Source organism: Oncorhynchus tshawytscha, linkage group LG08, assembly GCF_018296145.1.
Source record: "Oncorhynchus tshawytscha isolate Ot180627B linkage group LG08, Otsh_v2.0, whole genome shotgun sequence".
Lineage (NCBI taxonomy): Eukaryota > Metazoa > Chordata > Actinopteri > Salmoniformes > Salmonidae > Oncorhynchus > Oncorhynchus tshawytscha.
In genome coordinates, this window is record NC_056436.1 from 72,411,755 (window position 1) to 72,555,933 (window position 144,179).

General features: G+C 43.6%; 5 protein-coding genes across 12 annotated transcripts in view; 3 read left to right on the top strand and 2 right to left on the bottom strand.

The window, feature by feature from the left end:
- Positions 1–11,264: 11,264 nt before the first annotated feature.
- fgl1 (fibrinogen-like 1) lies at positions 11,265–14,439 on the top strand. The gene is made up of 7 exons (XM_024430651.2): positions 11,265–11,491; positions 12,202–12,376; positions 12,493–12,652; positions 12,756–12,853; positions 12,966–13,054; positions 13,727–13,914; positions 14,120–14,439. The coding sequence occupies exons 1-7, from the start codon at positions 11,432–11,434 to the stop codon at positions 14,277–14,279; spliced, it is 930 nt and encodes a 309-aa protein (XP_024286419.1). The 5' UTR covers positions 11,265–11,431; the 3' UTR covers positions 14,280–14,439.
- Positions 14,440–16,063: 1,624 nt separating this feature from the next.
- Positions 16,064–74,605, top strand: mtus1a (microtubule associated tumor suppressor 1a). Of its 5 annotated transcripts, none has more exons than XM_024428857.2 (15): positions 16,064–16,348; positions 28,354–30,851; positions 31,546–31,774; positions 33,399–33,650; positions 35,188–35,292; positions 35,957–36,067; positions 48,083–48,336; positions 60,779–60,845; positions 67,226–67,440; positions 68,680–68,785; positions 68,924–68,997; positions 69,092–69,187; positions 72,401–72,517; positions 72,637–72,734; positions 72,859–74,605. In XM_024428857.2, the coding sequence occupies exons 2-15, from the start codon at positions 28,584–28,586 to the stop codon at positions 73,121–73,123; spliced, it is 4,257 nt and encodes a 1,418-aa protein (XP_024284625.1). In that variant the 5' UTR covers positions 16,064–16,348; positions 28,354–28,583; the 3' UTR covers positions 73,124–74,605. The 5 variants fall into 5 exon arrangements, with proteins under 5 accessions (XP_024284625.1, XP_024284626.1, XP_024284627.1 ...); XM_024428858.2 differs by having other exon boundaries at positions 16,069–16,177; XM_024428859.2 differs by lacking the exon at positions 16,064–16,348 and adding an exon at positions 19,761–20,004.
- A 621-nt stretch (positions 74,606–75,226) lies between these two features.
- Positions 75,227–90,706, bottom strand: pdgfrl (platelet-derived growth factor receptor-like). The gene is made up of 6 exons (XM_024428856.2): positions 90,471–90,706; positions 81,982–82,261; positions 81,605–81,756; positions 81,148–81,441; positions 80,059–80,195; positions 75,227–76,115 (listed from the first exon to the last, which is right to left on the bottom strand). Exons 1-6 carry the CDS (start codon positions 90,526–90,528, stop codon positions 75,927–75,929), a joined length of 1,110 nt encoding a protein of 369 aa, XP_024284624.1. The 5' UTR covers positions 90,529–90,706; the 3' UTR covers positions 75,227–75,926.
- Positions 90,707–90,886: 180 nt separating this feature from the next.
- On the bottom strand, positions 90,887–118,461 carry slc7a2 (solute carrier family 7 member 2). 2 transcript variants are annotated; one of them, XM_024428854.2, is made up of 12 exons: positions 118,207–118,461; positions 115,176–115,559; positions 114,866–115,021; positions 113,271–113,436; positions 111,657–111,793; positions 111,265–111,487; positions 108,973–109,112; positions 106,867–106,969; positions 94,796–95,007; positions 94,480–94,646; positions 94,188–94,296; positions 90,887–94,047 (listed from the first exon to the last, which is right to left on the bottom strand). In XM_024428854.2, the coding sequence occupies exons 2-12, from the start codon at positions 115,543–115,545 to the stop codon at positions 93,917–93,919; spliced, it is 1,914 nt and encodes a 637-aa protein (XP_024284622.2). In that variant the 5' UTR covers positions 115,546–115,559; positions 118,207–118,461; the 3' UTR covers positions 90,887–93,916. The 2 variants fall into 2 exon arrangements, with proteins under 2 accessions (XP_024284622.2, XP_024284623.2); XM_024428855.2 differs by lacking the exon at positions 108,973–109,112 and adding an exon at positions 108,471–108,607 and having other exon boundaries at positions 118,207–118,460.
- Positions 118,462–140,098: 21,637 nt separating this feature from the next.
- The window catches only part of mtmr7a (myotubularin related protein 7a), a 37,707-nt gene continuing 33,626 nt past the window's right edge, over positions 140,099–144,179 (top strand). For 2 of the 3 annotated variants that reach the window (XM_042325914.1, XM_042325915.1), the window contains exons 1-2: positions 140,100–140,304; positions 140,821–140,943. In XM_042325914.1, coding sequence (XP_042181848.1) covers positions 140,281–140,304; positions 140,821–140,943 — 147 coding nt within the window. In that variant the 5' untranslated portion in view covers positions 140,100–140,280. Of the gene's footprint in view, positions 140,305–140,820; positions 140,944–144,179 lie in introns of all 3 variants that reach the window. The other variant, XM_042325916.1, reaches the window with a different exon arrangement.

The following is a 144,179-nucleotide window of genomic DNA, read 5'->3' on the forward strand; positions in this document are numbered from 1 at the left end:
ATCTCCTCCCTGTAGGCCGTCTCGTCGTTGTTGGTAATCAAGCCTACCACTGTAGTGTCGTCTGCAAACTTGATGATTGAGTTGGAGGCGTGCATGGCCACGCAGTCATAGGTGAACAGGGAGTACAGGAGAGAGCTGAGAACGCACCCTTGTGGGGCCCCAGTGTTGAGGATCAGCGGGGCGTTTCCTACCTTCACCACCTGGGGGCGGCCCGTAAGAAAGTCCAGGACCCAGTTGTATAGGGTGGTGTCGAGACCTAGGGTCTCAAGTTTTATGCTGAGTTTTGAGGGTACTATGGTATTAAATGCTGAGCTATAGTCAATGAACAGCATTCTTACATAGGTATTCCTCTTGTCCACATGGGATAGGGCAGTGTGCAGTGTGATGGCGATTGCATCAGTGAACCAATTGGGGCGGTAAGCAAATGGGAATGTGTCTAGGCTATCAGGTGGGGTGGAGGTGATATGCTCCTTGATTAGTCTCTAAAAGCACTTCATGATGACAGAAGTGAGTGCAATGGGGCGATAGTCATTTTGCTCAGTTACCTTAGCTTTCTTGGAAACAGGAACAATGGTGGCCATCTTGAAGCATGTGGGGACAACAGACTGGGATTGGGATTGATTGAATAGGTCCGTAAACACACCAGCCAGCTGGTCTGCGCATGCTCTGAGGAAGCGGCTAGGGATGCCGTCTGAGCCAGCAGCCTTGCGAGAGTTAAGGCATTGAAATGATTTACTCACATTGGCCACGGAGAAGAGCCCACAGGCTTTGGTAGCGGGCCGTGTCAGTGGCACTGTATTGTCCTCAAAGCGAGCAAAGAAGTTGTTTAATTTGTCTGTGAGTAAGACGTTGATGTCCGCGACAGGTCTGGTTTTCTTTTTGATTGACTGTAGACCCTGCCACATACGTCCGAAGCAATCCTGAAGTGTGGAATCTGATTGCTCAGACCAGCGTTGGACAGACCTGAGCATGGGCGTTTCCTGTTTTAGTTTCTGTCTATAGGCTGGGAGCAACAAAATGGAGCCATGGTCAGATTTGCCGAAGGCAGGGCGGGGGAGGGCTTTGTATACAAACTTTACAGTTGGCACTACCAAAGATTCGTCTGTCGGACTACCAGATGGTCAAGCGTGATTCATTACTCCAGAGAACATGTTTCCACTGCTCCAGAATCCAGTGGCGGTGAGCTTTACACCACTCCAGCCGACACTTGGCATTGCACATGGTGATCTTAGGCTTGTGTGTGGCTGCCCGACCTTGGAAACCAATTTGATGAAGCTCTCAAAGAACAGTTATTGTGCTGACATTGCTTCCAGAGGCAGTTTGGAACTTGGTATTGAGTGTTGCAACCGAGGACAGACTATTTTTATGTGCTACACACTTCAGCACTCGGCATCCCATTCTGTCAGCTTGTGTGGCCTACCACTTCGCGGCTGAGCCGTTGTTGCTCCTAGATGTTTCCACTTCCCTACCATAACAGCACTTACAGTTGACTGGGGCAGCTCTAGCAGGGCAGAAATTTGACAAACTGACTTGTTGGAAAGGTGGCATCCTATGACCGTGCCACGTTAAAAGCCATTGAGCTCTTCAGTAAGGCCATTCTACTGCCAATGTTTGTCTTTGGAGATTGCATGGCTGTGTGCTCGATTTTATACACCTGTCAGCAACGGGTGTGGCTGAAATAGCTGAATCCACTAATTTGAAGGGGTGGTCACATACTTTTGTTTATATAGTCTATGCAAATGAAAAGGGAAAAAGACAGGATGAAAATAGTAAACATACTTTATCTTCATCTTCCAGCGCTGTCGGGTATGGCTGTTTTTCCGCCAATGATTCTCCTGGAAAACAATGAATAAATGAAATAACAATTTGGCTGCATTTGTCAAACTCCTATATGATGGTAAATAAAATAAACACATTGTCAAACACTAATACCAACCTCAGTGTAGCAGGTCCATTTCACTGCAGGGGCTGTGATAGTGCTGGTGCATTGAACATTCTGCTTGACTGCCAACCTGTTCATGTCCTGCATCAGGTGGAAGAAGGCCAGCTCATGGAAGATGGCCTCAGAGAGGTCCACCAGTAGATCACCACCACTGCCTCTCAACAGCCTCCCTGCATAACGGGCCATGGAACTCTGACAAAGGTGAAATAAAGAGAAAGACTACAAAGGGAAGCCCAGCCGTGAACTGCCCAGTGGCACAAGACTACCAGACGAGCTAAATGACTTCTATGCACGCTTCGAGGCAAGCAACATTGAAGCATGTATGAGAGCACCAGCTGTTCTGGACGACTGTGTGATCACGCTCGCCACAGCCAATGTGAGTAAGACCTTTAACCAGGTCAACATTCACAAGGCCGCAGAGTGAGACAGATTACCAGATGTGTACTCCAAACATTTTCAACCTGCCCCTGGCCGATTCTGTAATACCTACGTTTCAAGCAGACCACCATAGTCCCTGTGCCCAAGAACACCAAGGTAACCAGCCTAAATGACTACCGACCGGTATCACTCATGTCTGTAGCCATGAAGTGCTTTGAAAGGCTGGTCATGGCTCACATCAACACCATCATCCCAGAAACCCAAGACCCACTCCAATTTGCATACCGCCCCAACAGATGACTTAATCTCTATTGCACTCAACACTGCCCTTTCCCACCTGACAAAAGGAACACCTATGTGAGAATGCTGTTCATTGACTGCAGCTCAGTGTTAAACACCATAGTGTATTCAAAGCTCATCACTAAGCAAAGGACCCTGGGACTAAACACCTCCCTCTCCAACTGGATCCTGGACTTCCTGATGGGCCACCCCAGGTGGTAATAGTAGGCAACAACACATCTGCCACGCTGATCCTCAACACAGGGGCCCCTCAGGGGTGCGTGCTGAGTCCCATCCTGTACTCCTTGTTCACCCATGACTGCGTGGCCAAGCACAACTACAACACCATCATTAAGTTTGCAGATGACACAATTGTGGTAGACCTGATCACCGACAACGATGAGAGAGTCTATAGGGAGGAAGTCAGAGACCTGGCAGTGTGGTGCCAGGACAACATCCTCTCACTCGACGTGATCAAGACAAAGGACATGATCGTGGACTACAGGAAAAGGAACGTCTCTTTCATATCGTCCGAGATTCCTAAAGATTGGAAGGCTGTCGCAGTCATCCCCCTCTTCAAAGGGGGTGACACTCTAGACCCAAACTGTTAGAGACCTATATCCATCCTTCCCTGCCTTTCTAAAGTCTTCGAAAGCCAAGTTAACAAAACAGATCACTGACCATTTCGAATCCCACCGTACCTTCTCTGCTGTGCAATCCGGTTTCAGAGCTGGTCACGGGTGTACCTCAGCCACGCTCAAGGTACTAAACAATATCATAACCGCCATCGATAAAAGACAGTACTTTGCAGCCATCTTCATTGACCTGGCCAAGGCTTTCGACTCTGTCAATCACTGTATTCTTATCGGCAGACTCAACAGCCTTGGTTTCTCAAATGACTGCTTTGCCTGGTTCAACAACTACTTCTCAGACAGAGTTCAGTGTGTCAAATCGGAGGGCCTGTTGTCCAGACCTATGGAAGTCTCTATGGGGGCACCACAGGGTTCAATTCTTGGGCCGACTCTTTTCTCTGTATATATCAACGATGCCGCTCTTGCTGCGGGTGATTCTGTATACAATCTGGCCCTTCTTTGGACACTGTGTTAACAAACCTCCAAACGAGCTTCAATACATACAACACTCCTTCCGTGGCCTCCAACTGCTCTTAAATGCTAGTAAAACTAAATGCATGCTTTTCAACAGATCGCTGCCCTCACCCGCCCGCCCGACTAGCATCACTACTCTGGACGGTTCTGACTTAGAATATGTGGACAACTACCTAGGTGTCTGGTTAGACTGTAACCTCTCCTTCCAGATTCAAATTAAGCATCTCCAATCCAAAATTAAATCTAGAATAGGCTTCCTATTTCGCAACATAGCCTCCTTCACTCATGCTGCCAAAATACCCTCGTAAAACTGACTATCCTACCGATCCTCGACTTCGGCAATGTCATTTAGAAAATAGCCTCCAACACGCTACTCAGCAAACTGGATGCAGTCTATCACAGTGCCATCCGTTTTGTCACCAACGCCCCATATACCACCCACCACTGCGACCTGTATGCTCTCGTCGGCTGGCCCTCGCTACATATTCAGCGCCAGACCCACTGGCTCCAGGTCATCTGTAAGTCTTTGCTAGGTAAAGCTCCGCCTTATCTCAGCTCACTGGTCACCATAACGACACCCACCCGTAGCACGCGCTAAAAAAGTACATAATTTTCTTGAGGAATGTAGTGAAGTAAAAGTAAAACTTGTCAAAAATATTAATAGTAAAGTACAAAAAACAACTTAAGTAGTACTTAAGTACTTTACACTGCGGAACGCCAATTGTTGGTCCAAAAGGCTTCTTAACACCTTCTACCCCCAAGCCATAAGACTTCTGAATAGCTAACCAAATGGCTATCCAGACTATTTGCATGGATCCCCCCTTTTTTAAGCTGCTGCTACTCGCTGTTTATAATCTATGCATAGTCACTTTACTCCTACCTGTACATATTACCTCAATTACTTCAACTAACCTGTGACCCTTTTAATCTACAAATGGTGTCAGTAGAGGAGGTGTTAAACCTGTTGAAGTCATTACCCGATGGTAAATCTACAGGTTATGATCTTATGGACTAATGTTTTAAGACGCTATGTGTCTTCTTCAGATGCCCGTGACAGAACTACCCACCACAAAAGGACCAAGCAGCGTGGCCAGGAGTATGAGACAACCTGGGAGGAGGTAGAGAGGTGGTCGGTCGACCCAGGGAGAGTGCCAGAGCCCGCCTGGGATTCAATTGAGCAGTGCGAGGAGGGATACCGGAGAAAGGAATTGGCGACACGTACACGGCTAGCGAGGAAGCCCGAGAGGCAGCCCCAAAAATATTTTGGAAAACATCATTCTTTGGGGATGCTTTTCTGCACTCTATTGAGGGGAGGATGGATGGGGCCATGTATCGCGAGATCTTGGCCAACAACCTCCTTCCCTCAGTAAGAGCATTGAAGATGGGTCGTGGCTGGGTCTTCCAACATGACAACGACCTGAAACACACAGCCAGGGCAACTAAGGAGTGGCTCCGTAAGAAGCATCTCAAGGTCCTGGAGTGGCCTAGCCAGTCTCCAGACCTGAATCCAATAGAACATTTTTGGTGGGAGCTGAAAATCTGTATTGCCCAGCGACAGCCCCGAAACCTGAAGGATCTGGAGAAGGTCTGTATAGAGGAGTGGGCCAAAATCCCTGCTGCAGTGTGTGCAAACCTGGTCAAGAACTACAGGAAACGTATGATCTCTGTAATTGCAAACAAAGGTTTTTGTACCAAATATTAAGTTCTGCTTTTCTGATGTATCAAATACTTGTCATGCAATAAAATGCAAATTAATTACATATAAAATCATACAATTTGATTTTCTGGATTTAATTTTTTTAGATTCCGTCTCTCATAGTTGAAGTGTACCTATGATATAAATTACAGATCTCTAAATGGTTTGTAAGTAGGAAACACTGCCGATTTTGCAGGTTATCAAATACTTGTTCTACCCACTGTATATCAATGGTTCATTTTCTTCCCCTTATGCTTTAAACTGTGGAATACCGCTGGGCAGTTTCCTTGGGCCACTTCTTAATTTAATATCTACCAACGACCTTCCTTATGCCTTATCTGTAACTCAAGCTACTATATTTGCAGATGATACTACAATTTATACAGCAAGACAATCGGTTCAACAGGTACATCAATCTTTACAAGGAGATTTGGAGAATATCAGGGAGTGGGTTTGCCAGAACAAACTTGTTTTAAACACCAAGAAAACGAAAGTTATGTTGGTATATTCCACTAGGAAAAGGCCAACATAGCATGGGATACAATTAAGTATGGGAGGAGTGCAATTTCAGGAAGTGGCAGAAACCAAACTACTAGGAGTGCAGCTAGACAACTGCTTATCATGGTCATCTCAAATAACTCATCTATGTAAAACAAATATTAAAACGGCATGCATGATCAGAAGGATATCTAAATATTTACCAGGAAAGATTCTTAAGCAAATAACAAACATGAATTGAGAATCAGGTGAACTACTGTTCTGTGGTCTGGGGACATGCATTAGCAAGTGAAATTAGGGGGATGCAGATTGCACAGAACAAAGCAACAAGGATTGTTTTAAGGTGGAGATATGGTTCTTCTGTTGTAATCATGCGCAATGCACTTTGTTGGTCATCAATCAACAAGATAATTGAAAAAAACATGCTTATTTTATTTAATAATATACACCATTTTAAACAGCCAAACTCTATTCACAACCACAACAGTATTCAGTTGGTAAGAGACAGACATTCAGTAAATACTAGGAATAGATTGTGTTATCCAGACAGAAAAGAGAAATAGGCAAAAGAACATTTCGATTTAGAGCAATAAAGAAATTGAATAATTTAACTGAGCAAACCAGAAATCTCTCAATATATAAATTTAATCCATATTTTAAAAGCATTTCAATATAACACACGTATGTAGCCTTGCTATTGATATTTTATCGTTGCTCTTTTATTTTTTACTTTAGTTTATTTCGTAAATATTTTCCTTAACTCTTATTTTTCTTAAAACTGCATTGTAAGTAAGCATTTCACTGTAAGGTCTACACCTGTTGTATCCGGCGCATGTGACAAATACAATTTGATATAATTTGATTTGACAGTGCACTACTTTTGACCAGAGTCCTACAGTATGAGTCAAAAGTAGTGCACTTTATAGAGAATAGGGTGCAATTTGGGATGCAGACAGGATGTGATGTTTTCTTAGCTGCAGAACATCACTGAGCTGTTTGTGGAAGAAGTGGATGAATTCTCTGCTGTCAGAGCCAGAACCTTGTGTCTGGACGCCAGGAGATAAGAAGATAACTTCTCATCCACACGCTCCTGACAACACAACACACAGTGAGAAATGAACAAGTTCTTCATTTCAGTTCTAAAGAAATCTTTTTCAGCTAAGAAATGGCATAAAATGCAATAAGTATACACATTCAGGGCTTTGAAATCCCAAATATCCTACACCAATCATTGTGTTTAACCTTCAAAATGGGAAGGATCTCAGCCATGATAGCATTTATCTGCCTGTCAAGTTGTTGAGTGTCAACTTGTGTACACTGGATTTCATTTAAGGAAGAGTTAGTACCATCACAGGCACCTAAAAAACAGCAGGGTGTCCAGTCAATCATAGCAACAGATCAAAGTTAAACAGACACTTAGACATATAGCATAGACTATTAATTAAGGAGACAGCAGTGTTCAAATCCATGAACGGTTTTTACCCAGATCCTCATTGGCAAATGGCTTAAGGTGGGAGGCGATAGACAGGATGCATTCACCTCCTTCTGAAACATTTATTTTCTGTCTCTTTCCTGAATAATCCTCTTACAAATCAAATAAACAGTGACATGAATATTATTCTTGTTATGGTAATTTTGGTCTGTTCATAAAACTAACAAAGGATGTAATGTGTTACATTTGACAGGTGATTGCAGGTCAGAGAAACGCATACAGACAGCAATGATGTCTTAAGAACATGGTCTCTCTGGATGTCAGTTCTGTGGTGGGGGAAGCCTGGAGAACAGGGCTGGCAGGCACAGGCTGGTCTTCAGTCACATCTCTTTTGGAAGGATGCCGAGCCACTGTCCTGCAAGTAATAAAACATTGTCTTGATTAAGATTTTAAAAAACAATCACATATGGATCTTGTATTACCGTACTGACAGTAGCCTATTGTATAACACCTGTAGATGGTAAATGGCACAATTAAATTGTTCCAGTACTTTCAGGGCGAATAGTGCTCTCTGCCGTAGGTAGTCTGTGTTGAGCAGCTGCAGCTGGGCCTAGTCTCATTCTGAGATATCACATTAGCCATCTCAGAGTAGATGGCCTCACGCAACACCTCAAACAATGAACCACCTGTGACCCCTGCATCTGTGAACACACAAATCAACACACATTCCTTTAGGTCAATGTCTGTATCCCAAAAGGCACCCTATTCCCTATGTACCAGATTCATTGCTCTATAATCCCCTTCACTGACCAGTGGTTCTGCTGTGTCCTCTACTCTGCTTCCTCTTGTTTTTAGATGAGGACAGGCTGTGTTTAAACATGAGGCTGACGGGGGTGGTGGCCTTGCTGGATTTGAGGGTTGTCATTGGGCTGGCGGTGGTGTCCGCGGGGTTGGATAGACTGCTGGTGAGAATTCCAGAAGATTTCTCTCCAAACCGACTGCTCCTGCTATTTCTATGGAGAGGAAATAACCTGGAGGTTTTCTGGCTCTTTGCTTTACCACCTAGCTTGTCTGGACTTTCAACATGGACATCAGCCAAGCTGACGGCGCTTGGCAGTGTGCTTCTGTCCTCCTTCTCCTCATTCTCAGGAACCCTAGTATTGAGAATCAAAGTTGTTCTATTCTGGAACATTGTCTCCATTCACAACATGTATTTAGTGTGCCAATCCAATCAGAAAACATTCTTCCAACTGAACAGGCACAGGCTTCCACTTCCTCAAATTGAGTATGCTTTTCAATAACAAATCGTTATGTAATTTACCATGAAACAAACAGAGGAGGAGCCAGCTCCAAAAACTGTGATTGCAGTAGGTTTGCCATTGTTCTGGCCCATTCATAGAGGGGCTATCATGTGGCTGTGGAAAGACTGTATAATGAGTTGCCAGCACAGGGGACTTCGGCTCAGCCCACTGCTGCCATCTGGTGCTGGACTGGGGAACCGGTAATTCCCCCACAGATGGGTGAGGTGCAGGACATGGGTAAAATCCTGAAAAGATACAAACAGTTACTGATCAATGATGTCTTATAATTAACTATTTATACTTTGCAACACTTTGTTCTTGTTAAGTCATACAAAATCCCCAGCTTGCATTGAAACCTGTAGAGTTAAATATAGACCTTGCCTGAAGGAGGATATGAGAAGGTGCTGATGTCACTCATGTTCAAGGTATTTATGGGGGGAGGCAAGGGAGGTTGAGACTGTTGTTCGTGTAGGAGATCATTCAAAAGCTGCCTCATTCTGTCAAATGAAATAATGTTTTCTTGAAGTGGACAGGCATGCATTTTCACCACTGACCAGTGAACAAGCCCTTGCATTTGGTCACAATACAGTAATGTCATTGCTGTTTATGGTCAAGGCTTTACTGTATCCCACCTTTGGATGTTGTTCTGTTGTCTGGCCAGCTGGGTGCAGCAGTGGTTGAGTTGGTTGATAATAAGGTAGACCTGTGTGTGTCCAGGGCTGATGCCATAAGGGCTCAGGTAGAGTACAGACTGGAACACACAGGACATACAGTGGGGCAAAAAAAGTATTTAGTCAGCCACCAATTGTGCAAGTTCTCCCACTTAAAAAGATGAGAGAGGCCTGTAATTTTCATCATAGGTACACTTCAACTATGACAGGCAAAATTAGAAAGAAAATCCAGAAAATCACATTGTAGGATTTTTAATGAATTTATTTGCAAATTATGGTGGAAAATAAGTATTTTGGAAGGATGCCCACTGTTCCTAGGCCGTCATTGAAAATAAGAATTTGTTCTTAACTGACTTGCCTAGTAAAATAAAAAATAAAATGAACGCACAAAAAAACAGCCAGCACAGGCACAAAGGGCAATGGAATCATCTATGGACTACTTACAGGAGAAAGAGCAACAAGCAAACACAGAGGCATGCACACAGACAACAGATCATCATCCAGGTATCACACCTGCCCTGCGCAGACACGCTTCATCATCAGAGCAGCAGTCAAACGACGACATGCTGCTGGACACACAACTGAGAAAAACTGTTTTCCACACAACGGCAAGACATTAGCTCAAATACATCACTCCTAAAAGATAATGGTCCCCCAAATAATAACGCAGGCTGTCCTCCTAAGTTATCCCCTGAGTCTAACCTGTCATCCATCCACTGGTGCTCTGAAGCTGCTCCTCCATCCAGTGCCTTTTGTAGGAGTCATTCAATCGGTGTCTCCCCTGACACTCTGCCATTAAAGATTCAGGCCCTGTCCTCTTCTGGCTCAGCTTCCCTCCCAGGATCTGTTGTTGCTGCACCTCACAGTTAGTCCACAGCTGAAAATAAACAGGCACCAGATCTGTTTGGTATTAGCTCTTAAGTTTTTGGATGCACTGTGTGTGTACTGTGCTGTACCTGTGTCTTGAGTGAACTGGCTGAAGCAGCGTGCTCTGTGTGGTTCATCATGGCTTCACTGGGACTAAAGGCTGTAAGGGCTGCGCAGGTCGAATGTGCTGCAGGGAAATCTGTGACTTCCTGGTAACTCGTCACACTGGACACAGATACCTGGAAAAGTAATGCCACCCGGAATTCATCATCTAACCATGAGGGATGCTCCCTCTATCTCGCTCTCTCACACACGCGCACGCACGCACACACACGCCTCTGGTAGGGAACATGTCCGTGTGAGCTCTTCTAGCTTGGCATTTAAGTCGATCAGGTGCTGTTGCTCATCATTTAACCTCTTCAACTCTCTCTTCTGCTGCCACAGCATCTCTTCCAATAACTTCTCCCTGGCACTGCAACACAGACACAAGCATTAATTTACCTTCAGTTTGAAACTGTTTGGATCCAGCAAAATGTAGACTTTAGAAAGGCACATACTGTACCTTAATCGCTCTTTCTCAGAAGCATCTTTCTGAGTAGAACACCTTGATTTGTGATCCATTACCTTTTGTTAAAGCTAACTAACAAAGCTAGCTAATAACATTACCAACTGTCACATACATTGAGGAAGTTGAAACCATTATTATGGATACAGAGCCAGTTTAGAATGTTTAAAATCTTTTCACAATGTCATAATATTCGGATCTTTCCCCATTTAGTACAAGCTGACCTGAATGTCAGTCCGCATTTCTAACTTGCTTCACACATATTTCTTCCATTATTCTGTAATGTCTGTAGCAAATCAGGTATTCCCTTCAAAAGCCACCCCCCTAAACACAAAAGGCGGTAGGTTACTTTATTAATATTATTATCAAAAGATATAAACAAAGACTGAAATTGATTATCAGTACATACTGTGCCTGTTTGTTTGTAAAAGAAAATAAACAATGTGCCAAAGGGGGTTATCTGGTTCTCATAATGTTAGTTCTTCACTCTGACTCACCCCTGTGTATTGTGATGCTAGACAGAAGATTTAAGAGGACAAGCTCAACTGCTACTGAGAATCCTCACATTCTTGTGAGGCGGCTATGAAGAGACAGCTGTGGAAAGTCTGTTGAAGTCCTTTTCCACTAAAAGACAAAGCAACTGGACCTAAATATCCCCGTTTCAACTGTGATTATTTCAGCATCTCTGCAGGTAAAATGAGAACCTTCAGGTTGTTTTTCATCGGGCTCATCTTCATCATGGACATGTCCCTTTCGGTAAGTACTCATTAGAAGGAACTATGTCTATGGACTACTCTTTCTCATGTTTGGTTGATTTTGCTATTGGCCAACTGTAGCCTATTGCAAGGGAACCAAGTTAGTTATGCTACTTATACTACTTACTGCTATACTGTGTGTGTGTGTGTGTATAAACATGTCTGTGTGCATGTGTACATACATACCACACGTACATACACTGAGTGTACAAAACATTAGGAACACCTTCCTAATACTGAATTGCACCCCCTTTTGCCCTCAGAACAGTCTCAATTCGTCATGGACTCTACAAGGTGTCGAAAGTGTTCCACAGGGATGCTGGCCCATGTTGACTTCAATGCTTCCCACAGATGTGTAAAGTTGGCTAGATGTCTTTTGGGTGGTGGACATTCTTGATACACATGGGAAACTGTGTATTTGACTCAAACCTGTGCACCTGGCACCTACTACCATACCCTGTTCAAAGGCACTTAAATATTTTGTCTTGACCATTCACCCTCTGAATGGCACACATACACAATCCATGTCTCACTTCTGTCAAGGCTTAAAAATCCTTCTTTAACCTGCCTCCTCCCCTTCAGCTACACTTATTGAAGTGGATTTAACAAGTGACAACAATAAGGGATGATAGCTTTCACCTGATCAGTCTATGACATGGAAAGAGCAGGTGTTCCTAATGTTTTGTCCACTCAGTGTATATGTGTGTGTAGTCTTCAGATGAATGCCAGCAGGAGACAGTGCGGCTGCGGGCCCAGCTGAAGACTCTGGAGGTGCAGGTGATGAAGCAGCAGCAACAGCTCATCCAGACTCTCAGCAGCCAGAAGACTGAGCAGCTGGCTTTATACCAGGACACCTTCCATGACCTGGGAGATCATCAGTATAGAGGTCAATAATCGTTTTTTAAAATCCTTTTATTTCTAGTATGATTGCAGAATTCATAGTTTAAAACCATAACATTTGTGAAGTAAACATCCATAATCTCATCAGTAATCTGTATTCAGACTGTGCCCAGATTTTCAACGCTGGGAACAAGGGCAGTGGGTTCTACACGATCAGACCCATGACGAGCCCGAGCCTGGTCAGGGTCTACTGTGACATGACTGAGGGGGGCGGATGGACAGTCATCCAGAGACGCTCAGATGGCAGCCAGTCTTTCAATAGGTAAAACACAAATACGACTCAGATGTTATCTAAAAATAAGATTACAGTAACATTCTTCTGTGTGAATGAGTAATGTGTTGTCTTCATATTAATCTGTATGCAGGCCCTGGAGTGATTATCAGCGGGGGTTTGGTGATCTGCAGTCAGCCAGTGGGGAGTTCTGGTTGGGGAATGACAACTTATATTACCTAACTTCACAAGGTAAATGTGATATTTTACAATGTCTGCAAAGTCAAGACAAACAGTGAGAGAGTGACAGAGAGATGAGAAATGAGAGTTTTGACTAAAGGCTACCATCACTGCTTGTCTTTAGGTGACTACAACCTGAGGATCAACTTAGCTGACTTTGAGGGAGTACAACGCTATGCAGTGTACAAAAACTTCAAAGTTGCAGATGAGAAGGTGTTGTATTCTCTGGTTTCATTTTTACACCTCTGCTCAACAAGTGTCCATATGGAATGATGACGACGTTGTCTTCGGGTGATGCTTCTATCTATCTGTGTCAGTGGATCATGGGGAAGATCTCAATTGCACACTCCTTGTGTCCTTTCTCCTCTCTCTTGTCTCTTTCTCAAAACCTATTGGATGAGAAAGCCAGAGGTCCTGCCCCTCTGACCTTCTCCTCCAATGGGTTTTGAGGAGATGCGGAGAGAGAGGACGTGAGGAGGATGCAATTGAGATCTTCCCCATGATCAAGATCAGGGGTATTAAACTCTTGCCTTAAGAGGTCCAGTGCCTGCTGCTTTTCTGTTCTACCTGATAATTAATTGCACACACCCAGGAACAATGAAAAAATGCAGTGGAACTGGCTTCATGGTCCAGAGTTGAGTTTGAGGGGCAACTCATCAGTTGTTTCCTTTAGGAAAAAGGAAAGGAAATAACAGATCAAAAGGTTAAACAAACCAGGAGGAAGACATTCTACCAATATGTCAATTGTATGAAAAACCCAAAATTCTATGATGCAACTCATTCCTCTCTCAGAGTTTTGCTTTCCATACACATATTACAGTTGAGGAGTTCGTTTTTTGGGGGTTTGCATTGTGCTCACTATATTACCATCATGTTTATCCCCAGGAGTTTTACCAGCTGCAGTTTGGTGAGTTCTCTGGTGACTCTGGTGACTCTCTATCAGGCAGTTACCACCCAGAGGTCCAGTGGTGGGCCAGTCACCAGGGAATGAAGTTCAGCACCTACGACAAAGACAACGACCGCTACGAACGCAACTGTGCCCAGGAGGACAAGGGAGGCTGGTGGTTCAACAGGTTCTTCATCCTCATTCTCTCTGTCAATGGTCTAGGCAACTAAAAGGGCTACTTTGGGAGATGTCACAAGTTCTCTCTTTGGACAAGTTCTCTCTCTCGAATCTAGTCATTGAAAGAATACATTATCTGACATCATGACAAATACAATACACTTCATGATTCTTTATTTATCCTAATTCTTGCTGTTCTGTTTCATTTCCACTAGATGTCACTCTGCCAACCTGAATGGCTACTACCACCACGGTGCCTACAGTGCTGTGACAGACAATGGAGTAGTCTGGTACACCTGGCATGGCTGGTGGTACTCCCTCAAGTCTGTAGTCATGAAAATAAGGCCAACTGCTTTTGAGCCCAATACTGTCTGATCCTGTGGATACAATCCAATGAATGTAGGCTAAAACAGTGTATTATTTAGTCACATAAACTACAGTGTTTGAATTAATTACAGCTCACAATTATGTGCTCTTATCATTCTCAATAACTGCCTTGCTTGCAAATCTGATTAAAGGATTCCTTAAAATGTTTTATTTGTTGTTTTTCTGTCTCACTGTCAAATGTCCCTAAAAAATTAAAACCTGCAGGGAAAGAAGAATGGGCTGTCAACAGTGAAAGCCAGACAGACTATTTCAAACATTTTCTAAAAAGAGGAGAGTGTTTAGGCTTGGTGAGTGTTGTGTGTGCAATAATTAGGACTAGACCTACCGTCTTAAAACGAATACAAACTGAAGGCTATCTCACCTCAGGCCCTGACATCCAGGGCTACTCTTAGTAGGCAGTTAGCATACATTGTCAAATGTTGCAGATAGAAATGCCATGAAATGAAGAATAGAGCCAACTTTATTCCTTAATAGATATAGAACCTGTAATATGGTCTGTGCCTTGTTAGCCTATTCGACATTTTATTGTGACATGTTTGTTCTACAGCTTATTTCTATCTGAACATTTCAAAATGTTGCGTCCTGCTGAACGCACCCAATGAGAGCGCGAACTCAAAGAGTGGCTCGTGCAGCAAGCTACGCGCCTATTCGGTCCATCTGGGAAAACCATTCGATTTGCCCATATCAACTCAAACATGTTTCATCTTGTATGATTTTTCTACATACACGTAGCAATTAACACAAGCTAACATTTTCGTTAATTTAGTTTGCAGTAGGCTCGTCTTTTAAAGATTTATGAAAAAATATGATAGCCTAGGAACCTCTAGAAAAAGCAACGCTTCAAATACAATTTTCAACCTGAATTGGCAGTTATCTGGCTAAAGTAGCTGACTAAACTCCACTCCTCCATGAAGTGGATGACCAAACTCCACTCCCTCACCATGGACTCGCGAGTTCTAAGCGGTCTAAGGCACTGCTTCTCAGTGCTGGAGGCGTCACTACAGACCCTGGTTCGATTTCAAGCTGTATCACAACCGGCCATGGTTGGGAGTCCTATAGGGCGATGGCAGCATCGTCCAGGCTTGGCTTTCATTGTAAATAAGAATTTGTTCTTAACTGACTTGCCTAGTTAAATAAATAAAACACAGTCAGCAATTATCAGACTATGTAGACTATTTCAAAGAGTTTTCTTTTTGATTTGGCCTAATTTCCATTTTTATTAGTTCTGACAACGCTTATACACTCCATCCATCAAGGTCCGAGTGTTCTACAGATTGGAACGTGAAGGAGCCTTTTTTTACGTTTCAAAATGGTCTCCTGGCCTCCTATTGGTCATATTTTTGCAAATCATTTTCCAATGGTGGAGTTTATTTTGCGTGGCTGGGTGCCTCAGGTGGGTGGAGATTACACGTAAAGGTATACTTCGGGATTTTGGCAATGAAGCCCTTTATCTACTTTCCCAGAGTCGGATGTCTCTGCATCCAGTACAAAGGAAATAAAAGGTAGTTTCGCGAGTCAATGCTAACTAGCATTAGCACAATGATAACGTCTATGGTGTCTACTAGCTAGCAGTTACCATAGACTGAAGTCATTGCGCTAGTTAGCAACTTCCTTAAAACTGCATGCAGAGACAGAAATTGTGTCCAAGAGTTAATCTGACACTGCCAAAATCTTGACGTATCCCTTTAAGGACCAATAGAATGATCTAAAATGACTGAACTCCGCCCACCCGGGGCACCGGGCCATACTAAACACCCAACCAATCAATCAGTTATTTTTTTATTCCCATTGTGATCGGTCACTAAAGCCAGGAGGCCATTTTGAAATATATATATCTCCTTGACTTTCTTCTGTAAACTAAGAACTTTATGAACTTCCACTTGCAAGTAAGAGTTGCCAAATGTCCTCTTCACTTCAGTTTGCTACTCAAACGAGGTAGTGGCAGTGTTCCCTTTGCTAGCAGAGTAAATCGATTTACCCAATTGAAAGTATACCGGAAGGATGACCTCTGCAGTGCAGCACTAATCGGTTTGACTAGATGGAATACAGCTACCGGCGTAAGTGACTTTTTCGTAGCAGGTTAGGTGAGTTTATGCAGCAGGTTAGGAGTATTATGTTAAGGTTGGCTAAAATTTTCTCCAAACCTGCTACGAAAAGCCTAATAAGGAGCTATATGACCTCATGAGAGGAATGAATGACTAGAAATACACCCAGGGTCTATTTGGGCTGTTTTCTCTGTAATGCTCTCATTCCACTTGGCTTGGCTGTTTGGTGTTGCTCATAAGCTGCTCTTGACAAACCTGATCTGATGTTCAGTTCATTAGTTCACTATTAAAAATTGGAGGAAATGTTTGGAAATGGAACTTCAGTATGCTCATACCCTCATCTATATGGGAAAACTCACTTTAACATGTATCGCTGTCTCAACTATTGTTGCATTCTATAATCAAATGTGAAATGCCAACCAAACTAGTATGTATTGCATCTTAGTCTGTGTGTAAGTTCTCTTTGAGTATTGCCTCTTTGCGCTGACCAGTGCAAGCAAACAGCTTATCAGAGAAGGTTTCTTGATTTACATTGCCATATGCAATACCTCAAAGGCTTTTGTGCACAGTAAGCCACCTTATTTATGTAACTGGACACAATGGTGTGTCTTTGTCCTCTGTTATCCATAGACCATGACAAGGACCCTGGTTGGCCGTCGCTTTGCCATGGCATGTAGAATGGAATCCCAAAGGTTGACCTGGTTCCCTGTTGTCCCCTCCCCTGCCTGTGGCCCAGCTTGAGCAATGGGCTTTGGGGCGCCGTCCCAAATTGCACCCTATTTCCATATATGTAGCGAATATGGTGCCATTTTGAACACAACCAGGGTGTCTACTCATAGCCTTGTCTCTGTGTGATGCTGGCCTGGCAGCCCCAGTCACACATGGAGGGCCAGGGCAGAGTAGCAGAGTGTGCTGGGTGCCTGGGGGATTAGGGTGCAGAGCAGGCTGGGTGCCTGGGGGATTAGGATGCAGAGTAGGCTGGGTGCCTGGGGGATTAGGATGCAGAGCAGGCTGGGTGCCTGGGGGATTAGGATGCAGAGCAGGCTGGGTGCCTGGGGGATTAGGATGCAGAGCAGGCTGGGTGCCTGGGGGATTAGGATGCAGAGCAGGCTGGGTGCCTGGGGGATTAGGATGCAGAGCAGGCTGGGTGCCTGGGGCCTGTGGATTAGGATGCAGAGGCTGGCCTGGGGGATTAGGATGCAGAGGCAGGCTGGGTGCCTGGGGCATTAGGGGGCAGAGTAGCAGAGTGTGCTGGGTGCCTGGGGGATTAGGGTGCAGAGCAGGCTGGGTGCCTGGGGGATTAGGATGCAGAGTAGGCTGGGTGCCTGGGGGATTAGGATGCAGAGCAGGCTGGGTGCCTGGGGGATTAGGATGCAGAGTAGGCTGGGTGCCTGGGGGATTAGGATGCAGAGCAGGCTGGGTGCCTGGGGGATTAGGATGCAGAGGAGGCTGGGTGCCTGGGGGATTAGGATGCAGAGGAGGCTGGGTGCCTGGGGCCTGGGGGATTAGGATGCAGAGCAGGCTGGGTGCCTGGGGGATTAGGATTCAGAGCAGGCTGGGTGCCTGGGGGATTAGGATTCAGAGCAGGCTGGGTGCCTGGGGGATTAGGATGCAGAGCAGGCTGGGTGCCTGGGAGATTAGGATGCAGAGCAGGCTGGGGGATTAGGATGCAGGGCAGGCTGGGTGCCTGGGGCATTAGGATGCAAAGCAGGCGGGGTACCTGTAATTTCCCTTCAAATCCATGAAGGAAGAGAACAAGTGCACACTTCGGGAGAAAGGAGATATGATTGGGATGCCACCGCTGTGATGGCATTGTTTGACATCTGCTCCAGTTCATAGTGTGTAGAACAGGTGTAAACCTTCACTGACTAGATTTACTTGATTAACTCCAGTAAGGTGCCACTTGTCTCATATCCACCTGCTATGGTCAGAATTCATCATCATTGGCATTTAAACAGTTTTTCTGTTATCACATCCCTGATTTACAGGAAATCTACCCTATGCCACAGTCTTGTAGCATCCGACACTGCATGCACGGGGCACAATGAAGCACATTCACTGGTTAGCCTAGCTAGTTGTTATGTTTCACGAAGACAAAGCTTGTGTGTTCCATCTTCACATCTATCTGCTCACAAGGCTTGGTCACACTGAGAGCTGAAGATAATGGGGCATTAATTTTGAAATCATTATTTTAGAAGTTTTCTTCCCAGGGCAATTTTCCAGGAAGTATCAGATGTATATCAGATGTTTTTAGAGGTCCTATGACTGAGTCGGTGGGATAGTGTTTCATACCCTGCTATTTCAGATTGTAACAATGATCTGCAAAATTACATTTCATCCAGGCTCTCCTAAGTGTGCGGCTGACTGTGCTCAGCTCATCCAGACCTAATCACTGTTCATGTTGGAGGAGTCTGGGAGGGAGCTGGACTAGGGCTGTGTTGGAACCCAGCCTCACAGGGCTCACAGCTACAAACTTAGAAGCTCAGGTACACACTCCTCTCTCAACGTCTCCAGGCTGATGTTGGGAACTAATTACAGGAAAAGTTGTTCCATAATAGAACTTTACAACAAAAACACTAAACTGTCCCCTGGGACATTATTGTATGTAACTTCAGGTAAGCATATTTTGTAATCCCTTTTGGAAATGGTTTGGGACGGAAGCTCTTCCAGTGCTGGTGGCTCGGGTTGCGTGTCGTTGCTTACAGAGGTTATGGTTCCTCAGGCCACGTTAGGACCTTTATGGATTAAGCAGAAATGGCGCTGGTCAGTAGGGTTGTAATGGAAGCCATAGTCAACTGTAGGGCTCTTAACCCAGCAGATCATGCACTCTGACATGACATCGCCAGTGTTTACTAGGCCTAGGGGTATGATGAAGGTCCAGGGGAACAGTCCACTATCACTCTAGGCCTGGACTGACATCCCTGCATATTTGTGCTGTTTTGCTCAAACTAACATATGTTAATCCAATGTAAGGTAATAGTTTATTGTGAGTATGTGTACGTAGGAATGGTCTGGCTTTGTCTGGAACCTAGGCCCCTCTCATCCCACTCCCACACCCCCTTTAATTTCTCCCCCATTTGCCAAAAAGCTGTCTGATACATTCCCCCATGAAATAGACACTTTGGCTGCTTAGCAACAGTGAATGCTGATTCGGACTGCCGGGCCTTGGCCACCCCCCCAGTAATTTGCCCGACATCTCTCTCTCTTGTCCCCCCCTGTAAACTTAGTAGTGGCGCACCACATGAGCTGGACCTTGAGTTGCCTTCTGCCGCATGCACAGGCACGTTGTACTGTCTCTGTACTGTCCAGGGGCCTGACTGACAGAGGCTGCTACTGCTGCACTGTTGGACTAAGTCACATTCCTACAGGGAGGAGGGGGGATAAAACTAGACTTTTCTGCTTGCAGCTCAGAGAAGAAGTCCCTCTCTTTCGCTGTGTTACTGATGCACGGCTGAGTTTGAGTGCTGTGGGGGGGTGTGTACTGTTTGTGTAAAGGGAGCTGTCATCCCAGCAGTGTTAATGCTAGTGCTAGCCACAGGAGGTGTACACAAGGCTACTGGTTGGTTTTAGTGCTGTGGGAAACACTAATGGGATTGTCTCAGAGAGGGACCTGGGTAAGCTGAGAGATCTGTGGCTTGATACGGATACACAACAACACTAACTGACTGGTAAGGCTGCTTTTTCTCATCAATGATTTTGTTAATGAATGCGTCTCAGAGGAGTGTACTGTATTTGTCAGTAGATTGCATATCAATGGATGATCATGATGTGCTCCATCTTGTATAGTATTACATTATTTCAGTTCCTCTAAGTTTTGTTTTCCTTTATTAGTGGACAGCTACAAATGCAAGTTTTAGTTTTTGTCATTAAGTGTTTCTGTCGTGCATAGTGTTTCTTTCCTAAATGTGGCTTTGTGCCATATTTCTCCCAGGTCTGGTGGTTGGATTATTCCATAAACATAGTGGAGCCATGGTTAATATCAGGTTGGTCTGCTGTTGTACTTTACATAAAACACTAGCACTAAGACCAAGCCAAAGTTTCCCACTCTTTAAATCCCTGGAGTGAATGATTACCGGAATAAAAGCAATCTCCCAAATGAGAACGCTTGCCAAGGTCCAATGTACAGATTTTTATATCTCTCCTGCATTAGAGTCTTGCTGTACGTCTTTAAGTGGCTGGTGTTGGCTTGAGAAGTCTGGAAATGACTAAGCACTCTATTCTGCCTGTTCCCTAGGAAACCTTTCATTCCGTCACAGAGAGGTGTGTTGTTGCTCAGCCTTAATAGCAAACATTGCATTCAGTTCTGGACTATTGAACCCTATCAATGAAAATGCCTTGATTAATAAAATAATTTCCTGTGACAAAATTTGAGAAATGACAGTTAAATCTACAATATATTGTGCATGACAGAGCAAGCCACAGGTGCAGATAACTGTCAGTAACTAAAGTGGGTGGTGATAAATGAATCAGATATATCAAACAGGGTTTGTTATATTGACACAATATGAGCTGAACATACAACCTAAGCATTTCAGAGGAATGACTGTGACTTTACAATGACACTGTTGTAATGGTATTCCTTCCCTGTTCAGATCTGTCAATCAGGAGACAAGACTCTTTCTTTAGTGAGGAAAATTACAATACTTAGCAATTGGAATTTGACATCAAGGTTTTTTTCCCCACTTTGCAATTCCTGCAATTGTGTGCCAGTAACTTTTGAAGCACAACGTATGATTACATTTAATTATGGTTTGTATCTTGGCGAAATCAAAATATTTAGCCGGTATCACTGATAATGAATATCTTGGTGGTTATAGGGTTTTTTGTGAGAAGGTCCTAAACCCCACACAAGCCACTATGCCAACATTACCAATATGTCCCGAATGGCACCCTATTCCCTGTATAGTGCACTACTTTTGACCAGAGTCCTATGGGCCATTGTAAAAAGTAGTGCACTATAAAGGGAATAGGCTGCCATTTGGGATGTAGACAGTCTTCCTTGGTAGAAAGGTGGCTGTGTGATTACAATGATCAGCATGTTAGTCATGGCTTCTTCATGACCGAAACCACTGATGTAATTGTAGTCAAGCCTTATGATTTAGTTATAGAAAGGAAGCATCCCAGCCTCCAGATATAACTCTGGAGCTATCTGACATCTACTCCAGGTGTCTATTATCCCCCTGCCCTTCTAATCCAGGTGTCTATTATCCCCCCAGCCCTTCTAATCCAGGTGTCTATTATCCCCCAGCCCCTCTACTCCAGGTGTCTATTATCCCCCAGCCCCTCTACTCCAGGTGTCTATTATCCCCCAGCCCTTCTAATCCAGGTGTCTATTATCCCCCAGCCCTTCTACTCCAGGTGTCTATTATCCCCCAGCCCTTCTACTCCAGGTGTATATTATCCCCCTCTACGCCAGGTGTCTATTATCCCCCAGCCCCTCTACTCCAGGTGTCTATTATCCCCCAGCCCCTCTACTCCAGGTGTCTATTATCCCCCAGCCCCTCTACTCCAGGTGTCTATTATCCCCCGCCCCTCTACGCCGGGTGTCTATTATCCCCCCGCCCCTCTACGCCGGGTGTCTATTATCCCCCGCCCCTCTACGCCGGGTGTCTATTATCCCCCCGCCCCTCTACGCCGGGTGTCTATCCCCCCCTCCTCTCTACTCCAGGTGTCTATTATCCCCCGCCTCTCTACTCCAGGTGTCTATTATCCCCCTGCCCCTCTACTCCAGGTGTCTATTATCCCCCTGCCCCTCTACTCCAGGTGTCTATTATCCCCCCGCCCCTCTACTCCAGGTGTCTATTATCCCCCAGCCCCTCTACTCCAGGTGTCTATTATCCCCCAGCCCCTCTACTCCAGGTGTCTATTATCCCCCAGCCCCTCTACTCCAGGTGTCTATTATCCCCCAGCCCCTCTACTCAAAGGTGTCTATCCCCCAGCCCCTCTACTCCAGGTGTCTATTATCCCCCGCCCCTCTACGCCAGGTGTCTATTATCCCCCCCGCCCCTCTACGCCAGGTGTCTATTATCCCCCGCCCCTCTACGCCAGGTGTCTATTATCCCCCTGCCCCTCTACTCCAGGTGTCTATTATCCCCCCCGCCCCTCTACTCCAGGTGTCCATTATCCCCCGCCCCTCTACTCCAGGTGTCTATTATCCCCCCCGCCCCTCTACTCCAGGTGTCTATTACCCTCCTCTACCCCAGGTGTCTGTTCTATAACCCTCACTCCTCTACTCCAGGTGTCTATTATTCCCCCCCCTCTACGCCGGGTGTCTATTATCCCACCTGCCCCTCTACTCCAGGTGTCTATTATCCCACCTGCCCCTCTACTCCAGGTGTCTATTATCCCCCGCCCCTCTACTCCAGGTGTCTATTATCCCACCTGCCCCTCTACTCCAGGTGTCTATTATCCCACCTGCCCCTCTACTCCAGGTGTCTATTATCCCCCGCCCCTCTACTCCAGGTGTCTATTATCCCACCTGCCCCTCTACTCCAGGTGTCTATTATCCCCCCCGCCCCTCTACTCCAGGTGTCTATTACCCTCCTCTACCCCAGGTGTCAGTTCTATAACCCTCACTCCTCTACTCCGGGTGTCTATTATTCCCCCCCTTCTACTCCGGGTGTCTTCTATCCACCCAGCCCTCTACTCCAGGTGTCTATTCTAGAACCCTCACTCCTCTACTCTATTATTGTCTATTATCCCCCCATCTGTTCCGGGTGTCTATTACCCCCTCTACTCCGGGTGTCTATTACCCCCTCTACTCCGGGTGTCTATTACCCCCTCTACTCCAGGTGTCTATTACACCCCTCTACTCCAGGTGTCTATTACCCCCTCTACTCCAGGTGTCTATTACCCCCCTCTACTCCAGGTGTCTATTACCCCTCTCTACTCCAGGTGTCTATTACCCCCTTTACTCCAGGTGTCTATTATCCCCCGCCCCTCTACTCCAGGTGTCTATTATCCCCCGCCCCTCTACTCCAGGTGTCTATTATCCCCCGCCCCTCTACTCCAGGTGTCTATTATCCCCCTCTACTCCGGGTGTCTATTATTCCCCCTTCTACTCCGGGTGTCTTCTATCCACCCAGCCCCTCTACTCCAGGTGTCTATTCTAGAACCCTCACTCCTCTACTCTATTATTGTCAATTATCCCCCATCTGTTCCGGGTGTCTATTACCCCCCTCTACTCCGGGTGTCTATTACCCCCCTCTACTCCGGTGTCTATTACCCCCTCTACTCCGGGTGTCTATTACCCCCTCTACTCCAGGTGTCTATTACCCCCTCTACTCCAGGTGTCTATTACCCCTCTCTACTCCAGGTGTCTATTACCCCCTTTACTCCAGGTGTCTATTATCCCCCGCCCCTCTACTCCAGGTGTCTATTATCCCCCGCCCCTCTACTCCAGGTGTCTATTATCCCCCGCCCCTCTACTCCAGGTGTCTATTATCCCCCTCTACTCCGGGTGTCTATTATTCCCCCCTCTACTCCGGGTGTCTTCTATCCACCCAGCCCCTCTACTCCAGGTGTCTATTCTAGAACCCTCACTCCTCTACTCTATTATTGTCTATTATCCCCCATCTGTTCCGGGTGTCTATTACCCCCTCTACTCCGGGTGTCTATTACCCCCTCTACTCCAGGTGTCTATTACCCCCTCTACTCCGGGTGTCTATTACCCCCTCTACTCCAGGTGTCTATTACACCCCTCTACTCCAGGTGTCTATTACACCCCTCTACTCCAGGTGTCTATTACCCCCTCTACTCCAGGTGTCTATTACCCCCTCTACTCCAGGTGTCTATTACCCCTCTCTACTCCAGGTGTCTATTATCCCCCGCCCCTCTACTCCAGGTGTCTATTATCCCCCGCCCCTCTACTCCAGGTGTCTATTATCCCCCTCTCTACTCCAGGTGTCTATTACCCCCTCTACTCCAGGTGTCTATTACCCCCTCTACTCCAGGTGTCTATTACCCCCTCTACTCCAGGTGTCTATTACCCCCTCTACTCCAGGTGTCTATTACCCCCTCTACTCCAGGTGTCTATTACCCCCTCTACTCCAGGTGTCTATTACCCCCTCTACTCCAGGTGTCTATTACCCCCTCTACTCCAGGTGTCTATTACCCCCTCTACTCCAGGTGTCTATTATCCCCCTCTACTCCAGGTGTCTATTATCCCCCTCTACTCCAGGTGTCTATTACCCTCCTCTACTCCAGGTGTCTATTACCCCCCTCTACTCCAGGTGTCTATTACCCCCTCTACTCCAGGTGTCTATTACCCCCTCTACTCCAGGTGTCTATTACCCCCTCTACTCCAGGTGTCTATTACCCCCTCTACTCCAGGTGTCTATTATCCCCCTCTACTCCAGGTGTCTATTATCCCCCTCTACTCCAGGTGTCTATTATCCCCCTCTACTCCAGGTGTCTATTATCCCCCTCTACTCCAGGTGTCTATTATCCCCCTCTACTCCAGGTGTCTATTATCCCCCCTCTACTCCAGGTGTCTATTATCCCCCTCTACTCCAGGTGTCTATTACCCCCTCTACTCCAGGTGTCTATTACCCCCTCTACTCCAGGTGTCTATTACCCCCTCTACTCCAGGTGTCTATTACCCCCTCTACTCCAGGTGTCTATTACCCCCTCTACTCCAGGTGTCTATTACCCCCTCTACTCCAGGTGTCTATTACCCCCTCTACTCCAGGTGTCTATTACCCCCTCTACTCCAGGTGTCTATTACCCCCTCTACTCCAGGTGTCTATTACCCCCTCTACTCCAGGTGTCTATTACCCCCTCTACTCCAGGTGTCTATTACCCCCTCTACTCCAGGTGTCTATTACCCCCTCTACTCCAGGTGTCTATTACCCCCTCTACTCCAGGTGTCTATTACCCCCTCTACTCCAGGTGTCTATTACCCCCTCTACTCCAGGTGTCTATTACCCCCTCTACTCCAGGTGTCTATTACCCCCTCTACTCCAGGTGTCTATTACCCCCTCTACTCCAGGTGTCTATTACCCCCTCTACTCCAGGTGTCTATTACCCCCTCCTCCAGGTGTCTATTACCCCCTCTACTCCAGGTGTCTATTACCCCCTCTACTCCAGGTGTCTATTACCCCCTCTACTCCAGGTGTCTATTACCCCCTCTACTCCAGGTGTCTATTACCCCCTCTACCCAGGTGTCTATTACCCCCTCTACTCCAGGTGTCTATTACCCCCTCTACTCCAGGTGTCTATTATCACCCCCTCTACTCCAGGTGTCTATTAACCCCCTCTACTCCAGGTGTCTATTATCACCCCCTCTACTCCAGGTGTCTATTATCCCCCTCTACTCCAGGTGTCTATTATCCCCCTCTACTCCAGGTGTCTATTATCCCCCTCTACTCCAGGTGTCTATTATCCCCCTCTACTCCAGGTGTCTATTCTATAATCCTCACTCCTCTACTCCAGGTGTCTATTATCCCCCCTCTACTCCAGGTGTCTATTAGACACTCGGGACAGATGGGGGGGATATTTATCCCCCCATCGACTCCGGGTGTCTATCTCCCCCCGCAATCTACTCTGAGGGCCTTTGACAACCGAGGAACACCAGATGCTGTACATTTACTGTTGCCACAGAGAATTATAATTAATTATACCAGAACTTTATTCTCCCCTTTTCTGGATGTTCCTCCTGGGAAAGTAGCTTGGCCTTGTTTTCCCTTCCTCCTCCCTCCATCCCTTCCCTCTCTTATTGAACATGACAGGAGTGCCACAGCACAACTTTTCTTCCAACAATCCAGATTTATGTTGAAATCCCCTATCCCCAAGGATATCACTATGATTGTGGATGTGTCCCAAATGGTACCCTATTCCCTTAATAGTGCACTACTTTTGACCAGGGCACGTACAGTAGGATTCTGGTCAAAAGCAGTCCATTATGTAGGGAATAGGCTGCCATTTGGGACACACCCTTTGATTGTAAATGGAGCAGACTGTGAACTACTGCACAAAGCAGCCCTTTTTACTACTTGTAAATGTCAAGTCTTGCTTTTATTTATTTACCTTGGGTCAGGAACTTTACAGTGTTGGTGAATTGATATGTTCCTGGGCGGCAGTACAACTACGAAGGGGCTAGGACTGGAGGCTTACCAGTCCAGTGAGCTAAAACAAACACAACAGGCCTGTTAAGATTGATGTTTAGTGGTTATGGTGTCAAACCCATCTGAGCTGGTTTCCCCAGCATCAACCCCAGCATGGGTCCACATTAGGGTTGTGACTGCGCATGCATCATTCCCCATTGGCCACGCGGCTCTCACGCCTCAGGCATCGGGGGGGTTGTTATAACCCTAATGTGGATCTATGCTGGGGTCTATCAGTTATTTTGGTCAAATGGTATTGTTATAATTGTGTCAAATCGGAGGGCATGTTGTCCGGTCCTCTGGCAGTCTCTGGGGGTGCCACAGGGTTCAGTTCTCGGGCCGACTCTTTTCTCTGTATATATCAATGATGTTGCTCTTGCTGCGGACGATTCCCTGATTCACCTCAGACGACACCATTCTGTATACTTCTGGCCCTTCCTTGGACACTGCTATTTAACCTCCAAATGAGCTTCAAGGCCATACAACACTCCTTCCGTGGCCTCCAACTGCTCTTAAACGCTAGTAAAACCAGATGCATGCTTTTCAACCGTTCGCTGCCTGCACCCGCACGCCCGACTAGCATCACCACCCTGGATGGTTCCGACTTAGATTATGTGGACATCTATAAGTACCTAGGTGTCTGGCTAGACTGTGAACTCTCCTTCTAGACTCATATCAAACATCTCCAATCTAAAATCAAATCTAGAGTCGGCTTTCTATTCCGCAACAAAGCCTCCTTCACTCACGCCGCCAAACTTACCCTAGTAAAACTGACTATCCTTCCAGTTCTCTGCTGCCTGTGACTGGAACGAATTGCAAAAATCGCTAAAGTTGGAGACTTATCTCCCTCACCAACTTTAAACATCTGCTATCTGAGCAGCTAACCGATCGCTGCAGCTGTACATAGTCTCTTGGTAAATAGCCCACCCAATTTACCTACCTCATCCCCATACTGTTTTTATTTATTTACTTTTCTGCTCTTTTGCACACCAGTATCTCTACCTGCACATGACCATCTGATCATTTCTCACTCCAGTGTTAATCTGCTAAATTGTAATTATTCGCCTACCTTTTTTTTCCCCCACTGTGTTATTGACTTGTTTATTGTTTATTCCATGTGTAACTCTGTTGTCTGTTCACACTGCTATGCTTTATCTTGGCCAGGTCGCAGTTGTAAATGAGAACTTGTTCTCAACTAGCCCACCTGGTTAAATAAAGGTGAAATAAAATAAAAAATAAAATACTATGTTAATAAAATGGCGTGTCACTGCCATGATGTCCAGTGTCGGCGTTACCATCGACACTTCAGACAGTTGATGTCCGTCCAGCGTCGGCGTTACCATCGACACTTCAGACAGTTGATGTCCAGCGTCGGCGTTACCGGCGACACTTCAGACAGTTGGGCTATACGCTTACATTTTATGACCGTTTCTTAAGTCCAATTCAGTCGAGTATCAGAGTATCCGTATTACTTCTAATGCAGTACACTGAATTGGCTAGGAAACATGGGGACCAACACAGCCAGTGGTTGAATAATGCCAGTTTCCCCTGATGAGAATGTTTTTTTCCCCATTTGTATTGAACTATGATGGGTGTGTGTGCTATGTTCATGTCAGGCTTATAGTCCTGTAAAGTAAAGCCTTTTAACAATGCCATTTCTATCTATCACCAATGTGCTGTGTGTGGTGTCTAGTCCAGGGATATCGGTTTTCTTTTAATGTTTTCAGAGCCGTCAGCCCAAAAATGTCATCTGATGGCATTTGACGACATCTGTGTAATTTTTACGGAAATCAGACCATTACACCAGTACAGAGAATATTAGGTTTATGCAGTGTTCAATTTGCTTTGTGTATTTTATCACATAGTCCTGTAGGATATTCCCCTTTGACTCCGTTATCCCTTTTACCTGTACAGATCTGTTCCTGATGGTGATTCTCAGACATTCTCCTGGAGCAACTGTGAAGGCATAGTTGTAGCTGTATGCCGTATTTAAAAAAGTTGCTGCCCAATCAAGTCATTTGAATCCCATGGAAGTAAATGGCTATTCATTTTGAGGTGCTTTGAAAACTAAACTTGACATAAATCATTGAGTATGCAGTAAACTCAAACACAGCTGTGCTAAAACATAACAAAAGCCTGCCAACATGTCCAGTGTGAAGACAAAGTGTAGACCCACGCAGCTGGCCCTCTCCTCAGGGCCCGGGGACAGTAACGGTAACTCAGTGGCCTGTCTCGGGACCCCCTCCCTGGACTCTCTGAGGAGCCTGAGTGATAGAGACTCCTCCAGTGCCCCTGACATGGAGTGTTCCCTGATTGAGGGCTCCCCGTCCCCGGCCAACCACCACACAGACCACCTCATTTGCACATGTACAGCTAACACACCAATAAACGGTAACCTCAAACTTGGCTCACCTCCAGAGAATAGCTCCCTCGACCTCATCACATTTCCAGAGAATAGCACCAGCACTGTCCTCTCACCTGCAGTGACTGTACCTTGTGAGGGGGATATTTTGGAACCTGTCCAAACATCTGTCTCCAGCTGTGTCAACACCAGCCTGGACAACTTGAACGGGAATATCACTCTGATCACCAGCCTGCAGGGGCACCATGGTGACAACCAGAGTGACTGGGGGAGTACTACATCGTCTGGTGACAGGAGTGTTGCTGCCTCTTCTGAATTGGCCTCTCCTGAGGGGGAAGAGAGCTCCAGCTCTGTGTCGCTCCGTGGCTTCAGTGAGAACAACTGCTCCATCGGCTCAGGAGAGATGGCGATGAGGTGGAACAGCTTCTGTCTGGAGGAGGCTGACACTCTCACTGTGTCTCTGTCTCTGGTGGAGCTGTCCACCAGTTCCTCTGCCCATGGCTCCCCTGCCCTGCCTGCTGACCTGGGCCATGGCCTGCTGTCATTGTCCACCACCACCACCCTGCCTGACGTCTGTGACCGGCTCCTGGAGAACAGACCCACTGACACCCTCAAAGTAAAGGACAACCCAGGCCCTCAGTGCTGGGGCATGACCTTTATCCAGTCAGATGACCAGGATCTCCCTCCTGAGGGTGACGGCCTTGCACCGCCTCGGTCTCCTGTGGGTGTGGATCCCTGTGAGGCAGAGGGTGTACACCAGGCCACCTTTCTGTGTGAGCCAACCCCGTCTGCTGCATGTGGAGGTGCTTCCCCAGCCCCCAGCAGGCGGGCCAGCTCGGATGCCTATATCAGTGGAGGATCCACCGAGGGCAGGACCTTCATGCTGCCAGCCTCAGAGGAGCTGGACCTTGACGGCCGTGCCCAGACCTCCACACCAGTGCAGTGTGCTGGGAACAAACCCCTGGACTTGCCCTCCCTAACGGAGTCCCCCTGCACTGGGGAACAAAGTCACACTGGTAGCCCTGTGGTCCAGACGGCTATAGACCAGCGAGGGGCTGCCCCAATGCTCGCATCCCCAAAACACTGTTTGGTCGCCAGGCTTCCCCCATCATCAGCTAACAGAATTAGCAAAGCAGAAATCAAAAAGTTTCCCAAGCCAGATTTCAGCAGAGTGAGACCCAAGATCATGTCGAGACCAGCTCATCCGTTGACATTGGGAAGCCCTGCACCCGCAAAGAATAAGCCAGGGAAACCAGTCAACCAGCCCTGTCGTAAACCATCTCAGGTGAACAGGAACACTCCAATGAGAAACACTCCTATTAAACTAGCCACAGTGGAAGATGGCCGCCCGAGGGCTGCTGTGGCTGAGAATGCAGTCCCTAATTTCCATGGAATGACATTTATCCAGGCAGATGACCAAGACCTCTCTTCGGCTGCTGGGTCTCACATTGGTCCACTTGCTCTTAGTTTGACTGAGGAGGCAGATTGTCGAGCATCCCTGTTTGATTCTGTCTCTGCTGCATTTGAAAATGTCCCACCAGAACCCAGCAGTCAAGCCACTAGTCGGGTCAGCTCAGAGGCCGAGCATGTGTCTTCTAACTGTGGAGGAGGATCTGCTCCAGTGCTGCCTGGAAACCAGACCTGTTTCCCATCTCCCACAGAGTCACCCTCCACAGAACAGCGAGCTGACCCTGCACCAACCCTGGCCAGTCCTGGCAAGGCTGGCAACAAGGAGGAAGTGCCACAGAGGAAGAGACCTGGCTCTGGCTCCTCAGCCTCCTCACCATCCAATCAGGCACCAGTGTCAGCGCGGCGGTCCCGCTGCTGGTCTGAGAGTTCCTCCACTACATCTATACCACACAGGGAGTCCAGAGCCTCCCCTAGCGGCTCAGCTAGCTTCATCATCCCCAAGGCCTACGTCCACCTGGGACAGAGCCAGGCCAGACCAGCCAGCCACAACCGCACTGGCAGTGCCCACAACAAACCGCCTGAGACCAGGAAGGAAGCAGAAGAGCGAAGCAGCAAGGAGATTAAGAAATCCTGCCTTGTGGTAAGTAAATGCAAATGACTTGTGCCCTAAACATAACATAAAATAAATCCTTTTGGCCTGTTTAATCAAATCCAAGTATGATGAAATGTGCAGAAAATATACTATTCATTAAAATAGCCGCAGAATATAATCCACTGCTTTGTTTAATCTTCCTACATTGTAGATGAATGGGACTTGTAAAGGTCCATGTGATCGTTTTGAAAGTGATTGTTTTTCTTCATTAGGCAGAACTGGGATATTATTATTATTATTATTATTATTATTATTATTATTATTATTAAGTAGACCACAGACATCCAGGTTTTCCAAGGCCTCATTGATGAGTTTTCATCTAAAAAGGCAGGCTTTTTACATTGAAATCTAGTACTTTAAATCTGTTTTAATTATCCTTCGGAGAGAAGAGGCAAGACTGCTGCTCAGCTCGAGTCTAGCAAACACACGCCATGTGCTCGGTGAGTGTTTTTAGAGGAGGGGGAAAACGGGGAGCGAGAGGTGGCCGGGGATGGCCTAAATCCTAGGGGGTAAACTACACTAGCAGCTTGGTTCTGTTGCCTGCAAATTGTTTTTATTAGTTCCCAATGAGCCGGGTCTCCGTTTATGTCCCCACGGTGTACTAGATTGTGTGAGGAGCGGGAACGCGCTGTCTGGGCCTGTTGAGTGGGACTCTGGGAGTGACGGGTTGCTTTTGTTGCAGACGGCCTCCTCTAAGACTGCGATGGGAGCAACGGCAGCAGTAGGAGCTGCCTGTGACAGGTTTAAGAGTAGACTTGGAGCACGGCCATCCCTCAACAGAGCCAGAGGAGCCCCAGCCTCAACCCCTCAGGCTCTCCCTCCAGTATCTAGGCAGAGGCAGGGAAGAGATGTCTGCAGCAGTGCCTCTAGTGGGATGTGTTCGCCACGGGCCAAACAGAGCACCACAGCAGGTAAGAGCATTCTCCAACAGACAGAGTTAATAGAATGTGTAAAACCTTTGCTGCTCTGTGAGAGTTCTGTAAGACTAGATTGACACTGAGCTTTTGCGGTTGTGCTTTGATCTCTCTCACACAGAGTAAAAGTGACATCTCATCCAGGGGATAGTGTAAACATTGTCTGCAGTACAGAGTGAATACCTTTTTTTATAATCCAGACTGCCTGCCTTTGAATAAGCACCGGCCTAATGATTTCCTAGGCATTTCCTCTGTAATGTAAACAGTGAGCTATCCTGTTATCGTTTAGTCAGGTCTGTATGTCTAGCAGTGTGTATAAGCACCAGAGGACTGACCTGCTGGATAGTGTGGTGGTTTGTGTAACTGATGCTTTACCCTAGAAGTCTAATATTCTGCATCTGCTCAGTGTTTCTGTTGTATGGACTCCGCTCGTACAGATGATTCCATGATGTGTTTTAAGTGATCAGAGTTTCACTATTGATACATCTGATTCAAAGGTGTCATCCTATAGTAGCCCTCACATCATGTAGTCATCAGTCTCATTGCCCAACACGTCCACCCTAGCATTGCTACCTGTCCTTTAGTTTAGGAGGTAAATGGATTCTAAATACCCTCATTATCTATGATACAGTGGCTGACTTTACTTCAACTGTAAAGTTCCTTGTTCAATCTTCAAGACTCCTCTAAATGGTCATGCTTCAGTGCTAGTCAGCCAGGTTGCAGTGCACAATCTCACCATGAGAGGGCAACCTTTCCTGTTGCTGATGACCAGAGCTTGTGCCTTGACGCCACAGGAATAACATGGATACAGATGTCACATAGCTCCCCTGCTCAGCTCAGGACCCAGAGATAAACACCCCACCCCCATCACTCTACCTCTACTGCTCCTATGAGCAGCATGAAGGGAGAGGGTAGGGACAGTCCCAGGGAAAGAGGAAAGAGGAGAGAGGTGGGATTCTCCCTCTGATGGGAAGCTAGCTGTGCTACTAGAACAAGCAGAGGAAGGAAAGGGAGGTTTTTAAAGCTCAGCGCTGCTGTGAAAGCCACAGAACACAATGTCTGTGAAACCAACTCCCTTACAGAAGCCTAGTAGATCTGTAGTGGTGTTTCAGGCTCTGCTCTGTATGTGGTAAAGGGACACCTGGTGCTGTTTATGATAAAGGTGCAGAAACATGAGTAACCATGAGGATAGGTGCCACACAATTTGTCTCTCAGCTTTGTGCTCTTATTTGACACCAGTCATTCATGTAACCTGCTTATGTAACTCCATCAGAAGGGTATTGGGTGGTGTAACAGGCCTGATGTGGAGCTAGGCCAAGCCTGTCTGTCTGCTATACAACCTGCTTAGGGCAATTATATTTCCACCAGTGCTCTGATCTGGCATGAACAAAAGTCAGCTCACCATTTGCCTTGACCATGGCTCATAACAGCTGATCTCTGACCAGTTACCAGATGGACTACTGAACACAAGGACTGCGGCACTCAGTTGAAATGTTTTGTGTATTGTGGTGCAGCCTTATGGAAACATGTTGGAGGAGAATATGCGGTTACTCTCTGCAGGATACATTTTTTTACACTTCTGCCTCTGATTTCTGTCTCAATGCTGATATCTGTCATATAGGTCATCAGAGGTCCCAGACAAATGAGGGAGTGCCTGTTGGAACCTCCTCAGCCAGCGGCAGCACTAAGCCCCCAGTGACTGGTTCCAGACTCCCCCAGGCCTCTGGTCACACCCTGGCTGTGGGCTCCAGCCAACCCTCTACTGCGGTCTCCTCCTCCAGACTGCCCTACAAGTCCCACGGTGTCCCCAAGAGCATCCCTTCCAAGGCCAGTGTACACAATGAGCACAGTGGCAGCACAGGAAATGCACAAGGTGAGAAGCTCAACTAGGGAAATCCTACGCTGATATTGTTTTGTTCTAGTTGAATAAAAATAACAATTTTTTAAAAAGCCTTATTTTACGAGGTCAATTGACTGAACACATTCTTGTTCACAGCAAGAATCTGGGATAGTCTTTATCAAGGTTGTTGCTCTCCAGGGTCTGTCTGGTTCTGTCAGGTTGATTTCTAAACACATCTGGTTACAGGGAAGGGTGGGGCGAGGCGGGTGAGCAGTGGACTGTACGTGGTGACCCACATTAAGAGGCTACTGAGTGGGCTGTGCTAAAATGTACATCTCCGTGGCTTTAAGCCTTCACATCAGCCTGCTGGAGACCCATATTTTTCATCCTGTGATTGTTCCTGTTATCTGTTTCTACATGAAATCACATACTGCAAAGGAAAGTCTATAATACACCTCCGTAGGTTCAGCAGTGTCTGAGAATGGTATGTCCTTTTTCGGATGTGTTTTATTTTTGAGTTATGTTCTTAGACGATGGTCCAGCTCAATCCCTCTGAGAAGTCTGAGATGAACATCAGAGCTAGTCTGTAAGGATAATGAATCCTACACAGTCAAATGAATGAAATAAATTGGCAACATTCCCATCTTGTATGGTTGAACTGTGCATGGTTCTAATAAGAACATTGATTGTGTCTTAACAAGCATGACTTGGAATGTCTGACTGTTGAGCTGTACAGTGTGAGGGAGGGGGAGAGAGGGCTAGCCTTGTCAGACAATGGGCCTTTTCCCTTTCAGCATCTTCAGCATACTGTGACCTGATTGGCTAAGCAGTTTTGTTTTCCAGACTGGGGTCCCCCCACACATGGTTGTCTAGGAGACTGTAGTTCCACTGTTCCACTGTAGTTCAGTCACAGTGATGCCTAAAGGGGGAAGAGCGCACACCACAGAAATACTACGGTGGAATATTTAGACATTTCTGTTGCGTTCTGGTTTTGGGTTTGCGATCTTTCCATCTTCCCAATGTCTGGTTACGGGGGACTGCGGAGCTGCACTTGGACTGAATTTTCTACTCAGGTTTTCACCAATTCCTCATTGATCCCACAAGGCAGTGCTGCAGGCTCCCACTGTGACCTCACTCTGCTGACATGTCTGCTCATTGGATCCTATCGCTTCTGTATCATTCCTTTGTTAGCTGCTTTTAACGGGAAGACTAGAATACGGCTCTGGAAGAGTAAGTCAGACGAGATTTAGAATTGATTGTCTATCTGCATTGGCTTTGTTTTCTAGAGCCCTGGAATAATTATATTAAATGATTACATTTTAAGGCAACTATCCATTCTCAGTCCATGGCCCATCTCTTTAGTACACTCTGTACTCTTCTGTTGTAAATAAGGTGGAGCTGTTTTATAGAATTCTGAAGTATGGTACCAAGCTCCCTCCTACAATTGTAAATGATAGAAATTACATTTAAATGTTCCATTCCTAAGACGGTAAATCACATCAAGTTTAGATGTGGAGTGTCTGAATACTGAGGAAGTATGTCTTAACTATTTGACTTATCTGCCCTACAGTTTCTGCAGGAGCAGCCCAGGTGTCTGTGGGAAGACCAGCCTCATGCAAGACCACAGTGTTAAAAGCTAGACTCCTCTCACACCCAGGGAGTAACATAGGACCTGGTAAGATGGGAGTCTCATATAGACATACTGTAGTTATCCACAAAACCAACGAGTGACTAACAACTCTTCTATTGGCTGTTTTCCCCCAAGATTTAGTTTTGTTTCCTGAGGGTTCATTTTTTTTGTTCTCCTCAGTTTGTTTTTTACTTGTTTTTTTACCCTCAATCTCCCAAATTCTAGTCAGATTAGTTGTTAGTCTGTTTTGTGTATCACCTAAAATCCCATAATGCAGCGCAAATTAGATGGCGCCTCTCTAGATTCACAACATCTGCTATCAAATGCTTGGGAAGCTAAATTTGGGTGATTAGGAAATAGATTAGAGAACCAAAATGCTGACTTGAAGCTTTTGTTTAGATACGTCAACAGGGTGCTGATGAACACTGTTAAATCAAACGTATGTACAGTTTAATTAGATTGAACATGTATCTTATCCAGGTGCCTGATAAGATGTGTACTGCTCAAACACCTTTTAAAAACGTTTAGCTAAGTTCCCATCAGTAGCCCCTGTCCCCGGTCCTGTATGAGGCCTCAGCCTTTTAAATGTCATTCAGCAGGCAGAACTAGCTTCGATGCAGCAGTTCTCAGTCCCTTCATAGCCAGGACACAGTGATGGTTCAGATCCACTCATACCCCGAGCCTCATCCGAACATTTTATTATTCACAGCAGGATGCAAAACTACAGAGTCGACCAATCGGGTGCCCTCGAGGTCCAGAGCCAGTCCTATGAAAAGAACTGCTTCATCAAGACTTCTTCGTCCTGCCGCTGTATTACCTGGTGAGATGGTTATTTTAGTTACCTACAGTGTTGACACTTTCTGTTGTAAAAGAGTTTAACTTCTCAACTCAATAAGCCCATCTGAGATGTAGATATTCTGTTTTTATGTGGTCAATGGTCATATCCAGATATGATTGGCAGTTTTTTTGATTGGCAGTTTGTCTGTGAGAAAAGCTGTTTGGCTTGACCTCCAGAATGTGTTAAACTGCACTGGTTTGAGGTTCTACGTTCTGACTACATTATTCTAGACTAAAATCCTTGTGGACTAGGACCTTTTCTGGAGAGCTGTGGCCAATGTGCCATAGTTACACATAATGAGGCCTCTTAACAGGAAAAGCCCTTTGTTTCTCTGGCAGACAAACATACAACTGTTGTGTTCATGTCCATAGTCCTTTGTGGGAGGTGGTTTTGCTTGTGGCCATCTATGCTTTGGCTGCATAAAATGTATAATGTTCTACTGAAACGGTTTCAATTGCCCAAAACAATCAGAATATGTAAAAACACTTTTTATACTCAAGGCAGCTGAAGCTGTTTAGTATTTGCATAATACTTCTTTCTGCATGTTGGACAGTAGGCCTTTTTGTTTCTAGGGGGAGTAACAGACCTCTCGTTATGAATTGTAGCTCCAGAATGTAATGTAATGTAGTTTATCCCCCCTGTCATAGCATCTACTGTAAATGAGATGATGGGACTTTACTGAGCCCCTGTACAGTAGTGTTGAGAGCCCCCGTACAGTAGTGTTGAGAGCTGTTGAACTGTGAGAGCAGGGCTAAGGGAGCAGGGTTGTTTTTAGCTCATTGGGCTCAACCTTGCCATGAGCTAGCCATCACCTCCTGCCATTTCTCTTCTCCTCTCTCTCTGCTGGTGTGAAGGGGAGCAAAAGGGAGGGAGGGGTGAATTAGTGAGTAGTAGCCCAGATTGAGCCACCAGTCTCCACTGTTCACTCCTCCCCCTCTCCTCTGCCAGCATCACCCAGCTCTGGAAGATTCTAGAGTCCTATTGCTAGATATTTGTCTGAGCACTGAATGGTCTGAACTGAAGGCTGGCTCGAACTCCACGATTAGGGATGTCTTTCTCTGCCTCTGCCTGTCACATCTGTCCAGGGCAGAGCTATTGAAAGCCTGCTGCCCCCCCCCCGCCAGCTTCTTTCCCAGCTGGGCATGTGCTGCTGGTCCTCATTCTGAGTGGGAGGAGTTCCTGTTGCCATGGTGAACTGACTGAAGGGGCTCTCACATGGTAATGGTTGCTGCTGCTGTTTTTTTCTCTTCATGTCTCCGTGCTACTGTCAACTGAGGCACTCTACCCTGAGACCATCTTTGGCATGTGGTGCACAGCAAGTTTACCATCTTCTACCTCTGGAATTTCTGGGGATTTAAAGTACAGTAGTTAGTGTTAGGTATATCCCTTCCTTGGTGTTTGGAGAGATGTTATGGTATATGAAACTCTCACTGGTCAACATCCACGTGCGGCTGGCGGCCAAGGGTTTACTCAGGAACCTGCAGCAGCTGTCAGGATGCAGGAAGAACACCGGAGTGTTCTACACAGGTCTGTTTAATACCGCACCGCCAACACAGGAAACCACTACAGCTTACGCTGCTGTAGCCTCTGTTTTACACCGGCTAATTTCACTGTTATTGCCGTTCGTGCTACTCACACAGAGCTGCGCTGTTTGTGAATCTATTTTTAGCTTTTGTTTACCAGGAGCGGTTCACCTTTTATGCTACCTACCTGCATCCATTTAGAGGAATACATGTTTCTTATAGTCTGTATTGCTTTTTTTTATAAACTTTATTTAAATGAAGTACTCAATGGGATTTCTCTTGACAATCATGTTGATTTCAGAAATATTTGTTTTATACTTGTGAGTCATGACAAGAATAGTGAACAAACTAATATTCAGAGAACAAAGGACATTTTACTGGTCCTCACTTGTAAAAATAAAATTTTAGGGTTCAAATTAGGGTTAGGCGTTATGGTTTTGGAAAATCAGTGTTTTAAATGGGAATCAATTGTTGGTTCCTAAAAAGTCCTCAAGTATAGCAAGACATATAGCACTGTGTGTTGTATGTAGGCATGAGAGCACTCTTCGTCTTGCATGCAGGGAAACCCACTGCTCCAGTTTCAGCCTGACGTGGGTTATTTTCAGCAGCACTCACTAGGTTGAGCTGTGGGAATGTTGTGACTGAGGACAAATCCCACAGAAAATTCTCATCAGATTATTTATAAAATGCATCCATTTGTTTGGGCAAATCAAGCCAAATAAGGTTTCACTCAAACATTACATTTTAATTTTTTTTATTTAACATTTAACTAGGCAAGTCACTTATGAACAAATTCTTATTTACTATGACAGCCTACCAAAATGCAAAAGGCCTCCTTGCAGGGATGGGGGTTGGGATTAAAAATACAGGACAAAACTTACATCACAACAAGAGACTACACTACATAAAGAGAGACCTAAGACAACATAGCATGGCAGCAACACATGAGCACAACATGGTAGCAGCACAAAACACGGTACAAACAATATTGGGCACAGACAACATCACAAAGGACAAGAAGTTAGAGACAACAGATACCTTTGGCCATGTACTGTGGGTACACTTGCTTGTTGAACATCTCATTCCAAAATCATGGGCATTAAAATGGAGTGGGTACCCCCTATGCTGCTATAACAGCCTCCACTCTTCTGGGAAGACAGTCCACTAGATGTTGGAACACTGCTGAGGGCACTGATGTTGGGCGATTAGGACTGGCTCGCAGTCGGCATTCTAATTAATCTCAAAGGTGTTCGATGAGGTGGAGGTCAGGGCTCTGTGCAGGCCAACTTCTTCCACACCGATCTAGACAAACCATTTCTGTATGGAACTCGCTTTGTGCACGGGGGCATTATGCTGAAACAGGAAAGGGCCTTCCCAAACTGTTGCCACAAAGTTGGAAGTGCAGAATTGTCTAGAATATCGTTGTATGCTGTAGAGTTAAGATTTCCCTTCACTGGAACTAAGGGGCCTAGCCAGAATCATGAAAAACAGCCCCAGACCATTATTCCTCCTCCACCAAACTTCACAGTTGGCACTATACATTTGGGCAGGTAGCGCTCTCCTGGCATCGGCCAAAGCCAGTCTCATCGGACTGCCAGATGGTGACGCGTGATTCATCACTCCAGAGAACACGTTTCCACTGCTCCATAGTCTAATGGCGGTGAGCTTTACACCACTCCAGCCGCCACATTGCACATGGGGATTTTAGGCTTGTGTGCTTCTGCTCGGCCATGGAAACGCATTTCATGAAGTGAGTGTTGCAATCGAGGACAGATGATTTTTACGCTCTGCATGCTTCAGTACTCGGTGGTCCCGTTCTGTGAGCTGTGTGGCCTACCACTTCGCGGCTGAGCCATTGTTGCTCCTAGACGTTTCCACATCACAATAACAGCACTTACAGTTAACTTGGGCAGCTCTAGGAGCGCAGAAATTTGATGAGCTGACGGTGTGCTCAATTTTATACACCTGTCAGCAACGTGTGTTGGTGAAATAGCCAAATCCAGTCATTTGAAGGGGTGTCCACATACTTTTGTATATGCAGTGCCTTCGGAAAGTATTCAGACCCCACATTTTGTTAGGTTACAGCCTTATTCTAAAATGTATTTTCCCCCCCTCAATCTATACACAATATTCCATAATGACAAAGCAAACACACTGTATTTATTTCTCTTTATATATAAAAACAATTTCAGCCTCGAGTCTTCTTTGGTATGACGCTACAAGTGTGGCACACCTGTATTTGGGCAGTTTCTGCCAATATCTGCAGATCCTCTCAAGCTCTGTCAGGTTGGATGGGGAGCGTTGCTGCAAAGCTATTTTCGGATCTCTCCAGAGATTTTAGATCGGGTTCAAGAGACTTTTCTCAAAGCCACTCCTGCGTTGTCTTGGCTGTGTGCTTAGGGTTGTTGTCCTGTTTCAAGGTGACCCTTCGCCCCAGTCTAACGTCCTGAGTGCTCTGGAGCAGGTTTTCATCAAGGATTTCTCTGTACTTTGCTCTGTTCATCTTTCCCTCGATCCTGACTTGTCTCCCAGTCCCTGCCACTGAAAAACATCCCTACTGCATGCAGCCACCACCATTCTTCACTGTAGGGATGGTGCCAGGTTTCAATCAGACGTGACACTTGGCATTGTCATCAATAATTGCAACTGTGGTCGTTGTCCGTGGATTATGCTGCCCATACCATAACCCCACTGCCACCACGGGCCACTCTGTTTACAACTTTGAAATCTGTGGGTATCAAAGGTGAGCATTTTCCCACCGAAGTCTGTTATAACGCCAAACTGAAGTCTGTGTGTGTGTGTGTGTGTGTGTGTGTTATGACGCCAAACTGAAGTTAGGTCAAGGATGGTGAGGATGATGAGCTTCCCTGAGATGGTTTCTGACAGTTTGTGCAGAAATTCTTTGGTTGTGTAAACCCACAGTTTCATCAGCTGTCTGGGTGGCTGGTCTCAGATGATCCCACTGGTGAAGAAGCTAGATGTGGAGGTCCTGGGCTGGTGTGGTTACACGTGGTAGTGAGGTTGGTTGGACGTAGTGTCAAATTCTCTAAAACGGTTTATGGTAGAGAAATTTAACATTAAATTGTCAGGCAACAGCTCTGGTGGACATTCCTGCAGTCAATATGGGGCGGCAGGGTAGCCTAGTGGTTAGAGAGTTGGACTAGTAACCGAAAGGTTGCAAGTTCAAATCCCCGAGCTGACAAGGTACAAATCTGTCGTTCTGCCCCTGAACAGGCAGTTAACCCACTGTTCCTAGGCGGTCATTGTAAATAAGAATTTGTTCTTAACTGACTTGCCTAGTTACATAAAGGTAAAAAAATAAAAATAAGTTGGAAGTTTACATAAACCTTTAGCCAAATACATTGAAATTCAGTTTTTCACAATTCCTGACATTTAATCCTCATAAAAAATTCCCTGTCTTAGGTCAGTTAGGATCACCACTTCATTTTAAGAATGTGAAATGTCAGAATAATTGTAGAGAATTATTTATTTCAGCTTTTATTTCTTTCATCACATTCCCAGTGGGTCAGAAACTTATATACACTCAATTAGTATTTGGTAGCATTGCCTTTAAATTGTTTAATTAACTTGGGTCAAACGTTCCGGGTAGCCTTCCACAAGCTTCCCACAATAAGTTGGGTGAATTTTGGCCCATTCCTCCTGACAGAGCTGGTGTCAGGTTTGTAGGCCTCCTTGCTCGCACACGCTTTTTCAGTTCTGTCCACAAATCTTCTATAGGATTGAGGTGAGGGCTTTGTGATGGCCACTCCAATACCTTGACTTTGTTGTCCCTTTGTTGCCATTTTGCCACAACTTTGGAAGTGTGCTGGGATCATTGTCCAATTGGAAGACCCATTTGCAACCAAGCTTTAACTTCCTGACTGATGTCTTCAGATGTTGCTTCAATATATCCACATAATTTTCCTACCTCATGATGCCATCTATTTTGTGAAGTGCACCAGCCCTCCTGCAACAAAGCACCCCCACAACATGATGCTGCCGCCCCTGTGCTTCACGGTTGGGATGGTGTTCTTCGGCTTGCAAGCATCCCCCTTTTTCCTCCAAACATAACAATGGTCATTATGGCCAAACAGTTCTATTTTTGTTTCATCAGACCAGAGGGAGGACATTTCTCCAAAAAGTACAATCTTTGTCCCTATGTGCACTTGCAAGCCATAGTCTGCCTTTTTTATTGCGGTTTTGGAGCGGTGGCTTCTTCCTTGCTGAGCGGGCTTTCAGGTTATGTTGATATAGGACTCGTTTTACTGTGGATATAGATACTTTTGTACCTGTTTCCTCCAGCATCTTCATAAGGTCCTTTGCTGTTGTTCTGGGATTAATTCTCACTTTTCACACAAGTACGTTCATCTCTAGGAGACAGAACGCGTCTCCTTCCTGAGCGGTATGATGCCTGCGTGGTCCCATGGTGTTTATACTTGCGTACTATTGTTTGTACAGATGACCCTGGGACCTTCAGGCGTTTGGAAATTGCTTCCAAGGATGAACCAGACTTGTGGAGGTCTACAATATTTTTTTCCTGAGGTCTTGTCTGATTTCTTTTTATTTTCCCATGATGTCAAGCAAAGAGGCACTGTTTGAAGGTAGGCCTTGAAATACATCCACAGGTACACCTCTAATTGACTCAAATGATGTCTATTCGCCTATCAGAAGCTTCTAAAGCCATGGCAATTTTCTGGAATTTTCCAAGCTGTTTAAAGGCACAGTCAATTTAGTGTATGTGAACTTCTGACCCACGGGAATTATGATACAGTGATTTATAAATTAAATCTGTAAACAGTTGTTGGAAAAATTACTTGTGTCATGCACAAAGTAGATGTCCTAACTGACTTGCTATAGTTTGTTAACAAGAAATTAGGGGGGAGGTTGAAAAACGAGTTTTAATGACTCCAACCTAAGTGTATGTAAACTTCCGACTTCAACTGTATGTGGTGTTGTGTGACAAAATCGCACATTTTAGTGGCCTTTTATTGTTCCCAGCACAATGTGCACCTGTGTAATGATCATGTTTCTCAAGATACCTCTCCTCTCATGTGGATGGATTCTTTTGGCAAAGGAGAAATGCTCACTAACAGGGATGTAAACAAATGTGTGCACAACATTTGAGAGAAATACGTTTTTTGTGCATATGGAACATTTCTAGGATCTTTTATTTCAGCTTATGAAACAGAGGACCAACACTTTGCATGTTGCGTTTATATTTTTGTTCAGTGTAAATAAAATGAGTATTCCGATTCGATGGTTTGGTGTCATTTGGCTTGTCAACTAATGAAAAGGACAGGTACAGTAGACATTTTTGTGACTGGGTAGGAACCAAAATGTTGGTCAGCGTTTCCCTGGGGGACCCTTATTAGGTTTGAATGTTACATTCATGGTGTAAAAAAATAAAATGCTTATTGCACTGTCAATATTACAATTCTGATTTAAAATGGGATTAATTGTGCAGCCCTACAATAGTCTACTTAACCCTCTGACATGATGAAAAACCATTTAAAGGTTACTTCTCTTACCTAGATGTCACTACGGTCTATGTAATCTGGGTCATTTTTTTTCTCTCAGTTCAATAGATGACAGATTACAGCTGGAGAATGAATTAGCCGTGCTTGCATGACCCCTGACAAAGAGATGGCTAAATAAACCCTATCTGCTTTCTAACCCCCTGAACAACATGTCAGCAGAATGAATGCTCCACACCTGATCCCACTGAAGGACTAGAACACACCGGTTTGGTCAACAGCACATATCAGAGCTGAATTGGTGTCGTGGAATTGGCTTAATTCTGTGTTACGCTGCGTCGTAGAGTAAATGAAGGATACAAAGTATATTGAAAGCAGGTGCTTCTATACAGGTGTGGTTCCGGAGTTAATTAAGCAATTAGGGCTGTGTATTTTGGCCATTATTTTTGCAACCATGGCTATGCCCCCCGTTGGATGACAGTTCCCCCATCCACAGCGCATGAGTGGTCACTCAATGGTTTGATGAGCAGGAAAACAATGTAAGCTATATGCCATGGCAGTCTCAGTCATCAGATATCTACCCAGTTGAACACTTATGGGAGATTCTGGAGTGATTCTGGAATTTCTTGTGGAACAATGGTGTCTCATCCCTCCAACAGACTCTTGTATAATCTTTATTTGGACAGGTAACTGCCCAAATAAAAATAAACATCAACATCAGGTGCATTGAAGCTGGTCTGGTTCATGGTGGTCCAATGCCCTATTAAAATACTTTAGGTTGATGTTTATTTTATTTGGGCAGTTACCTGTATTTCAATGTTTTCCCCTGTAACAGTCAGTACCAAGTTATTAATTTGAAAGAGTGGGAAAAATTATATTGAATAACATGGCCTGAGTTAGTTTCTGAATTTAAGTGCCTTTTGGAGAAGGGATTGTTCAGAATCAATAGCGTTTCACTTAGCACGTTTACTGGTATTATTCCATCACCCCACAGCTGTACAATAATGTTATTGTGGTCAGCCTCATCATGCACTGTGCTATGGTGTGCCATCCCCTGGTGGCACCAGCAAACCCCTCACTCTATGGTGTCAGTGGGAACAGAATAGCTACAGAGCTAGGAGAAAGAGTGAGTTACAATTTCCATGTTATGTCATCCTCTCCTTATCTGGACACTTGGTCAAAATAGTTGTAGGTGCTCTCTTGCAATGGGAGACACTAGTTGGATGGCAACCAACACCTGTTTTGTGGTTGTCACTAAATCCTGCCTTTTTGTAGAATTTCTCATAAAATCTGAATTTTAAACCTAACCTTAACCACACTGCTAACCTTATGCCTAACCTTAAATTAAGAACAAAAAGCAAATGTTTGAATGTTTACAATATAGACCATTTTTATTTTGTGGCTGTGGTAACTAGTGACAACCCTGCTTTGTCTAGACTCTAGAGAGCATGGCCAGCTGCCTCTTGGGACTGTTTCGTAATACAGGTAAAAGAGATTAACATTAATTATTCGAACACTCTGGTTCTGTTGCATAATGTCCATTTTTACCCCAGGACTCACTCCCTAAAGAGGGAATGAAATTCCATGACATCATAAAAGTTCCTGAACCTATCTCCCAAGTGGATATGTGGCTATATTAGGGCAGTCAAACTGTTTTGAAGAAAGCTTAAGAAATTGTCAATCTCAATTCGTGAACTGATTAGAAACTATGATCTTTAAATATTTTCCTTGATACATATAATGATTCAACATGTCAGTTTACTCCGAATTGAGACCTACATAGTATCCACAGCAGTATTTCCAATGCCTGCCTATCATATTGTGTGTGGGCAGGGCTATGCTGCATGTATGTGTGTTTCAGGGCAGGTCTTGGCTGCTGCTGCAGTGTTGCATAAGGAATCCCCACAGAGTCCAGAGACCTCTGACATCACCAGCAGAGGGCGCCAGACAACACGGAACATCTCACACCTACAATACCACACAGCCCTCCCCTCAATACCACACAGCCCTCCCCTCAATACCAGCGTGGTTCTGGTCAAGCCAACAGCTGGCTTCCAGTCTAGACTAAATGGTTGTGTAAGATTTATGAATGCTACTTCATTTACATGTGAGCTAACTATAGTCTCAATTAGAGTGGTGTTCTACTTTATTTTATTAATAGAATTATTAGCAATTGTTTCAGTCAGCAAAATACTATTACATTTCAATGTTTGACTATCCAGGAGAATACAGAAAAAGGAGCACTGTGTCTGCATTGATCTGTTTATTGACGAGTCAAACACAACATTCCGATCAATGCAGACACCGTACTCCTTTTCCTGTTTCCTGGATAGTCAACTGTGGAAGTGTCCCGGGGTAAGGAATGTTTCGAGTCTAAACCCTTATTTCTCTCTCGTTTAGGGGGGGGAAAGCAACAACAAAACCATTTGGAAGACAAATTACCCTCTCTGGTGTTACCGTTGAACCTGAATATCATACACCACTGGTCAGTTTTAGAACACCTACTCATTCAAGGGTTTTTCATTTATTTTTAAGATTTTCTACATTGTAGAATAATACTGAAAACATCAAAACTAACAAAAAAATCCCCAATTTGGACACCTCCAGACCAAAGGATAAATTTCCACCGGTCTAATGTCACATTACTCGTGTTTCTTGGCCCAAGCAAGTCTCTTCTTATTGGTGTCCTTTAGTAGTGGTATCTTTGCAGCAATTCAACCATGAAGGCCTGACTCAGTCTCCTCTGAACAGTTGATGTTGAGATGTGTCTGTTACTTGAACTCTTTGAAACATTTATTTGGGCTGCAATTTCTGAGGCTGGTAACTCTAATGAACTTATCCTCTACAGCAGAGGTAACTCTGGGTCTTCCATTCCTGTGGCGGTCCTCACGAGAGCTAGTTTCATCATAGCCCTTGATGGTTTTTGCAACTACACTTGAAGAAACTCAAAGTACTTAATTTTACGTATTCACTGACCTTCATGTCTTAAAGTAATGATGGACTGTTTCCCTTTGCTTATTTGAGCTGTTCTTGCCATAATATGGACTTGCTCTTTTACCAAATAGGGTTATCTTCTGTATACCACCCCTACATTGTCACTACACAACTGATTGGCACAAATGCATTAAGAATGAAAGAAATTCCACAAATTAGCTTTTTAAGAAGGCACACCTGTTAATTGAAATGCATTCCAGGCAACTACATCATGAAGTTGGTTGAGAGAATGCCAAGTATGCAACGCGGTCATCAACGCAAAGGGTGGCTATTTGAAGAATCAAATATATTGATTTGTTTAACACTTTTTTGTTGTTTTTGGTTACTACATGATTCCATATGTGTTATTTCATAGTGTTGATGCCTTCACTATTATTCTACAATGTAGAATATAGTAAAAACAAAGAAAAACCCTTGAATCTAGGTGTTCTAAACCTTTTGACTTGTAGTGTTTGTTCATATGGGGTCCCGTGTGGCTCCATTGCTAGAGCATGGTCCTTGCAACGCCAGGTTTGTGGGTATGATTCCCACTGGGGACCAGTATGAAAAATGTGTGCACTCAACTACTGTAAGTCGCTCTGGGTAAGAGAGTCTGCTAAATGACAATGTAAATATATGGCTGTTAAGATGGGGGTTGAAAGCCGTATCCTAACATCCTTTCCTGAAGAAGGTCATTAATACATACTACTGTAGATCTGACTAACCTGACCGTCAGGGTAATTTTGAAATGAAGCCCCCACTGTTGTGATGTGGTTGGATGCTGCCATCCTTGGCACTCTAAATTTAACCAGAATATTTTTTCCCCTGTATGTTCATCTATGGGCTAATGGGTAAATATAGTATGTCTGTAAAGGGATATTCATGTTTAAAGCGTCACGCATAAGTGTATGTAGGATGTAGACGGTTAATTTCTCTGAGTGGAGTTTGTCATCGATAGAACTCTACAGTACTCCATATACTCACCAGTCCCATTCAAAAACAGAACACACCATCATATCACCATCACATTTGTTTTAATTAGCGAGGCAGGTTGTCATCCTAAATCCTCTAAATCTAGTCCCAGGGTTATGTGACTGGAAGTGTCCCCAGACGGCATTGGTACAATCTTTCCCTCATTAAAGCTGGTATTCCTGTTATGTCGAAGCCTGTCCTCACTGTCCCATTACATACTTTCCCACAACAGAACGAGGCAAGAAGCACCTAGTGCTTTGCAGCCAGCCAGCCAGCCAGCCGCAGGTGTCCAATATCAATGATAAGTTCTCAAACACACTAACGCCTCCGCATTATTTTTTACCTCATGGCAACACTTTTAGTAACAAGTCTATCTTTTTAGTCTCCGTTATCTTCTAATAAGCTATGGCAGGGCGAACAGCCTTCTGTTCAGTAGTTGGATCCATGCGGTTATTATGCAGAGGGGTGTTATATTTATAAAGCTTATGTAAATCAAAACCACTGGCACGGCCCTGCTAAAATAAGCGGGCTCCGGTGACTACTGCGTCCGTCCAGAGAGCAGAGCAGGAGGAAGATTGAATCAGGAGATGGAGATGTAATCTCATTCGGGGGATCCATTATACTGTGTGGTGGTGCTGGAGGAGTGGAGCATCTCTCTCTTTCTCTGGGAAATAATGGCTCTGTGAATCATCTTTCTGCTGCTAAGGCCTCCCTGGACAGGACAGTGCCACTGTCCTCTACTCCTCCTTTACTGGACAGACAGCCACCCTGTGTGAACTGGGCGAGTGTTACTGCACGTCGGTCTGTATCTCTCTGGAGGCTGGCGCTAGACTGGTAGTAGTCTCTGTCTGTATCTCTCTGGAGGCTGGCACTAGACTGGTAGTAGTCTCTGTCTGTATCTCTCTGGAGGCTGGCGCTAGACTGGTAGTAGTCTCAGGCTGGAGTTTATGCAGTGCTACTGTAGCTAGTCATCTACCCAGCCACAGGGATCATGGAGGGGGGAATGATGATGCTGAATGTTGTAACAACGCTGAACGGTGGATGTTCTCTTGTAGTGGACAAGAACAGACCGAGGGCGACACCACGGAGCCACCCACAGCCTCAACAGCAGTCACCAGCGCCACTGCCAACCCAGAGGGATGGGCATCCAGACCTGGTGCTGGCGGAGGGCAGGGCGGGGGGCATGGAGAGCTACCGGGCACCGTGTGAGAGGAAGAACCAGAGCCTGCATCAGCTCCAGGGACTCCTGGCTGCAAGTAACTGCAAATTTGAGGCCATTGTGGTGGTGCTGCAGCAGACCCTGGCAGAGGTAGGAAGCATACCTTTTTTCTTTAATGTATCTGTATGGATGTCTTAACCATACACTTAGACACTCAATTCTGGTACGGGTGTTATTGTTGCTTTTTATACTAATAGAATTGAAGACATTGAGAAACTAGTGTAATTTAGGACATTAGATTACATTGGTTCTTAATCATGTTGCTCACGCTGCTTGGTCACAGCTCTTGATCGGTATGAACTGGGTGTGTGAGTGTTCAGCTCACTGTTTGTTTTTGTTTTCGTTCTCATGGTTGAGTGTTATCATTGGAACTAGAGAAATGACATCTTACCACAGTGTACTACAGATGAGCTTATCCTATCCTTATCCTAACTCTCCTCTCCCTGGCTCACAATACTACCCAGACCAGCCCACCCAGCCACCACCCTCCATGTTGGTTGCTGCAGCACAAGTTATGGTCATACTAGGGGCGTTGTTGTTGTTGTTATTGTTGTTATTATTATTATTATAGATTTTATATAGCACTTCATACAAAATCTCATATGAACACATGCTTAGGCTATACAATTGAGTACAGTTTAACAAATATTTGTAGAACTCTTGGCCAAATAGTCTTTTCAGGTCAATACTAATACATAGTATGCTGTGTTTCTTCTACCGTTACAGTATATTTTATTTTATTTCACCTTTTTATTTTACCAGGTAGGCTAGTTGAGAACAAGTTCTCATTTACAACTGCGACCTGGCCAAGATAAAGCATAGCAGTGTGAACAGACAACAACACAGAGTTACACATGGAGTAAACAATAAACAAGTCAATAACACAGTGGGGGGAAAAAAGAGGTAGGCGAATAATTACAATTTAGCAGATTAACACTGGAGTGACAAATGATCAGATGGTCATGTGCAGGTAGAGATACTGGTGTGCAAAAGAGCAGAAAAGTAAATAAATAAAAACAGTATGGGGATGAGGTAGGTAAATTGGGTGGGCTATTTACCGATGGACTATGTACAGCTGCAGCGATCGGTTAGCTGCTCAGAAAGCAGATGTTTAAAGTTGGTGAGGGAGATAAGTCTCCAACTTCAGCGATTTTTGTGAATCAGTGAATCGCCCGCAGCAAGAGCAACATCATTGATATATACAGAGAAGAGTCAGCCCAAGAATTGAACCCTGTGGCACCCCCGTAGACTGCTAGAGGGCCGGACAATATGTCCTCCGATTTGACACACTAAACTCTGTCTGCAAAGTAGTTGATGAACCAGGCAAGGCAGTCATTAGAAAAACCGAGGCTACTGAGTCTGCCAATAAGAATATGGTGATTGACAGAGTCGAAAGCCTTGGCCAGGTCGATGAAGACGGCTGCACAATACTGTCTTTTATCGATGGCGGTTATGATATCGTTTAGTACCTGAGGTGCACCCGTGACAGTCTCGGAAACCAGATTGCACAGCGGAGAAGGTACGGTGGGATTCGAGATGGTCAGTGATCTGTTTGTTGACTTGGCTTTCGAAGACTTTAGATAGGCAGGGCAGGATGGATATAAGTCTGTAACAGTTTGGGTCCAGGGTGTCTCCCCCTTTGAAGAGGGAGATGACCGCGGCAGCTTTCCAACCCTTGGGGATCTCAGATGATATGAGAGGTTCAACAGGCTGGTAATAGGGGTTGCGACAATGGCGGCGGATAGTTTCAGAAATAGAGGGTCCAGATTGTCAAGCCCAGCTGATTTGTACGGGTCCAGGTTTTGCAGCTCTTTCAGAACATCTGCTATCTGGATTTGGGTAAAGGAGAAGCTGGGGAGGCTTGGGCGAATAGCTGCGGGGGGGGGGCGCGGAGCTGTTGGCCGAGGTTGGAGTAGCATGGCCAGCCGTTGAGAAATGCTTGTTGAAGTTTTCGATTATCATGGATTTATCGGAGATGACCGTGTTACCTAGCCTCAGTGCAGTGGGCAGCTGGGAGGAGGTGCTCTTGTTCTCCATGGACTTTAGTGTCCCAGAACTTTTTGGAGTTAGAGCTACAGGATGCAAATTTCTGCTTGAAAAAGCTGGCCTTTGCGTTCCTGACTGACTGCGTGTATTGGTTCCTGACTTCCCTGAACAGTTGCATATCGTGGGGACTATTTGATGCTATTGCAGTCCGCCACAGGATGTTTTTGTGCTGGTCGAGGGCAGTCAGGTCTGGAGTGAACCAAGGACTATATCTGTTCTTAGTTCTGCATTTTTTTGAACGGCGCATGCTTATCCAAGATGGTGAGGAAGTTACTTTTAAAGAATGACCAGGCATCCTCAACTGACGGGATTAGGTCAATATCCTTCCAGGATACCCGGGCAAGGTCAATTAGAAAGGCCTGCTCGCAGAAGTGTTTTAGGGAGCGTTTGACAGTGATTAAGGGTGGTCGTTTGACTGCGGATACAGGCAATGAGGCAGTGATCGCTGAGATCCTGATTGAAGACAGCGGAGGTGTATTTGGAGGGCCAGTTGGTCAGGATGACATCTATGAGGGTGCCCTTGTTTACAGATTTAGGGTTGTACCTGGTGGGTTCCTTGATGATTTGTGTGAGATTGAGGGCATCTAGCTTAGATTGTAGGACTGCCGGGGTGTTAAGCATATCCCAATTTAGGTCACCTAACAGAACAAACTCTGAAGCTAGATGGGGGGGCGATCAATTCACAAATGGTGTCCAGGGCACAGCTGGGAGCTGAGGGGGGTCGGTAGCAGGCGGCAACAGTGAGAGACTTATTTCTGTCGAGATTAATTTTTAAAATTAGAAGTTCGAACTGTTTGGGTATGGACCTGGAAAGTTTGACATTACTTTGCAGGCTATCTCTGCAGTAGACTGCAACTCCTCCCCCTTTTGCAGTTCTATCTTGATGGAAAATGTTATAGTTGGGTATGGAAATCTCAGAATTTTTGGTGGCCTTCCTAAGCCAGGATTCAGACACTGCTAGGACATCAGGGTTGGCGGAGTGTGCTAAAGCAGTGAGTAAAACAAACTTAGGGAGGAGGCTTCTGATGTTAACATGCATGAAACCAAGGCTTTTTCGGTCATAGAATGTGCCTGGGGACAAGCAGGGCCTGGGTTTACCTCCACATCACCCGCGGAACAGAGGAGGAGTAGAATGAGGGTGCGGCTAAAAGCTATCAAAACTGGTTGCCGAGAGCAATGTGGACAAATAATAAAATGAGCAGATTTCTGGGCGTGGTAGAGTATATTCAGGGCATAATGCGCAGACATGGGTATGGTGGGGTGCGGGTACAGCGGAGGTAAGCCCAGGCACTGGGTGATAAGAGAGGTTGTATCTCTGGACATGCTGGTTGTAATGGGTGAGATCATCGTATGTGTGGGAGGTGGGACAAAGGAGGTATCAGAGGTGTGAGGAGTGGAACTAGGGGCTCCATTGTGAACTAAAACAATGATAACTCAGCTGAACAACAGTATACAAGGCATATTGACATTTGAGAGAGACATACAGCGAGGCATAAAGTAATCGCAGGTGTTGATTGGGAGAGCTAGCTAAAACAACAGGTGAGACAACAACAGCTAATCAGCTAACACAACAACAGCAGGTAAAATGGCGATGACTACGCAGAAAGGGTCGGATTAACTACACACTGAGTCTGAGTTTGCGGCTGGGGCAGACAGATAAAAAATAAAAAATGGAGTACCGTGATTAATGGACAGTCCAGCAGGCATCGACTATGTAGCCAAGTGATCATAGTGTCCAGGGGGCAGCAGTAGATGGAACAGGGAAGCCGCCACTACGCTAGCGACACAGCGTTTAAAGTTAGTAGCAAGTAGCAAGGAGGAGCGTCTGCTCCGACGGTATACTGGGTGATGTCATTGGCATGTTTTCATTAGATTTCCAGTCCGTCTCCATAAACACAGTGTAAAAACAGCCACTATCAGACCCTGCTGCGATACATAGCTTCACTATATATGCAAAAGTATGTGGACACCCCTTCAAATGAGTAGATTTGGTTATTTAAAGCTCACCGCCATTGGACTCTTGAGCAGTGGAAAAGCGTTCAGCTCCCTCTGTCCCCCTCTCTCTGACACAGTGACAATCACTAGCTCCTGCACTCTCATCGGAAGTCCTCATTAGAGATCTATTGACAGGTTTCAACAGGTTCAGTATGTGGGTGTTATCAGTATGTCATATTGCCTTATTTAATTATCATTACAAGGACTCAATGGTCCAATGTCACTTTGATATATTGGGAGTGTATGAATAGGCTGTGGGTGGCACTTGTTCTGTTGGGGAATCAGTCTGTTTCTGAACACTGTGTATAGTATTGGAATCTGTTAGCCAGTCAATAGGCTAGGAATAGGTTGGGCCTTGCCATGTCTGTGTGAGAATGTCCCAGCTGTTGACTTGATATGGCTACGAGCCACAACCAAACACTGGAAAAGGTGGTGTGTTGTTGAGTTCTGTTTCTTATCACCTATCATAGTGTCCAGGGGGCAGCAGTAGATGGAACAGGGAAGCCGCCACTACGCTAGCGACACAGCGTTTAAAGTTAGTAGCAAGTAGCAAGGAGGAGCGTCTGCTCCGACGGTATACTGGGTGATGTCATTGGCATGTTTTCATTAGATTTCCAGTCCGTCTCCATAAACACAGTGTAAAAACAGCCACTATCAGACCCTGCTGCGATACATAGCTTCACTATATATGCAAAAGTATGTGGACACCCCTTCAAATGAGTAGATTTGGTTATTTAAGCCACATGTTGCTGACATGCACAACGCCAAGCGTCGGCTGGAGTGGTGTAAAGCTCACCGCCATTGGACTCTTGAGCAGTGGAAAAGCGTTCTCTGGAGTGATAAATCACGCTTCACCATCTGGCAGTCCGATGGATGAATCTGGGTTTGGCGGATGCCAGGAGAGTGCTACTTGCCCAAATGCATAGTGCCAACTGTAAGGTTTGGTGGAGGAGGAATAATGGTCTGGGGCTGTTTTTCATGATTCAGGCTAGGTTCCCTTAGTTCCATTGAAGGGAAATCTTAACGCTACAGCATACAATGACATCCTAGACGATTCTGCACTTCCAACTTTGTGGCAACAGTTTGGGGAAGGCCCTCTCCTTTTTCAGCATAATGCCCCCGTGCACAAAGCGAAGTCCATACAGAAATGGTTTGTCTAGATCGGTGTGGAAGAATTGACTGGCCTGCACAGAGCTCTGACCTCAACCCCATCGAACACCTTTAGGATGAATTGGAACGCAGACTGTAAGCCAGGACTAATCACCCAACATCAGTGCCCGACTTCACTAATGTTCTTGTGGCTGAATGGAAGCAAGTCCCTGCAGCAACGTTCCAACATCTAGTGGAAAGCCTTCCTAGTAGAGTGGAGGATGTTATAGCAGCAAAGGGGGGGGACCAACTACATATTAATGCCAATGATTTTGGAATGAGATGTTTGATGAGCAGGTTTCCACATACTTTTGGTCATGTAGTGCATTTCACTTAACCTTGGCCAGATTAGTAGTGCAAACTAACTTTAGATTTGGCCTTGCTGATATGCTTCAGAAAATGTTTGTACTAGTGCGTTGAAGTTTTTCAAATATTGAAAAATGAAAAGATTTAAAGTCCTCTATACATTTATCTTATCATGCGCGCGCGCACTCAACAATGACAGTGTATAAAGTGACAAGCTTCCTCAGAGGACTGACCATTTGCTCTCAGCACTGTCATGTGACCTTTCAAGGCTTTCATCTTTACACTATCATTTATACTACCATATTATTTGACCTTTCACCTATACATTTCCATGTTAGATAGACTAGGACCGTAGTCTACAGTATTAGATAAAGGCAGTAGTTCACTAGAGTTACAGGGCTGTGTCCTTAAATGCACTCTTTTCCCTCTATAGTCCACTACTACTATAGGGTAGTGCACTATAAAGGGAATAGGGTACCATTTGAGAGGCTACCACAGGTCCTTTTGAGGAAATAGCTGACTTGCCAAAGCCCCTTTGCCTCCAAATGCATGTGTTTTTCTTTCACCTTCATTATCCCTGCTGCCTGGTTAAGGTCTTAAACACTGGGTGACTGCTGTGTTTCTCAGTGATGGTGACAGTAATTATCAGCCTGCTGTGGTTGAGACTTCCGCTCTCCCCTCTTCATCAATAACAACATATCATTCACTGTCCATGAGAAACTGCACTGAGACTGATCCTGGTACAGAGATTATTTCTAATCGTCACTTCCAAATGAGTTGTTATTCATTAGCAGTTTATTAGTTTTTATGCTCGCTGTTTCTTTCTTCACAGAGAAGGGAATATCAGTTACTTGGACCTGTCTCTGGTTCTGGCTGTTGTCAGACTGGGGTTGATACAGTGAGGTAGACGTCATGGCTGTGTCTCAAATGGCACCTTATTCCCGCCTGCATAGGGCTCTTCCCTATGGGCCCTGGTAAAAAGTATTGCACTATGTAGGGAATAGGGTGTTCCATTCGGGACTCACCCCATGTCTGTTAGGCCTTTCTCCCGGAGGCCCCTTATCTGACATCACTGCCAGTCGGGCCCTGAGCTCAGCTCCTGATACAAACCAGACACTGGATGCGTCTGGGTGATCATTTACGGCATCTGTGGGTGCTCATATGCCGTAAGCATTAGTGTAAAGTGGATTGTGGATGCCTGTATTCATGTTCAGTTTTCTATAGGACATTAGTGGTGTGTGGTGAATCAACCAGGGGTGTGCTGTCATTGTCTATTTTAGAGACCCTGTCTCTCTTGATTGGCAAAAATGAATCCACCCGTTGGACTTGGGATAAATGTAGCCTACATGCCTGCAATTGTCCAAAGTTGTTTTTCTAGGCAGCAGTAGCCAGTACTGGAGGTGTGTTGACAGATGTTATCCTTTGGGGAACAGTTCTGTTGCTGTGGTCACTTAGAATCCAGAGAGGGAGCGTTTCATCATTTGTGGATGGAGAAATATGGACTCTGGATAAACTTGCACCATTCTTGTGAAATTATTTTTAGCTGACTCCCCCCCCCCCCCCTTAACTGTTTGAGGGACCATCTCCAGAACCCTGGCAGTACATGTCAGAACATGGCTACATTCCATTTGTTGAAAGTTTAGAATGCATGTGTAGAGTGATTTAGGAAAGGGACCGAGACTGGGAGAGTTGACAGATAGAAGGGCTTTCTTTATCACCAGACTGCAGTCAAAACACTGATGAAATACATTGAGGTTAAATGCTTATTGTTCTGCTTAAGCCCTGTCAGTTAGACGAGCTCCTTGTTCCAAAGATGTCGATTTCAAGAGTTACTTTCCAAACACACACACACACACACACACACACACACACACACACACACACACACACACTACATTCCGTCTCCGTGGTATCTCCAGTCTCTAAAGTTGGACTCTGGTCCTTCTGGTTGGATGGACGGTGGACGGGCTGTGAAAGTGATTATCTGAACCGGCAGAAAAACAGCAGAGTTCCTGGTGTCTGTGATGGTGGTACAGCAGCTGTCTCAGCTCCCTCTGTCCCCCTCTCTGACACAGTGACAATCACTAGCTCCTGCACTCTCATCGGAAGTCCTCATTAGAGATCTATTGACAGGTTTCAACAGGTTCAGTATGTGGGTGTTATCAGTATGTCATATTGCCTTATTTAATTATCATTACAAGGACTCAATGGTCCAATGTCACTTTGATATATTGGGAGTGTATGAATAGGCTGTGGGTGGCACTTGTTCTGTTGGGGAATCAGTCTGTTTCTGAACACTGTGTATAGTATTGGAATCTGTTAGCCAGTCAATAGGCTAGGAATAGGTTGGGCCTTGCCATGTCTGTGTGAGAATGTCCCAGCTGTTGACTTGATATGGCTACGAGCCACAACCAAACACTGGAAAAGGTGGTGTGTTGTTGAGTTCTGTTTCTTATCACCTGTTTAGGTTCCTGCCAGCACTGGACATGGATTACCGTAGTATCTGTAGAAGAAGAGACTGTGGTGGATTCAAAAGTGAATGTTAATTACTGTATGTAAAGAATATTACTATTTAAATAAGGATGTTCGATAATAACCCTCCATTATTATTGTCCCCCACTTTCCAGACCTTTCTATGATCATTTGTCTGCCTGCCCTTCCTTCCTCTTCCTTTGTAGCTACAGATGTAGGGTCTTAATTTGAGCCAGTTTGCTACAGCAGGAAAATTATCCTGCAGCAAAAGGACATGTGAATTATTATGTGAACTATAATTAATGGACATTTTTGTAGAGGTTTTTTATTTAGGGCAAATCAAGTCTGAATTTTCAAAATGGAAATTACAAACTCAAGTCTTTTTAACTCATACACTACAAGTTTGCAAATTCTCAGCAACAAAAGAGTAATCAAATTAAGATCCTACATCTGTCTTTTTCACAACATTTCCAGACCATTAGATCTGAATGTGGATTGATTACTGGAGGTTTTATTGATCTCGCGGAGGGTCATTGTATACCTTATGTATGATATTATTATGGTGGAGGTCTGGGAAATGTAGACATTCAGAGACGAGGGTAGCGTGTCCTCCAAATGACATGAACTGCTCACATACACTGAGTGTACAAAACATTAGGAACACCTTCCTAATATTGAGTCGCACCCCATTTTCCCCTCTGAACAGCCTAAATTCATCAGGCCATAGACTACAAGGTGTCAAAAGCATTCCACAGGGATGCTGGCCCATGTTGACTCCAATGCTTCCCACAATTGTCAAGTTGGCTTGAAGTCCTTTGGGTGGTGGGTACACACAAACTGTTGAGCATGAAAAACCCAGCAGCGTTGCAGTTCTTGACACGCAAACCGGTGCACCTGGCACCTACTACCATACCCCATTCAAAGGAACTTAAATCTTTTGGCACTTAAATAATACCGCGTTCAAAGGTACTTAAGTCTTGCCCATTCACACTTTGAATGACACACATACGCAATCCATGTCTCAATTGTCTTGAGGCTTAAAAATCCTTCTTTAACCTGCCTCCTCCCCTTTATCTACACTGTTCCGAAGTGGATTTAACAGGTGACATCAATAAGGGATCATAGCTTTCACCTTGTCAATCTGTCATGGAAAGAGCAGGTGCTCGTAATGTCTTGTACACTCAGTGTATTTGTTCAATTAAACTGAAAAGGCGTTTGACAAATCAGACCCTCAGTAATATTACATGTGGGGCCCACCGCAGACAGACCAATAATGATTTTGTCTTTATCCTTGAAAATAGGAGATAAAGGCAAATGTATTAATTATCAGCTTTCTGTCATACTGTTCCAATAATGATACTAGTTCATTCATTACCATCCCTCTGTCATGGTGTCCCAATGATGATACTAGTTCATTCATTACCAGCCCTCTGTCATGCTGTCCCAATGATAATACTAGTTTATTCATTACCATCCCTCTGTCATACTGTCCCAATGATGATACTAGTTTATTCATTACCAGCCCACTGTCATGCTGTCCCAATGATCATATATCTAGCTGGCACTGAATCTACTGTATGTTAGAGGTATAGGATAGAAATGGCATAGAAATATGATATAAAAACAATGATTTTAATGTATGGTGGAGAATGCTGTTCATCGACTACAGCTCGGCATTCAACACCATAGTACCCTCCAAGCTCGTCATCAAGCTCGAGACCCTGGGTCTCGACCCCGCCCTGTGCAACTGGGTACTGGACTTCCTGACGGGCCGCCCCCAGGTGGTGAGGGTAGGCAACATCTCCACCCCGCTGATCCTCAACACTGGGGCCCCACAAGGGTGTGTTCTGAGCCCTCCCTGTACTCCCTGTTCACCCACGACTGCGTGGCCACGCACGCCTCCAACTCAATCATCAAGTTTGCGGAGGACACAACAGTGGTAGGCTTGATTACCAACAACGACGAGACGGCCTACAGGGAGGAGGTGAGGGCCCTCGGAGTGTGGTGTCAGGAAAATAACCTCACACTCAACGTCAACAAAACTAAGGAGATGATTGTGGACTTCAGGAAACAGCAGAGGGAACACCCCCCTATCCACATCGATGGAACAGTAGTGGAGAGGGTAGCAAGTTTTAAGTTCCTCGGCATACACATCACAGACCAACTGAATTGGTCCACTCACACAGCATCGTGAAGAAGGCGCAGCAGCGCCTCTTCAACCTCAGGAGGCTGAAGAAATTTGGCTTGTCACCAAAAGCACTCACAAACTTCTACAGATGCACAATCGAGAGCATCCTGGCGGGCTGTATCACCGCCTGATACGGCAACTGCTCCGCCCACAACCGTAAGGCTCTCCAGAGGGTAGTGAGGTCTGCACAACGCATCACCGGGGGCAAACTACCTGCCCTCCAGGACACCTACACCACCCGATGTTACAGGAAGGCCATAAAGATCATCAAGGACATCAACCACCGAGCCACTGCCTGTTCACCCCGCTATCATCCAGAAGGCGAGGTCAGTACAGGTGCATCAAAGCTGGGACCGAGAGACTGAAAAACAGCTTCTATCTCAAGGCCATCAGACTGTTAAACAGCCACCACTAACATTGAGTGGCTGCTGCCAACACACTGACACTGACTCAACTCCAGCCACTTTAATAATGGGAATTGATGGGAAATGTAAATATATCACTAGCCACTTTAAACAATGCTACCTTATATAATGTTACTTACCCTACATTATTCATCTCATATGCATACGTATATACTGTACTCTATATCATCGACTGCATCCTTATGTAATACATGTATCACTAGCCACTTTAACTATGCCACTTTGTTTACAAACTCATCTCATATGTATATACTGTACTCGATACCATCTACTGTATCTTGCCTATGCTCCTCTGTACCATCACTCATTCATATATCCTTATGTACATATTCTTTATCCCCTTACACTGTGTATAAGACAGTAGTTTTGGAATTGTTAGTTAGATTACTTGTTGGTTATTACTGCATTGTCGGAACTAGAAGCACAAGCATTTCGCTACACTCGCATTAACATCTGCTAACCATGTGTATGTGACAAATAAAATTTGATTTGATTTGGAAGGGGGGAGGGGTTGTGGTAGTAATGAACCCTTCTGGTGTTGTCCCTTGGGAATGTCACTGCACAGCCAGGCTCTCTCCTGCTACTCAGTGAGGTGTAAATGCCTCTCCGTCAGCCTATTGTCAGGAAGCCTTTATGTATGAATGCATCCCAAATGGCACCCTATTTCCTATGTAGTGCATTACTTTTCACCAGGGCCCATACAGTGCACTAAAAAGGGAAATAGGGTGCGTCCAAAATGGCACTTATCTTATTTGCTCCGCTCTGCCTTTTACCACTGCTGCCTGCTACTACCACCACCTTAAAGTGACCGCCGCTCAGCTGTGAGGCGGTTGTCCCACTCTGCAGTCTGTCGCTCTCTTAGGGAGAATATGGTAAAGCTCTCAGCACTCAGATCGCAGGGCCAATGGAGTGCCGTTTTCAGTCTTGCCTCAGTCAGATGTAGTTGGAGCAGTCCTAGAGAAGAGTGTGTGTGGAGGTGGTGTCCACCTGTGCTGCTGTCATTTGTGTCTTGGTGTGCTGGGCCTCTGTAGCCTGGGGGAGACTCCCTGAGGCTGGACCATGGGCTGCTCAGGGAGCAGAGCGTGCCTTAGCCCTCCCTGCTCTGGAGACCGGGTAAAGGACTTCTATCTTTTGTTCAACTCTGTCTGTAATGGGGATGGGGAGCAGGGGACAGGAAAGACTGCAAAGTCTGTGTCTCACTGACCCTTCATTAGAGGGTACGATTTTTTTAATTTTACTTGTCTGTTCTGTGCCTGACTCATTAGCCTCTGTCTATTTTTTGTGTTCTGTTATCCTTCTTCTCTGAGGGAGATTGTTCCAGGACAGTAACAGGGCCTGTGGTACTCAGTTGGTGCTGTGTCCGGTGGATTTGTTGAGTATAAGACCGGTTAGTGGGGGATTCCCTCTGCGTCAGTTTGGGAGGAGCACTGCAGCTAGGGCAGCCTCTGTAAAGATGGGGAGAGAGAGCGAGTAGGGGAAGTAGAAAGAGGAGAAGGCAAGGAATAGAGAATGTCAAGTAGCTGGGGGTAGAGAGAATGGGTGTTAGGGTTTCTGTCTCAGCTCAGTTGCATAGGGGTTGGGGGGAGGGGGCTTTGCCTGACATGTTTTCTCAATGTGTTGCATTTGTTAGCTGAGCTGAGGAGCAATATAACTGTGCTATTTGGCTCAATATCCTGTTAATGAAATGAAGTTGAGATGGAGAGGTCTTGTACACTAATTAAGCTGTTACTGTCATTGGATTTATCCCAGAAGTGCTTGTCATGAATCAACAATATGCGTCTGTGTGCATCTAAAATGACCGTATAGTATTCGAAAGGATATTGAATTGAAAGCTGTTATACGAATTAAATTTTTTAGGTTCTTCTTACTGAACTGTGTGTGTGTGTGGGGCTCAAGCCTGTTGCAGTGTGCCAGCGAACCAATGACCACTAACAGTGTGTTTGTTTCCCAGCATGATGAGGTCATTAAGCAGCGCAGGGACCTGTCCCAGGAACTGATGACCTTGAAGGGAGAGCTCGGTAAGTAAGGTCACCACAGAGACTAACCTTACCGCTTCGGGGCTAACTTTCCCCTGGGTACAGATCTAGAATCAGCTTCTCTTCCCTCAATCCTAACCTTAACCATTAGTGGTAGAAATTATACACTGACCCAAGATCAGTGTCTAGGGGACACGTCAATACTTCACTACGTTTACTTAAGCTATCACTACGGCTAACATTAAACAGATAGGGCTCAATCCTACTTTGTTTTGTTTGTGCAGCTATTATTTGTTAGAGCACTTAGCACTAGGCTCAGACCCAACCCTTAGCACTAGGCTCAGACCCAACCCTTAGCACTTTTGTGACTATCTTTTGGAGAAAAAAACATTGCTGCCATGACTGAGTGTAATAAGCAGCTTAAGTCTGTCACAAGCACAAACAGTGGCAGTGTCATCAGACAGTTCTTCTATTGCATGTATTCCCTTTGCCTCTTATCTGCCCTGTAATTAGATTCTCCCACTCCTTCCCTGGTTAATTTGTTCTGTCCTCCACCGAGGAGAGGATGGGACACACAGAACCGACGTAGTATAGAAGTGTGTGTCTGCTTTATTAGCCCCGGCTTCTGTTCTGAGTGTCTCTGATGCAGCATGTTCCCTTGAGGGTTCTTTAGGTTGGTGTCTGGCCTCCATAGGGGCTGTTAGCGTTAGCAGCCGGCCCCCATAGAGGCTGTTAGCAGCCGGCCCCCATAGAGGCTGTTAGCAGCCGGCCCCCATAGAGGCTGTTAGCAGCCGGCCCCCATAAAAAAAAATCAATGAAATGTTGATTGGGGGGTTTCCCTGGATCATAAAATACCTCCTGATAAGTATTGTTGTGGACTTAGAAAATCTAATTTAGTTGTTTTTCTATAAAGAAACATGAGATTTTTTAGTCAAACTGTGGGGAAATCCAAAACCTGGAACAACTAAACTGAGCTCTGAATTGGTCCGATGTTCCAGTGCTCTGTGTGTTCCTGTCTGGGGAGACTGAGGTGATCATGACGTCATGCTAAACCTTGTAGGCAGACCAGCTCCCCATACCCGTGGGCACTATTGTCTATTGTGGTTTGGAAAGTTAGGATTATTGAGATTAATCAAATGTGTATAATGTACTTGTTGTTCTCTGTAAATATTTTATTGCGCTTCACAGCAATCTTTTTTTGCGTTTCCATGTGAACTTTTTTTTTCTCACCTTTTTGTGTCCAACAGTTTGCAGCCCTGTATTAAGTCTATCTGTTCTGTTCCTGTGGGGCTGCAAGGGTCTGACTGGGGGATAATGTGGCTCCACCCCTCCCTCCATGTTGGTGGTCAGACAACGTACCTCAGCCTTGGGACCAGCACATGACTCCCCTTCCCATTAAGCCCAGTGTATCAGCTTCTAATAGATAAGACCCCCAGACAGTTCTACAGACAGACCCACTGGGGTTGTTGGGACATGGTAGTACTGTACAGGGGGAGGGGAGGAAGGCAAAGACCACAAGGCATTTATCCTGAGCCCAACACTTGCCGTCAGTGATTCCGTCCCAAATGGCACCCTATTTCCTATATAGTGCACTACTTTTGACTAGAGCCCTGTATAGGCCCTGGGAATAGGGTATACTTTACCCCATCCCTCAGACAGTATTCTGCATAGCCAGTATGGGCTTGCTCCCCCAATGATGTCACCACTCCACTCACAGCAGCTGGCTAATTATAGTGTACTGCATTGTCTGTTTGGGCCACCTCCAGTTTCATGACATGACATACTATCCTTTCATATTAACTCTTCACCAATATAAATTACAAGTGCTTCATTTTTTTCATTGGGGCACATTCAAAGCCATCACCCTGACAAGAATCCAAGACCAGTAACTTTTAGATATGGCTTTTACAGTGTGTTTTAGTGTGATGAATTTAGCCTGACTCCTATGACCATATCCCCTGTTATACTTCATGCCTGTGGAGTGTAGGGCTCAACCTGATGTGTTTGTTTGGGCTCTGTCCCTGTAGGTCTGGGGTTCTATTTCTTCTCACTCCCACACTTTTGATATGATGCTATATATTACACTTAGACATTTTTATCATTTAAAAATATTTAACGCACCTGTTGGAAAGAGTCAAAGTAAATGGATACTATATAAATATTTTATGTGCGTAAGCCATTTGTTACTTTTTTTTACACAAAATAGTTACCTCAGAGTATTGCTTCATTACCATCACTCTGAACAAAATGAACAATTATAGTGGTAAGTCAACATTTTATTTTCAAATCACAAAAGAACTGCGAAGTGAAAGTGGAGAACAAGGATATGACATGGAGAGTATCATATCTCCACCTCCAAGAAATGTCACTTTGAATATTGCTTATACTGCGTCATTACCGCAACGTCAGTAAAACAAAAAAACATTTCTTACATTTTAGGCATTTAGCAGATGCTCTAATCCAAAGCGATTTAGAGTAGTGAGTGCATTCATTTTCATATTTTTTTTCCAAACTGGTCCCCCCATGGTAATCGAACCAACAACATTGGCTTTGCAAGCGCCGTGCTCTACCAACTGAGCCAATTCATCTAGATTGTCCTCTATTTGAAATTATATATCTCATTATGTTGTGGTTGGAATTAACAAATGATGGCTGATTCTACTAACCAAGTAAACCTTGTGGCCTGGCAGTGAAATCCCAAAATGTGGCAATTGCCATAACCACAACAAAATGTCGGTAATGACTATTTCCAGGTTATTACCAGAAGTAGCTTATTTTTCAATGGGAATACCCCTGCTTAATACTGCTTATCAAATTATATTTTACTTTCTTTATAGCAATCAACGATAATCCATTTCCAACCACTTATTTTTAACTAGTCCAATTTACTATCACCTCCACAATGTACACATACAGTTGAAGTCGGAAGTTTACATACACTTAGGTTGGAGTCATTAAAACTCGTTTTTCAACCACTCCACAAATTTCTTGTTGACAAACTATAGTTTTGGCAGGTCTGTTGTGTCAAGCACAAAGTACATGTCCTAAGTAATTTTTTCAACAATTATTTACAGACCGATTATTTCACTTATAAATCATTGTATCACAATTCCAGTGGGTCAGAAGTTTACATACACTATGTTGACTGTGCCTTTAAACAGCTTGGAAAATTCCAGAAAATGTCATGGCTTTAGAATTTTCTGATAGGCTAATTGACGTCATTTGAGTCAATTGGAGGTGTACCTGAGGCCTTGAAATGCATCCAATCTTCAAACAGTGACTCTTTGCTTGACGACATGGGGAAATCAAAAGAAATCAGCCAAGACTTCAGAAAACAAATTGTAGACCTCCACAAATCTGGTTCATCCTTGGGAGCAATTTCCAAATGCCTGAAGGTACCACGTTCATACAATAGTACGCAAGTACAAACACCATGGGACCACGCAGCCGTCATACCGCTCAGGAAGGGGACGCGTTCTGTCTCCAAGAGATGAACGTACTTTGGTGCGAAAAGTGCAAATCAATCCCAGAACAACAGAAAAGGACCTTGTGAAGATGCTGGAGGAAACCGGTACAAAAGTATCTATATCCACAGTAAAACAAGTCCTATATCGACATAACTTGAAAGGCCTCTCAGCAAGGAAGAAGCCACTGCTCCAAAACCTAAAAAAGCCAGACTACGGTTTGCAACTGCACATAGGGACAAAGATTGTACTTTTTGGAGAAATGTCCTCTGGTCTGATGAAACAAAAATAGAACTGTTTGGCCATAATGACCATCGTTATGTTTGGAGGAAAAAGGGGGAGGCTTCCAAGCTGAAGAGCACCATCCCAACCGTGAAGCACGGGGGTGGCAGCATCATGTTGTGGGGGTGCTTTGTTGCAGGAGGGCTGGTGCACTTCACAAAATAGATGGCATTGACCCCAAGCATACTTCCAAAGTTGGGGCAAAATGGCTTAAGTAACAAAGTCAAGGTATTGGAGTGGCCATCACAAAGCCCTGACCTCATTTGTATAGAAAATGTATGGGCAGAACTGAAAAAGCGTGTGTGAGTAAGGAGGCCTACAAGCCTGACTCAGTTACACCAGCTCTGTCAGGAGCAATGGGCCTAAATTCACCCAACTTATTGTGGGAAGCTTGTGGAAGGCTACCCGGAACGTTTGACCCAAGTTAAACAATTTAAATGCAATGCTACCAAATACTAATTGAGTGGATGTAAAACTTCTGACCCACTGGGAATGTGATGAAAGAAATAAAAGCTGAAATAAATAATTCTCTATTATTCTGACATTTCACATTCTTAAAATAAAGTGGTGATCCTAACTGACCTAAGACAGGGAATTTTTACTAGGATTAAATGTCAGGAATTGAGAAACTGAGTTTAAATGTATTTGGCTAAGGTATATGTAAACTTCTGACTTCAATTGTACTTCAAGTGTAACGCACTTGTTCCCAATATACTGTAACTACTGGAAAAAGGATAAACGTATAACAATTTCAACTAAATTGCATTGTTGATGGTAGCCTCCATGCAGGTATACAATCACAGCCAGTGCAGGCCAGTATTTATTGTTTAAGGAATTTAAATAATTATTTCTTAATGTGGTAGTATCCTATAGACGGATAAACCAAATATTCCAAAAACCCATTCTGTTTTAATCTAAAATAGAATGCTAAAGATGTTTTGTGAAAATCGAGTAAAATCTAATTTTGTGTGATTTTAAAAAATGCCAACGGTGCCCATAGTTACAGAATCACGAGAGCCAGTTCCCTGGCTCCCGAGATTAAAATATACCATCTGTGTAACAACCACAGCCTCACTTGTCAGGGTCCCCTATCCTAGACATGTCTTTTCTGTACTGTAGGCTGGAGCTGGTTCTTTACATTTGATTTATGTTTAGCTGTTTGTCTCATCGGGTAGAAACCTTCTGCTTGGCATTTTTGCCTGAGACGTAGTTCTAGAAGGACGACATGGCTGACAGGTACACATGATCAAGAACCTCAAATTCCCCTTTGTCCTGAAACTTTCACTTCCCCAATCCTTTTACCGTGTGAATCCCATCTAATCACTAGAGTGAACATGTCTTGTTTTATGAAGGTTGCCATAGAGCTCCTATTGTAAATCTAGGAAGGTTGCCACCATTAAACATATTGCATAAGAAGATTCATATTCTGACACGTGCCTGCAGAAGGGCACCAAGCATAGAATTAGAATCATTTCTATTGCACCAACAGCTGGAAGTAGCCTTTAATACCCATCCATCCCTGCCCACTTGTAAATCAAGAGCTATTGAGCTATTATGTTCATACTGGTAGGATTGTGTGTCAGGAATCAACCTCCATATGTATGTCACCTGCTACACATAGAGACAGTAGATACTACCCTGTTGTACACAGCTGCCACTCATGTCATCGCCAGCCAACGTAAATCCTCACGGGCTGGCAAGGCCAACTGCTGGGCATCACACTGGCACTGGCATCTGTTCTGTCTATACCAGGAATGTGGCACAGCACGCAAGGGCCCACCAGAGCCATGTGTCTGTTGCTTAGTTTATATTAGTGTCTCCCAACTCCAGTCCTCCCGTACCCCCAACAGCATGTACATTGTGTTAGACAGTAGAAACAGCAGCATGTCCATGTTCAAACTGTAAAGCTGGTGTACTGTTCTACTGTAGCAGACATATGTTGCAAGTAGGACAGAAGTGAGTCAATATTTAAAAAATACCAAGGACATGACACTGATTTCAGACAATTGTGAAAATGTGTTTTTTATAACTCATGGGTATGTCTTTGTAGTGCCAATAAGGCAGTGTGCTCTGTAGTCAGCCAGAGGCGGGCACTGGGTAAGGCAGTGTGCTCTGTAGTCAGCCAGAGGAGGGCACTGGGTAAGGCAGTGTGCTCTGTAGTCAGCCAGAGGCGGGCACTGGGTTATCTTTTATTTTTTTATATGTATATATTTTTTTATAAATGCGTTTGCCTTTCCAATGCTGTATGTCATAACATGAGCCTCGAGTTTTGCTGAACAGTTGTTCCCAAAGTGTTTACTTGTCCCTGTGCACGCAGGGTGAATTTCAATACTCTTATTTCCCCTTTCTCAGAACTGACCATTTCTGATGTCCTTACCGTCATTGACATTTTTATTTATTTAATCTTTAAATAAACATCCATGAAATGTCACATTGAAAAATGTAAATAAAGAAATCCAATAAGCACAACTAAGAGATTGCAGGCACACATGACTTTGGGAGTCTCAGTGCTGAACCCACTAGCCTTCTCAGCCCCTTTGTTAGACTGTTAGATTGTTTATCTAATGCTGTTCTTCTTTGATAAGATATGAGACAAACACATTTCCCGTTAGAAAATACAGTTTCACAAAACTAAATGATTTCCCCTCTGCTGTGGATCCTACTGGCACCCTGCAGTGAACTCGGCCCGCTCGTGTGAGTTGTTGGAGCGGGAGAAGGATGAGGTGTGTGGGGCATTGGAGGGCGTGCTCCAGACGATGCAGGAGCAGCACCACACAGAGCTGGCCCAGCTGGAGGAGAGGCTCAGGGTGTTCTACCAGGCCGAGTGGGACAAGATCCACCTGACCTACCAGGAGGAGGCAGACCGGTGCAAGGCCCTCATGGAGCAGCAGGTACATTAAAGCTACTGTACGCATCCCTAATGGAACCCTATTCCCTATATAGTGCACTACTTTTTTTTACCAGAGCCCTATGAGATTTGGTCAAAAGTAGTGCACTACAAAGGGATTGGGGTGCCATTTGGGACGTTGAAAGAGTGCCAATAGGCTAAACGTGGCTCTGTTCCTCCTTTTTACTGGAGAAGTCTGTTTATTTCAGATCAGTAAAAATGTAGAAGGGCTTGAGAGGATTGGAATGCACCCACAGTGTCAAGTCTTAATACAACTACACATGACACTGTTGTCACCCCAGTCTCTCAGGGCTCAGTCCTGTGTCTGTCTGTCTGACAATGAGAGAATTGTTTAGAGATTTGTTCATTCCTGACATGCACAATATCCATCAGTGTCCTTTGCAGTCATTCTGTTGAGTCATTCACAGAGCGTACTACTCAGCTAGATTCATTTCAAGGAAAATTGGTCACTGCAGAAAGTAGTCCACAAATCAGACCTGGGGCCATCTGTCGGGATACTGTCAGCGTGGAGCTGGTTTCATCCTGATGCTGAAGGTTGCTCTACTGATACTGACTGCACCCCAAATTACACACTGTTCCCTTTTATAGTGTGCTCATTTTGACCAAAGCCCTATGGACCCTAGTCAAAGTTGTGTACTTTAAAGGGAATAGTGTGCCATTTGGGGATGCATACTGTCTTACCCAAACTGACTCACTGAATAAAATTGAAATTCTATCCGTTTGGAATAAGTGTTTTTGGCAGTCTGTACTGTGTTGGTTTATTTGATCTTCATGAAAAGCCTTTAGGCCTTTAAACTAATGATCTATCCGTTACTATTGATGTGATGATTCATAATGCACCTGTTAAAGGGATACTTTGAGATTTTGGCAGTTAAGCCCTTTATCTGCTTCCCCAGAGTCGGCTAAACTCATGGATACCATTTTTAGGTCTCTGCATCCAGTATGAAGGAAGTTAAGAGCGTTTCATAAGCCAGCGTTAACTAGCGTTAGCGCAATGACTAAGTCTATGGTAAATGCTAGCAGTTACCATAGACTTACATTGCACTAGTTGACAATTGCATTAATGCTAGTTAGCAACTTCCTTAAAACTGCAAGCAGACACACATGGTATCCATGAGTTAATTTGACTCTGGGGAAATAGATGGTGGTAAAAGCTTTTTATACGTTGCTTTTGTTTTTGATTATGAATGTTCCTAAAACCATGTTCCTTCTCTTTTTGAAGATGACTGAGTTGAGAGCCAGCCACGATGCTGTGACGTTAGAGCTGGAGGCCAGCAACTCTGAACAGATCCAAGTGGTTAAACAGCAGTATGAAGAATCTCTAAAAGGTACATTCATCCTGTCATGTACACCGTTTGTCAATCTTAAGTTACAGCAAGGTAAATATCAGCAAAGCACGTGTTATTTTTTTAAACTGATTTTGACTGTCTTGCAATATAATTCTGTTAAACTGATCTCTCTAAAAGAGTTCCGTCAAGCTCATGAGCGGGAGCTGCAGACATTGGACAAAAAACTGAAGGAGGCTGAAGCCACTTTATCTGTAAGCTTCAGCTTCACATATCAAAATATATTCCAAGTTATTTTGTCTCAGGAGAGGTTAGGAGATCGTGTCCTCATGATGTGATGTTCCTCAGGGCCAGATTCAGGAGCTCATCGAGGAGAACACGACCCTGAACCACAGGATAAAGGCAGAGGAGGACCAGAGGAGGGAGCTGGCTGAGAGAAGTCAGGTACTGCCAACACGCAACACCCCTCACATTCACTCTTATCTTACGGCCCACTCCAATAACGTTCCAAGATAAGTGTTATTGACACTAGGCAACAGCACTGCCCTATCTCCCTCCATAATATAATGATGTGTCAGATATGCCATTTAGCAGACACCGTTGTCCAAAGCAACGTACAGTCATGCGTGTACATTTTACGTATGGGTGGCCCTGGTAATTGAACCCACAATACCAACTGAGGCATACAGGACCTCCAGTGTGTGTATATATATCGATAGTTTTCTATTTTTGTCTTTATTTCCTATATAGTGCACTCCTTCCAACCAGCGCCTCTGGTCAAAGCAGTGCATTATAAAGTGAATAGGGTGCCATTTCTGACACCACCCAAGAGTGCGTTGTTAAAATTAGGCTGCTGTCAGTCATAATCAGTATTGAGTGGGTGACCTTTTTCTTCTCAGCATTCTAACAATGCACATGAGGGGATTGAGATAAAGACCTCTGCACTACCCTTCCAGCCACACTGATAGACTAGAAATAGTCTGACAATAACTGCTAGCACCAACCCAGTGGTCCACTACCTGCTTGGGGCTGTGGGAGTCATGCTGTATAGTTAAAACACCACACGGTGTATAGTTTTACAACCTAGAATGACTTTAATTCTCCCCTGCTATGTGATTGAAGGCATTGACTATGTTTGAATAAGGCTGTTGTGGTGAAAGTATTACCGCCACACCGGCAGTCATGACCGAGTCATGGTAATCTCCTCTTATGCAGTCTGGACATGCATTAGTAGTACCCAACTCGCTAACGATCATCACGTTGCTATTGGCCTGGTACTCAGGGCTCTATTGTCGCTCTAACTACTATGACATCAACGCAAATACAATTGAAAATCACATCAAACACGTATCCAAACAGTTTCATGCTTTTAAAACTCACCTCACTGTGATTGATCAATTTGAAGAAAAGTTCAACAACAGGTTAAACTGAGTGTAAAACATGGCTGTTGTGGATGTTGTTTCAAAGCCTAATACAACGAAATAGACAGCACTTTATAAGGTGATGATTAATTCAAAACACTTATATGCAAAAACATGTAATAATGATTGTGCCGTTTATATACTGAACAAATAAAAAAACGCAACATTTAAAGTGTTGGTCCCAGAAATGTCCCATAAGCACAAAAAGCTTATTTCTCTAGAATTTTGTGCACAAATGTGCTTACATCCCTGTTAGTGATTATTTCTCCTTTGCCAAGATAATCCATCCACCTGACAGGTGTGGCAAATCAAGAAGCTGATTAAACAGCATGATCATTACACAGGTGTACCTTGTGCTGGGGGCAATAAAAGGCCACTCTAAAATGTGCTGTTTTGTCACGTAACACAAAGCCAAGTTCTGAGGGAGAGTGCAATTGGCATGCTGACTGCAGGAATGTCCACCGGAGCTGTTAGCTGACAATTTGAATGTTAATTTCTCTACCGTAAGCAGCCTCAAGTTTTTTTTGTGGAAAATTTGGCAGTATGTCCAACCGGCCTCAACGTGTAACCACGCCAGCCCAGGACCTCTACATCCGGCTTCTTCACCTGTGATATCATCTGAGACCAGCCACCTTGGACATCTGATGAAACTGAGGAGTATTTCTTTCTGTAATAAAGCCCTTTTGTGGGGGGGGGAAATGCATTCTGATTGGCTGGGTCAGCTCCCGAGGGGGTGGGCCTGGCACCCAAGTGGGTGTGCCTATGCCCTCCCAGGCCCACCTATGGCTGCGCCCTTGACCAGTCATGTGAAATCCATAGATTAGGGCCTAATGAATTTATTTCAGTTGACTGATTTCCTTATATGAGCTGTAACTCAGTAAAATAATTGACTTTGTTGCATGTTTATTTTTGTTCCATATACAATACATAGCCTACTGCATATTACACACAGCAGAAAAACATTAAACTGATTCAAGATGTCTTTGGCACATAATTGGCCTAGCCTATGCTCCAAAAATGGTACAAATTAGTGATCGCCTTTGAGTGTGGACTGTATTATTATGCATACTGGATGGACCTTATGCTATTCTCCAAACGTTCTATTCATGAGTCTGGGAGATAACTTATGGGCCTAGGCAATGCTGTTGGTTTATTGATTGTGCAGGACGACTTACAGTTAGCCTACAGTTATAGTGAATTTGTATTTTATTTTTATTAGCTTAGTAATAGAGCTTTTTCTTTGTATATAATTAATAGGCTGACATTACCTTTAGCTACAGAATATCTCACCACTATGCATTTCCATCTCTTTCTCTCTCTCCTTCAGTCCTTACTCCAGCGCGCAGAGTTGCTGTCAACAGTTTAATGAAAATATATAATTTTCCTGAACAGATTTAACTTTGTTTCACAAAATGACGCACTGGGTAGCTGCAGGAACAGCGTTGGAGAGCCCATGGCATACAGAGTTTGGGTGGAATATCACCTGTCGCGCAGTGAGGCTGCATGCTCCTTAAACAGTGATTGATGCTTGGAGTGAAATAACTGGAGTAGCCTTTCCTGCATAATAACTGAACACTGGAAATCAGTCTCCATTCCTATATGACTGGATACTTTTTAACCCTGCCCCTGTTCCTGACCATTTGATGGTGTATATTCAATTGATTTCTCAAATCCTGCGCACCTGCTCCAGAATGGGGAAAAATATACTTTACGTTTTCTTAAACAAAATTGAATGATATAATGTTTCTTTAGACCTGCCTACAATACATAATGGATGTATTGTGATGGTGTATAGTTTATTAGACTTTTTTTTAAATGTCGATGTTCCAAAGGCGTGCATCAGTGGCACGTATGCGACTTGTACGAGGGGAGGCCTGGAGATGCTAAACAAGGTTTATTTTAATTAACGGTCAATGTCATGACAGCCACAGCCCTATGTGTGGCATGTATGTTTTGCTAGGGCTTACACAGTGGGGTGTTTTTGTCACCTAGGTATGTTACCCTCTGTTGATTTGTTCATGGATTTAGGGTTGAATGAGTTATGGGAAGAGGTTAGCCTCATCTGGCATTATCACACTCATTCAGACCACCCTGTTCCAGAAGGACTCCCTGTATTTGGAGCAGGGGCTGGAGAGCCTCAGTGTGGTGCTGAATATCAAGAACAAACAGCTGCATGAACAGAACCACAAACTGATGCAGAACAGTGTTACTCACCCTCCTTTTTGTGCTGTTCCAGAAGGACTCCCACACCCTGTATCTGGAACAGGAACTGGAGAGCCTCAAGGTAGTGCTGGATATCAAGAACAAACAGCTGCACCAACAGGACCACAAACTGATGCAGATGGCCAAAATGGTGAGCACCATAGATACCACACCCACTCACTGTTAATGACATATAGTTCAGACATACATTTTAAGACCGAAGCTTTTTTGATTTAGTCTTGCATTTTTAATGTTTTGGATTTTTTGTAGACGGAGAAAAGTGTGAAGCTGGACGAATGCCTTAAAAAAGTCCAGCAGGAGAATGAGGATCTGAAAGCCCGCATGGACAGACATGCTGCTCTGTCGAGGTAAAACAACCGCTCCTTCTCTTACTCCTGTAGTCTTAAGTCAGCCTGGGAATGGTTGTCTAAAGGCTTCTATGTATCCGGGTGTTTTTTGCTCTCTAACTCCTGTCTTGACACCGCTTTCTAGACAACTGTCCACAGAGCAGGCGGTGCTGCAGGAGTCTCTCCACAAGGAATCAAAGGTGAACAAGCGTCTGTCTATGGAGAATGAGGAACTCATCTGGAAGCTGCACAATGGGGACCCAAGCAGCCCCCACAAGCTGTCCCCCACCTCCCCCTCCCACCATTCCCTCAGCCTCCAATCACCTCGCAGCTCTGCTGTCTTCACCAGCCCCATCCAATCACCTCGCAGCTCTGCCGTCTTCTCCAGCCCTCCAGTCTCACCCAGATAACAGCAGCCCACCGCTTCCAGGAAGCAGACTCTTTCTCTCCTCTGATTGGACTGGGTCCAGGAAGCAGCCTCTCTCGCTCCTTTCTGTTTGGACCCTCCGTACTTAAGAGCTATATTAGCTGACCGGGATTGCCGCATGTCATCCAGAGATGGCTACAATATCCCTGAATGGCTCTACTTTCTGTTGACACTTACTACAGATCAATGACTCTATGAGAAAAGACTGTTGCACAGAAGCACTTACTGAGTGAGACCGCCTCTTGTTCTTTCTGCCTTGTCTGATATTATAGGAAATCAGCCATAGGGTTAGGGTTATTATAGGAAATCAGCCATAGGGTTAGGGTTATTATAGGACATCAGAGGGTTAGGGTTATTATAGGACATCTCAGGACTATATAATGAGACACTATTTTTGTTACTCTTTCTCGTGGTCAGCAAAAGCGTGTTGCTGGTTTTCCCTCTGAAGACACACACCAGTGCTATGGGAAGGAGTGCTGTGGTGCTGGTGGCCAAAGGCAGACCTGTGTGTTGACTGACTGGGAATATGCTCTGCTCCTGTCTGTCATAATATTGCTATGAGAATCAGCACGGCTAGGAATCCAAAAATAACATTGAATCTCCTCCTTTGATTTGGAAATCAAACATGAATCCTGTAATCTGTATATTAATTGATGAAAATTAGGTAAACATAAACCCTTGTACAACACATACTACTCAATAACATTGTGTTCACTCCTCATAGATCATTCATGAATGCTTTCACTGCAGGAACTTCGCTTTCAGTGATGCATGCACCACATGCTTCATGCAATTGTCTTCATAAACTGGATATTAGCAATCATTTCCTGTGTTTTTAAAAGGTTAATGGCGTTTCCATGGTAATTAATGGGCGTCCTGCGCTTCCGAACTGTACTTTTTTCCCCCTGTTATTACCCGTCTACCGGTTATATAGACCTCTATCTGTTCAGTTCTACCGCTTATATAGACCTCTATCTGTTCAGTTCTACCGCTTATATAGACCTCTATCTGTTCAGTTCTACAGGTTATATAGATTTCTATCTGTTCAGTTCTACAGGTTATATAGATTTCTAACTGTTCAGTTCTACAAGTTATATAGACTTCTAACTGTTCATTTCTACAGGTTATATAGACCTCTAACTGTTCAGTTAGGTTTCCTGATGACTCAAAGCTGTGTTTTTAATGTTCGTTGGTTTGTTTGACCATGGGACCAATTCAAATAAATGTTTGCATGTTTGATGACCTGTTATCTAGCACCCCTCCCTCATCCAATCCTCCTACTACAGCTTTAAAATGGGGGGTCTTTACAAAGATGTCACTAAGGTTAAAATGCAAGAAGAAGCTAAGCGTGATGGACGTGTTTTGGATATGTCACAAATTAGTACCTGTTTGGATGTGGAGATTACTGGTGTTGAAAAAACTGTTTAATATATGCAATTAATAAAGTCCTATTATGAAATCTAAAGCAGATATATTTTTATGGTGATGTTTTCTGTTTCTTTCTTGGTTGGTAGATGAAACTCGATTTTGTGTACAATTACCTCAACACTGCTTAGCTCTGTATACTGAACAAAAATGTTAACGCAACAATTTCAATGATTTTACTGCGTTACAATTCATTCGGCCCTAATCTATGGATTTCAAATCGGTGGGCCTGGGAAGGCACAGGCCCACCCACTGGGCAGCCAATCAGAATGAGCTAAAAAGGCTTTATTGCAGACATACTCAGTTTCATCAGCTGTCTGGGTGGCTGGTCTCAGACGATCCCGCAGGTGAAGAAACTGGATGTGGAGGTCCAGGGCTGGTTGGACATGCTACCAAATTAAAATGCTGTTGTAAGTGGCTTATGGTAGAGAAATTAACATGAAATTCTCTGGCAACAGCTCGGGTGGCGGTTCCTGCACACTCTGTCAAAACTTGAGACATCTGTGGTATTGTGTTGTGACAAGTGGCCTTTTGTCCCCAGCACAAGGTGCACCTGTGTAATGAACATGCTGTTTAATCAGCTTCTTGATAAACCACACCTGTCAGGTGGATGGATTATCTTGGCAAAGGAGAAATGCAAACAAATTTGTGCAAAATAAGATTGTGTGTATGGAACATTTCTGGGATCTTTTATTTCAGCTCATGAAACCAACACTTTAAATGTTCAGTATAGCTCATTCTAAGAGACCGCAACAGCCTAGTGCGTTTCTGTAGAGAGAGAGGTGGAAATGCAGTATGTGTGTTATACTGGACTAAAATAAGATCTGGGCCTGCAATTCACATTCCACATACGGAGTCCATTAGGACTGAGGCAGGGCACACTGTTTCTATTCCTTCCCCCTCACACCAGAGAGGGGGAGCAGAGGCTTCTCTCACATTACGGTTTTCCTTTTAGACTTATCAAATCCCCCAACAAAGCATCCAATATTGTTTCATTGTAAAATATCTTTCCCCACAGAAGGGAAATATGTGCCCAGGAAGAGCTTCACCATACATACATCACAGAGGAGGTAAATGTATGAAGATATCTTTAATATCCTCCGAGACAGAGTAAATGTGCATCTACATAAGCTGGATACATTAATATTTCTAAATTGATATTTACACAGATTTTTACTGGATAACAGCTAGTCAAACTGACACTGGTTTTGAGTATACTAGCTCAACTAGTATACTTCCTGTGCTAGCCTTATTGGTCAATCAACCTCAGCAAAGTGGCAAACATATAGTTGAAATCTACACAAGCTGCAAGAGGCCTAATGTGAAATGTTTCCTATACAGGTTATAAGTGTTATTTGTGGCTAGTTAGAGTGGACGCTGGTGGCCACAGCGGTCTCCCCACGCTTGTTCTTGGCTCTGCATATGTATCTTCCAAAGTCGATGGTCTCCAGGTCATCAACGGCTATGACGCTCTGGGAGATGCGGGTGGTGTGTCCCATTCCTCTGTTGATCAGCCTCCACGAATCACGCACACTAACAGGACGGAGGTTCTGAACAGAGCACAGAAAAAGAGGACTAGCTCATACTATAGCTCCCAAAGGAGCTTGATTTGAGCCATTTTCCAGGAGAACAGTAACAAGGGAGGGTGAAATGTGGAGTGTGGAACGATTTATGTTTTTAAAAAAATGTTCCTTTAACTAGAAAGTCCCAATTAAAGCAGCCATCTGCTGTTGAAACGACAACAAAGCGGACCCGCCACCCGTCTCTAAAAAGCTTCGGGATGAGACTGTAGAAATGTAACCACTCAAATGTATAGACCGAGCTATGACCATCCATGATATCAAAATGATACTTTTAACCAGGGGCGCAACTTTGCTTATAGAAGTGGTGTGGGACGACATAAATACCAAGTGCATTCGGAAAGTATTCAGACCCCTGGACTTTTTCCACATTGTTACTTTACAGCCTTATTCTAGAATGGATTAAATAAATATGTCCTCAACCTACACACAATACCCCGTAATGACAAAGTGGAAACAGGTTTTTACAAATTTTTGCAAATGTATTAAAAATAAAAACAGTGATACCTTATTTACACAACTATTCATATCCTTTGCCATGAGACTCAAAATTAATCTTAGGTGCATCCTGTTTCCATCGATCATTCTTGAGATGTTTCTACAACTTGATTGAAGTCCATCTGTGGTAAATTCAATTGATTGGTCATGATTTAGAAAGGCACACACCTGTCTATATAAGGTCCCACAGTTGACAGTGCATGTCAGAGCAAAAACCAAGCCATAAGGTTGAAGGAATTGGCTGTAGAGCTCCGAGACAGGATTGAGTCGAGGCACAGATTTGGGAAAGGGTATCAAAAAATGTCTACAGCATTGAAGGTCCCCAAGAACACAGTGGCCGCCAACATTCTTAAATGGAAGAAGTTTGGAACCACCAAGACTCTTCCTAGAGCTGGCCGCGCGGCCAAACTGAGCAATCGGGGGAGAAGGGCCTTGGACAGGGAGGTGACCAAGAACCTGATGGTCACTGACAGAGCTCCAGAGTTCCTCTGTGGATGGGAGAACTTCCGGAAGGACAACCATCTCTGCAGCACTCCAACAATCAGGCCTTTATAGTAGAGTGGCCACACGGAAGTCACTCCTCAGTAAAAGGCACATGACAGCCCGCTTGGAGTTTGCCAAAAGTCACCTAAAGGACTCAGACAATGAGAAACAAGACTCTTTGGTCTGATGAAACCAAGATTGAACTCTTTGCCTGAATGCCAAGCATCACATCTGGAGGAAACCTGACACCATCACTATGGTGAAGCATGGTGGTGGAAGCATCATGCTATGGGGATGTTTTTCAGCAGTGGGGACTGGGAGACTAGTCAGGATCAAGGAAAAGATGAATGGAGCAAAGTACAGAGAGCTCCTTAATGAAAGCCTGCTCCAGAGTGCTCAGGACCTCAGACTGAGGCGAAGGCTGACCTTCTAACAGGACAATGACCCTAAGCACACAGCCAAGACAACGTAGTAGTGGCTTCGGGACAAGTCCCCGAATGCCCTTGTGGCCCAGCCAGAGCCGGCCTTGAACCCAATCAAACATCTCTGGAGAGACCTGAAAATAGCTGTGCAGCGACGCTCCCCATCCAACCTGACAGAGCTTGAGAGGATCTGCAGAGAAGAATGGGAGAAACTTCCCAAAAACAGGTGTGCCAAACTTGCAGCATCACACCCAAGAAGACTCGAGGCTGTAATTGATGCAAAAGGTGCTTCAACAAAGTACTGAGTAAAGGTTCTGAATACTTAAGTAAATGTGATATTTCAGTTTATTTTTTTTATAAACTTGCAAACATTTCTAAAAAAACAGTTTTTGCTTTGTCATAAGGTATTGTGTGTAGATTGATGAGGGAAATAAACTATTTAATCAATTATATAATATGGTTGAAATGTAACAATAGGTGGAAAAAGTCAAGGGTTCTGAATATTTTCTGTATGCACTGTGTGCATATATACACTGCTCAAAAAATAAAGGGAACACTAAAATAACACATCCTAGATCTGAATGAAATATTCTTATTAAATATTTTTTTCTTTACATAGTTGAATGTGCTGACAACAAAAATCACAAATTATCAATGGAAATCAAATTTATCAACCAATGGAGGTCTGGATTTGGAGTCACACTCAAAATTAAAGTGGAAAACCACACAGACTGATCCAACTTTGATGTAATGTCCTTAAAATAAGTCAAAATGAGGCTCAGTAGTGTGTGTGGCCTCCACGTGCCTGTATGACCTCCCTACAATGCCTGGGCATGCTCCTGATGAGGTGGCGGATGGTCTCCTGAGGGATCTCCTCCCAGACCTGGACTAAAGCATCCGCCAACTCCTGGACAGTCTGTGGTGCAACGTGGTGTTGGTGGATGGAGCGAGACATAATGTCAAAGATGTGCTCAATTGGATTCAGGTCTGGGGAACGGGCGGGCCAGTCCATAGCATCAATGCCTTCCTCTTGCAGGAATTGCTGACACACTCCAGCCACATGAGGTCTAGCATTGTCTTGCATTAGGAGGAACCCAGGGCCAACCGCACCAGCATATGGTCTCACAAGGGGTCTGAGGATTTCATCTCGGTACCTAATGGCAGTCAGGCTACCTCTGGTGAGCACATGGAGGTCTGTGCGGCCCCCCAAAGAAATGCCACCCCAAACCATGACTGACCCACCGCCAAACCGGTCATGCTGGAGGATGTTGCAGGCAGCAGAATGTTCTCCATGGCATCTCCAGACTCTGTCACGTCTGTCACGTGCTCAGTGTGAACCTGCTTTCATCTGTGAAGAGCACAGGGCGCCAGTGGCGAATTTGCCAATCTTGGTGTTCTCAGGCAAATGCCAAACGTCCTGCACGGTGTTGGGCAGTATGAGGGCCCACCTGTGGACGTCGGGCCCTCATACCACCCTCATGGAGTCTGTTTCTGACCGTTTGAGCAGACACATGCACATTTGTGGCCTGCTGGAGGTCATTTTGCAGGGCTCCTCCTTACAAAAAGGCAGAGGTAGCGGTCCTGCTGCTGGGTTGTTGCCCTCCTACGGCCTCCTCCACGTCTCCTGATGGACTGGCCTGTCTCTTGGTAGCGCCTCCATGCTCTGGACACTACGCTGACAGACACAGCAAACCTTCTTGCCACAGCTCACATTGATGTGCCATCCTGGATGAGCTGCACTACCTGAGCCACTTGTGTGGGTTGTAGACTCCGTCTCATGCTACCACTAGAGTGAAAGCACCGCCAGCATTCAAAAGTGACCAAAACACCAGCCAGGAAGCATAGGAAATGAGAAGTGGTCTGTGGTCACCACCTGCAGAACCACTGCTTTATTGGGGGTGTCTTGCTAATTGCCTATAATTTCCACCTGAAATGTATTGTCAATCAGTGTTGCTTCCTAAGTGGACAGTTTGATTTCACAGAAGTGTGATTGACTTGGAGTTACATTGTGTTGTTTAAGTGTTCCCTTTATTTTTTTGAGCAGTGTATATATCCAGTCGAATAAACACTCCAAACAGCCTACCCGACCATTCGGAGTAATCCGCATGGTCCTAAGCACACCGTTTCCTTGTTTTGTATCACATTCCAATAATAAAACTGGGGGGGACAAAAATGCAATTTCGGAATGTGGGGGCACATGTCCCCCCGTCCCCATTAAAAGTTGCGTCCCTGGTTTTAACAATATTTTGAGGCTATATAGTATTTGTTTACATTTACTTTGTTTGCAAACATTGGAATAAAACAACCTTATACTTTGGGTTCTGAAGGAGTACGACAGTTGAACTAAGCATATGTGTCATAAGTTACATTCTTCAATGGATACATATCAATTTAAGTCCAAAAATGGATGTAGCAACTGCAGATTTCCCTTTGTCAGGCTACGTCTCACAAGCTGAAGAGATGAAACATCTAGATCAAGCATCTCAGAGAAACAGTGACATCCAGTTTACCTGGCCAGGATAGGTCCATGTGAAGGTGACGTCCATCTCTGGCTCTCCCAGGACAGTACAGGTGATGTTGATGTTGTCTCCTCCCCTCGCAGAGGAAAGGGACGCTTCAATGGTAACGTATGGTGGGCCACTGGGCACTGCCAAAAGAGTTAAGGAAGGACAAACCACAGATTTAAATAGGACATTTGTTATAGGATCTGTATGGGACAAAAATGTTATTGACCAGGTGCTGTCACTGACTGTTTTAAGATGGAATACATTTCTAGTGGACAGCAAGGATTGGATTGGAAACATACTTTCTTGGTCGACCTCCACCTAAACCTTAATACTGTTCTCTCCGCCTTCCTGTCAAAACTGAAGTGAGAGATTGATATCACCAGTTTTTCAGCGATTGGATAGGATTAAATCCATAGAAGTATAATGAATAGAACTGCTGTATCATTGTCTTGAATGTGGTTCATTCTATTTCTATGGATTTAATCCTATCTGATTGCAAAAATCCGATCTGATAACTTTTTAAAAACTTGACCCTGAACCACACAGTTTCCATTTCATAAATTCACCACTGATCCATCCCACTTAAAGCAGCCAAAGTGGGTTAATGTTTCCACTGCAGTAGGCACAGGTCCACTTAAACATCGAGCCCTACAGTGGAACAGCCTTTTGATATCACACTCTAAATACACTCTATTCCTGGAAGCTGATGACACACATCAGATCAAGCATGCGTCCCAAATGGCACCCCTTTTCCCTTTAGTGCACTACCCTAACCAGGGCCCCTAGTAGACAGCAGCAGAGCTGATTCATAACTGTGTAAAATTGTCTCAGATAGAGGTAGACTTCTAATCAACTATTGTGTTAATAGTTAATTGCCTTTGCCTGTCAGTTATTGCTTTAAGTCATTCAGATTTGATACAGAGATGGGGACTCTGATGCTATAATATAGATTTGCATTTTTTAAAACTTTACTTTTACTAATGTTAACGTGATCACGAGTATTGTAATTTGATAACAAATGTTCCATATTGTGATATCTTGAAAACCAATGTTTTTGTTATGTGTGATGGTGCACGGTTGCTAGGTTCCTACCCTCCACGTAAAGCAGCTGGTACTTTGTGGAGATCTGTGGGATGGCCTTGGTCACAGCCTTACAGTAAAACACTCCCTGGTGCTCTGGACTGGGCTTCTGGAGGATGAAGCCCTTGGTTGGGTCGTAGGAGACCAGTGTCCCGTCCACTTCCATCTCTTCTGGGGGGACCTCTCTGTGCAGGGACACCTTGGCCAGCGGACTGGTCACACGACATGGGATAACAGCAGTCCTGTCCGGACGCAGGTAGACAATCTCAAAGTGGATGGTGGAGGGGACGAAGAGATCATCCTTGTCTGATTGGGGGAGGGGGGACGAGGGTAGAGATGATTTGAAGTAAAGAATTTGAATATACAATACGAGGGGATTTGTCTGAATGGAGGCTATTTAAATAACATGTTTTGTGTTAGGTTGATGAAGTATAAATAGGTTTTACAGTAGTAAAGGCACCCTGCTCACCTGGGAAGTAGATATAAGTCCTGGAGGTGCGGTCGGGGTCTTTGAGACACTCCGATCCGTCACACAGTGTGACCCAGCAGCTGTACATCCCTGTGTCGGCAGCAGAGGGAGACGTCAGGATAAACTGGCTGTACTTGTCACTCTTCTTGATGCTGTATGGTGGGAGTGAATCAGATGGGGGACATTAACATTATTAATCATTGTTAGGTTACTATCAGCTGGAGGCATGGTGATGAGACAGAACAAGTCATCTGTTAATCATCCCAAATAGCACCCTATTCCTTATATAGTGCACTACAAAGCCCTATGGGCCCTGGTCAAAATTACTGCACTAAATATGGAATCAGGTTCCATTTGGGACGCAACCTTCAGGTCACCTGAGTCGGGAGTCATTGTAGGTGTCCAGGTAGATAGGGTAGGACCAGCCGATGTTACTGCCTTTACAACGCAGCTCTATGTTGTTACCAGGGCTGAGGTTCACGCTCTCTCCCAGCCTCAGGAAACGGCCCTTATCCAGGACCTGGGTCAGGATGGACTGCCCTCTTCCTCCTGCCTCCTTCTCCTTCAGTTTGGGGTAGCGAACCTTGGCCCGCTTGCCTCCAGGCCTGATGCGGTTCTCTCCCACCTCCTTCCTACGATTGACCTGCTGGCAGGCACCTAAACCAACAGAGGGAGGGAGGTTAGAACAGTATTAACAGTGACCCACCCCAGCAGGCCTCCACATCCGTGTCAGAGACCCACTGTGGAATGACACACCTCCACAGAGACAGGCACAGATGCTACAAGTTAGAAAGTCTGACATGTTTGAGTTTCCTATTTTTGACTAGCATCTGAACACAGCAAAAGAGACAGTCAGAGTAGTAAGGAACAGTGCAGTGTTCCCATCTAGAAAAGCTACTTAATAATATAACACACGGCTGTAACAACCGCAGAACAGGAAACATGGGGGTTTTCCTTGCTGCCACATGTCCAAACCTCAACAACTCCCATCTGTCTGCAGTATATTCTATTTGGTGTGATAAATAGTTTTGTATAAATTATGGATATGTGATTCTGTTATTTGAGTTAGTTTAATTAATGGGATATGGGGTATGTTCCAGACAAAACATATTACAGGTATATTTAGGGGAACAGATTTGTCAACAGCATAATAGTTCTGACTTTTGATGATATTTCAGCTCATTGTTTGTTTAATTTGTTCTGTATTGGACATTTGAAAAGCAGAGATCTCTAAAATGAAAAGCAGTTATGCTGAATAAACACTCATGCTCCGGAGTGGCGCAGCCTCAGTGCTTGAGGTGTCAAATCCAGACTGTATCACAATTATTCATGATTCATTCAGGATTATCTGTGGTAGCATCCACATTAATGTAGAAGTGTTTAGAAACATATTCTTATTTACAATAAAAGTAACTCCAAAATGACACAACTCATTATTTACCATTCATTTCTATTGGGCACAAAATAATCTGAAACACAACGAAAACAAAAGGCAAATACATACAACAAATGTCTAGTCACAAACTTGATATGAAGCCATAGCGTGTGCTGTAAAGCCATAGTAAAGCCATAGTAAAGCCATAGTAAAGCCATAGTAAAGCCATAGTAAAGCCATAGCGTGTGCTGTAAAGCCATAGTAAAGCCATAGTAAAGCCATAGCGTGTGCTGTAAAGCCATAGTAAAGCCATAGTAAAGCCATAGTAAAGCCATAGTAAAGCCATAGTAAAGCCATAGCGTGTGCTGTAAAGCCATAGTAAAGCCATAGCGTGCGCTGTAAAGCCATAGTAAAGCCATAGCGTGTGCTGTAAAGCCATAGTAAAGCCATAGCGTGTGCTGTAAAGCCATAGTAAAGCCATAGTAAAGCCATAGTAAAGCCATAGTAAAGCCATAGCGTGTGCTGTAAAGCCATAGTAAAGCCATAGCGTGCGCTGTAAAGCCATAGTAAAGCCATAGTAAAGCCATAGCGTGTGCTGTAAAGCCATAGTAAAGCCATAGCGTGCGCTGTAAAGCCATAGCGTGTGCTGTAAAGCCATAGTAAAGCCATAGCGTGCGCTGTAAAGCCATAGTAAAGCCATAGCGTGTGCTGTAAAGCCATAGTAAAGCCATAGCGTGTGCTGTAAAGCCATAGTAAAGCCATAGCGTGTGCTGTAAAGCCATAGTAAAGCCATAGCGTGTGCTGTAAAGCCATAGCGTGTGCTGTAAAGCCATAGTAAAGCCATAGCGTGCGCTGTAAAGCCATAGCGTGTGCTGTAAAGCCATAGTAAAGCCATAGCGTGCGCTGTAAAGCCATAGTAAAGCCATAGTAAAGCCATAGTAAAGCCATAGTAAAGCCATAGCGTGTGCTGTAAATCCATAGTAAAGCCATAGTAAAGCCATAGTAAAGCCATAGTAAAGCCATAGCGTGTGCTGTAAAGCCATAGTAAAGCCATAGTAAAGCCATAGTAAAGCCATAGTAAAGCCATAGCGTGTGCTGTAAAGCCATAGTAAAGCCATAGCGTGTGCTGTAAAGCCATAGTAAAGCCATAGTAAAGCCATAGTAAAGCCATAGTAAAGCCATAGCGTGCGCTGTAAAGCCATAGCGTGTGCTGTAAAGCCATAGTAAAGCCATAGCGTGCGCTGTAAAGCCATAGTGCGCTGTAAAGCCATAGTAAAGCCATAGCGTGTGCTGTAAAGCCATAGTAAAGCCATAGCGTGTGCTGTAAAGCCATAGTAAAGCCATAGTGTGTGCTGTAAAGCCATAGTAAAGCCATAGCGTGCGCTGTAAAGCCATAGTAAAGCCATAGCGTGTGCTGTAAAGCCATAGTAAAGCCATAGCGTGCGCTGTAAAGCTATAGTAAAGCCATAGTAAAGCCATAGTAAAGCCATAGTAAAGCCATAGCGTGTGCTGTAAAGCCATAGTAAAGCCATAGCGTGCGCTGTAAAGCCATAGTAAAGCCATAGCGTGTGCTGTAAAGCCATAGTAAAGCCATAGCGTGCGCTGTAAAGCCATAGTAAAGCCATAGCGTGTGCTGTAAAGCCATAGTAAAGCCATAGCGTGTGCTGTAAAGCCATAGTAAAGCCATAGCGTGTGCTGTAAAGCCATAGTAAAGCCATAGCGTGTGCTGTAAAGCCATAGTAAAGCCATAGCGTGTGCTGTAAAGCCATAGTAAAGCCATAGCGTGCGCTGTAAAGCCATAGTAAAGCCATAGCGTGTGCTGTAAAGCCATAGTAAAGCCATAGCGTGTGCTGTAAAGCCATAGTAAAGCCATAGCGTGCGCTGTAAAGCCATAGCGTGTGCTGTAAATCCATAGTAAAGCCATAGCGTGCGCTGTAAAGCCATAGTAAAGCCATAGCGTGTGCTGTAAAGCCATAGTAAAGCCATAGCGTGTGCTGTAAAGCCATAGTAAAGCCATAGCGTGTGCTGTAAAGCCATAGTAAAGCCATAGCGTGTGCTGTAAAGCCATAGTAAAGCCATAGCGTGCGCTGTAAAGCCATAGTAAAGCCATAGCGTGTGCTGTAAAGCCATAGTAAAGCCATAGCGTGTGCTGTAAAGCCATAGTAAAGCCATAGTAAAGCGTGCGTGCGCTGTAAAGCCATAGCGTGCGCTGTAAAGCCATAGCGTGTGCTGTAAAGCCATAGTAAAGCCATAGCGTGCGCTGTAAAGCCATAGCGTGTGCTGTAAAGCCATAGTGCGCTGTAAAGCCATAGTAAAGCCATAGCGTGCGCTGTAAAGCCATAGCGTGTGCTGTAAATCCATAGTAAAGCCATAGCGTGCGCTGTAAAGCCATAGTAAAGCCATAGCGTGTGCTGTAAAGCCATAGTAAAGCCATAGCGTGTGCTGTAAAGCCATAGTAAAGCCATAGCGTGTGCTGTAAAGCCATAGTAAAGCCATAGCGTGCGCTGTAAAGCCATAGTAAAGCCATAGCGTGTGCTGTAAAGCCATAGTAAAGCCATAGCGTGTGCTGTAAAGCCATAGTAAAGCCATAGTAAAGCGTGCGTGCGCTGTAAAGCCATAGCGTGCGCTGTAAAGCCATAGCGTGTGCTGTAAAGCCATAGTAAAGCCATAGCGTGCGCTGTAAAGCCATAGCGTGTGCTGTAAAGCCATAGTGCGCTGTAAAGCCATAGTAAAGCCATAGCGTGCGCTGTAAAGCCATAGTGCGCTGTAAAGCCATAGTAAAGCCATAGCGTGCGCTGTAAAGCCATAGTAAAGCCATAGTGCGCTGTAAAGCCATAGTAAAGCCATAGCGTGCGCTGTAAAGCCATAGTAAAGCCATAGTGCGCTGTAAAGCCATAGTAAAGCCATAGCGTGCGCTGTAAAGCCATAGTAAAGCCATAGTGCGCTGTAAAGCCATAGTAAAGCCATAGCGTGCGCTGTAAAGCCATAGCGTGCGCTGTAAAGCCATAGCGTGCGCTGTAAAGCCATAGCGTGCGCTGTAAAGCCATAGCGTGCGCTGTAAAGCCATAGCGTGCGCTGTAAAGCCATAGCGTGCGCTGTAAAGCCATAGCGTGCGCTGTAAAGCCATAGCGTGCGCTGTAAAGCCATAGCGTGCGATGTAAATCCATGGCGTGCGCTGTAAAGCCATAGCGTGCGCTGTAAAGCCATAGCGTGCGCTATAAAGCAATAGCGTGCGATGTAAAGCCATGGCGTGCGCTGTAAAGCCATAGCGTGCGCTATAAAGCCATAGCGTGCGATGTAAAGCCATGGCGTGCGCTGTAAAGCCATAGCGTGCGCTGTAAAGCCATAGCATGCGTGCGCTGTAAAGCCATAGCGTGCGTGCGCTGTAAAGCCATAGCGTGCGCTGTAAAGCCATAGCGTGCGTGCGCTGTAAAGCCATAGCGTGCGCTGTAAAGCCATAGCGTGCGCTATAAAGCCATAGCGTGCGCTGTAAAGCCATAGCGTGCGCTATAAAGCCATAGCGTGCGCTGTAAAGCCATAGCGTGCGCTGTAAAGCCATAGCGTGCGCTATAAAGACATAGCGTGCGCTATAAAGCCATAGCGTGCGCTGTAAAGCCATAGCGTGCGCTGTAAAGCCATAGCGTGCGCTGTAAAGCCATAGCGTGCGCTGTAAAGCCATAGCGTGCGCTGTAAAGCCATAGCGTGCGCTGTAAAGCCATAGCGTGCGCTGTAAAGCCATAGCGTGCGCTGTAAAGCCATAGCGTGCGCTGTAAAGCCATAGCGTGCGCTGTAAAGCCATAGTGCGCTGTAAAGCCATAGTAAAGCCATAGCGTGTGCTGTAAAGCCATAGTAAAGCCATAGCGTGTGCTGTAAAGCCATAGTAAAGCCATAGTGTGTGCTGTAAAGCCATAGTAAAGCCATAGCGTGCGCTGTAAAGCCATAGTAAAGCCATAGCGTGTGCTGTAAAGCCATAGTAAAGCCATAGCGTGCGCTGTAAAGCTATAGTAAAGCCATAGTAAAGCCATAGTAAAGCCATAGTAAAGCCATAGCGTGTGCTGTAAAGCCATAGTAAAGCCATAGCGTGCGCTGTAAAGCCATAGTAAAGCCATAGCGTGTGCTGTAAAGCCATAGTAAAGCCATAGCGTGCGCTGTAAAGCCATAGTAAAGCCATAGCGTGTGCTGTAAAGCCATAGTAAAGCCATAGCGTGTGCTGTAAAGCCATAGTAAAGCCATAGCGTGTGCTGTAAAGCCATAGTAAAGCCATAGCGTGTGCTGTAAAGCCATAGTAAAGCCATAGCGTGTGCTGTAAAGCCATAGTAAAGCCATAGCGTGCGCTGTAAAGCCATAGTAAAGCCATAGCGTGTGCTGTAAAGCCATAGTAAAGCCATAGCGTGTGCTGTAAAGCCATAGTAAAGCCATAGCGTGCGCTGTAAAGCCATAGCGTGTGCTGTAAATCCATAGTAAAGCCATAGCGTGCGCTGTAAAGCCATAGTAAAGCCATAGCGTGTGCTGTAAAGCCATAGTAAAGCCATAGCGTGTGCTGTAAAGCCATAGTAAAGCCATAGCGTGTGCTGTAAAGCCATAGTAAAGCCATAGCGTGTGCTGTAAAGCCATAGTAAAGCCATAGCGTGCGCTGTAAAGCCATAGTAAAGCCATAGCGTGTGCTGTAAAGCCATAGTAAAGCCATAGCGTGTGCTGTAAAGCCATAGTAAAGCCATAGTAAAGCGTGCGTGCGCTGTAAAGCCATAGCGTGCGCTGTAAAGCCATAGCGTGTGCTGTAAAGCCATAGTAAAGCCATAGCGTGCGCTGTAAAGCCATAGCGTGTGCTGTAAAGCCATAGTGCGCTGTAAAGCCATAGTAAAGCCATAGCGTGCGCTGTAAAGCCATAGCGTGTGCTGTAAATCCATAGTAAAGCCATAGCGTGCGCTGTAAAGCCATAGTAAAGCCATAGCGTGTGCTGTAAAGCCATAGTAAAGCCATAGCGTGTGCTGTAAAGCCATAGTAAAGCCATAGCGTGTGCTGTAAAGCCATAGTAAAGCCATAGCGTGCGCTGTAAAGCCATAGTAAAGCCATAGCGTGTGCTGTAAAGCCATAGTAAAGCCATAGCGTGTGCTGTAAAGCCATAGTAAAGCCATAGTAAAGCGTGCGTGCGCTGTAAAGCCATAGCGTGCGCTGTAAAGCCATAGCGTGTGCTGTAAAGCCATAGTAAAGCCATAGCGTGCGCTGTAAAGCCATAGCGTGTGCTGTAAAGCCATAGTGCGCTGTAAAGCCATAGTAAAGCCATAGCGTGCGCTGTAAAGCCATAGTGCGCTGTAAAGCCATAGTAAAGCCATAGCGTGCGCTGTAAAGCCATAGTAAAGCCATAGTGCGCTGTAAAGCCATAGTAAAGCCATAGCGTGCGCTGTAAAGCCATAGTAAAGCCATAGTGCGCTGTAAAGCCATAGTAAAGCCATAGCGTGCGCTGTAAAGCCATAGTAAAGCCATAGTGCGCTGTAAAGCCATAGTAAAGCCATAGCGTGCGCTGTAAAGCCATAGCGTGCGCTGTAAAGCCATAGCGTGCGCTGTAAAGCCATAGCGTGCGCTGTAAAGCCATAGCGTGCGCTGTAAAGCCATAGCGTGCGCTGTAAAGCCATAGCGTGCGCTGTAAAGCCATAGCGTGCGCTGTAAAGCCATAGCGTGCGATGTAAATCCATGGCGTGCGCTGTAAAGCCATAGCGTGCGCTGTAAAGCCATAGCGTGCGCTATAAAGCAATAGCGTGCGATGTAAAGCCATGGCGTGCGCTGTAAAGCCATAGCGTGCGCTATAAAGCCATAGCGTGCGATGTAAAGCCATGGCGTGCGCTGTAAAGCCATAGCGTGCGCTGTAAAGCCATAGCATGCGTGCGCTGTAAAGCCATAGCGTGCGTGCGCTGTAAAGCCATAGCGTGCGCTGTAAAGCCATAGCGTGCGTGCGCTGTAAAGCCATAGCGTGCGCTGTAAAGCCATAGCGTGCGCTATAAAGCCATAGCGTGCGCTGTAAAGCCATAGCGTGCGCTATAAAGCCATAGCGTGCGCTGTAAAGCCATAGCGTGCGCTGTAAAGCCATAGCGTGCGCTATAAAGACATAGCGTGCGCTATAAAGCCATAGCGTGCGCTGTAAAGCCATAGCGTGCGCTGTAAAGCCATAGCGTGCGCTGTAAAGCCATAGCGTGCGCTGTAAAGCCATAGCGTGCGCTGTAAAGCCATAGCGTGCGCTGTAAAGCCATAGCGTGCGCTGTAAAGCCATAGCGTGCGCTGTAAAGCCATAGCGTGCGCTGTAAAGCCATAGCGTGCGCTGTAAAGCCATAGCGTGCGCTGTAAAGCCATAGCGTGCGCTATAAAGCCATAGCGTGCGCTGTAAAGCCATAGCGTGCGCTGTAAAGCCATAGCGTGCGCTATAAAGCCATAGCGTGCGCTGTAAAGCCATAGCGTGCGCTGTAAAGCCATAGCGTGCGCTGTAAAGCCATAGCGTGCGCTGTAAAGCCATAGCGTGCGCTGTAAAGCCATAGCGTGCGCTGTAAAGCCATAGCGTGCGCTGTAAAGCCATAGCGTGCGCTATAAAGCCATAGCGTGCGCTGTAAAGCCATAGCGTGCGCTGTAAAGCCATAGCGTGCGCTGTAAAGCCATAGCGTGCGCTATAAAGCCATAGCGTGCGCTGTAAAGCCATAGCGTGCGCTGTAAAGCCATAGCGTGCGCTGTAAAGCCATAGCGTGCGCTGTAAAGCCATAGCGTGCGTGCGCTGTAAAGCCATAGCGTGCGCTGTAAAGCCATAGCGTGCGCTGTAAAGCCATAGCGTGCGCTATAAAGCCATAGCGTGCGCTATAAAGCCATAGCGTGCGCTGTAAAGCCATAGCGTGCGCTGTAAAGCCATAGCGTGCGCTGTAAAGCCATAGCGTGCGCTATAAAGCCATAGCGTGCGCTATAAAGCAATAGCGTGCGCAAAAAGTACTGTAATTTCTAAACGGTTCACCCGATATTGATGAAAAAACCCTCAAATTAAAATTGATAGTCTGCACTTTAACCTCATAGTCGTATCATTTCAAAGTGCTGGAGTACAGAGCCAAAACAAACAAAAGTGTCTCTGTCCCAATACTTTTGGAGCTCACTGTACTTAAAATTCCCCATAAAATTTACAAAATATGTATTGTTTGTGCAGGCCTTTTCCAGAGTGATCAAACACCACAGAAACTATTCTGTAAAAATGATGTTGCTATTGTGTCCAATCCTAAAATCACTGCTATCACTTTCTTACCCATTAGGGAAGTTATATTCAGACTATGCCTTTCCCCTTCACCCACTCCCGTCGCTGTTTAACTAAACGGCAACATCAACTCAGAAGTATGAGATTATCTAATCCCAAAGGCTGCTCTCCGATTACAGCAAAACAGTTATGGCGGAATCAACGGAAACCGCAGTGTATTCAGACTCAGGAAAACATACAAAGAAGACATGGAGGATCAGAAAGTTACTCACCATTTTGGAGCTCCAGCCAGAGTATGGCCAGAGTTAAAAGGACCCAGCAGGGCTTCATGGTGAGCAGAAGCGAATGGGACTCGAGGAGCAGTGAGAGGGACCCAGCAGGAGAGATGTCAGACCTGGGTGCTACACTGCCTGGATCTCTGCTGGCTCCAGCAGCCCTGTTTAGATTAGATGAATATATCCATCCTCCTCAGTGGAATGAAGGAGAAGAGAAGAAAGGGGAATCTCTCTCTCCTCTCTCTCGACCTCTTGCTCTTTCTCTCTCTGTTAAAATGCATGCTCTGATGCCCTCTGGTGGGCTGGGGCGGACACGTATTTACAGTTTATAAAGGCGATTTAATGAGGAACACACAACCCTATTTGGGTTTTATTGAGAGAACCACAGATACATCTGGATGTCCAGACCCAAATTCTAAACCAAGTAGGTTTTTATTACCAATTATTAATACCAACCATTTACAACAGACAGACAAGCAGTTATATATCCTCCCCTCACTGAGTTACTGCAAAGTCTGACAATGTGCAGAACACTCACAGAATACACTCTTGCATAAACTGATCTTATTAAAAATACATTTATTGACAATAGTACAGTTAGTATAAACAATGGAAAACCATGTCACTACATAATGGGTACATTTACAGAGGATCATTCTGTTGATATATTTATAAGCTACAACACTAGCTACATATGCCTGAACCATGATCTAGGTCCCCTGGGACATAATGTGCTCTGCTCTTTTGTTCCACGTTTAATTAACCTAACTAAACTTTAATCGATGAAGTGAAATCAAATATAAAAAAAACAATAATAATAATAATGCTTTTGCAGTAAATTATCATGACATGATATAGCATAACCTCAGCCACTTATCTTTCAAGAAGATCAAATGAAAATGTACATCAAAATCATCTAAACTAAGATTGTTCAGGAATTCTCAATACCGGAGGTTAAGGTGGAACTCTGAGATCATCATCATACCACAGGTCTCAATACCAGAGATTAAGGTGGAACTCTGAGATCATCATCATACCACAGGTCTCAATACCAGAGGTTAAGGTGGAACTCTGAGATCATCATCATACCACAGGTCTCAATACCAGAGATTAAGGTGGAACTCTGAGATCATCATCATACCATAGGTCTCAATACCAGAGGTTGAGGTGGAACTCTGAGATCATCATCATACCACAGGTCTCAATACCAGAGATTAAGGTGGAACTCTGAGATCATCATCATACCACAGGTCTCAATACCAGAGGTTAAGGTGGAACTCTGAGATCATCATCATACCACAGGTCTAAGAACTCTATCAGTGGATTAACTGCAACTGAAAATAAAATACTAAAATACTAAAATACTTCCCTAACTAGGGTTGTAAAAATCTGGTAACTTCCCCAAAACTCCTAGGTATTTCAGAAATCCTAATTTGAGGATTTCCTGCTTATTCCCCCTTGATTCCAGGAATCTTCCAACAGGCATTTCTGGAAAACCTGGGAATTTGGGAAAAAATTACATGATTTTCGTCTCTGCTACTCCAAGAGAAGAATGTTAAAAAGCAATATCTCTCTCACTGCTCATCCATATCAAACCCCATAAATTGGTTGTGAAACCAAGGTAGAGTTACAAAGTAGACATAATAAACTTTTTGGACACAAAACGAGAGGAGGAGAGGGGAGGAGAACCTTTAAATACTGATCAAGCTCCGACTTGGAGTAGAATATTAATGCAAAAAGCATGGACCATTTAAACACTGAAAGACCAGTTTAACTTAAATCTGTTGAATAATGTCATTAACTGTCACTTTCCCTGGGATATTATCCTGCAAAACATGTACGGTACATCTTATATGTGATGCTAAGAAACTATTCAGAAAACAGTGAAGGGACTAGCATCAAATGAGAAGGTGGCCTGTAGAGCATATTTTGTCAAGAAATGGCAAATTTCAAGACAGTCCAGTCCACCGTCTAGCAATAACAGACAAAAAATCTCCCAAAGGACTTAAGAAGATATGTAACACTTGCACACAAAAAATACAGCAATGAGGAACGGTCTTTTGTACGGAATGTGATATCAAACACCGAACAAGCAATTCTCTTATTCACTCCACTTCCATTTCATACAATCTTCACGACACGATTGTAAAAACGATTATGACGGTAACACATCCAAGTAATCAGAATAGAACATTTATAAAGACTAGTTAAACTTGTGTTCGATTAGATCACCAACAACACCTGTTGCAAAAACATTAAGACAAGAAGTCAAATAGAGCACAAACTGAATCATTAGTACCATTATGGAAAACACACATCAGATGAACATTTCAGAAATACCATTCGACAGATACACATTTCAGAAATACCATTCACCAACAGTTATATCATATTTGTGAATGTACTAAATTGATATGCACACATAAAATGATGCATGTGCATATATATATGCCAAGAATGAAATGAATATTCTGTGTGTGCATGTTAGTATGTCTGTTTACGTTTGTACAGAATGTACATTCAGAATGTGGCCACTATTTAGAAGCAAATGAATGGTTTAGTGTACATTTCATTAATCCTGGATAGAGTTAGTTTTAGAGTTAGTTTTTTCAGCAAGATTGGAAAATTGTCTGTGCTTCGCTAACAGGGTATTAATATTAGCATAGTGTGACCTACTGACCTCTCTACACGAAGACAATAGATTCCAACAGCAAACTTCCTGAATAAGCTGACTTACAGAAAAAGACATAGAAAGTTAGGCCAAAACCAAATACCAAGCCTTTCCACAGTTAGTCCATGACTGTAATTGTAATAGGAAATGCAAAACCTGTCATTTCCTGTCTTCTGTCTCTTCTTGTTGACTGTTGGAGATGCTTCCACACCTTTCTGACCAATCAGCCTTTCCTACTTGGTCACATCGTCATGGAGACGGACATCGATTTGATTTAATAATGAGCCCACCTCACTGCTCCAAGGCACATGACGATTAATACAGTATACTACAGCTCCACTAGGAGAATGGCATGTGACTGAGGCACAGATGGCATGTAGCTGTATAAACAGATGTAGGATCTTAATTTGACCAGTATTGCCACAGCAAAATAATCCTACAGCAACAGGATTTGAACATTTAGTCCATAATATTGCTTGATCGGTGGTTAGTTTATTAGCTGGCCAAAATTAGGCTACATGAAAAGTGCAATACTGTTAATATAACCATGTGTTAGTGTGGGATTTCAGGGAATTTTTGTAAATCAAGAAGCTCATCTGCATAACCTGCGGTTCAGGAAAATCCTCAGCAACAAAAGAGTGATCAAATTAAGATCCTACATCTGTAGTGTATTTAGGGATAGCTGCTGTGTGCATGTAGTGTGTCTGTGTCTTGCCTGGGGCAGGGGCCACCAGGTGACCTTCTAGAGTCTGTGTGGATCCCTGATCTTTTTTTAACACTGGCTGGTCTTCTCTGGACCCTTGTTCTTCTTCTCCTGCTTGGCACGGCTGCTGAGGGAGTCCTGGAGCCTGCGCTGGCGCTCCACACTGTGCCACATTCCGTAGCCAAAGTAGATTAGGAAACCTGGAGGGAGGGAGACCGAGAAGGCCTGGTTACAAAAGGGTTCCCCATCTGCAGGCCTGGGACGAGCCAGCAGGTGGACATCTAGATAGATTCACCGCAATGTGTTTGAGGCTTCAGAGATGTTGGAAGGCGGCACCTACCCACAGCCATCCATATGGAGAAGCGTATCCAGGTGTCTCCACTCAGCTGGACCATGAGGTAAACATTGACAAATATACTCAGGATGGGAAGAAATGGGATGAGTGGAACCTGTATGAATAGACAACAGAGAGTCTAACCATCAGTAACACAGCTTATTGTATCCTCCAACTGCAACCTGAGAGTCTGAAACTGACATGGTATGAAATCATTGTACATCATGTTTGGAAAACTGAGGGGTCGTGGTACAGTAGGCTGATTCTGCCTAAAAAATATAGTCATCTGTATAGGTACCATGAAGGAGACCTTCCTGCTGGTTTGAGGCTGTTGACAGATGAGAACCACACAGCCAATGAAGACCACCAGGGATAGGGCCAGACAACACAGGATCCAGGTCTCCATGCGAATGATGGCATATCCATGGTAGGTGGTCAGAGCACTGATCACACACACCACCAACACTGTGGACAGACAATACACAGACTTAAATAATTATCTAAGGCAATGAGTTGTCCACCACTGGTGAGACAACATCAGATACAAACAACATTGTGAACATTTCAAATGGCCATCATGGAGTTTAAGAATAGATCAGCGATGCAATGCAAACCTAAGAGGGAGACCGCCATGTTGACCACAGAGGAGGACTGTTCTGTGGGTACGAGTGGAGGTTTGAGCACCGTCTGCAGGGTGGAACCTCCTTCCTTCAGCATGTTGATGTGGGACTCAGACTCCGTCAGCTCCGACTCCCCTTCTGGTGATGTCAGGCAATCCTTCTCCCTGTTACAGCCCGGCTTTCCATAGAGCAGGTCCGGCTGGTACCTGAAAGACACGACAGACACTTATTTTGTCTTATTTAGTTTCACAACCAAAAGACAGGAACATTAGTGGTTTGGCATCGTATTTGGTGGGTTTGCTATTAAATCTCTTAGATGTAAAGGCCCTTGTTTAAGGGACCTGTGTAGTTCTGGTACCGGTTCCGACTGACATTTTCACTTAGAAATTGATCTGTGGACACCATAGATCGAAATGGCTTGCATTGAGCGGTAGCCCTGATTCTCACTGACACAGGAGTATGTCCACAGACAGAAGGGGAAACCCAGACACGTCACCGGGGCTATAAAGCTGAAGCATTCATTTAGAATGTTTTCTCACCACCATTTATGATAATGAGAGGAAGTCCGGTTGTGGGTAGTGGATTAGGATGGAACCAAGTGAAACTGGCCCAATATTCTGGTCATTTTCTCATCGATGAAACAGCTGATCTCAATACATTTTTCTGTTCCCAAAACTACAATCTGTTACAACCACAGTGCACTAAGTTTTATAGACTTGACACTTTACCAAAGTAAAAAAAAATGGCATTGTTTAGAAGGAGGAAAGGGGGATACCTAGTCAGTTGTACACCTGAATGCATTCCACTGAAATGTACCTTCCGCATTTAACCTGAATCAGAGAGGAGTTAAGGGCTGCTATAATCAACATCCACAGAACAGTGCCTTGCTCAGGGGCAGAACAGCTGTTTTTTATCTTGTCGGCCTGGAGATTCGATCCAGCATTAATTTTGGTTACTGGCCCAAAACTCCTACCCACCAGGCTACCTGCCACCGAGCCCAAGGCCAAATTGAGTTTGTGCACATGCACAGTTCACAGTGGAGGCGTTCTCTAATGGAAATATGCAAATACATGCTATAATGCGCTAATAGGATCTCGCTAGCTCGTTGCTTGGCTCTGCCCACCTCCTTGCTTGTTCTGCATACCTCCTTGCTTGTTCTGCCCACTATGACTCATTTGCTCCCACTGTAAACGTCAAAGATTAATAATTACCTATCTTGGGTTAGTTATGAATACACTATATCCCGAAAAGTATTTGGACAGCTGTTTGTCGAACACATAATTCCAAAATCATGGGCATTAATATGGAGTTGGTCCTCCCTTTGATGCTATAACAGCCTCCACTCTTCTGGGATGGCTTTCCGCTACATGTTGGAACATTACTGCAGGGACTTGCTTCCATTCAGTAATGAGCATTAGTGAGGTTGGGCACTGATGTTGGGCAATTAGGCCTGGCTCGCAGTCGGCGTTCCGGTTCATCCCAAAGGTGTTCGATGGAGTTGAGGTCAGGGCTCTGTGCAGGCCAGTCAAGGTCTTCCACACCAATCTCGATAAACCATTTCTGTATGGACCTTGCTTTGTGCACAGAGGCATTGTTATGCTGAAACAGGTAAAGGCCTTTCCCAAACTGTTGCCACAAAGTTGGAAGTACAGAATCGTCTAGAATGTCATTGTATGCTGTAGCGTTAAGTTTCCCGGAACTAAAGGGCCTAGCCAGAACCATGAAAACCAGCCCTAGACCATTATTCCTCCTTCACCAAACATTACAGTTGGCACTATGCATTCGGCAGGTAGCGTTCTCCTGGCATCCGCTAAAACCAGATTAGTCTATCGGACTGCCAGATGGTGAAGCGTGATTCAATTTCAATAGGTGAACAACAAGTGGCTACCTAGCTAATAATTACTCACAAGGATTCCTAAATCATTGCTAAGAATAATGAAAATCGCTGCAGTTTCAGGCTTGTTGTATTGGTGATAGCTAGGTACCAAGCTAAAGCTAGCTAGCTACCCCAGAAGTTGAGGTCCAACAAATGATGTTTTATTATCAACACGGTAATGTAAACACATCGTTCGTGGCCAGTGTTTGCTTGTTTGCAGACTTTTTTGTACAGCTTTGACAGAACTACTGACAGTAGTGGTGTCGCTTGGCTTGCACCTGCAAATTCAGAACACATACATTTTATAATAGAACTATGTTATTTGACGTGTCAAAATAAAACGTACTCAATGCGTCAAATAGTGTTATTTGACGTGTATCTTTTTTGATATGCAAAGACCCAAACGGAGCTCCATAGTGAAACACATTATGTTCCTACAGGTGGGCATTGTTTTGTCCTCTCCTCCTTGTGTCGCATGGTGGGCCCCTAGAGTCAACATGTGACACTGCTACTTGAGTCATTGCTTCCTGAGTACATGCTGATATTTACTCAAACATTCTAAACATACTTGATTCATCTGGCTTTGTCATAATTTGGATGTTGTTCCGAAATACTTCCCGAAAGAAATTTAGGCTGTGTTGACCAAGAAACACGCTGTTCTGTTTCTGTTTGGAGTCAAAGGGTTATTTCCCTGGAAGATATTCATCTGAACTTCATAGCCTACAACTCTAAACAGGATGGTGTGTTTCTTGAATCTCGATTTGAACGCAACGAAAGGTTGAGTAAACATCAGCGTGAACTCAAGAAGTCATTTCACTACTTCCACACAAAGGAAGCATTCAGACCGATTACATCATAGCTCTGATTCAATAACACAAGCTGCATATTACTCTAACAGGGTAATGATATTTGCTTTATTTTCCCCACAAGCATGGCTACCTACACTGCGGCTGTGTCAATGGTATCAAGTTCCTTCACCCCACTGAATCAAGCTGCCTCTCTATAGGTCTTAGGATGGATTGATAATAATTTAGTTATTTAGCATTAGCAGATGCTTTTATCGGAAGTGACTTTCAGTTACCACACATATTCAAGTCGTTCTTGAATTGCAATGGGATTTGGGCATGGCATTTCGAGAGAAAAAAATATGTTCATTATTCTAGATGTTTATTTAAATGTATTTGGGTACATCTTCCCATTCTAAATCCACTAATATTGCAGCGTAGTGACTTTAAATCATTTTTACCATTATGATAACATTGTGCCACCAGTAGGAGTATTAACACCAATTACACATTTTAGGAAATTGAGGATTTTCTTAAATGGAGACCACATATGCTAAAATCTCAGGACCCTTTAAAATAATTTACTAAAGTGATATGGTTAATCATGTTGCTCACAATGTGATTGTCCTTCATTTAAATTGAGTAACACCAATTACACTGTTTATTTAGACACCAAAATATCAGTGGAATCCTAAAATGTATGACATACTAAAAGGGTTTGATTAGCTAATCATTTTCTTTAATATAGACCCTTCCACAGATAGCAATGTGCCACTGGAGAGAATGCTCAATGTCTGTTTATATCTTTGTGATGAGTGATATTCAAGGTGGTAACAACAATAACATTAAATTAAGAGACATATTTATAAAAATATATACATATTTGAATAGCCTTTGTTCTTGTTTAAAAAATAAAATAATTGTTTCACTTTTATTTAACCAGGTAGGCTTGTTGAGAACAAGTTCTCATTTGCAACTGCGACCTGGCTAAGATAAAGCAAAGCAGTTCGACACATACAACAACACAGAGTTACACATGGAATAAACAAATGTACAATCAATAATACAGTAGGAAAACCTATATACAGCATGTGCAAATGAGGTAGGATAAGGGAGGTAAGGCAATACATAGGCTATGGTGGTAAAGTAATTACAATATAGCAATTAAACACTGGAATGGTAGTATGTGCAGAAGATGAATGTGCAAGTTGAGATACTGGGGTGCAAAGGAGCAAGATAAATAAATAAATACAGTATATGGATGAGGTAGATTGGATGGGCTATTTACAGATGTGCTATGTACAGGTGCAGTGATCTCTGAGCTGCTCTGACAGCTGGTGCTTAAAGCTAGTGAGGGAGGTAAGAATCTCCAGCTTCAGAGATTTTTGCAGTTCGTTCCAGTCATTGGCAGCAGAGAACTGGAAGGAGAGGCGGCCAAAGGAAGAATTGGCTTTGTGGGTGACCAGTGAGTGTGTGCTACAGGTGGGTGCTGCTATGGTGACCAGTGAGCTGAGATAAGGCGGGGCTTTACCTAGCTTCTTGTAACTAGGGGGCAGTATTTTGATTTTTGGAAAAATAACGTTCCCAAAGTAAACGGGCTATTTTGTCAGGACAAGATATGCATATAATTGAACATATAGAATATGCATATAATTGATGGCTTAGGATAGAAAACACTCTAAAGTTTCCAAAACTGTAAAAATATTGTCTGTGAGTATAACAGAACTGATATTGCAGGCGAAAGCCTGAGAGAAATACAATCCGGAAGTGACTCATGTTTTGAAAGCTCTGCGTTCCGATGCGTCCCTATTGAGCAGTGAATGGGCTATCCACCAAATTCCTTTTTCTACGTATTCCCCAAGGTGTCGACAGCATTTTGACGTAGTTTCACGCATTTATGTTGAACAATGAGCGTAAGCGACTATGTTGCGTAAGTGGTCACCTGATGGCTCTCAGAGTGATTCTTGCGTAAAATACAGAGGTAGCCATTTTTCCTCTCGGTCCTACTGAAAAGCCAATTGTCCCGGTGGATATATTATCGAATAGATATTTGAAAAACACCTTGAGGATTGATTATAAACAACGTTTGCCATGTTTCTGTCGATATTATGGAGCTAATTTTGAATATTTTTTGGCGTTTTCGTGACAGCAATTTCCGGTCGATTTCTCAGCCAAACGTGAAGAACAAACGGAGCTATTTCGCCTACAAAAATAATCTGCTATCTAACTAAAATAATCTAACAAATTAAAAATAATTTGCTATCTAATTGGGAGTCTCGTGAGTGAAAACATCCGAAGCTCATCAAAGGTAAACGATTTAACTTGATTGCTTTTCTTGTTTTTCGTGACCAAGTTGCCTACTGCTAGCTGGACATAATGCTATGCTAGGCTATCGATAAACTTACAAATGCTTGTCTTGCTTTGGCTGTTTTTCAAAATCTGAGATGACAGGGTGATTAACAAAAGGCTAAGCTGTGTTTCAATATATTTCACTTGTGATTTCATGAATAGGAATATTTTCTAGTAATATTTATGTCCGTTGCGTTATGCTAATTAGTGTCAGATGATGACAACGATCCCGGACCCGGGATGGGTAGTTACAATAGGCTAGCAGAGACTTGTAGATGACCTGGAGCCAGTGGGTTTAGCGACGAGTATGAAGCGAGGGCCAGTCAACGAGATCATACAGATCGCAGTGGTGGGTAGTATATGGGGCTTTGGTGACAAAGTGTTGTGGTGAGTGTTGGAGGCTATTTTGTAAATGGCATCGATGAATAGGCTGCACAGTAATGTCTCTTATCGATGGTGGTTATGATATCGTTTAGGACCTTGAGCGTAGGATCGTTTAGGACCTTGAGCGTGGCTGAGGTGCACCCATGACCGGCCCTGAAACCAGATTGCATAGTGGAGATTAGGTACGGTGAGATTCAAAATGGTCAGTAATCTGTTTGTTAACTTGGCTTTCAAAGACCTTAGAAAGGCAGGGTAGAATAGATATACTGCAGGTCTGTAGCAGTTTGGGTCTAGAGTGTCTCCCCCTTTGAAAAGGGGGATGTCCGCGGCAGCTTTCCAATCTATTGGAATCTCGGACAATACGAAAGAGAGGTTAACAGGCTAGTAATAGGGGTTGAAATAATTTTGGCAGATAATTTTAGAAAGAGAGCGTTCAAATTGTCTAGCCCGACTGATTTGTAGGGGTCCAGATTTTGCAGCTCTTTCAGAATATCAGCAATCTGGATTTGGGTGAAGGAGAAGTCGGGGAGGTTTGGGCGAGTTGCTGTGGGGCTGTTGACCAGGGTAGGGGTTGTTATGTTTGTACCTTATATAATGACAAACCGGGGCGTAGGTTCAACTATTTTTAATGAACAAATAATTCAGCTAGAAAACTCCATGTTTAGCCATGCAAGGCATTCCTTAACCATCTGCCTAGCCTGCTGGGTAACGTAGTCTAAATGTTATTAACGCATACCAACACATCTTCTTTCCTTTAAAAGAAAACAACTTTTCTATGTAACTACACATGTCACATCACATTTGTTTACTCAACCTGCATAACATGCCATTTTCAATAACACACATTTCTTTCCCCCAATTTTTTTTCTTAAAAAAAATATTTTAAAAATTTCAACTAAATATAGTCTGTCCAACAATACTCTATTGTGGTTCTATTTCTTTTCACATAAACCAAACATTCAATAATAATATCTCAATAAGCCTTTCAGGGGCACGGACAGTCCTTTTTGGTCATTCTGCTGAAGTGCTTCCTGAAACAGTTGGACAGCGTTCATTGTCAGTCAGGGTGTTCTGACTGAATTGTCCATTTCTAAAGGCATTTGACGCTTCAGCAGTATCCTCCTGATGATCCTCAGTCCCTTGAGTGAATGGCTGCAGCCTTAGATCCACTCTGTTTCGTCTCAGTTGTGATCCATGCTTCGTTTGAATCTCATAGGATCTCGGTGCAACTTCTCTCTGCACACACCCTTGCTGCATCCAGGTTCCTGTAGTGATGTCTCGGAGTCGTACACGATCTCCTGGTTTCAGTTCAGGTAAGTGTCTTGCACTTTTGTCATGTCGCTGTTTTTGTTTGTCTTTCTGTTTTTCCTTTGCGAGTTTGACTTTGTGAGCACCTCTGGGTGTTAGCAAGTCCTCATGGATGGGTAGGTTGGTTCTGATGGTAGGTTGGTTCTGATGCGACGTCCCATCAACATTTGTGCAGGTGAAAGTCCGTTCTGCCGCGGTGCGCTGCGGGAGATCATATGATTTTTTAGGAAATGCTTCTTTCCATTGTGTGCCTTTTTCATCAGACCTTTGACAATTTTGACTGAACTCTCTGCTAAGCCGTTGGCCCTTGGGTAGTTGGGGTGTTGTGTCGGAATCCCCAATCGTTAGCGAACGATCGGAATTCGGAACTTGAGAACTGCGGGCCATTGTCCGAGTACAGTTCAGACGCAACCCCATGTCTTGCAAACACTGATTTCAGGTAGGTGATTACAGCTTTGCTGGAGGTAGTTGGCAGTGTTGCTACTTCAGGGTAGTTTGAGTAGTCGGTAACAACAATGTGACTTTTGCCATCGCAGTCAAAAAGGTCAACTCCAACTTTGTAGTAGGGTCTGTTGGGTACTGGATGAGGCATTAGCGGCTCTGCTTGCTGCTTTGGCCTGTAGGTCAAACACAGTTCACATGAATCAGTGGTCTGGCTGATTTCCTGGTTCATCCTTGGCCAGTACATTACTTCTCGTGCTCGTCGTTTGCATTTTTCCTCACCCAAGTGGCCCTCGTGTATTTTCTGTAGCATTTCTTTGCGAAGTGTCATGGGAATGACAATCTTGTTGCCTTTGAACACTATGTCATCCACAACGGTGAGTTCTGCTCTGCACATCCAGTAATCCTGTATTCTCCTTGGACAGTTGTTTTTCTGTGCGGGCCATCCTATCAGTGTTGTTTCTTTCAACTGTGTCACTGTTTGGTCAACTGCGGTCTCTCTTTTGATCTGCTCCATTCTCTCAGAAGACACAGGAAGGGATGCTACGATCATGTCGATGTAGGCCTGAATCTCAGTGTTTTTCTGTGTGTCGAAGCTCTCCTTCTTGTCGACTGCTCGAGAAAGAGTGTTGGCGGCGAACATGAACTTTCCCGGGGTATAGATCATCTTCACATCATACTTTTGCAGTCTGATCAACATTCTCTGTATTCTCTTTAGAAATTTTTTTTTACCCCTTTTTCTCCCCAATTTCGTGGTATCCAATTGTTGTAGTAGCTACTATCTTGTCTCATCGCTACAACTCCCGTACGGGCTCGGGAGAGACGAAGGTTGAAAGTCATGCGTCCTCCGATATACAACCCAACCAGCCGCACTGCTTCTTAACACAGCGCGCATCCAACCCGGAAGCCAGCCGCACCAATGTGTCGGAGGCTACACCGTGCACCTGGCAACCTTGGTTAGTGCGCACTGCGCCCGGCCCACCACAGGAGTCGCTGGTGCGCGATGAGAGAAGGACATCCCTACCGACCAAGCCCTCCTTAACCCGGACGACGCTAGGCCAATTGTGCGTCGCCCCACGGACTTCCCGGTCGCGGCCGGTTACGACAGAGCCTGGGCGCGAACCCAGGCTCCGTATGTGTTTGCCAGTAGTTCTTTCTCTATTTGTGCATATCTTGTCTCTGCGCCTGTCAAGGCTCTGGACGCATAAGCGACGGGTTGCCATGTGTCATGATTCTGTTGCAGAAGAACTGCTCCCGGGCCAAACTGTGACGTGTCTGCAGAAATCCTTGTGCTTTTCTCTGGATCATAGAACCTGATTGTCTGTGATTGTCTTCTACCCTGGGGCGGCAGGGTATCCTAGTGGTTAGAGCGTTGGAGTAGGAGGACTAAGCCTATCCATGACGGAGAACAGGAACAGTGTCCATTTCTCTTACTTCATTCAGTATGTTGCTCATCAACTCGCTCGTCAACAGATTCCAATGCAGCCTTGCTCTCGCTGCTGTCACTCTCACTGCTGCAGCTCGTTGTCCTCGCTCTCGCTGCTGTCACTCTCGCTGCTTTCACTCTCGCTGCTGCAGCTCGTTGTCCTCACTCTCGCTGCTGTCACTCTCGCTGCTGCAGCTCGTTGTCCTCACTCTCGCTGCTGTCACTCTCGCTGCTGCAGCTCGTTGTCCTCGCTCTCGCTGCTGTCACTCTCGCTGCTGTCACTCTCGCTGCTTTCACTCTCGCTGCTGCAGTTCGTTGTCCTCGCTCTCGCTGCTGTCACTCTCGCTGCTGCGGCTTGTTGTTCTCGCTCTTGCAAGCTAGCATCTTCGACTACTCACGTCACTTGACTTGTGGTAAAATGTTTAATTTTCGTCGCAGAAATTTGCAGAGTTACTCTTTTCTTTACTCTGTCTCGTCATAGCGACTACCAATGCTCAAGTGGTTAGAGCATTGGACTAGTAACCGAAAGGTTGCAAGTTCAAATCCCCGAGCTGACAAGGTACAAAATCTGTTGTTCTGCCCTTGAACAAGCAGTTAACCCACTGTTCCTAGGCCGTCATTGAAAATAAGAATTTGTTCTTAACTGACTTGCCTAGTAAAATATAGGTAAAAAATAAATAATTTTTAAAAAAGAGTTTGTTCCTTATATAAGGATAAACCGGGGCGTAGGTTTAACTACTTTTAATGAATATATACTTCAGCTAGAAAATTCCCTGTTTAGCCATGCAAGGCATTCCTTAACCATCTGCCTAGCCTGCTGGGTAACGTAGTCTAAATGTTATTAACACATAACAACACAGGGGTAGCCAGGTGGAAAGCATGGCCAGCCGTAGAAAAATGCTTATTGAAATTCTCAATTATTGTGGATTTCTTTGGTAGTGAGTGTTTCCTAGCCTCAGTGCAGTGGGCAGCTGGGAGGAGGTGCTCTTATTCTCCATGGACTTTACAATGTTCCAGAACTTTTTGGAGTTTGTACTACAGGATGCAAATTTCTGTTTGAAAAAGCTAGCCTTAGCTTTCCTAACTGCCTGTGTATATTGGTTCCTAACTTCCCTAAAAAGTTGCATATCACGGGGGCTATTCGATGCTAATGCAGAACCCCACAGGATGTTTTTGTGCTGGTCAAGGGCAGACAGGTCTGGAGTGAACCAAGGGCTATATCTATTCCTAGTTCTACATTTTTTTTGAATGGAGCATGCTTATTTAAGATGGTGAGGAAGGCACTTTTAAAGAATAACCAGGCATGCTCTACTGACGGGATGAGGTGCATTTTTAGAAGTCGAAGCTCGAATTGTTTTGGTACAGACCTGGATAGTAAGATAGAACTCTGCAGGCTATCTCTGCAGTAGACTGCAACGGCGCCCCCTTTGGCAGTTCTATCTTGGCGGAAAATGGTATATTTAGGGATGGAAATTGGACATTTTTGGTGGTTGGTAGAATGTGCTAAAGCAGTGAATAAAGCAAACTTATGGGGGAGGCTTCTAATGTTAACTCTTGAGCTTATGGCTCAATACTGCCCCCGTTGGAGGAAGTGCGTGCCCATAGTAAACTGAAAATATTTTTTCCAAAATTGCTAATATATGCATATAATAATAATTATTGAATAGAAAACACTCTAAAGTTTCTAAAACCGTTTAAATTATGTCTGTATGTAAAGCAGAACTCTCAGGGCAGCCTTTCTCCCAAACTCTCTTTGTCAAGAGAAAAGTTGGGTCAACTTTGACGTCATCGCCCCCACCCTTCCCAGGCAGCTACCGATCTGAACAGTATGTATTTGTTCAGCGCGATGTCTGCTTTCAATTGGCACGTTCATTGTTTGAATTTCGCGCTCCCTCATCCTTTGGCGGGCGAAAATGCCCGGTTCACTCTCACATACATGCACTCTATTGCGCGCGGCCGATTTGGGGAACGTTCTTTTCCAATAGACACCAGTTGAAGCCGGTTCGTTTGTTCGCGATGATCATTGTTTTACATGATAAAAACATCATTTTGCTCGATTCTGCACTTAGTTTGACCAGTTTAGTCAACATATAATATGTAATTTTGAAGTTTGATTGCGCAAGAGTGCGGGACCAGAAGGAGCAGAAGTTATTTTGGGTGCATTTCAGCTGAAGCTGTTAGCATATGCTAATACAAAGACGCACAACTTGAAACCAAACGATGTATTGGGTAAGTATGACTCCTTCTACGTCTTCTGATCGAAGAACATCAAAGGTAAGGGAATATTTATGTGGTTATTTTGGGTTTCTGTGGACTCCAAACGTAGAGGAGACACTGCTAATATCTGAGCGCCGACTCATAGCATAGACTAGTGAACGAATTCTGTAACGTTAAAAATAAATGTAACACAGCGGTTGTATTAAGAAGAAGTGTATCTTTGTAACTATATGTAGAACATGTATATTTAGTCATGTTTATTGCTTGTTATCTGACGTTATCTGTCCGAGCTATCATAATTTCTCCGGACATTTTGAGTAGCATTTTTTGAAATGTCGTCATTGTAAACAGAGATTTATGGATATTAATGGCATATTATTGAAAAAAAAAAAAAATGTACTGTGTAACATGTAATATTACTGTCATCTGATGAAGATTTTCAAAAGGTTAGTGAATTATTTATTTTTTAATCCTACTTTTAAATTTTATATTTTCTGGGACAAAATGGCCGCCGCTTGCATTTTGTTTCGGTGGTGGTCTAATATAAATGTGTGCTATGTTTTCGCCGTAAAACATTTTAGAAATCTGACTTGCTGGGTAGATGAACAAGGTGTTTATCTTTCATTTGAGCTATTGGACTTGTGTAGGTGTGGAGGTTAAATATGTCTAAGAATATTTTTTCACATTTTGCGTTATGCTAATGAGCTTGAGCCGTAGTCACGATCCCGGATCCGGGATGGGTAGCATCAAGAGGTTAACATGCATGAAACCAAGGCTTTTACGGTTACAGTATTATTATTATTGGTTATTGATCGATGCAATATAATACATACTTTTGTTTATTTTCTAGCATTCAAAATGTTAGATAGAAATCTTTAAATCCCCAAAACTCTCATTACTACTGGGACAAGCCGATTTGCTTGCCCTTAGTACTTTAAACAATGCATTAAGGTAAAGTTTTGAATTACTTGCATCGTGTTTCATAACTAATAAACAGTTCAGTATAGACAAAAACATGCATAATGTGCAACTATTTGTAAAACTATGTGCAACTATGGTTGCAAAGTCGAAAGACGCTAATGCCAACGCAATTCAAGAATGACCTATTTAGTATATTTGGCCTTTGTAGGAATCACACCCACGAAGTTGGTGTTTCCAGCACCATGCTCCCACCAACTAACCCACTGGAGAACATATGTTTTTAATTAGATAGAAATGAAGCATAATAGTTCGGTTAATAGCTGCAACAGCCCTGGGGATGTGTCCAACCATCACTCACCTGAGAATGAGAACACAAGCAGCAACAAGGGAGTAGGCCAGGAGAGTTCCAATAGACATCATGTCTACTAAGGCTTTTAGGTCAAACAGGAAAGCCATGATTGCTGAGGAATGGGGATGAGACAGACACAAGTCAGATACAAACATTCATTGTTCATACTTATTCATGACTAATAATGATTACATTAAGAGTTAAATGAACCAAAATACAACACAACCACAACCCCACTCATTACATCTTTATACAGCATATTACAGAGAATTACACAGTCATTAATAAAGCAGGTTTCTAATCTATTGTCCCAATGAACAGTAGAAAGTGTTTTGGTGATGCATCGCACAGTCCATGATTGCTATTACAGACAGTCACAGACACAGGTGTTTAGGGTATATGATGCAGGTGCCTTCAACCAAAAACTCTCTCAGGGTTCAAATGAAAACTAAGACTGGATCGCAAACGGCAACCTAGTCTGGGGAGTTGGTGTGAGATAGTCTGGGGAGTTGGTGTGAGATAGTCTGGGGAGTTGGCTCAGCTCCCTCTCTTGTATCTTAGCACCTGATCACAGTAAGGGACTGATCACCTCTGCATGGTTCAAACATAGACCAGCGGTATGTCAGGAGGCGCTGCTCACAACAAACCCCAACCCCTACTATTCCTCTACCAGGCACTGTGTACTCTACTGGGTCTACCTGCTGGTACCAGCTGCTCTCTGTGCCCGTCCCAAGACCCACTCCCACCTTAACATGTACTTAGCACCCTTTGTAAAATAGTTATTCTGACCTCAATGGGACTTCCTGGATGAATAAATATTACATAATAAATATAGAAAAAACACCTGCTGGCATCAAAGTCCCTCAACCCTGCACCCTGCAGTCAGCCATCTCACTGGGAGAAACCCTGCAGACAGCACTATATGTCTTAACCTTATAGCCTGATAACCTTATAGCCTGATAACATGATACACTTAAAGCCTGATAACCTTATAGCCTGATAACCTTTAACCTTATAGCCTGATAACCTTATAGCCTTAGCCCTAGTCTCAGTGAGCAGAGTAGAGACACACACCTATGGACTATACTGAACCTGGAGAAGCTTTCATCTATTAAATGGGTCTGCTGACTGTAGGGCTACAGCACTATTCTGGTCCTCTATGGGTCTGCTGACTGTAGGGCTACAGCACGACTCTGGTCCTCTATAGGTCTGCTGACTGCAGAGCTACAGCACGACTCTGGTCCTCTAGGGTTGGATTTTGTCTTCTGATTAGAGAATAATAGGTCTGGTTGGGTAACCAGCTGTGTGGCTTCTCTGATAAATGAATTGATCAGTTAGGAGCAACAGAGGGCTTCAAAAGCCTAGAGGACTGGAGCTGTGTACCCCTGCTCTACTGATAATTAGGCCTACTACTATGCCTAACTGAATGGATGGGACAAGTCCATCAAGAGAGTTTGATTGATGTGAGAGGAATTTTCCATCATGCTTCCACCACCAGCAGCACATCATTGGCATGCATTCATCACCAGCAGAATCGGATGCAATTAACCCAACGATGACACAACGTAACCACAGCAGACGAGATGCCACACAAGGCCTCCTCAGGAGCTTACCCGCGGTAGTGCCCGCCGCCATGGTGGCAGCCACAGGCGACTGGCGCTTACTCACTTGGGAAAGAAATTTGAACAGTAAGCCATCTCGTGCCATGGCAAAGAGAATGCGGGGCAGAGGGAACATGGAGCCCAACAGGCTAAGGAGAGAGAGGGGTCAGGGTTCAAACACAAGACACTTTGAGAAGGAATGGACACCTGCACAACTGTGAAAGTGTTCGTCTGTACCAAGCCCACAAAACTCTGACCAAATAGAATAGAAACTTCAACCGATGTTTTGATGAATTATGATTGGTCAAAACATGGGTTGGGGGGACATTTTGGTGAATTATGATTGGTCAAAACAAGGGTTGGGGGGACATTTTGGTGAATTTTGACAAAGTCACCGGACTTGTTACTCTCCTTTTGGGAAAGGATGATTTTATCTGCATAATATCCTTTCACAGTTGATTGGTGGATACAGTTTCAGCAGCAGTGATGTCAAAGCACTTTCCCCAGCTCTCACCTGCAACTACACCGGAGCTCATTGTGGCAATAAGCGGGGTCTTCGTCTTAGGATTGATTCGGGCTAAGGCTTTGAAAAGCACCCCATCCTCTGCCATAGCATAGATTACACGTGGCATAGGGAAAATGGAACCCAGCAGACTGCATGGAACAGCAGAGACATGCACAAGGACAAACACATTATGCACAAGGACAAACACACTACACACAGGAAAGTAATTTCACCAAAGCTAAAGAGCATAATCACAGAGACAGTGCATTTCTTGTCTTATGGCCCCATTCTTCCAACTGTTGCTGACAGAATCCCCATTGTATCACCTTTCCTGAAGCTCTCTGAAGGTTATTGCAAATAGGACATTGCTCAGGTGTTATTTTGCAGCCTTTAAAAGGCCTGAAGGAAGACCCAGAGGACCCAGAAGACCCAGAGGAGAGGAGAGTTATTGATGTATTAATGGGAAATACTCTTAATGCCAACATGTATATCAAGGTTCCCCAATAGGACCGGCCGGCAGGTTATTTTATTTGCCCCCCCCCCAAGTTTTCAGAGCAAAAAAATTAAAATAATTGTTGGACATAAGACTATAAAATCACCAGGAAATTAGAAAAAAGAGAAATCTGTTCCCATATATTCCCACGCAGAAATAGAGAGGCATCTGTGATCGTATCCCAATGTAATCAAGGTTTGAAATTATTCTGTTTTTGTCAAGTACTATACAGTGCATTCGGAAAGTATTCAGACCCCTTGACTTTTTCCACGTGTTGTTATATTACAGCCTTATTCTAAAATGGATAAAATATGGATGGCATTTCCCTCATCCATCTACACACAATACCCCATAATGACAAAGTGAAAACAGGTTTGTAGATATTTTTGCAAATGTATTGAAAATAAAAATCAGAGATACCTTATTTACATAAGTATTCAGACCCTTTGCTATGAGACTCAAAATTGATCTCAGGTGCATCCTGTTTCCATTGATCATCCTTGAGATGTTTCTACAACTTGATTGGAGAACACCGGTGGTAAATTCAATTGATTGGACATGATTTAGAAAGGCACACACCTGTCTATGTAAGGTCCCACAGTTGACAGTGGATTTCAGAGCCAAAACCAAGCAGAGGTCACAGGAATTGTCCGTTGAGCTCCAAGACAGGATTGTGTTGAGGCACACATCTGGGGAAGGGTACTAAAAAATGTTTGCAGCATTGAAGGTCCCCAAGAACACAGTGGCCTCCATCATTCTTAAATGGAAGAACTTTAGAACCACCAAGACTCTTCTTAGAGCTGGACACCTGTACCAAACTGACCAATCGGGGGAGAAGGATCTTGGTCAGGCAGGTGACCAAGAACCCGATGGTCACTCTGGCAGAGCTCCAGAAATCCTCTGTGAAGATGGGAGAACCTTCCAGAAGGACAACCATCTCTGCAGTACTCCACCAATCAGGCCTTTACGGGAGAGTGGCCAGACGGAAGCCACTCCTCAGTAAAAGGCAAATGATAGCCCGCTAGGAGTTTGCCAAAAGGCACCTAAAGACTCTCAGACCATGAGAAACAAGATTCTCTGGTCAGATAAAACCCAGATTAAACTCTTTGGCCTGAATGCAAAGCATCTCATCTGGAGGAAACCTGTGGTATTGTGTGTAGATTGATGAGAACATGTAAAATAAAAAAATAAAAAGTAGAATAAGGCTGTAAAGTAACAAAATGTGGAAAAAGGGAAGCGGTCTGAATACTTTCCGAATACACTGTATTGCACAATAATTACTTAAGTAGAGTTGTCAGAGATTGATGTATTGATGTGATGTGTGTTACAGTATGAGGCTCTATAGTGGGAAGCCCAGGACCCAGGAAGGAACTCAGTGAACCAAAGGATAAGAAAGACAGAAACATGTCAAACAGCCAATATCATCAACCCAGGGATATACCACATCAAGACAGGCAGTTCTCTCAAAACAATATGACCGCAGCTTGGCAAGTAGGACGATTAGCAATGAGAATCAATCCAACACATAGACTGTCATTGTAGATTTCACATTATTTTGGGCTGGATAGGCTAGTTGCCTTGATAATAATACTCAATGTTATAGATTTGTTTGAACTCTTTAAAAAATAATTTCCCCCAAATTAAACCCAGAGAACTCTAGTTAAAACACCAAAACAATTAAAAACCTGTTATTCCATGTATTACTTTGTCTTTATTGAGTCTCATCACATTTGACCTAACGGAAAGCTACACGGTAAGCATCCTGTGAATAGCATCACATTCAAGCATGCACAGGAAATGTCCATTACCTGGTTGACAGGGCACACAGTGACCCCACAGCCACCAGATATTTAGCTGGGCCCCAGCCCACATATTCAAAGGCCATGGGCAAGGGGCTCTTCTCATCCAGTAGGTAGTAGGGCATCATGAGGGTGAGGGCAGCAGACACACCGAAGTAGGCCAGAAAGCACACCGTCAGAGACACCACGATGCCGATGGGAATGGCTTTTTGAGGGTTCCTTACCTCCTCACCTGGTGTACACAGATACAGGTCAAATTTATATTCAGATCCCCCAGTGGTTTAGGTTGACCTCTGGGATTATTTGATTCTGCAAACCAGGTACCTTGTTGATCCATGATAGTGCATGTTTTGAGATGGAATGATCTACATTGATGTTGGGTATTGTCTTAAAAGACACACCTGTTGTTGCGATGCAGTCAAATCCGACAAAGGCATAGAAGCAGGTGGCAGCTCCAGCCAGGGTCCCACTGAAGCCAAATGGCATGAACCCCCCTGCACCATAATCACTGGTCACATTAGCAGTCACAGACAGGTTCCTGGAATACAGAAGGGGGGTAAACAGAGGGGCACACTGAAACGTTACTGACACATTTCAGTGTTCATAATATTAGTAGTGGGACATATGGTGACTGATTGTGAGCATATTCAAGTATAGATTATTATAATGCATAAAAGGATGCGTGCCTACAGAAAGTATTCACACCCCTGGACTTTCTCCACATTTTGTTGTTACAGTCAGAATTTAAAAATGATTAAATTGAGATTTTTTTGTTTCTGGCTTACACACAATACCTCATAATGTCAGTGGAATTATATTTTTCAAAATGTTTACAAAATCTGAAATTTCTTGTCAATAAGTATTCAACCCCTTTGTTATGGCAAGCCGAAATAAGTTCAGGGGTAAACATGTGCTGAACAAGTTGCATAATATGTTGCATGGACTCTGTGTGCAATAATAGTGTTTAACCCTGGTGTCCTGGCTAAATTCCCAATCTGGCACTCATACCATCATGGCCACCTAATCATCCCCAGCTTCCAATTGTCTCATTCTTATCCCCTCCTCTCCCCTGTAACTATTCCCCAGGTCGCTGCTGTAAATGAGAATGTGTTCTCAGTCAAATTACCTGGTAAAATAAGGGTTAAATATAAAAATATTTAAATAATTAATACTGAATACAAAGTGTCATGTTAAGGGCAAACCCAATACAACACATTACTCAGTGTCACTTTCCATATTTTCAAGCAAAATCCTAGAGGAAAACCTGGTTCAGTCTGCATTCCACCAGACACTGGGAGATGAATTCACCTTCAACATAAGGCCAAATCTACACTGGAGTGGCTTACCAAGAAGACAGTGAATGTTCCTGAGTGGCCGAGTTACAGTTTTGATTGATATCTGCTTGAAAATCTATGGTATAACCTGAAGATTTTTGTCTAGCAATAATCAACAACTTGAATAATTTTGGAAAAGAATATTGGCCAAATGTTGCACAAGCCAGTTGTGGAAAGCTCTTAGAGACCCAGAAAGAATCAGCCTGTAATCACTGCCAAAGGGGATTCTAACATGTATTGGCTCAGGGTGTTGAATACTTATGTAATCAAGATATATTAGTGTTTTATTTTTCATATATATATATATATATATATATATATATATATATATATATATATACATATTTTTTTACCAATGTTAGAGTTTTGGCTTCCATTTTGTAGATCGTTGACAAAAAAATACAATTAAATTAATTTAAATCCCACTTTGTAACACAACAAAATGTGGAAAAGTCAAGGGGTGTGAATACTTTCTGAAGGCACTGTACATGCATATTGTATTAATTGAGATAGGACAGTGAAGAGGAGACAGGAAAGTAGGAGAGATTTTGAGTCATAAGAGCATGGGTTGGACCCATGAACCCATGCTGACTCTGGAATACATGTGCCAGGGTCTGCAGCCAAACAGGCCACATCGATAAGAAATCTTGTGAAACGAGGAGACCCACCTCCAATCCTTACCGTTTAACAATGGTGACATTGATGAGAGTCTCTTCGGAGATTTTCCAGTTGAGGGGGTCTCCCTTCACGAAGCCAGAGACGATGACAAACAAGAGCACCAGCACGTTGACAGCAGTGAAGACCTTGTTCACCCAGGCTGACTCCTTCACTCCAAATGACAGGAGTCCTGAGGGAGGAAACAACAAATAAGAATATAGAGTCCAACATACTCCGCATCAGGGACTCAACTTACTGAATAAATACACAGTGTCATGTGCAGGGTTGGGGAGTAAATGATTACTTGTAATCAGCTACATGTAATCGATTACAAAAAACCTGTAACTGTAATCAGTTACGTCACCAGCTAAAATATTGTAATCAGATCACAGATACTTTTGGAAAAATAGATTATTAATTCTTTGATTACTTTTAAATTCAGAAAGGATGTTTGTGAAAAAATACATTGGCAAGTTTAAGTTTGTTCCACCTGAGCGAGTCTGACCACAGATCAGAGACCACTATGATGACACACCAAATGTGTTTGATGGATCCTTTTTGTCTTCTTCTCATGCATCTTAACGGGAAAGTAATCCAAAAGTAACTGAAAGTAATCACATTACATGACAGAGTTTGGGTAATCCAAAAGTAACGTTACTGATTACAATTTTGGACATGTAGCTGTAACGGATTGCATTTAGAAAATAACCTACCCAACCCTGGGTTTGAGACATGAGTATCCATGATATGTGAAGAATGTTACACACCTCCAGCCCATGTATTGAAGAAAGGTGAAATATTTATCTTACATCTTGTTAAATACCTACCACCTATGATCTGAGATGATGCTTTAAGTATTACATGTCTGGTCATTTTGTCAGGTGATCCAAACAAAAAGGTCTATTATTATCATATCCTAACCCTAGGAAGCTAACACAACTACTCTCAGTATCTAAGACCTTTAGAACAGCAAACATTGCATCGCTATGGAGGTTTGCCTTCCGGAACATTGGAGTAATCCAATCACTGCATTTGAGAGTTTTTGGCTCAGCAGCAGTTAAAACACATGATGACTTTTAACAGTTTCTGATTGTTTCACAGAAAAGTCTTGTTGACGTCTACACACAGTGTCCCTCTGAAAGTGCTGAACTCTCTAGCCATGTCAAGCTTCTGTGTAATGTGTAACAGTAGCTACAGAGGGCTTGTCAGTTCTCCTGAACAGAGAGGAGCACTGCCTGGGTAGCTCTGACACCGACAAGGCAGACATTCAGGGAAAGAGGGCCTCTCCACCATGTGAGTACAACCACTCACCAAACAATGTTCTGCCATTCCTTATTACATTGAAAATTTGGACCAAAAAATTGCTGCTTATACGAATGCCCATTGATATGGAAAAAATACCCATTCCAATTTCTGTTGATATACAGTTCTGACAGTCAGGGGATCAGATGTAGTGTGCATCCCAAATGGCACCCTATTCCCTATATAGTGCACTACTTTTGACCAGGGCCCTATGGCCCTAAAGTAGTGCACTACAAAGAGAATAGGGTGCCATTTGGGACAAAGAGGTAGAGTTCTAAACAGGAGCTCAGTTAGCCACAGTTACTACAGTTCTTTACCTGACAGAAGTAGAATGAGACAGACTGCAAAGAAGTCTGGGTAATGAGCCAGGCCTGGAGAGTTCATGCTGAAGTAGGTCTTGCAGAACGTCTCAATGTGTCCTCCAATCAGCTCATCAAATGTCCCGCTCCAAGCCCTGGCCACACTGGAGGTGCCTGTGAGAGGGGAATATAGAGTAGAAATGTTCCGTTAGAGTAGAAATGTTTATGTTCCGTTAGCAGTCAAACTCAGCATAGTATATGTTTACTTCAAAATAAAAGTTAATGCGGGCAGTATAATAGTATATTTAGACCGCTATAACAAACTCACCTATCACATAGGAGAGGATGAGGTTCCAGCCAGTGATGAAGGCCCACAGCTCTCCAACTGTTACATAGCTGTACAGGTAGGCTGAGCCAGTCTTGGGCACACGGGCTCCAAACTCAGCATAGCAGAGGCCCGCCATGACAGAGGCCAGGGCAGCGATGAGGAAGGAGACCACAATGCTGGGGCCTGAGTTTCCCTTGGCCACCTCTCCAGCCAGAACATAGACCCCTGCCCCCAGGGTGCTACCCACGCCCAGGGCGATGAGATCCACGGTACCCAGGCAGCGGCACAGCTTGGAGTCCTCCAGACTGTTGAGATCCACCACCTTCCTCCTCACCAGGGAGCGGCCGAACGACAACACATGACCCATCATCCCGCCAGCAAGGACTGGGGAAGGGTAGAACATGGTTTAGTGTGTGTGTGTGTGTGTGTGTGTGTGTGTGTGTGTGTGTGTGTGTGTGTGTGTGTGTGTGCGTGCGTGCGTGCGTGCGTGCGTGCGTGTGCGTGCGTGCGTGTGCGTGCGTGTGTGTGTGTGTGTGTGTAACTGTGGGTGTGTAACTGCGTGTGTGTGCGTGCGTGTGTGTGTGTGTGTGTGTGTGTGTGTGTGTGTGTGTGTGTGTGTGTGTGTGTGTGTGTGTGTGTGTGTGTGTGTGTGTGTGTGTGCGTGCGTGTGTGTATAGTGTGGCACACACTATACGGTTTGATACAGAACACAGACAAAGCTGAGGAAATGCATTTTCTTTATTATAGTACGGGTGGAGATAGGGACATGTCTCATCAAAGCTACAACTCAGGGGGGGTGGGGATCAAGCCAGTTGAGATAACACCATGGTTACTATTGACGTTCTTGCTGTATATATTTGGATAGGGGCTCGTTTTAGCATTCAGGAGGCAAATCCATTGTGAAGACTGAAGTCTTTCAGCAGGCCAGTTTGTTTTGGCACGGGGCTTCCTCTGAGTTTGAGCAGCCCTTTCTAAAAAGTCCCCTCATAAATCCTATAGAAGAGCAGACCTTCCTTAAAAAGTCCCCTCATGAATCCTAAAAAAAACACCTCAAGCTGCAATTACATAACCTGGGAAATAAAAACAAGTACCCGATTTTGACAGCTGAAAGCCGTTAAGAGCAAACCATTGATTAATCATGTCATATGTGTGTCAGAAGATGAGAGTATTGGCCAACACTTTGCTGTCACTATAGCAGATCCTCATTGTAACCTCATTATAACCCTTTGTCTGGGGGTACAGTGCATGCAGACCTATACTTGGGGTCAGAAATGGCACCCTATTCCCTTCATAGTGCACTACTCTTGACCAGGGACCATCAAAGGTAGTGCACTATAGAGGGAATATGGTGCCATTTGGGACTTAGACCTAAAGACTCAAATGGCTGAACAGGGGGCCTGAGGGTACTCATATGATATAATAGGGCAATTACTTTGGCTCTGGTTACTAATTGCTGTGCCGTACATCTATAAAGAGAAAATGCAGAAGTTCAAACGCATAACCTCGCTGGGCTTTAATGCAACACTGTCTCTTTGTATTACTTTGATTGTGGGGGAGCTTCGCAACAAAATCTTTCAACAATGTATTTATATGCAGGTTTTTCATTTGACGTATTTGTCTATGTCTAGGAAGTGGAAAAAATAACTGTTTGTACCCACTGCTCTCTAATTAATTGTTTCAGCTTGTGACTGAAGTTAAATCTTCTTCTTTTCAACCAGCACATTTAGCATCTGTGTTTTTCTCGCTATGTTTTAATGAACTCTGACTACCATCTCACTGTGTTTTTAATGAACACTGGCTACCATCTCACTGTGTTTTTAATGAACACTGACTACCATCTCACTGTTTTTAGTGAACACTGACTACCATCTCACTGTGTTTTGAAAGAACACTGACTACCATCTCACTGTGTTTTTAATGAACACTGACTACCATCCCACTGTGTTTTAATGAACACTGACTACCATCTCAGTGTGTTTTTAATGAACACTGACTACCATCTCACTGTGTTTTTAATGAACTCTGACTACCATCTCACTGTTTTTAATGAACACTGACTACCATCTCGCTGTGTTTTTAATGAACACTGACTACCATCTCACTGTGTTTTTAATGAACTCTGACTACCATCTCACTGTGTTTTTAATGAACTCTGACTACCATCTCACTGTGTTTTTAATGAACACTGACTACCATCTTACTGTGTTTTTAATGAACACTGACTACCATCTCACTGTGTTTTTAATGAACACTGACTACCATCTCACTGTTTTTAATGAACACTGACTACCATCTCAGTGTGTTTTTAATGAACACTGACTACCATCTTACTGTGTTTTTTTAATGAACACTGACTACCATCTCACTGACTACCATCTCACTGTGTTTTTAATGAACACTGACTACCATCTCACTGTGTTTTTAATGAACACTGACTACCATCTCACTGTTTTTAATGAACACTGACTACCATCTCAGTGTGTTTTTAATGAACACTGACTACCATCTTACTGTGTTTTTAATGAACACTGACTACCATCTCACTGTGTTTTTAATGAACACTGACTACCATCTCAGTGTGTTTTTAATGAACACTGACTACCATCTCAATGTATTTTTATTTAACACAGTGTTGCCCATTAAAGTGTGTCCTTTTCATCCCAGAGAAATGCTATGCTCCATCTGACAATACATTAACATACCAATCTGACCTCTTTTATGGCCAATTCAGAATACAGTTGAGTTGCACTAAACAGAGGGAGGTCCTCATAATGCCCTACCAATTCCCTTTGATAGAGGCTGCTATGTATTGCTAACACTTGAAGCACTACCGTTATAAAAGCTGACATTGTAAGTAATTACAACTTTTTAAGCAGTTATTACAACTATGAGCTAACATTACAACGCATACACATATAATATCAAGTAGGCACAGAAGTCGATAAGTCGACTCAATAGATGGATATATAGTAAGATAGAATGCATGTTATGTCTATAAGTATATGCAGACTTCTCATAACACACCACTTACCTGTCAAGAAGACAAAGACGAATATATGGTATTCAAATTTCAACTTTGTTAAATATGGAGACACTCAAAGGTCCTGTGCACCTCATGCGGACAAGACAGAAAACTTCCCTAGATTCCTCTCCAACAGGAAGTCACAGGGAAGCAGGCCACACAGGGAGCTCATGGACTACAGACATAGACCAGGCTCTATATAAAGTTCACTACCTCTGTCTGTTCACAGCTCATGTTCTCTGACATGTAAACCAGTGTAGAGTACTAGGCTATTTTTACTCCTCCCCTCGCTCCATCCCCAAAATATCTTTCTTCATAAGCTCTTCCCCTGCCATGCCCCTGGCCCGAGCTACTGAACCATCACCACTACGGTACAGTGCCCCCCGAGTAGGGAGGGAACAGGGGAGGAGGAAAGGGTGGGTAATAGGGTAATGAGGTAGAGAGAGGGTATCTGGTCCACAATTGTGTTCAGAGGGAGGCAATAATGTACCACAATAAGTCCAGATCTTCAGGTCAACAGCCCACAGACCATGAGGGAGGGGAGGGAGGGAGGGAGGGAGGGAGGGAGGGAGGGAGGGAGGGAGGGAGGGAGGGGAGGGAGGGGGAGGGAGGGAGGGAGGGAGGGAGGGAGGGAGGGAGGGAGGGAGGGAGGGAGGGAGGGAGGGAGGGAGAAGTCATCTTTCTCTCTCCCCTTTTTACTTACAAAATGTTATTTCTAATGCACACACATGCCAGACTGAACCCAGCTGCCTGGGTACTTACTGATAAATGGTTAGGCATCTAACGTTGACAAACATTGAAACAGACACATCTGTTTGCTCAGTGCAGCCTAGGGGAGTGCTGCTAAAAGCATGGGTGCTGATTGGTCAATGGGGTGGAGGAGCTGCTAGTGCCAGAGGTATAGAGTCCTTTTAATGGAAGACAGTTGCACAATGTTCCCTTCGCAACTAGAGTCACAGCCATCAAAGTATTGAATCAATACTACCATAGAGATCCATTTACATACTGTACTGTAAAATACAAGCCCAAAACACATTCATATACTTGATTTATAGTTGAAAATATCACATTTTTGCTGTCAAGTCAAACATTCTTTATATTTGCTAAGTTAACACATGCAAGTCAATTTCAAATGTGGTGCATCACCAGCTGAACCCAGCAGCAGACTTCAGTGGGAAGGTCACAGCTGACAGCCCAGAGATATCTCTCTCTCTCTCTCTCTCCCTCTCTCTCTCTCTCTCTCTCAGTTTGACTCTATGACTCCAACCATTCAGGCACTGCTCTCTCAGTTTGACTCTATGACTACAACAATTCAGTCACTACTCTCTCTCAGTTTGACTATATGACTCCAACCATTCAGGCACTACTCTCTCAGTTTGACTCTATGACTCCAACCATTCAGGCACTACTCTCTCAGTTTGACTCTATGACTCCAACCATTCAGGCACTACTCTTTTTGTTTGACTCTATAACTCCAACCATTCAGGCACTATTCTCTCAGTTTGACTCTATGACTCCAACCATTCAGGCACTACTCTCTCTCAGTTTGACTCTATGACTCCAACCATTCAGGCACTACTCTTTTTGTTTGACTCTATGACTCCAACCATTCAGGCACTACTCTCTCAGTTTGACTCTATGACTCCAACCATTCAGGCACTACTCTCTCTCAGTTTGACTCTATGACTCCAACCATTCAGGCACTACTCTCTCAGTTTGACTCTATGACTCCAACCATTCAGGCACTACTATTTTTGTTTGACTCTATGACTCCAACCATTCAGGCACTACTCTAACTACTATAGCCAATCACTCTCAGAAGAACTGAACAAAGGCCCGAATCAAGACACGTTGAATGCATCGTAAGAGCACATTCTATAGAGAATGGAGGTGGAAGAATAGGCTACTCCTGACCCCTATAAGTTAACACAGTCATGTGAGGTCACGTCCATGGTCACATTCATCTGTAATGCTCTTTAGACATGATACAAGACTGTTCTATGTCATTATGTCCAGCAATAGTTTTAATGCAACCAATGTTACCATGGCACAGATGGAAAGAACAAAGTGGGTCACTCCCCCGGTTTATATGTTGACACAGACTAATTGTGTAAAGCCTATTGAATACATTTGTCCGTGGACGATAACTGATTGACCCAGCTACACAACCGTGGACATGGTCAACAGAATGAAGACTGTTTGTCGTGTAGGCAATGGGCAGCTTGCTCCACTTAACAGTGCTGTCACCAGGAAATGTTGGAGTGAATGATTAGTGATGATAAGATAGGGAACGGCTCCGAGTAGAAGCATTAAGCATTGGGATACACCAATAGCACCAAAATAGATTATCGTATGGTCCAATGACAGCACTACACAGAGGCAAGCACTGACATGTATGTAGCCTATACACTTTCCATCAATGTTTTATTTCAGATTAGTCCACTGTTGATACTGTCTCCAAAATGTTTTGCATGTCAGAAGTCAAGTTTTCAAGATATTGGACTTTCAAGAAGCAAAGTGTCACATGCCACATCATCATGATGATGCAAACCTTTTAGTTGATTTTTCCTTTTAAAAAAATCTAAAGGATTAAAGTGCCTCAAATAGACAAATAAGAGATGGGCGAGTAGGCAAAGGGCACAATTGTTCACCGCTGGTCTGAAGTTTTTGGAAGCCTGATGAAAACAGCTAGAGGACAGGTTAAGGCTGTTAAAATGACATGTCAGAGCACCACACATACAACAGGAGTCCTACGTCGTACCCTTTAATAGAACAGCCTTTCTGAAAATGGAATAGCCAGATTAGAGATCTAGACTTGAATCAGCTTTTGCTGCACTTGAAGTTCTTTATTATTAATTTTTTTTACATCCAGATTAGTTCCAAGACCTTGTTCAGCCTCTCCAAAGAGATTGAGCAAAATAAGGGCCCTTTCTAACATCAACTTTTATTCGCGAGTCAAGAGTCATTCTCAAAGGATTTTCAACATTGAAAAAAAAAAAGGAAAAAAGGGCTATGCATGCAAAATAATATAATTAAAGATGTAGGCTGTCATCGAGGTGATATAGACCTAACTGATGTAGATAGATGGTAGGCCTGTCATCCAGGTGATATAGACCTAACTGATGTAGGTAGATGATAGGCCTGTCATCCAGGTGATATAAGCCTAACTGATGTAGGTAGATGGTAGGCCTGTCATTCATCAGATACCCCTTCACCTTTGCTACAATTCTTAGGGGGAAAAAGTAAGCAGCAACAACACAAATCCTCTTTATATTGCTTTTTAAGAACTGTCTAGGCAATAATCCCAAAGGCCTAGAGACATCACCTGTGTACACACTTTTAGTTCCCCTTAATGCTGCCTTTATTAGACAGCAGGACACTGCATTGTTTTTGGCCGTCATACAGTACAGTGTCTATTGATGAGAATCTCCCCAAGGTCATTTATTTTGTATTATATTGCAGTTTAGAAAGAACCCCCCCACTATTTAGAAATATTACGGTTTAGAAAGAATGACCCCCTCTGAAGGAGTGTGTTGATACTAAAGCACTCACCCTCACGTACTTCCAGTTCCAGCATGCTTCCCTTTTCCCATAATATTCATTGCCAAAAAGGATTTGAAAACGATGTATAAAAATAGCCACATAAACATCCAGATTTAGAAAGCATCTATCAGATCCTCATAAAAGCTAAGCAATTAGGTTGAAGGGTATGCATTCATAGCAGGCTATCTTTGTTGATTTGTGTTTGCATAAGACTATAAAAAGAAGATACTTCAATGAATGACACAACTGGGAATATTTGATATGCCAATACAGAGAACATGCAGTGGGATATCTGTGAGGTTTTTATGAGTTATTAAGTCACCTCATCAAACCGTATCTGATCACTCTGTTGGTGCAAATCTGGAAAAAAGGGTTTTGCTAAACAATCTGTTGTCAGAGCAGGCAAACATCTTTACAGCAATTTGGCAAAAGCAGTACACCATTATCTCTTCTAATTCCTAATTTCAACATTATTCAGGTACTATAACCTGCCCAGGGACTGCGGTTGAAAATTAGCCGGCTGGCTAAAACTGGCACTTTAACTGAAACGTTGATTAAACTTCTTGGTGACAGGGGTCAGTATTTTCACGTCCGGATGAAATGCATGCGCAAATGCAACTGCCTGCTACTCATCCCCAGAAGATAAGATATGCATATTATTATTGGATTGGATAGTATTTAATAGAAAACACTCTGAAGTTTCTAAAACTGTTTGAATCATGTCTGTGAGTATAACAGAAGTTAAGTCAGTCATACTCTGGATCTAGTTTTGTCCCATTGAATAAATGTTGTGGATCTTAATGTTTTTCCTCATAATTGTGGACTATCGGACCACCATTTTATTACGTCTGCAATTGCAACAAATAATCTGCTCAGACCCCAACCAAGGAGCATCAAAGTCATGCTATAAATTCCCAGACAACACAAAGATTCCTTGATGCCCTTCCAGACTCCCTCTGCCTACCCAAGGACATCAGAGGACAAAAATCAGTTAACCGCCTAACTGAGGAACTCAATTTAACCTTGCGCAATACCCTAGATGCAGTTGCACCCCTAAAAACTAAAAACAATTGTCATAAGAAACTAGCTCCCTGGTATAAAGAAAATACCCGAGCTCTGAAGCAAGCTTCCAGAAAATTGGAACGGAAATGGCGCCACATCAAACTGGAAGTCGTCCGACTAGCTTGGAAAGACAGTACTGTGCAGTATCGAAGAGCCCTCACTGTTGCTCGATCATCCTATTTTTCCAACTTAATTGAGGAAAATAAGAACAATCCGTTATGTATTTTTGATACTGTCGCAAAGCTAACTAAAAAGCAGCATTCCCCAAGTAAGGATGGCTTTCACTTCAGCATTAATAAATTCATGAACTTCTTTGAGGAAAATATCATAATTATTTGAAAGCAAATTATGGACTCCTCTTTAAATCTGACCCTATTCCAACGAAACTACTGAAAGAGCTGCTTCCTGTGCTTGGCCCTCCTATGTTGAACATAATAAATGGCTGTCTATCCACCGGATGTGTACCAAACTCACTAAAAGTGGCAGTAATAAAGCCTCTCTTGAAAAACCCAAACCTTGACCCAGAAAATATAAAAAACTATCGGCCTATATCAAATCTTCCATTCCAGTCAAAATTTTTTGAAAAAGCTGTTGCGCGGCAACTCACTGCTTTCCTGAAGACAAACAATGTATACAAAATGCTTCCGTCTGGTTTTAGACCCCATCATAGCGCTGAGACTGCACTTGTGAAGGTGGTAAATGACCTTTTAATGGCATCAGACGGAGGCTCTGCATTTGTCCTCGTGCTCCTAGACCTTAGTGCTGCTTTTGATACCATCGATCACCACATTCTTTTGGAGAGATTGGAAACCCAAATTGGTCTACACAGACAAGTTCTGGCCTGGTTTAGATCTTATCTGTCAGAAAGACATCAGTTTGTCTCTGTGAATGGTTTGTCCTCTGACAACAGTACATTTCGGTGTTCCTCAAGGTTCCGTTTTAGGAATACTGTTGTTTTTACTATATATTTTACCTCTTGGGGATGTCATTCGAAAACATAATGCTAACTTTCACTGCTATGCGGATGACACACAGCTGTACATTTCAATGAAACATGGTGAAGCCCCAAAATTGCCTCCGCTAGAAGCCTGTGTTTCAGACATAAGGAAGTGGATGGCGGCAAACTTTCTACTTTTAAACTCTGACAAAATAGAGATACTTGTTCTAGGTCCCAAGAAACAAAGAGATATTCTGTTGAATCTGACAATTAATCTTGATGGTTGTACAGTCGTGTCAAATAAAACTGTGAAGGACCTTGGCGTTACTCTGGACCCTGATCTCTCTTTTGACAAACTTATCAATACTGTTTCAAGGACAGCTTTTTTCCCATCTACGTAACATTGCAAAAATCAGAAACTTTCTGTCCAAAAATGATGCAGAAAAATTAATCCATGCTTTTGTTACTTCTAGGTTAGACTACTGCAATGCTCCACTTTCCGGCTACCTGGATAAAGCACTAAATAAACTTCAGTTAGTGCTAAATACGGCTGCTAGAATCCTGACTAGAACCAAAAAATGTGATCATATTACTCCAGTGCTAGCCTCCCTACACTGGCTTTCTGTTAAAGCAAGGGCTGATTTCAAGGATTTACTGCTAACCTACAAAGCATTACATGGGCTTGCTCCTACCTATCTTTCTGATTTGGTCCTGCCGTACATACCTACACGTACACAAGACGCAGGCCTCCTAATTGTCCCTAGAATTTCTAAGCAAACAGCTGGAGGCAGCGCTTTCTCCTATAGAGCTCCATTTTTATGGAATGGTCTGCCTACCCATGTGAGAGATGCAGACTCGGTCTCAACCTTTAAGTCTCTACTGAAGACTCATCTCTTCAGTGGGTCATATGATTGAGTGTAGTCTGGCCCAGGAGTGTGAAGGTGAACGGAAAAGCTCTGGAGCAACGAACCACCCTTGCTGTCTCTGCCTGGCCGGTTCCCCTCTCTCCACTGGGATTCTCTGCCTCTAACCCTATTACAGGGGCTGAGTCATGCTGTCCCTAGGAGGGGTGCGTCAGTTGAGTGGATTGAGTCACTGACGTGATCTTCCTGTCTGGGTTGGCGCCCCCTCTTGGGTTGTGCCGTGGCGGAGATCTTTGTGGGCTGTACTCGGCCTTGTCTCAGGATGGTAAGTTGGTGGTTGAAGATATCCCTCTAGTGGTGTGGGGGCTGTGCTTTGGCAAAGTGGGTGGGGTTATATCCTTCCTGTATGGCCCTGTCCGGGAGTATCATCGGATGGGGCCACAGTGTCTCCTGACCCCTCCTGTCTCAGCCTCCAGTATTTATGCTGCAGCAGTTTATGTGTCGGGGGGCTAGGGTCAGTCTGTTATATCTGGAGTACTTCTCCTGTCTTATCCGGTGTCCTGTGTGAATTTAAGCATGCTCTCTCTAATTCTCTCTTTCTCTCTTTCTCTCGGAGGACCTAAGCCCTAGGACCATGCCTCAGGACTACCTGGCATGATGACTCCTTGCTGTCCCCAGTCCACCTTGCCATGCTGCTGCTCCAGTTTCAACTGTTCTGCCTGCAGCTATGGAATCCTGACCTGTTCACCGGACATGCTACCTGTCCCAGACCTGCTGTTTTCAACTCTCTAGAGACAGCAGGAGTGGTAGAGATACTCTTAATGATCGGCTATGAAAAGCCAACTGACATTTACTCCTGAGGTGCTGACTTGCTGCACCCTCGACAACTACTGTGATTATTATTATTTGACCATGCTGGTCATTTATGAACATTTGAACATCTTGGCCATGTTCTGTTATAATCTCCACCCGGCCTGGTTCCTCTCAAGGTTTCTTCCTAGGTTTTGGCCTTTCTAGGGAGTTTTTCCTAGCCACCGTGCTCCTACACCTGCATTGCTTGCTGTTTGGGGTTTTAGGCTGAGTTTCTGTACATCACTTTGAGATATCAGCTGATGTATGAAGGGCTATATAAATACATTTGATTAGATTTGATTTATGTAGCAGGTGAACCCCGAGGATAAACCATCCAGATTTTTTGTTTTTGTTGAGGTCACTCTCTTTTCAATGAGTTTTCATAGGGAATCCATTTCTAAGGGACCTTCTTGCAGTTCCTAGCGCTTCCACTGGATGTCACCAGTCTTTAGAAATTGGTTGAGGTTTTTCCTTTGTGTAATGAAGAAGTAGCCCTGTTCAAAACGAGGGTCACTTCAAGTGTACTGTTTGTTAAAGGGGCGTGACCAGAAAGGTTGCATCAGTTTGTTTTCTTCCTGTATTGAAAACAGATCATCCCGTCTTCAATTTTATTGATTATTTACTTTAGATAAATACCTAAAGTTGTATTACAAAAGAAGTTTGAAATGTTTTGGCAAAGTTTACAGGTAACTTTTGAGATATTTTGTAGTCACGTTGCGCAAGTTGGAACCTGTGTTTTTCTAGATCAAACGCGCCAAATAAATTGACATTTTGGATATATATCGACGGAATTAATCGAACAAAAGGACCATTTGTGATGTTTATGGGACATATTGGAGTGCCAACAGAAAAAGCTCGTCAAAGGTAAGGCATGATTTATATTTTTATTTCTGCGTTTTGTGTCACGCCTGCATGGTTGAAATATGTTTTCTCTCTTTGTTTACAGATGTGCTACTCTCAGATAACAGCATTGTTTGCTTTCGCCAAAAAGCCTTTTTTGAAATCTGAAATGTTGTCTGGATTCACAACACGTGTAGCTTTAATTTGGTATCTTACATATGTGATTTCATGAAAGTTTGATTTTTATAGTAATTTATTTGAATTTGGCACTCTGCATTTTCTCTGGCTTTTGGCCAGGTGGGACGCGTCCCACATATCCCAGAGAGGCTAATGTGCACTGTCCCTGTACAGATAAAATAAACTCAAACTCAAACACTAACACACACACACACACACACACACACACACACACACACACACATACACACACATATACACACATATACACACACACACACACACACACACACACACACACACACACACACACACACACACACACACACACACACACACCACAACTGCTGCTACCAGACTCTTATTATGATTGCTAAATACTGCACATTTAAACACTTGCCTCCCATTCCCCCCTTTCCAAAACACACGTAAATGTTGGACAATAAATTATGCCTCCTGTATTATATTTATCCTAAAAATGTTATTATATTCTACTGAGACATTTAATTTATGTTCGTCTTCTTATCTTTTATTATTTCTTATTGTTGTTGCATTGTCGAGAAGGATGATGGTTGTCACAGAATGTGGGGTTGGTTTTTACTATCAACTCCATTATAACCATATTGTTCTGGGACATTGCCACCTCCACTATACAATAAATCCCAAGCTCCTTTGTGCTGTTGCTATAGAGACATCCTTTCCCAGTAAACACCAACATATTTGGCTGACATATCGAAATGTATTAGGAATATGCAGTGTGGAGAGCGTTTGCATTTTGGGAAGACATCGCAGAGTAATCAGAATAGAATGTTGACGCCTGGCCGACATATAAAACATGTAGAACTGTAGAATTTAGAATGTAGGTACATCTTTAATACATCTGTGAGACGTCTTGCCAATTAGCAAACAGAGTCTAAACTGGATCTTCCCAATGTATTCTGTATATGTTCATTGGGCAGAGGTATCTGTGCTATCTGGGTTTGTTGACTCTCTCTCACACACATATGTTTTCTGTCACACACCCACACATGTACACAAACACATACATGAACACAAACACACACATGTACACAAACACACTCATGTTCACCAACACACACATGTACACAAACACACACCTGTACACAAACACACACATGCACACAAACACACACATGTACACAAACACACACATGCACACACCAATTTACTCCAAATGTAATATGTTATTCTCAAGGCATAAAGCGCTGAATTTTATTAGGAAGATGGTTTGACCAAAGAAAGACTATTTCTAAGACTGTATGCTATACTGCCTCACTTCCTGTTACAACAGGGAGAAGCTACCAACAAACACTGTGACAATCAACCCCATACTGTGTGACATCTAACCCCATGATGGGGCTCGTTGTAACAAGTGGACAGAGTGTGTTTGATGGCCCAGCTAACTGGATGTTCGTCCATGATTTGGCCCTGTCGTGGAATGGGCTCATTCCATTAAACGTACCTGTCATCGCAGCTCCCGTCGTACCCTGGCTTTCATTCGACAACATTTTTGGTGGCCCACCATCGTTCCTGACATCTCCGCATTCATTGCAGCCTGCACTGTGTGCACAGAACAAGACTCAGCGGCAAGCTCTGGCTGGCCTCCTTCAACCACTCCCTGTTACTCACTTTGTCACTGTTCTCCCCCCGTCAGATGGCAACACCCCCATCCTTATGGTTGTGGATAGGTATTCCAAAGCCGCATATTTTATTCCCCTTCCCAAGTTGCCCTCAGCCAAGGAGATGGCTCCGCTTATGGTGCAACAGGTCTTCCGGATCCATGGACATGGTCTCCGATCGGGGTCCTCAGTTCTCGTCCAGGTTCTGGAAGGCATTCTGCACCCTGATTGGGTCATCGGCCTGGCAGTCTATGGGGGTACCACAGGGTTCAATTCTCGGGCCGACTCTCTTCTCTGTATATATCACCGATGTCGCTCTTGCTGCAGGTGATTCCCTGATCCACCTCTACGCAGATGACACCATTCTGTATACATCTGGCCCTTCTTTGGACACTGTGTTAACTAACCTCCAAATGAGCTTCAATGCCATACAACACTCCTTACGTGGCCTCCAACTGCTCTTAAACACTAGTAAAACTAAATGCATGCTTTTCAACTGTTCGCTGCCCGCGCCCAACTAGCATCACTACTCGGGACGGTTCTAAGTTAGAATATGTGGACAACTACAAATACCTAGGTGTCTGGCTAGATTTTAAACTGTCCTTCCAGACTCATATTAAACATCTCCAATCCAAAATTAAATCTAGAATCGGCTTCTTATTTCGCAACAAAGCCTCCTTCACTCACGCCACCAAACACACCCTCGTAAAACTGAATATCCTACCGATCCTCGACTTTGGCGATGTCATTTACAAAATAGCTTCCAATATTCTACTCAGCAAACTGGATGCAGTCTATCACAGTGCCATCTGTTTTGTTACCAAAGCCGCTTATACCACCCACCACTGCGACCTGTATGCTCTCGTCGGCTGGCCCTCGCTTACATATTCGTTGCCAGACCCACTGGCTCCAGGTCATCTATAAGTCGATGCTAGGTAAAGCTCCGCCTTATCTCAGCTCACTGGTCACGATTACCACACCCACCCGTAGCACACGCTCCAGCAGGTATATCTCACTGGTCATCCCCAAAGCCAACAGCTCCTTTGGCCACCTTTCCTTCCAGTTCTCTGCTGCCAATGCCTGGAACGAATTGCAAAAGTCTCTGAACCTGGAGACTTATATTTCTCTTACTAACTTTAAACATCAGCTATCTGAGCAGCTAACCTATCGCTGCAGCTGTACATAGCCCAGCTGTAAATATCCCACCCATTCTACCTACCTCATCCCCATATTGTTTTTATTTACTTTTCTGCTCTTTTGCACACCAGTATTTCTACTTGCACATCACCATCTGCTCATTGATCACTCCAGTGTTAAATTTAGCTAAATTGTAATTACTTCGCTACTATGGTCAATTTATTGCCTTACCTCCTCTTGCCATTTGCACACACTGTATATAGAATTTCTTTTTTTCTATTGTGTTTTTTGACTGTACGCTTGTTTATTCCATGTGTAACTCTGTGTTGTTGTTTGTGTCGCACTTCTTTGCTTTATCTTGGCCAGGTGGCAATTGTTAATGAGAACCTGTTCTCAACTAGCTTACTTGGTTAAATAAAGGTGAAATAAATAAAATAAAAAATAAAAAAGCGTGCCAGAGCACCAAGTCTAGGACCAAAAGCCTCCTTAACAGCTTCTACCCCCAAGCCATAAGACTGGTGGACAATTTATCTATTAACATTTAACTATTTACATTGACAACCCCTCCCCCTCCATTTGTTTTTTACACTGCTGCTACTCGCTGTTTATTTTCTATGCATAGTCACTTCACCCTTACCAACATATGACCTCGACTAACCTGTACCCCTGCACATTGACTCGGTACAGGTACCTCCTGTAATAGCCTCGTTATTGTTTGTGTTGCTTTTTAATTTTTTACTTTAGTTTATTTGGTAAATATTTTCTTAACACTTTCTTGAACTACACTGTTGGTTAAGGGCTTGTAAATAAGCGTTTTACGGTAAGGTCTACACGTTGTATTCGGCGCATGTGACAAATAAAATTTGATTTGATCTCTTAAATCCTTCGCCCCTCTGCTGTTTGTCTTCTGTTGCACTTTTCATGTGTCTCAGATTAAACATCTGTCTCACAGCCCTTTGTCCCCTGTTTCAAGGCCCACCATTCTCCCCCCTCATCGATGGCCATCCGGCGTACATGGTGAGGCGCCTCCTGAGTGTTTGACCTCGGGGCAGGGGATTCCAGTACCTGGTTGACTGGGAGGGTAAAGACCCTGAGGAGAGGTACTGGATCCCCGCTAGGAACATCCTGGACCCAGCCCTCATCGCTGAGTTCCATATCTCCTATTTTCCCGATTATCCCTTGTGTATTTACACCTGCGTTTGGTCTGTCTGTTGCCAATTTTTGTTTAATCTAGTCTTTCCAGTTCTGACCTGTTTTTCCTGCCCTGACCCTGAGCCTGCCTGTCGTTCTACGCCTGCCTGACTCTTATTAGGATTCCTGATCTCTGCCTGTCCTGGACCTGCCATTTGCCTACCCCTTGTAGATAATAAATCTCTGAGACTTAATAAACCATCTGCCGCCTGTGTCTGCATCTGGGTCTCATCCTGTGTCGTTACAGACCTTGGTCTTTCTATTACAGTTTTTTCCAACAGCTTACACACAAAATCTTTTCATGTCACACGATTTTTGAAACCTCTCACTCAAAGTGCAAAACTATACACCAAATGTGAAAAACCATAAGCTATTTCTCAGCCTTTGACTCAGTTGTCAATTGCATAAAACACTTTTTTCAAAATACTACACACAATTCTCAACCTAAAACACAAAAATCTAACAGGAAGTGACTTGCTTTCCTTTCCCAAACACAACCAATCAAAATGCTACACTTATTCACCAGGTCACACACACACTCCTCACATGTGCAAACACTAATAGCTTAACTGATCACTAACCAATCACTGCTTTACTGTAGTATAGGCCTATAAATATGTCAAAGGTCAGATTACCTGTTTTGAACAATGGATGCCAACAATGGACAGAGAGCAAGAGGAGTAGGAGGGAGAGGAAGAGGACGAGGGCAAAGAAGAGAAGGAAGGAGAGGCATCTCTAATGAGATTAGGGCAAAATTTGTTGATCATGTGATCAACCACAGTTTGACCATGAGAGAGGCTGGACTGAGAGTCCAGCCCAATTTGAGTTGATTTACAGTGGCTTCCATAATTTGAACCTTCAGAAATGAGAACAGGTATGCAACTATCTAATGACTATTTTAGCATTACAGTAATGTACTGTAAAATACGTATGACTTCATAGTATTGCATAAACATTTGTAACTCTAAGCCATCCATTTACTGCACTGCATTGAATGAATAAGGTTGGTTATCATGCTGTACTACATTTTTTTGTACATTGTTTACAGTTCCTATGCTGAACACATACTGTGTTTGAATTCTGTACAGAGTGGAAAGGCAAAGACATCATGGAGGACGAGGATGCTTGTTTACAGATGTACAAGAGACTGCAATTATAAATATGGTCTATGTGGGGACATAGAGGTTGCCTCTGTCCAAGGTTGGATACGCCATGCTAGGAGATTCTTCCCTCGATGTTTGGCAAGAGAAAACGTATCTTGTGATGTGGACGAAGTATCGTGGCCAGACTCAGGCCGGAGAAGAGATGAAGCGTAGCTTAGCACTGGTGACTGCCCCCCCCCCACCAAATCCTGTACTGCCCCCTTGGGACGCCACACAATTGTGTTCTTTACTGTATTCTAAAGAATATACTTTTGGTTTACATATGTTTATGGTTTTGTTGTATGCTACTGTATACAAGAGTAATGTTTGGCCTAATAAGTATGTTCTGTTTCTACATTGCATTGGTGTTTACAGTGTACCTGTTACCCCTCTCAGCAGATTACTTTCACTGTAGAACATTGCATTGGTGTTTACAGTGTACCTGTTACCCCTCTCAGCAGATTACTTTCACTGTAGAACATTGCATTGAAATGTAGATATAAGCCTATGAAAGACCAAAGAGCTTTAGATTTAGAACAACGGTGTTTACATGGTATATCCAAAAATGTAGTATTATGAAAGCAGTGTTGCCATTTGATGCAAATGCTTCATTCTGACATGTGTTTATGGCATTTTGAATGCAGTGTTACATTTCGAAGGAGATGTGAGGCATTTTGCATTTTGTGTGTGCAGTTTTGGGAATTGTGTGTAGAGTTTTGAAAAAAAGGAGACAGTTTTGAAAACTTGTGTAAGCAGTTGGAAAAAACTGTAATGTTAAAAATAGTCTTGTGAGATATACTGGTGCTGAGAAATACACACCAGTATATCTTACAAGACTCTTTTTAACAAAAGTGTGCCAACCAACCCCTACAGTATCACTGTTATAATAAAGTGATGGCTGCTCAAAGTTTTGTAGCTATCACAATTGTCATGTCTCTTCTGGTCGAGGATCCAAGGCCTCAGATCAGCTTGGCAAATGGCTGACAGATAGCCAGATCCCCCTCTCTCCCACAGGAGAGGAGAGGGGGGGGCTGGGACGGTTTTATGACACCTCACCCCAATCGTAAATTGTAAGTAGCAGACGATTCCTTTTGGTCTCTAGTATCAAGATTGAGATGTCTTTGTTACAGAGACATTTTGCAGCCCGAAAACTCTAACGTCCAAAGAGTAAACTTTGGAACAATATTTCTAACATAGGAACGGTCAGTGGGGATCATATTGCTTTCCTTTTGTGATGAGATTAAACACTGTATGAACCAAATACTATAACTTAGGAAGGAAACCCCCCTTCGGCTGTTAAGTTTCCATCCAATATTATGTTAATACAATATGAATAACCATGAAACTATTTTTGTTAAGATAAGATGATTTTAGTTTTCTAACAAGGACATAGTTTTCATGTCCGTTGCACATTAACTAAGCCACTCCCTGACTGAGGTCAGAAGAACGTGTCAGTGTGATGGAACTGCCCTTTTCAACCAGAATGCTTAAAAGGTTTCATTAAGAATTAACATAGGAGACCAGCAAACAGCAAGCAGACAATCACTGGTGAATCATTGAAGCCACAGCGAACTAAGAAGGACATTGTGATCTCTGGTGGACAACCAGAGCCTTACACCCATCGAGCCAATCCCCATAGAACGCCTGAATGGTTTCAACAGAGAGACGACGAACAAAGACATCTACACGTAAATACATTGCATTTCTTACCCAAACGGGCGGCGGTTCATGTGTAAGGTATATGGTTACTGTGAGCGTAGTTTCCAAATGTACGATAAATGTCCCTTTTCCGCTATCTCTCTATTTTCCCCACCCCCTTTTCCATCTCTGTGTAACAAGCTGTCATATCTTGTCAGTCCACTAGGGACTTTTGTCTCATGTAAGTGTGTATGTGTATTCTGTGTTATTATTTATTTATTTAGTAAATAATTAATTAAATCAATTTGTGTAGTACTGAATAATCACAAAAGGTAGGGGTTCGTGCATATTCAAGAAGTCTGCGACGTTCAGAATGAGACTGATTTGAGGTAATGATTAATAAGTGACTGTAATCGATATACAACTTATATACAGTTGAAGTCGGACGTTTACATACACCTTAGCCAAATACATTTCACAATTCCTGACATTGAATCCTAGGGAAAATTCCCTGTTTTAGGTCAGTTAGGATCACCACTTTATTTTAAGAATGTGAAAAGTTGAGAGAATGATTTATTTCAGCTTTTCTTTCTTTCATCACATTCCCAGTGGGTCAGAAGTTTACATACATTCAATTAGTATTTGGTAGCATTGCCTTTAAATTGTTTAACTTGGGTCAAACATTTTGGGTAGCCCATTCCTCCTGACAGAGCTGGTGTAACTGAGTCAGATTTGTAGGCCTCCTTGCTCACACACGCCTTTTCAGTTCTGCCAACACATTTTCTGTAGGATTGAAGTCAGGGCTTTGTGATGGCCACTCCAAAACCTTGACTTTGTTGTCCTTAAGCCATTTTGCCACAACTTTGGAAATATGCTTGGGGTCATTGTCCATTTGGAAGAACCATTTGCGACCAAGCTTTAACTGATGTCTGGAGATGTTGCTTCAATATGTCCACATAATTTTCCCCTCATGATGCAATCTATTTTTTGATGTGCAGCTGTTCCTTCTGCAGCAAAGCACCCCCACAACATGATGGTGCCACCCCCGTGCTTCTCAGTTGGGTTGGGTCAGTCACTTCGGCTTGCAAGCCTCTCCCTTTTTCCTCCAAACATAACGATGGTCATTATGGCCAAACAGTTCTATTTTTGTTTAATCAGACCAGAGGACATTTCTCCAAAAAGTATGATCTTTGTCCCAATGTGCAGTTGCAAACCGTAGTCTGGCTTTTTATGGAGGTTTTGGAGCAGTGGCTTTTTCCTTGCTGAGCGGCCTTTCAGGTTATGTCGATATAGGACTCGTTTTAATGTGGATATAGATACTTTTGTACTTGTTTCCTCCCGCGTCCTTTGCTGTTGTTCCGGGATTGATTTGCACTTTTCGCACCAAAGCATGTTCATTTCTATGAGACAGACCACGTCTCCTTCCTGAGCGGTATGATGGCTGCATGGTCCCATGGTGTTTACACTTGCGTACTATTGTTTGTACAAATGAACGTGGTAACTTCAGGTGTTTGTAAATTGCTCCCAAGGATGAACCAGACTTGTGGAGGTCTACAATTTGTTTTCTGAGGTCTTGGCTGATTTATTTTGATTTTCCCATGATCTCAAGCAAAGAGGCACAGAGTTTGAAGGTAGGCCTTGAAAAACATCCACAGGTACACCTCCAATTAACTCAAATTATGTTAATTCGCCTATCAGAAGCTTCTAAAGCCATGACATCATTTTCTGGATTTTTCCAAGCTGTTTAAAGGCATAGTCAATTTAGTGTATGTGTCAAGATCGTTTAGAGATGGATTGGACCAAGGTGCAGTGTGGTGGGCGTACATTTAACTTTTATTTAAATGACACCGAAAATCAACAAAATACAAAAACGAACGTAAAGCTACATGCAGTGCAGAAAGCAACTACTCACAAACAAGATCACACAAACTAAAGGTGGAAAAAAGACTGCCTAAGTATGATCACCAATCAGAGACAATAATAGACAACAACGAAATAGAAAAACTAGATTGCCCACCCAAATCGCATCCCGACCTAACCAAATATAGAAATAAAAAGTCTCTCTAAGGTCAGGGCGTGACAGTATGTAAACTTCTGACTCACTGGAATTGTGATACAATGAATTATAAGTGAAATAATATGCCTTTAAACAATTGTTGGGAAAATGACATGGGTCATGCACAAAGTAGATGTCCTAACCGACTTTCCAAAACTATAGAATGTTAATTAACAAGAAATTTGTGGAGTGGTTGAAAAATGAGTTTTAATGACTCCAACCTACAGTAAGTGTATGTAAACTTCTGACTTCAGCTGTATCTTTAGAGCTTAATTCAGGAGAAGGTAACTCTGTAAACAACTTATTCCGTGCTGCCCCAAATTCCAAATTAGTTCATTGTTACATGATTCATTTAATTGAGTAGCAATTAAACATTGTTAGTGGATTGAATAAATAAAAGTCATCAGATTAATGAAAGTCACGTCCCAACACAATAAAATAAAGAAAATACTACATAACTCGAATTTTTAATACCATTAGGCCTATGAAAGTGAACCAACACAAAACTCCACCATGCAAACAAAACAATGGAATCTAAACGTTTGACATATCTACCACTGATTTCTGTACTCCTAAATCAAACCAAATCAAAGCTTATTTATTATTACGCAGATTTGCTGATGTTACAGCAGATGCAGCAAAATGATTATGCTTCTAGCTCCAACAGTAAGTAATATCTAGCAATACAATAACAATACGCACAATACAAAAGTTTTAAAATACCAGTGACTAACCAGGGCCCAGATTTTTCTTATGCAAAAACTTAAGAAGCTTATTCTTATGCAAAAAAATAAGAAGTTTGTTAGTGCAATTCCTCAACATCTTAAGATTTCGTGATTTTCTTATGAACTTTTTAAATATCTTCTTGTGAATCTTATTAATTGCTAGGCAACCAGTTTAACAAGCTATCTCGCTAGAAATGGAAATCATGTTAGCATATTTCTGACTGAGATTACTGTTCTAAAACATGTTCTGGGTTTACAATAATCAATATTGAAACTTTCAGATGAAGTTTGTGTGAATTAAACATGTTCAATTGCTTTTATGAGCTTATTCTCTCACTGCCCAGAGTTTAAAACAAGGGTTTAGCTGTCATGGAATTAAGAACAAATCTAATAACTTTATTTTCTAGAATCACATTTTTTCTTAACTCTATGCTTAAGGAGAAATAAATGATAAATAGCGCAATAACATTTCCAATAACCTTTTTGAGGAATGTCAACTTTGCTTAACTTTAGTCATAAGTCGATAGTTAAGGAAAAAATGGTAGTTAAGAAGAAATGTCTTAAGAATGTTTTGTGAATCTGGGCCCAGGTTTCCATCCAACTGTTTTAAGTGAGTAAAGTACATTTCGGATAAGACAGGCCTGATGGAAACAGAAAATTTGTTGGTTAACTTTCCAAATGTCGACAAAAATAATTCTGCTAGACAAGATGGGATCCTTTTGTGTCAGTAAAAGTAATTATGCGATAAATATTGATATAATAACAATCTTATCGAAGTAAGAGTCACAAGATGACATGTGTGGTCCTCCCACTACGACTCTGTCGGGAAAGTGAGCAGTTTATTAGGCTACAGATGAAATCAATTACTATCTTGCACTTTTATCCAGGATAGTCTCATCATGTAGGCCATAAACGCACTGTATCTGCAAGCTGTTGGCTAGAGCGTACGTGCCAATACCAGTGGGCACACTCGCTATATAACTTTAAAAAAAAAATGAAATGTGATGGAAACCCATTTGTATTATTTATTCGGTACATGGGAATTTAATCACAAAAGGTATTGTTATGTGCACTACGTCATTATGCACACAATTTTATCAGCAACAAGTCAATTTGAAGGAAACATTTCTGGTGAGAAAAGGCACATGTTTTTATGCCTATTTTAAATTATTCACATGAAAATCTGTCGCCAATTGGATGGAAACCTAGCTACTGTAATGAATTCCTCTCAAATGTAGGCTATACCACAGGTATCGGAGAAAGAACAACATAGATAGTATCAAAGAATAACATAGATAGTATCAAAGAATAACATAGATGAATCAAACAATCATTTAGATAGTATCAAAGAATAACATAGATAGGTGCTACTGTATGTTGTCTGTTTTACTTCCAGAGTCAGTGTTAGTGGTTGAGAGGTGTTTATTTGTATGAGTATGGCCCGGGCTGTTTGATTCCTGAATGCATGACCAGATATCAGTAGGAGGGCTGCCAAGCATCAGTAAGTCAATCACTTCTGCTTAGTTTAACTGAACTGTTTTATTGATCCTCTAGCTCTTTGATGTCCTGCAACAGATGGTCTTGCATCAAGAGTAAAACAGCATAAGGATATATCCATTCATTAAATCTTGGCGAAACTTTTCAACTTCTCTGGAAAAACTTTTAATGAATGGAGCTCAAAAGCACAGTGTTGGGGTCAATTCCATTCCAATTTAAATTCTCTGCAATGCTTTTCAATTATGAAAATGTTGAATTTGAATTGGAGATTGGTTCACTTTTTGAGTTGACTGGAATTTAAATGGAATTGACCCTAACACTGCAAAATACTTTTCTCTATCCATGGTAACTAATAAATATGTCCCATAACATATTATACAAAGTGTCAAATGGATGGCTACATTTCAGCTATCAGGCATCCAGGCCCATGTGATGCAGTAGCCAACTATCAGATTGACTGAATCTCATAACAAATTAATTGAACTTGGCCTGGACATTCTCATACATGAGATCCCATTGAGTACAGCTATAGGACCAGTGTTGTGGAGTAGTGAGTTACATGTGGTTCAACTAGTAATGTAATTAGATGTTTGCTGTAGCTTGGTGGCAGTTGAACTAAATTCAAATCTTGGTAGTGTTTTCAGTAGTTAATTAATGTTTTGCCATATAGCGATGTAACTAACTACTTGAACTACACACTACTTTCTTTTGAGAAAATGAAATATGGGTGAAGTAGACAACAATTTCCTTTCGTTTTCAGCATCAGACCGGCCTAATTCTCATTTGAAACATAGTTTTTGTGTTTAATAGGCCAAATTAAACATTCTCTTAACATCTGACTCCAGTGATCTACCCTTTTCTATTCTATGACATTTCAGATTTTCATATGATAATTTTTCACAAAGTAGTTTGGATTTTTCAGAGTAACTTTAGTTAATTAAACTATATTTTTCTTAATGGTAGCTTTAGTTTAGCTCAACTTCTTCCAGTGTGAAGTAATTGGTAGCTTGGTAAACTATATTTTCAGAGTAGCTTCCCCAACACTGTATAGGGCACACATGTAGGCTACACATGCAGAACTGATCATTTTCAAAATGGTCAACCTATACTTATATAATCTAAGGTGTGTCAACGGTCTCTCTTTGGTTTGGGGGTTGGGGTGCAACACTAAAAAGTAAGATACATTTTTGCTGAACTTGTGCTCTTATTTAAAGTTAATGAAACATCACGTATCTGAGTGAAGTGTTTATTTATGCCAATGTAACTGCACAGCACACAATTGGCATAAGAGCAGCAAAGCTTGAAAATAAAACTAATGTAGAAAATGTGCAATGAAGCCAGCAAACTGCAAGGTACTGTATTATGTCCATACACTATCAAACAGTTTTGTAACCATAGGCTATAATGCATTGATCTTTAACATATGATGGTACATAGGCTACACATTTTAGAATAGATAACTGTACATCACTGCCAAATTGTTTCCATACAAGCGTGCATAGACAGTTATAGCAGTTATTAGCCTACAACTGTATAATGTGTATTTTTAAGAAACATTCTGAGTAATTAAATATAGCCTACTAAATTAATGTACTCTAGTTTAAATACACATGAGATGTGGAACCACATAATTCATTATTCAAGAAATTATCAAAACTATCCAAAGCTTCAAGATGCCACTCCCTGATAAAATACTCTTAAACTCTCCATATAGCTTTGAAATTACTTGCAATAGTGTACCTTCCATTTATATATTTTAGTTTTAAGTTAGATGTTAGTTTAGTTAAAAGTTAGATGTTAGTGTGCTGCCAGACACTTACTTTTAGCGATTCCAGGCTGGACAGAAATGTCCAATCGGGACAGCAGCTCTTATTGGAGAATGTAGCACACCCCCAACCACGTGCTGCTCTGACGTCCACCGAAGAAGGAAAGGTGGACTTTTAGATACGTTTAAAATATATTTTTTTTTACATATGCAGGAGCCAGGAGGGGAGGGCACAGGGCATCATGCATTGTTGTGAGAGCTCAGTTATCAGCGACATACAGGTATGTAAAAGTCAGTGAACAGTCAGGTGAACAAAGAATATATAGCCTTCTGATGGAAACGTCCATTTAAAGCGGCAATCAGTAGTTGGAACAATAACAAATCACTCCTGTTGTGGTAAAAAGCTGAGGGATGGGGCTGGTGAAATGAAACCACTCTCAAATGTATAGACACCTATGGATGCAAGGACTGACCATCCATGATAGCACAATTATAGTTTTAACCATGTTTTGATGGTATATAGTGTTTGTTTACATGTACTTTGTTTACAAACATTGGAGTAGCATAAACTTTTATTGTGGGTTATGACAGTTTTAGTAAGCTCATGAGGCATTTATTTATAAGTTATATTCTTCAAGAATCAATGAGTACAAATCATTAATTTATGTCTAAAAATGAACGTAGCAATTACAGATTCACCCATTAATCCTGGGCATACCTAACAACAGGTTGACATTAACATTACAAAAGCCTACAATTTATTCCAAGTCGATTGTGATTAGAGCCTTATTTTTATTCGTTGAAACTTTTTGTTGCGATATATGACTTGATGGGCTTTAGGACCACGCAGAGCAATATTCATAGGCTGCACCACTGGAGGAAGAAGACCATGGCTGAGTATCGCTGAGTATATAATGCGTAAAATGCGACAGGAATGAATACTAATCCGCCAATTTAGTGTAGTGTAATATTGTTGCCTGTTCAGTTGCAGTCATCTTGGCTGTTATGTTCCACAGTGATGGAGCACATCCGACTGCCTAAGGTAAACCGTATTTCGCACTAATGACTAATGCAATTGTCAATTTATTCCACCCGGCCTCGATGTTTCAGATTTACACTTTGTATTTGCCCCCTAGCCCATAGCAACTGTTATAAATACATATTGTTTTACATGAAATATCAGTAAGACTGGAACCACTATAAAAGACATGATTTGTTATAATAAGGGAAAGGGGACTGTCAAATGTGGCCACGTATGCTATAGTTGCCGTTCACCCCACAGTGTTACTTACCTATGCTGCTGACTGGCCAACATTTTATCAGTGTGTAATAACAATTTAATATTGCATGTAATCTGATATTTTATTGATCATGAGAAACTCAAATGTCGTGCCTATGTCGGCAAACCACATATACTTTATTTCTTTACAGTGTTCAAAACAATAATTATTGTAGTCCTATTACGATGATAATATATTACATATTAAAGAGATAGGCCTATGTTATGCATGTTCCATTTCTCCAGTGTGTTTCTTTTACTCCATCTGTCCTGTCCCAGGTTGAGAAAGTCAGACTGATTGACAAAATCTCCTCCAGAAGAGCCTCGGTGGGCACTTTGTACCTGACAGCCACTCACACCATCTTTGTGGAGAATGAGAGTGAGATCCGTACAGAAACATGGGTAGGCTGCTCCAGTCTGATACGATATTTGATATAGCCTTCTGCAACAATACGTAATGAAATGTGGAAGTCCCGGTCCTGCATCATTTTGGTTTGTGCAATACAATAGTATCACATTGGCAGCACTAATGTTCCTATCCCCACTCATAGAACCTTTAGCTGCTATTGTGCATAGTAGCTTCTGACCGGGGGAGTTTTGATAAGCGCCTGCTCTAAACCTGTACACGTATCGCTTGTGGTACGGTTTTGGAAACAAGGAAGTGTCTTTCATATCGGTGAGAAATCATTTATTTTAAAAAACGGAAGGTTAAATAACTACACACATTAATAGGGCTAGGTTTACGGTTCCCACACCGCCATATTTCCATGTTAGGGATTTTATTGGGCGGGAGGGGGGATGCATGGAGGGGTAGCTGGTCCAACTCAAGGTGTCATTAAACCAAAATGCAACCCACTCCCCAACATAAAAAATATTTTCACATAACCCTCCCCTTGTACTGTAAAATAAATTGAACACCCTCCCCCCTCAAATAATTAACCCAAAATAATGTTTTATGACCACAAATAACAATAAGTGTAGCAACCCTGTATTTATAAACATGGATATCTACTTTGATTTTGTGGCACAGTCAATGCCACGCAGGGATATGTACGGGCCAGAAGGTTAAGGATTCACCGAAAACCTGTTTCATTACTTCACTCTCAGAGCCGGTTGTGGACAATGATCAGCTCGGAAGAAATTTGATTTTCAACAATTTGATGCCATATTTGTAATTTATAATAAATACATGCAACACATTTTCCACCAACAGATTTCTGTGCAAATGCACCACACAACCAATAAAAAAACGTATTGACATGTTTTACGTTTTCAACACCACAATAAATAGGTTGTTAATCTGGACAAGCAAAAAACACAGCCCTCCCTACCCTGTAGGTCTATCCAGTATGGAAGGCTTGGTTTGACAATCTCTGACTGTCATTCAACTTTTTGGTGTTTCATAACAGATGTCTCTTTCCATTCACCAAATTGCCTCTGCACAGTTTGGATTGATTGATTTATTTTATTTGTCAGTTTAAAAAATACATACAGTACCAGTCAAAAGTTTGGACACACCTACTCATTCCAGGGTTTCTCTTTATTGTTACTATTTACTACAATGTAGAATTATAGTGAAGACATCACAACTATGAAATAACACATGCGGAATCATGTAATAACCAAATAAGTGTTAAACAAATGAAAATATATTTTATATTTGAGATTCTTCAAAGTAGCCACCCTTTGCCTTGATGACAGCTTTACACACTCTTGGCATTCTCTCAACCAGCTTCATGAGTTAGTCACCTGGAATGCATTTCGATTAACAGGTGTGCCTTGTTAAACGTTAATCTGTGGAATTTCTTTCCTTATTAATGCATTTGAGCCAATCAGTTGTGTTGTGACAAGGTAGGGGTGGTATACAGAATATAGCTCTATTTGGTTAGAGACCAAGTCCATATTATGGCAAGAACAGCTCAAATAAGCAAAGAGAAACGACAGTCCATCATTACATTAAGTCATGAAGGTCAGTCAATTCGGAAAATGTCAAGAACTATGAAAGTTTCTTCAAGTGCAGTTGCAAAAACCATCAAGCGCTATGATGAAACTGGCTCTCATTAGGACTGCCACAGGAATGGAAGACCCAGAATTACCTTTGCTGCAGAGGATAATTCATTAGAGTTCACTGCACCTCAGATTGCAGCTCAAATAAATGCTTCACAGAGTTCAAGTAATAGACACATCTCAACATCAACTCTTTAGAGGAGACTTCAGCCTTCATGGTCGAATTGCTGAAAAGATACAACTACTCCAATAACTACTCCGACACCAATAATAATAAGAGACTTGCTTGTGCCAAGAAACATAGCAATTGACATTAGATCCGCGGAAATCTCTCCTTTGGTCTGATGAGTCCAAATTTGAGATTTTTGGTTCCAACCACCGTGTCTTTGTGAGACGCAGAGTAGGTGAACGGACAATCTTGGCATCTGTGGTTCCCACCGTGAAGCATGGAGGAAGAGGTGTGATGGTGTGGGGGTGCTTTGCTGGTGACACTGTCAGTGATTTATTTAGAATTTAAAGCACACTTAGCCAGCATGGCTACCACAGCATACGCCATCCCATTTGGTTTGCTCTTAGTGGGACTATCATTTATTTTTCAACAGGACAATGACTCGAAACACCCCTCCAGGCTGTGTAAGGACTATTTGAACAGGAAGGAGAGTGATGGAGTGCTGCATCAGATGACCTGGCCTCCACTATCACCCGACCTCAACCCAATTGAGAGGGTTTGGGATCAGTTGGACCGCAGAGTGAAGGAAAAGCAGCCAACAAGTGCTCAGCATATGTGGGAACTCCTTCAAAACTGTCGGAAAAGCATTCCTCATGAAGCTGGTTGAGAGAATGTCAAGAGTGTGCAAAGCTGTCATCAAGGCAAAGGGTGGCTACTTTGAAGAATCTCAAATAAAAATATAACACTTGACACTATTTTGGGTACTACATGATTCCATATGCGACCTCACAACCGCAGACCACATGTAACCACGCCAGGCCAGGACCTCCACATCCAGCTTCTTCACCTGCGGGATCTTCTGAGACCAGCTACCCGGACAGCTGATGAAACTGATGAGTATTTCTGTCTCTAATATAGCCCTTTTTTGGGGAAAAACTCAGTCTGACTAGCTGGGCCTGGCTCCCCAATGGATGGGCCTGGTTCCCAGACCCACCCATGGCTGCGCCCCTGCCCAGTCATGTGAAATCCATACATTAGGGCCTAATGAGTTTATTTCATTTGACCTATTTCCTTATATGAACTGTAACTCAGTAAAGTCATTGAATGTTGCTTTCATATATTCTTTCAATATACACTATATATACAAAAGTATGTGGACACCCGTTCAAATTAGTGGATTCGACTATTTCATCCACACCCGTTGCTGGCAGGTGTATAAAATCGAGCACACAGCCATGCAATCTCAATAGACAAACATTGGCAGTAGAATGTTCTTACTGAAGAGCTCAGTGACTTTCAACGTGGCACCTCCACCTTTCCAACAAGTCAGTTCATTCAATTTCTGCCTGCTAGAGCTGCCCCGATCAACTGCAAGTGCTGTTATTGTGAAGTGGAAATGTCTAGCAGCAACAATGGCTCAGCTGCAAAGTGGTAGGCCACACAAGCTCACAGAACGGGACCG

What these genes read in the sequence shown, in the direction of transcription:
- fgl1 (XM_024430651.2), top strand. Translation starts at nt 11,432, where the DNA reads ATGAGAACCTTCAGGTTGTTTTTCATCGGGCTCATCTTCATCATGGAC. An exon ending in TCAAAGTTGCAGATGAGAAG is followed by an intron (nt 13,055 to 13,726) that starts GTGTTGTATTCT and finishes GTTTATCCCCAG; the next exon opens with GAGTTTTACCAGCTGCAGTT. An exon ending in GGAGGCTGGTGGTTCAACAG is followed by an intron (nt 13,915 to 14,119) that starts GTTCTTCATCCT and finishes CATTTCCACTAG; the next exon opens with ATGTCACTCTGCCAACCTGA.
- slc7a2 (XM_024428854.2), bottom strand. Translation starts at nt 115,545, where the DNA reads ATGATGGGTCATGTGTTGTCGTTCGGCCGCTCCCTGGTGAGGAGGAAG. An exon ending in GAGCTCCGGTGTAGTTGCAG is followed by an intron (nt 106,970 to 108,972) that starts GTGAGAGCTGGG and finishes CCCATTCCTCAG; the next exon opens with CAATCATGGCTTTCCTGTTT. An exon ending in CTCCATATGGATGGCTGTGG is followed by an intron (nt 94,048 to 94,187) that starts GTAGGTGCCGCC and finishes CCCTCCCTCCAG; the next exon opens with GTTTCCTAATCTACTTTGGC.
- mtus1a (XM_024428857.2), top strand. Translation starts at nt 28,584, where the DNA reads ATGTCCAGTGTGAAGACAAAGTGTAGACCCACGCAGCTGGCCCTCTCC. An exon ending in CAGCACAGGAAATGCACAAG is followed by an intron (nt 33,651 to 35,187) that starts GTGAGAAGCTCA and finishes TCTGCCCTACAG; the next exon opens with TTTCTGCAGGAGCAGCCCAG. An exon ending in AGCTGGCTGAGAGAAGTCAG is followed by an intron (nt 69,188 to 72,400) that starts GTACTGCCAACA and finishes GTGCTGTTCCAG; the next exon opens with AAGGACTCCCACACCCTGTA.
- pdgfrl (XM_024428856.2), bottom strand. Translation starts at nt 90,528, where the DNA reads ATGAAGCCCTGCTGGGTCCTTTTAACTCTGGCCATACTCTGGCTGGAG. An exon ending in TACAATGACTCCCGACTCAG is followed by an intron (nt 81,757 to 81,981) that starts GTGACCTGAAGG and finishes CCCACCATACAG; the next exon opens with CATCAAGAAGAGTGACAAGT. An exon ending in CATGGACCTATCCTGGCCAG is followed by an intron (nt 76,116 to 80,058) that starts GTAAACTGGATG and finishes TGCTCTGTTCAG; the next exon opens with AACCTCCGTCCTGTTAGTGT.